This window comes from Lactuca virosa, chromosome 2, assembly GCF_052849685.1.
Source record: "Lactuca virosa cultivar CGN04683 chromosome 2, Lactuca_virosa_CGN04683_v6, whole genome shotgun sequence".
NCBI lineage: Eukaryota > Viridiplantae > Streptophyta > Magnoliopsida > Asterales > Asteraceae > Lactuca > Lactuca virosa.
This window is the reverse complement of record NC_136427.1, coordinates 171,643,193-171,787,371: the sequence shown is the minus strand read 5'-3', so window position 1 is coordinate 171,787,371 and position 144,179 is coordinate 171,643,193. Positions and strand designations below refer to the sequence as shown.

The following is a 144,179-nucleotide window of genomic DNA, read 5'->3' as shown; positions in this document are numbered from 1 at the left end:
GATAGTACATGGATTGCAAACCATTCGGATCAAGCTTTTAGACAACATTATGCGACTTAGTAAAGAAATATACGAGGTCTTTATACAGATTAGATAGGAACCGAGTCTTATGAGAGCTTCGAGTAACACTGAGGATGACATCGATCTAATATGCCACGAGGATGGATAATTATGACCATATGCACTCGCGAGACAAATTTGTTGGTTATGTTAGTTGGATAAATAATTCCATGAGCATCATCAACAAATTGATATCAATTCTTAATCACAAAATATTATCTTAATTATTTACATATTAGGTTTTGGCTCTTGTATTCATATGTATCCACTTGAGTCAACTACTCCAAAATTCTATTTGTCCTAGAAACCCGGCTCAATTTTCTCAAATAAAAAAACAAATAAAAGATGCTAAAAGAATATAATGAAGATTAACACTAAGGTAAAACAAGTGAAAACACATCGACTACTTTATTGACCTCTTTCCACGTAACCATGTTTTTCTTTCATCCCTTGGAAAATTGTATTGACGTTTAAGACAAGTCCAAACATAGAATTGAATTTAAAATATTTGTCATTTTCTCTGATTAAACACTTTCTGGTTGAGACTCTAGTATTTGGGGTTATCTAGATGATATCTAATTTGCCTCCACGTGGCAGTATATTAGAGTATCTTCCCTTTTTTCATATCGAAATTTGACCCATTAAACTTCTTTTATCTCCGAAACACCCCCTAATGTTTACCAATAAATGATAACTTCTACATTAAAAGTATACAACAAAATAATTTGGTTATTAATTTATAGAAATTTTAATTTATTTTTCATTATTTGGTAGGCTTAATTTATTTTTACATAAGCCTTGTTACGAATCAAGGCTCAAAAAAATTATACAAATAATAGAAACCAAATGCATGTGACCTTCATTCCAAGCAAATCTCGAGGCCTTCTTTGCTCAAATATGCACCTACAAAGAGTAAAAAAAACATATATAAATACTTTTGAATCTCAAGTGTCTTTTTGTCAAAAACAACATAAATCAGGGTTCAACTTTGTCCAATACAAAATTACAAGGGTAATAATGTAGAAAATACAAAAAGGTTGTGTAAGATTTACAATACTTTACTTCCCATGCATATGCTTGGTCTTATATGACCAAGTCCATGATGGAGGTTAAATTGACATCTTAGCCCTCTTGTTATATCAAACCCATACTCATATCCAAGGGCAAAACCGTCATTTAACCATGTGGATTGTTTACTACAAAAATAGCAACTTGGTCTTTCTAATTAGGAATAATTTGTCTTCTTAGAAAACTAAAAGAATGTTCAACGCTAAAAACAAACACTAAAAACAAACATACCATAGAAACCTCAGAAATCATGTACACACCTATACATACATCCTATATCTATATCCATATATATACACACCAACATAACGTAGGAAAACAAGGACATAGAACTATAGAAGTTAGAACAACACTCTTGAATTCACATTCAAAATTTCTGAAAACTCCAATGGAAATCCAATTCCAACAACAACCAAGAGTGTCGAAACCGAGGGGTAAAAACGGAAGTTCAAACAACAAATTTGTCGGAGTGAGGCAAAGGCCTTCGGGTAGATGGGTGGCTGAGATCAAAGACACAACACAAAAGATCCGAATGTGGTTAGGGACTTTTGAAACCGCAGAAGAAGCAGCTCGAGCATATGATGAAGCCGCTTGTCTTCTTCGTGGCTCCAACACACGCACAAATTTTATCACTCACGTCTCGCATAACTCCCCTATCGCGTCCCGGATCCGTAATTTACTCAACTCAAAGAAAATCGCAAAAAAACAAGATCAAGATTCTTTCGTTCCCTCAGTTTCACATACTGCGTCCACCACTCCCAGTATCAGTATCAGTATCAGCACCAGCACCAGCACCAGCACCAGCACCAACACTAACACCAGTACCAATACCAGTAACAGTACCAGTAGCGGTAACAGTAATAGTGAGAGTAACAGTATCAGTGACAGTAGTAGTCAGAGTAAGTGTAAGTTGTTTGATGATGCGTATAAGCCGGATTTGAGCAAGTGTTGTTCCGGAACGTTTGATAATGCGTGGGGTTATGGAGGAAGGATTGATAATATGGAGTTTAGTGAATTTGAGAGGATGAAAGTGGAAAGACAAATATCGGCTTCGTTGTATGCGATGAATGGGGTTCAAGAGTATATTGAGACTGTGAATGATCCGAATGAAGGAATATGGGATCTTCCTCCTTTATGTTCTTTGTTTTGTTGAAGTTTTTATTTTAGGATTTAATTGTGATTTTTGAAATAACAAGGGAGAGTTTTGAAAATGTGAAATGATGTATGTAGATGTTCTTGCTTCTTGCTAATATGTAAGATTTCAACATAGTTTCATTAGAAATCATTTGAAATATCAAAATATTGATTTCTTCATTTGAATTATATTTTTAAGAATTAAGACATACCTTTTATTCTTCTTCTTCTCCTTCTCCCTGATCCTCTTCAGCATCTTGACCAACTTCCTCATAATCTTTCTCAAGAGCAGCAAGATCTTCACGTGCTTCAGAAAACTCACCTTCTTCCATTCCTTCACCAACATACCAATGCACAAAAGCTCTTTTTGCAAACATGAGGTCAAACTTATGGTCAATCCTATTGAACACCTCAGAAACAGCTGTGTTGTTACTTATCATACACACTGCACGTCTAGTTTTAGCAAGATTCCCTCCAGGCACCACCGTAGGTGGCTGGTAGCTTATCCCACATTTGAAACCAGTCGGACACCTGACAAAAAAATTACCATTTTACCCTTCCATTACCAAACAATTTCCTTCAAGAGATAAAGATACATACCAATCAACAAACTGAACAGTTCGTTTAGTCTTCATGGATCCAACAGAAGTATTAACATCTTTTGGAAGAACATCTCCACGATACATTAAACAACAAGCCATGTATTTCCCATGTCTTGGATCACATTTAGCCATCATACTTGCAGGCTCAAACACAGCATTAGTGATCTCAGAAACAGAGCTTTGTTCATGGAAGGCTCTTGCAGTTGAGATGACAGGGGCATAAGAGGAAAGCATGAAATGGATACGAGGGTATGGGACAAGGTTGGTTTGGAATTCAGTGATGTCAACATTAATGGCTCCATCAAACCTTAAAGAAGTGGTTAAAGATGAGATGACTTGAGAGATTAAACGGTTTAAGTTTCTGTAACTTGGTCTTTCAATGTCTAAAGCCCTCTTGCATATGTCATATATGGCTTCATTGTCTAGAAGTACAACCACATCTGTGTGTTCTAGAAGGGAATGAGTTGATAACACACTGTTAAAAGGCTCAACAACTGCAGTTGACACCTGTAACAAAGTTACAAAAATTGAGAGAGTTGTAACTTAAAAAGCTTATAACTTATAACTTATATATTTTATATATTATATAACCTGTGGAGATGGAAAGATACTGAAACCAAGTTTAGGTTTTTTCCCATATTCTACTGATAAACGTTCTAGAAGCAAAGATCCAAGGCCTGAACCAGTGCCACCTCCAACAGCATTGAAAACCATGAATCCTTGTAAGCCAGTGCAGTTTTCAGCTAATTTTCTCACTCGATCAAGACATGTGTCAACGATTTCTTTTCCCACTGCACATATGAATTGAATGAAATTTAAATATGATTTTGTGATTTTGAAACATCAAACTGTTCATCATTGATTGTGTTACCTGTGTAATGTCCCCTGGCAAAGTTATTAGCTGCATCTTCTTTGCCAGATATGAGTTGTTCAGGATGGAAGAGTTGTCTGTAGCTTCCATTTCTGACTTCATCAATGACAGTGGGTTCTAGATCAACAAATACAGCTCTGGGGACATGTTTTCCAGAGCTGGTTTCACTGAAGAAGGTGCTGAATGAATCGTCTGAAGTGCCTCCTCCACTGCTCTCACTGTATAATTAAGAACTCATGATATGAATGAACCTCTTTTTAGAATAATATGCGTCTCAATTGATTTGAGAAGAAGAGAGAATCTATTAATAATCAAACACATCAAAGAGTACAGTAGTTTGAAGAAATAGGACAACAAGATGTTGAAGGAAACTTGTATTGTATGCATGATCACAAGCCATCATTAGGTTCTAAGATTAACTAAAAGTTATCATAGTATTATACTGTTTAGATGCATATCTTGTAAACTTCTGTTCCATGCAGTAAAGAAGCTGCTGAGATTAAGTGCAAAATTAGGTTTCTTTCAAATTATGATCAAATAAACGAAATTGTTGTATCACAAACACCAAAATCAATTCACTAGATTTGATTTTAGAATTCATAGATCGACCAAAAACCATTAGGAAAATTGAATGCCATATGTGCCATATATAACCATATAATGCGTTTCTGATTGCATCAAGCATTGTTTCTATTTGATGCAAGCCCTAAAATGGATCAAACTTACATTATTCCTATTTGACACAAACCATAAGAACAATCAAATTTGTATAGCTTAGAAAGGTAACGGATTCGAATTTGCTCTTCCATACCTTCATTCAAATCATGAATAAATATCCAAATCCACGATAAAACAACAAATTATAGATGGAAACAAAGAAGCACGAAGAACATGCACATACCCTTGCAGGAACCCATCGTTTTGAATTCCGTGTTCGAGACAATAAAGCTCCCAGCATGCATTGCCGACCTGAATCCCTGCTTGTCCAATGTGTATGCTAACGATTTCTCTCATATTTATGTGCTAAAATGTGATGATTTCTTCTGGAAATCGAATTGAAGAAGAAGAACAACAGATGGAAAATTGATCGAAATAGAAATGTGAAGAGAAAAGAAAAAGAAACTAATCGGGAAAGCGGTTGATACGAGATCCCAGTCGTTGGTTATTTATAGTTGGCGCCAACTTTCTTTGTTTTCCCTGTGCGTTGCACCTCCATTGTCTCTCATGCGTCCTCACCATTCACCAACCAATTTTTTCTAAAATAATTATTTAACAGATTATTTAAAAATTATATATAAAAGAGAAGTAAATAAAGACAGTAAAAGAAAAATATGATAGGCTAATGTTTTAATATATTAAATTATTAATTGTATCTCATATTTTCACCATGTAAAACATCTTTTCCGTACATGATTATTTATTTTATTAAATGGAATGAGTTACGTAGTGACGATAAAAGGATTTTACCATATGAAAAGCTATAATTACTGTAAAAAATGGAAGATGGAAGCATAATAAATATGATTCATAAAACTAGTGAAGATCCTAAGATCATGACAAGTGAAAAAAGAAGGGTTAGTTTGTATTACTTTAAAGATGAGGGTGTTTATCGTAACTTGACTTCCAATATTTTGCTAGAGCGATGATAATGAAGCTCATGGTTGAAATCAACAAACGCCAGATAAGAAGAGCAACCGGAGTCGGCATAAAAATGGGTGGTTTGAAAGCGGTGGCAGTCATCACCGGCGGCGAAAACTCCGTCAAAGGGTCTCTTCAGTTCTTCCAGGAAGCCAATGGTCTCTCATCTCTAGTACCACTGTTTGTGTCTGTGAGTTTTTGTATTGAAATTTGAGGGTTTGTTCTTCGAGCACCCAGTTTTCATTTTCGATTAACGAAAAACTATCAGGAAAAAGCTCTGTCAGTTGTTATATTTCTCTACTTCTGTGATTTTGCAGTTCAATTGCTACACTGTTTTCCATGGATTTCGCTCAATGATTTTGTGTGTTTGAAAAACAGGGGTAACTCATGTGAGTGGTAAGATAACAGGGCTCAAACCAGGTCTTCATGGATTCCATATTCATGCTCTTGGTGATACCACTAATGGCTGCATCTCCACAGGTACTCCTTATATCCACAGCACTCCGTTTTTTTTGGCATCGAGAGTTTAAATTTTCAGTTCTAAATTATGAATTTGACCTAGGTTTTTTGAAATCTGATCACTTGATTTTGTTTACTTTTGTGATCATACTCCAAATTATGGTTAGATAGGTGATTGTGATGTGCGATTTTCTTACCTTTTTCATGTGTGATTTTGATATAAAATTAGGACCTCATTTCAATCCATTAAAGAATGATCATGGAGCTCCTCAAGATGATGTACGCCATGCAGGCGATTTGGGTAACATTGTTGCTGGTGAAGACGGTTTGTGCTCTTTGACCCATAAAACCATCAAATTTAGGCTCTGTAACATTTTGGCTATGGGAGAAATTATAATGGGAACCCTAAACATGGAAGATCCATGATAAAAAATGAAGAAAACAATCTAATGATGTTTTCTACTTCCCAATTAACAATTCTTTATTCATTTTGCAGGAGTTGCTAATGTATCAATTGAGGATAAACATGTATGCATCTTATAACTCACATGTAGCTAGTTTTGCAATCTTTAATGGGGAAGATTGAAGATATCTTGATTAAGGAGATAATCAGATTGTTTATTTCTCACACAAACCAAATCCCAATATTATTATAACAGATTTGCATCAAAGTCACTTTTTTTTATTGCTTTATCCTTTGAAATGTTGTATAGATTCCACTAAGTGGGCAGCATTCCATTCTGGGGAGGGCAGTTGTTATTCATGCTGATCCTGATGATCTTGGAAGAGGTAAAAACTTTTAGTTCATGACATCATCTTAGAAATCATTTAAGCTATTGATCATCATTTCAAGGGCATTCTTGGAATTTTGACTGATAGTTATTCAGTAATAAGTTGTGGTTTTTTGTGTGATAGGTGGACATGAACTTAGCAAGACAACCGGTAATGCTGGTGCTAGAGTTGGTTGTGGTAATTATTTGCATCTTTCTCCCTTCAACAATACTAAAAATTCTAAGAATGGGTCCTTTATACTTTGTACAATATGCATAATCAATGTTATGAGAAAAGTAAAGTTTTTTGCATCCTTCTTTAACAGGTGTTATTGGGCTTCAATCTTCTGTGTAAACTAAGCTAAGAGGCAGGCTCCTTTATACTTTGTACAATATGCATATACTTGTTAATCATGTTATGAGATCCAGAAATTGAACTAAAGAAGCATGTTTGCTATTCTTTAATCCTTAATATGTGTTTGTTCTTATAATAGGAGTACTGGAGTAGGAAGAATCCTAAAACCATGGTGGATATAGATAGAGTAATCAATTTTTATGTACTCTTTCCATGGCTAATATATTCAAAATGAATCGGGGAGAGTTAATCCAATGGTGTGTTATACCTTTCTTTTTATGATTTTAGAAAACAATTTATTAATTTTTTGATGTTTTTTTTAATATATTATTTAATGTTTTAATTTAATATTTTCAAAAAAAGAATAGTTTTAAACATTCAAACACATTTATCAATAAAAAACATAGATTTTGATAAGAATACAAATAATTAATTGACCGTACATAATCAAAGCATTCAATACAACTGTATCAGGGATACAATCAAAATGAAAATGGTTTATGTATATATTCTGTTTCTTTTTCATACGGAGAAGCTCATTTATATGTAAAGTCATACTTGAAAAAAATTGCTTGATTTTTTTTTTCTTTTTTGCTTTTAGATTCAAGTTGCAGATTTTTTAAATTTGTTCAATAGGTTAAAAAACATCAAGATCTACTGATCATTGGTTCGTGCAATAGGTTAAAAACCTCAAGATTTGCAAAGGTGACGATGGTGTTGAACATGAGATTATTTTGAGGTTTTTAATCTATTGAACAAACCAATAAAAAAAGAGGCAGCACACTACACCGTCATCATCATATCCAACACATCGTCGCTGCCTTTTTTATTGTTGACTTTAATTATATATAAAAGAAGAGGCAGCGACAGTGTGGCGGGTGTGATGACGATAATGTAGTGTGCTAAAACGAGAGAGAGAGAGAGAGAGAGAGAGAGAGAGAGAGAGAGGTTGGGGGGTGGGGGGGGGGAGGGAGAATTGACTTACATGCCAAGCAAGCATGCTGTGTGTGTTATCTGGGATATAATTGAGAGTGGATAATCAATTTGAGAAAGTGGAGTAACGGGTATATGAATGTTACTGGATGATGACTACGTGGAATGGAATGTATAAGAGGAAAGTAGATCCAAGAGAAGTTATTGGATATGTGGCCAAAATACCATGCCCAACAAAACTCATACAATCAACAAAATAACATGGTGGGGTGGGGGTGGACACGTGGTTATGGACATATAGGTGTCGGGGTTGGTAGGAGTATGTATGTAGGGTGAGGGTGCACATGTAGTTATAGACATATATGTGTCGGGGTTGGTGGGAGTATGGGTGTAGGGTTAACGTGGGCATCGACGCCAAATATGCTTGTTAGTGTTGGCATAAATGTATACATGTGTGTGTACTTGTAGGAGTGGGCGTGAATGTATGGTGGGTATCATTATAGGGTTGGTTGTATGAGTGTGGATATAGGGTGGGGATGGGTGTATAGGTGTAGGAGGATGGGGGTTGTGTGGTGTACGTGTGGGGGTATGGGTATGAGAGTGGGGTAGGGTTTGGGGTGGGCATAGGCTTGTGTGTGTGTGGGATGTGGAAGAGATGATGATAATATGCTTTAATTTGATGAATAATGCCTACAATAAAGATGACGCGGGAGGTTATTTTTGTCTTTATAGAAAACATAAGAAATGATATATAAAATCTTGGCCTTTAACCAAAGAATGAACAATTTCTTCAGATACATAATTTAGTGGAATCTAAAGAAATTCAACTCCTTAGATTTTGTCAACCAAACGAAAATTTTACTGGAATTTATATTCACATTCCTCCAAATTGTTTCGAAATCGGTGAACATTACACACCTTAATGGATGTTGGGTTCAAGTTTTATAAGGCTATGGAGTGTACGTATAACATCATAACATAAAAAGTTTTGTAATTTCCGCATCACTTTCCTACCACTTACACTAGGAAATACGTACCACTCCACCACTCCAAAATGTTGATCATATTGTGCAAACCCCATAAGGGTAGTGTTTAGACTGTAAGTATTTTCATATGTAGATGTGTTTAGGTTTTGGTTGGATGGTAGTGTATTTGGGGTTTATTTTTTTTTAAATGAAAGTAAGAACATTGAGAATGCAAAGTGTTGCTTAAAATTGTTATATATAAAGCTTTGCGATTAAGTTTGCATTTATAGATATATTGGTTATAAAAAAAATTAAACCCAACGATCATTCCAACAATAACTTTGCCACATCACCCTTGTTAGACGTCGTTTGCAACATCCCAAAAATGCGGTCCAAAAAAATTTCATTTTTATTTTATATATAAAACCATAGCAACTCAAATCATCTCAGAAAACATAAGTGATAGTATCTCGAAACATCATATCAAAACACTATATCAAAATAACATGTCCAAATATCAGAGTAAATCATCCCAGACTAAATGTTGTGGTATGTGCAATGCAGTCATCCCGAGCTCTTCCCCTTACTAGCGGAAGTACCTGAAACCAAAACTGAAAATTGTAATAACGAAGCTTAGTGAGCCTCCCCAAACTACCACATACCATACATATAATCACACAATCACATAACATAACATTGGGCCTCGCCCGCTACATCGGGCCCCGCCCGGCATCGGACCGAAGTCTGGCATCGGCCCTGCCGGCATCGGACCGAAGTTCGGCATCATGCCCCGCCCGACATCGAGCAAAGCTCGGTATACATATCAACATATCAACAATACACATAATAAGCACGTAACATAAACATATAAACATTACTCGGGCCCCGCCCGGCAACAGACCAAAATCCGGAAACATATAAAATAGCATATAAACATTCCTCGGGCTTTCCACGGCATCGGACCGAAGTCCAGAACATATAAACAAGCACATGCAAGAATCACGAAGACATCAAGCATACAAACATTCCTCGGGCTTTCCTCGACATTGGACCGAAGTCCGGAAGCATATAAACACATAAACCTACATCGAGCACTGCCCGACATCGTACCATAGTCCGACACATGCTAACATACATAAACGGGCCGACATTGGTGCCTTAGACCCGTTCCTAGGAGGAAACCCACCTTAAATGTCGAGTAAAGTAGCTGAACGTCTCTGCTCCTGCAACCGGCTCTACTCACGCCCTATACAAAATAACCCCCCCTTAGATACCATTCCTTACATCAAGACCCCTTCACAGGTCAACCTTGGTCAAAGTCAAGGTCCAAGTCAAAGTCAACGCTCAGTCAAGTCAAAGTCAACACTCTGAGTTGACTCAACTCATCGAGTCATTCCCTTGACTCGCCGAGTTCCCTTGCTACTCGTAGTCGTGATAACGCGAGTCAATTCGTCGAGTCCCTCCTCAGACTCGTCGAGTTCTACCCTATTCGGTATTGGGACAAATCGACTCAACTCGTCGAGTTCCTCTATGGACTCGACGAGTTCCTCAGTCTGTTTGGGCCATCATAGCGGATTAAGCCCCTACTCTTCAGATCTAAGCTTCATGCTTCTCATATACACTGAAAATGCCCTTTTAAGGGTAAAGTTTCCAACTTTACCTGTTAATACCTTTGCTTAATGGGTTTAGCTCAAACCCTAAATCTTTAGGACCTAGATCTTGGTCCACAAGCCATCCATACTCCAAACTAAAGCATACAAACATAGATCTAGACCCTAAACACTACATGAACACGTAAAGCTTCCACCTTTCACTCCATGCATGGCCTTTTGGAGCTTAAAACGCCAAAATGACATCCTATAACTTGCATGGGGCTTCAATGGCCATAAAGTTTGCACCTTTATGCCATGAAAGCCCTCCATGATTCCAGATCTGATGATATACTCACTTGGGACGTCCATAACCCAAAGATCAAGCTTCTTGGACCAAAAAACCCCCCATAGATAATAATAAAGAGATCTAAGAAGTTACTAAGCAAGTTTGAGACTTTCTTACCAGAAAATGATGAGAATGAAAAGGAGTCTCTGGATCTACTAGCTTCCTCTTGAATCCTTTAGCTTATTCTTTCTTCCTCAAGCTTCAAACACACACAACTTCACTCAAAGATGACTCAAGCTCACAATTGCATTAGGGTTTCTGGATCTAGGGTTTGGGACTTGGAGGTTGTAAATGAGGCTGGCATAAAGGGATTAAGATACTTAAATAGGGTGCAAAACCCTGAAATTAGGGTTTCATTCTGGCATCCCTACTCGTCGAGTTGAGGCTTCCACCTATTCGAGTAGACTTCAAAACCTGCGTCAAAATCCAATCCCTACCCGACGAGTTTGGGGCCTCCAACTCGTCGAGTTCCTACATAAAAATGAATAAATTAATAATTTAGATGCGTACCAGGAACCAGGCGTTACAATTCTCCCCCACTTGTCTTAGACTTCATCCTCGAAGTTTGTTGCCTCGAATAACTCTGGGTAGTGCTCCGTCATCTCCTCCTCTGGCTCCCAAGTCCACTCCGAGCCCTTACGGTGCTGCCACTGCACCTTCACTAACTGAACACCTTGTTCCTCAAGGTTTTCGTCTTGCGATCCAGAATCGCCACAGACCTCTTAATGTAGTTCAGACTGTCGTCAACCTGGATATTCTCTAAAGGCACAATCGCTGAATCATCCACTAAGCACTTCCGCAGCTGGGAAACATGAAAAGTGCTATGGATCTGGCTGAGCTCCGCTGGAAGATCCAATCGATACGCCACCTTTCCCACCCGGGCTATAACCCTGAAAGGACCGATGTACCTGGGGCCCAACTTCCCCCGCTTCCTGAACCGGATGACACCTTTCCAAGGTGACACCTTCAGGAGAACCATGTCGCCCACCTGAAACTCCAAGTCTAAATGGCGCTTGTCGGCATAACTCTTCTGCCGACTCTGAGCAGTCTGGAGCCTGCTCCGGACCTGCTGGATCCTCTCAGTAGTCTTGAGTACCACCTCAGTACTCCCCATGACCCTCTGTCCGACCTCGCCCCAAACGATTGGGGTCCTATACTTCCTCCCGTAGAGCATCTCGAAGGGAGGTCGGTCTATGTTGGCGTGGTAACTGTTGTTATATGAAAATTTGGCTAACGGAAGATACGTATCCCAACTGCCACCGAAATCCAAAACGCATGCGCGCAACATGTCCTCGAGAGTCTGAATCGTTCTCTCGCTCTGCCCACCTGTCTGAGGGTGGAAAGCGGTGCTGAAGTGGAGACGAGTACCCATCTCGTCGTGAAACCGCTTCCAAAATCTGGAAGTAAAATGGACGTCTCGGTCTGACACAACCAAAACAGGCATTCCATGATGTGCCACCACCTCTTGAACATAGATCTCGGTCAGGTTTTCAGCTGATATACTCTCCTGGATCGGAATGAAATGAGCACTCTTGGTCAACCTATCCACGATGACCCATATCGAATCCACTCCACGTGCGGTCCTGGGAAGCTTCGTGATGAAATCCATAGTGATATCTTCCCATTTCCACACTGGAATCTCCAACGCCTGCATTTTGCCGTGAGGTCGCTGGTGCTCGGCCTTGACCTTCCTGCAGGTCAAGCACCGCTCTACCTACCATGCTATGTCCTGCTTCATGCAGGGCCACCAATAATCAGGACGAAGATCCCGATACATCTTCGTCGCCCCGGGATGGATGGAGAATCTCGACTTGTGAGCCTCATCCATCAGAACCTGGCGTACCCCGCCATAGTAAGGAATCCAGACCCTTCGATGCAGGTTCAACAACCTACGACTATCATAATCAAATGAGGCCACCTGGCCTATGATCCACTCACACTTCCGGCGCTCTTCCTTCATGCCCTCGACCTGTGCCTCCCGGATCTGCTCCAGCAACGGGGTAACCACTGTCATCCTTAGACATATGTCTCGTATCGGTGCCGCCACTACCTTGCGGTTAAGAGCATCGGCCACCACGTTGCCTTTCCTGGGTGATAAAGGATCTCACAATCATAATCCTTCACCGCATCTAACCACCGATGCTGCCTCATGTTCAGATTCGGCTGATCCATGAGGTACCTCAAACTCTTGTGGTCCGTGTAAATGGTACAATGAATCCCATAGAGGTAATGCCACCAAATCTTGAGGGCAAAAATCACAAACCCCAGCTCCAAATCGCGCGTCGGATAGTTAGCCTTGTGAGGCTTCAGCTGCCTCAAAGCGTAAGCTATCACATGACCCCGCTGCATCAGTACCGCACCCATACCCGTGATCGAAGCGTCATAGTAAACCACGGAATCGTCGATGCCCTCTGGCAAGGTCAGGATCGATGCCTCGCATAACCGCTGTCTGAGTCTCGAAGGCTGCCTACTGCTCAGGCCCCCAGCGGAATGTCACCGACTTCTTGGTCAGTCGTGTCAAGGGAATAGTAATCTTGGAGAAATCCTGGATGAATCTCCGATAGTAACCCGCCAGACCAAGAAAACTCTGAATCTCAGATGGAGACCTCGGAACCTCCCACTGCATCATGGCCTCTATATTGGCCGGATCGACCAGAATACCCTTCTGGTGGACAAGGTGCCCTAGAAACTGCACCTCACTCAACCAAAACTCACATTTGGAGAACTTTGCGAAAAGTATCTCTCTCCTCAGAGTCTCCAGCACCTCTCTCAGGTGCTCCTCGTGCTGCTCCTGGATCTTGGAGTAAACCAAGATGTCATCGATGAAGACTATCACAGACCGGTCCAGCATCGGTCTGCACACGCGGTTCATGAGGTCCATGAATGCGGCAGGAGCGTTGGTGAGCCCAAACAACATCACCACAAACTCATATTGACCATAGCGAGTCCTAAAAGCTGTCTTCTGCACATCGTCGTCTCTGACTCACATCTGGTGATAACCCGATCGCAGATCAATCTTGGAGAACCAAGATTCACCATGTAGCTGGTCAAACAAATCATCAATCCTCGGGAGGGGATAACGGTTCTTCACCGTTACCTTATTCAGCTCCCGGTAGTCTATGCACATCCGATGTGACCCGTCCTTCTTTTTCACAAACAGGATCGGGGCTCCCCATGACGAATTACTCGGCATAAATCCCTTGTCTAATAGCTCTTGCAGCTGCGTAGACAACTCCTACATCTCGGTAGGAGCCAACCGATATGGTGCCTTGGCTATCGGAGCCACACCAGGGACTAGGTCAATCCTGAACTCAACCTGCCTCTCCGGAGGTATCCCATGCAACTCCTCCGGAAATACGTTCGGGTACTCTCGCACGATCGGTACGTCATCCACTGTCGCCTTACCCTTATTCCGGGTATCCATGACATAAGTGACATAACCTGCGCAACCCTGTTGAAGGTAGTGCCTCGTTCTTGTTGCTGAACATAGGGTCGGTCCACCCTGCGGCTTCTCGCCCTGAATCACTAACCCTCCCCCACTAGGAGTCCGAACTCTCACTAGCTACTGCTCGCAGTCGATCACTGCTCCATTGGGACTCAACCAATCCATACCCACTATAACCTTATTCCCTCGAAGCGGAATAGGAACTAAGTTCATAAAAAACTGCTCATCAAACAACTGCAGTGTACATCCCCGATAAACCCTCGCGACCCGAACGGTCCTATCATATGCTATCTCTACATCAAGTGGGAAATCTAGCTCCCCTGGAGCCCCTACGAATCGCTTGTTGAGCGCGAGCGACACAAAAGATCGGGTAGCACCTGAATCAAACAATACCAAAGCAGATATACCGTTCACAAGGAACGATCCTGTCACCACGTCGGGAGCTGCACGTGCCTCTTCTGCTGTCAACTGAAAGACCCTGCTCTTCGCCACTGGCCCCTCTGTCTGGCCCTGTCGGCCGTCTGTAATCCTCAACGTAGTAGGAGCGGGTGCCGCCACCTTCCCTGCTGCTGCTAAACTCGGACACTAGGACCTCTTGTGGCTTAATTAGTCTCTTTACATAATCAGTCACCGTTCATTTAATTAGTCTCTTTTGATCACTAAATTAATTCTTGATCAATACAAATTAAATAATATGATTTCTCAATTAATATATTATTCTTATAATATATTTAATAAATCACAAATGGACCATGCTACTATCGGGTCAAGTACATACCAATTATAGTTATTGGCTTAGACACCTAATCCAACATTGACGAGAAGAAAGAGAACATGAAGAGGAAGAAAGGTGGTCCCATTTGACCTTTTGATTTATTCCAACTTTAGATGCTTGTACTTCCAGCTTAGCAACTTATACCCTATTTTAAAGTTTATATTATTTAAATATTTAAATAAACATTTATTTGATTAAAGAAATATTTTTTTACCTTTTAAACACATCACCACTCCATATCATCATATTATGCTTAGGTGTCCAAAAATAATATGACTTGACAATGTTTTAGCACATGCTACCAAATGCTACCACTCCCTTCAGCCTAATAAGATAGAGATTGTGTAGGTTCGCCGTTATACTCACTTCACTACATAGCCACAATGTGATTGGGTTGCACGGAGTGGTCTATGCGTGAAAACTAAAGATGTGCCACTGATATGGCCTTATTTAACTATGTATTGAAGGCCATTATCCTAATATATTTTAGGAAAAATGTTATATTTTAAGATATATGATACTTAATATGCTTTGAAATGTTAAATTACAGTTAAAATCGAAGCTGAGATGTAAAAGGAGGAGAAAAGAGCTGAACAGACGCAAAAAGATATTATTGGCAAATTGACCTCTCGTCAATGTTTTGGCCAAATCTCATGACTCGCAACTCCGATTGACGAGATTTAATATGTTTTGAAAACTAGATAAAATTTTGGACGACTTTAGTTTTTATGAAAAATTCCGATTCCCAGTTCCCATGTCATGGCAAAGCCATTTCCATGGCGTGGAAAATCAAAAATTTTGTGTATGCAAAGATTCCATCTCCCACGGCGTGGCAAGTCTTTTTCCACACCGTAGCGACCCTGAAACCTATAAATAGATCCGTAAATTAGCCCTAATGATATATCTTCAACCCTAATTCGTTCCCTATGAAAATAAACCTCAAAGAAGCCATTTTGAGGGTCTATAAGGCGGTCAGAGTGCCGTTAAGTTGATTTGGTGTGAAGATCTGAAGGATTAAAGATCTGATTCATGCCGAAAATCATTCAGTTTGTTGTTCCGACCACGATTAGCATTGCGTTATGATTTTCATATGTTTTACTTTATGATTTAGGGATTCAAAACCCTATTGCTTTGTGTTAGACTAGATGAATCATTGGGATTATGGATTAAATTGCTATTTAACTTATTTAATTTATTATGTTTGCTTGTTAAAATATCCTTATGTGTTAAAGTAGCTTGCTTTACTATTTATTGCTGAGTAATTCATAGATTAGACAATCAATCTATCTAAGTTTGCTTGAATCATATTAATTTTATATTCATAAAATTGGTATGACTGGTGTTTGATCAAAACCTAGGGTTAAGTAGTAAAGTTTGTAATTTTAATGTGTAAGAATACATATGATGACCATTCGTGTGTAGTAGTTTCATGATATTTGATGCTAATCATTCAAGTCTCTCATAATACGAACTGAACACTGATTTTTAGGATAATTAGTTCACTTGATCACTTGGAAGACCCACACTTTCATATTTGACAATTGTTACTCCAAAACATGCTACTTGCATATTCATAAAAACAATATTTTACATTGATAACTTGTTTACATAAGACTGGATACAAACCGACTATTATAAAGTGTTATATATTACATAACTTCCCAGGATACTATAATTTATACACACGTGAGTACAAAATACAATAGTTTCAAACTATTCAAAATCTTCCAACAGTATACGATTATACTGGTTACTTATCTCCTGCAATTTGTTAAACATTGAGAGGGGTAAGCGGTGACGCTTAGTGAGTTCAATAATAGATACAATATAGCGTTATGCCATATATATACTTCAATATGGCAGAAGCAAAGAGGAACAAGGAACAACAAAGACATATGTGAATCATGTGACAAACTTTCCATATCAATCAATGATTTGATTCAAAGATATACAATCAATGAGACATAACAATTTTCATACTTGATATACATCAATAAAGCTTCGGCCCAAATGGCACAGAAGACATATACTTTCAGATTAAACATTTTGGTAGATTTCAGGCTTTTAGCCCTATCTAACCTTCTGCCAATACCATAGAATAGAAGTCACTCTCTTACGAGACATGCTCTACATGGCCAGAGGTTGCATACCAGTACCATCGTGAATCTAAGTCCTTTCACTGATCACATGGTCAAAGGTATAGCTTTGCTATCATAAATAGCAGAAATAATAACAACGAAAAAGCACATAACACATATAACACATAACATACAATTGTTCCTATATATTGAACTCACCGTGAATTAATCGGGGGTTAAAATAGTAATTTGTGCAGCACTTCGTTATAATAATTAAGTTTCCTCGTTGAAACCGGGAGCTTTATTGAATACCGGGCCTTGCGAGGGTTGAGCTTCAAAACCGAAAAGATAAATTTTTCCGGGTCTTCGGGCACTTCAGAGTGTATTTTAGGTGTTTGGTATGATCCCGGGGCTTCGGGGAATTAAAAGTTGCTTGAAATCGGGTTTAGAGGTGAAAAGTATAAGAATTTATAACCAAAACCGGGAGATCTCCCACCTCCCTTTATATAGGGGAGGCTTCGGACCAAGGGGAGGACACACGACAACAACAACGAAGGACAGGTGGTGGTGCGAGACGAGGACACACGTCGGATGCGAGGGCTCGCCACCGAAGCCACACGCGTCATCAGCTGATTGGACCGAACCTCGGACTCGAGAAGAACGCGAAACGCGTCGGACACGGGGCGGGTGACTTACCGAGATTGGACCTTATCCATGCGAGGTTTCTCGGAAATTGTGCCCCGAACTTCTAAAAATTCATAACTGCTTCATCCGATGTCCGTTTTCGTCTGTCTTTTTACCGTTGTACTACTATTGACGAGACCTTCGATTCTCGTTTAGGTTGCGTCGGCTAAAAATCACTCGATCTTTATTTTGAGTTTTTAGCTGTCTACTGCTATTCCGAAACTTAGAAAAATCATAACTTCCTCATACGAAGTCAGATTTGGATGTTCTTTTTATGAAAATTCTCGTTTTAACAAATACTACGACTTTCGTTTAGATTACTAAAACTAAAAAGTAGTTTATCAAAAACTCACTTTTTACGTCATTCGACGCCGTGCCGGTTCTGTCGCGGATCTTCGATTGGTCATAACTTTTTCGTTATAACTCGGATTTCGATGAGGTTTTCGCCTAAATGTTTCTAAGGAAATTATCTACAACTTTCAATAACAAAATTCTACTTATTTCAAATTTTATATTTTCGTTAAATTTCAACATTTGCCTTTTGATTGGAATCTCATAAGACTTCCAATATTTTCCGAGTGATTCTAAACATAGTTTTACTTCATTTCTAGTAAAAACCATCTGTTAGAACTCAATACTCAAATTCATATAATATTTCATAATATTATTTATTACAAAACACGATAACTAAACATGTATGTTACATCACTACAATTAAAAGTCTTGAAAATGAAAGGATTAGTTGTCTAAATCCTGAAACTAGTCATATTAGGAATCGGTGAATAAAGAATATATGTCAATTGAATTTTTGTAATTATCTATGATTTTGAGATGCAATTTTGTCTAAAGCAAAGTAGCCGGAGTGATTCGTTTCCATTCAGTTTATCTAGTTAGTTTAGCTCTTGATTTAACTTAGATTTTAATAATAAAAACCCCTCTTTTATTGCTTTATTTTATTTGGTATAACCTATAATAAAAAATTCAGATATTAATTCACTACCGTTCTTATTGAGTTTGACACCCTTGCTTATCAAAATAATACTATAATCGATCAGGTTCACTGCCTGTAAGGTATAATTTAGATACGATAAACTAAGAAATATAAATAAAAAACTAGTGCATTAAAAAAAACACAGTCACCTCACGCAATACCATTCTACACCACCTAAAATATCAACACACTATATTGGAAATGGTGTTTATATATATATATATATATATATATATATATATATATATATATATAGAGAGAGAGAGAGAGAGAGAGAGAGAGAGAGAGAGAGAGAGAGAGAGAGAGAGAGAGGTTTTATCTCTCCTTTGTAATGTGGACTTACGCCACCTCGTCACTATCCATTCACCGGCCACATGAAATGATGTTCACTAGCTTCTAACCCACGTCATGTCATCTTATGGAGGGTCTTATGTAGGCACTACATATAGCCTTACTCAAGTTGGAGATGATGTTCCCTATGATGTGTCGTTGCCGCACTTCACGCGTAAGAGCCAATGACCTTAGAGCATTAGGTATGAGCCCGTTGAAGTGGTGTTATAACACCTTATAACATGAAATGGGGGTGGTGTTCATGGTGTTATAACACCGTCAAGAGGAGAGAGATAGCTTGTGCAGCCAATCAATATTCTAGTTGCATCCGGTCACCAAGACACAAGAAGCAACACAACGAAAAGGAGGGACGGTGTTCATCTCGTTATGATGCCGTTAAGGCCCCTCCACGTCAGCCGTAACGCCGTTTTTTGTACCTATACCGTATCGTCTTAGAAATCCACAGCAATTCAAATACGAGAACTTTGTCTATTTAACCTCAAAAGTCAAACCATGCCTTTTTCACAAGAAAACAGGTGAATTATTTATTTATTTTCTACGGAACAACAATACAAACTGCTAATGGAATACGCTCATGAGTATTTTTCTTTATTATTATTATTATTATTTTTGTATAAAACTTTATATTATAATATATCCCAAATTTGTCTCCCTTTATTGATTTTCTAGTTGTACAAATGTCATTAGCAAAACTGTTCAGGTCCTTTTCATGGTAAAGAAGATTCAAAATTTTGGAACTGTAAGTCAAGGGAGGACATAGGCTCACATGTTTTAGTTATGGATTTTTCTGGGATTACTTATTTAAAACATTTTTTTTGGTACCAAGCTGGAATTTTTTTTATTGTTTGATAAATATACTTATGTATAAAACTACAAAAATTAAAGTGGTACAATGGTAAATTGGTATGTGCGTTGAATTGCTAGTCATGAAAAAAGAAAAACTTGTCGTGAAAAAAAAAACCGAAACCACAATCCATATGGTTTTTACTTTTTAAGGTTGAAATAACAATAAAAAGACTTAATTGATTGAATTAATTGATTTCCATATATAATAAACACTTTCAAATAAGCTAGCAACTTATAAGAAAAATGCTTATTTAAGTCAATAAACAATTTTCATTTTATTCCAAAAACCTTCGGAATAACTTAATTAACAGTACCAAAACGTAACAAAAGCAAATAAGCAATCTCAAACACAACCGCTTAGCCTACTTTTATTGACATTCGTGGTTGGTTGGCTATGAACCCATGAGGCTAAAAACGTGCAGATCCAAGGACCACTTCTATGTATAGTATTTCGCCACCAGCCTAGCAAAATGCATGAGTCATATCATATTTTGTCTCTATTAATATACACTTGCGTAGACAATCTCCCAAGTCTTCCATGCTCTTTGGAGTCACAATTCATGTTATTATCAAATTCAATATTGATTCTTATATGTTATCCATGTTCCTAGATAGTACTTGTCAGTTATACAAAGTTAAGAATCTATAATCAACTAAAATTTGATTTTCGAGTCTATGCATCGTCTTCCTGTAAAAAAACATTATAATTTACTTTATTCATAGACTGTCAAACCATTTGAAAAAGACCTCTAATGGTGGGGTTTACCCTTATATAGTATACGTGGATGGTACCAACTCACCTAACTATTGGAGGGCCACACAACATGTGAAGTAGAATTCTACTTGGTTTGTGTTGGACAATCTTCTCAAGAACACAAAGTTGAAATAATCTTAGTTAAACCAACAAGAGAGATTATTTTAATGAGATATAGGATGTATTGGACAAAACTCGTTGGAAGTTAGAAGCTAAAAGTTGAACTTTTATTTGTATCTAACAAATATAGTTGTTAGACTTTAAAGCTATAAAATTACATAAAAACCAAAAGCTAAAAGCTCTGAAAACCTAGGATACACCAAGCTACTTGAAATGACTTTTGAATTATGAGTTTTCGTTAAAATTAAATGTTAAAAGTTCATATTGCCAAACAATATTTTTTTCGGGTTTTTTTTTAAAAACTTAATAGGGATATCTCCAGAAAAGTCCCAATATTTTGGGAAATTTTTTAATAAAGTCCTAAATTTTATTTTTTAAACAAAAAAATCCCGACTTTTTCAATTTTTGAATAGAAAGCCCAAAAAACCGACTAATTTATTCACTTTTGCCCTTTTGACCTATTTAGTAGGCCATGAGACCAAATTGTTAATTTTTCGAAAATAATGAGACTTTTCTGCAGATTTTGTCAAAATTTGTATAAAATGTCTAAACGTATTTTTTACGTATTTATATCTATTTGTACGTATTTATGTAATTTTTAAGTTTTTATTTATATATGTTTATGTATTTTAAATGTATAAACGTATTTTTTTACTTATTTATATGAATTTTTAACTATTTTATATATTTTTATGTATTTTTTATGTATTATGTATTTATATGTATTTTTACGTATTTATGTATTTTTAAGTTTTTTTATATAGATGTTTATGTATTTTAAATGTATAAACGTATTTTTTAAGTATTTATATGTATTTTTTTAAAGTATTTTACATTTTTTTTGTGTATTTTTACGTGTTTTTTTATGTATTATGTATTTATATGTATTTTTCCGTATTTATGTATTTTTTTTAGTTTTTTATATAGATGTTTATGTATTTTAAATGTTTAATCGTATTATTTTTTACGTATTTATGTATTTTTTACTTCAAGTCGTCTTCACAATTTCATCTAATTCGCACAACTTCTTCGAGTATGTCTAGTTGGGTTTCCTACATACCCATATATTTTAAGCTTTTCCCATTCGATGTTTAATTTCAAGATAAGCGATTGGGAAAAGCTTAAAATATGTGGGTGTGTAGGAAAACCATCTAGACATACTCGAAGAAGTTGTACGATTTGGATGAAATGGTGAAAACGGCTTGAAGTAAAAAATACATAAATACGTAAAAAAAATACAATTGTACATTTAAAATACATAAACATCTATATAAAAAACTTTAAAAATACATAAATACATAAAAATACGTAATACATCAAAAAATACATCAAAATACATAAAAGTATGAAAAATACTTAAAAATACATATAAATATGTAAAAATACGTTTATATATTTAAAATACATAAAAATATATAAACATCTATAAAAAAAACTTAAAAAAATACATAAATATGTAATACATATAAAAATAATACATAAAAATAAATAAAAAATATGTAAAATAATTAAACATACATATAAATATATTGAAAAATACGTTTATAAATTTAAAATACATAAAAAATATAAACATATACATTTAAAAACTTAAAAATACATAAAAATATATATAAATACGTAATACATCAAAAATAACACATACAAATACATAAAAAATATGTAAAATACTTCAAAATACATATAAATATGTAAAAAATACGTTTATACATTTAAAATACATAAAAATACGTAAACATATACATATAAAAACTTAAAAAATACAAAAGTACGTAAAATAGTTATAAATACGTAAACAATACGTTTTTACATTATATACAAGTTTTGACGAAATCTGCAGAAAAGTCTCATTATTTTAGAAAAATTAACGATTTGGTCCTATGACCTGGTGAACAGGTAAAAAAGGGCTAAAGTGAATAAATCAGCCGGTTTCTTGAGTTTTTCTATTCAAAAAAGTTAAGAAGTCAAGATTTTTCTGTTCAAAAAATAAAATTTAGGACTTTATTAAAAATCTTCCCAAAATATTGAGACTTTTCAGTATATTTTCCAACTTAATACTAAAGGCTTCCAAAAGATCTGTACAGAATAGTCCATAAACTGAAGCATTCCCGCTTTTTGAAGTTTATACTTTAATAGTAGTGATTTTGTGAACTGAACAATTTTTATTTGGTTTTAGATTATATGGATCAAACTGAATCATAAGTTTTTTTTAGAATTTAACTATACCAATCCGGTTAGTTTGGAATTGGTTAATTGGTATATGGTGTAAATAAATTCTTGTAAATATTTACAATTAATTCGAATACAAAATAAATAAATATGTTCTTTTCGTATAGTTACATAAAAAAGCTAACGTGTGGTTCTTATTTCTAACAAACAAATATTATTTAACACAGGACTGATATGGATATTTAGTTTGGTTTTGTTCAACATATGAAATGATTGTAAACCAAATCTTTCAGCTTGAATTGCTTTAAGTTCCTGTTAGCCAAAACCAGAATGCAAAATGATTTATTTTAAATTAGTTTATTGTTACATTTTATGATTGTTTCTGAAAATCCGTATAACAGTGTGTATTTGTTGCCTATCATTTCTTGCCAAATAATAAATCTTCAAATAGTAGCTAGATTTTCTTATACTTTTAACAACTCAATAAAAAATCCCGACAAAAGAATCTTCATGAGCACTCTTATTCTTTAATCCAATAAAAAGAATATATAATGATGTCTATACTTATCCATACTAACAATAGAATAATCAAAAGTTATATCAAACACCCTATTAAAATCTATGACAGGTACGGAATAATAAGCAACATTTTGAAAACATATAAGAAAATATCTGAAAGAACCTATAAGACAATATTGAAATCAATTTAGTTCACATCATGTGGGGCCTATAGGACCAACCCCTAATTTGACAAGTATTAGAATGAATTCCATGAATTTAAATCCCAATTTTTCTTGCACAATATTCATACAAGACACCATTAGAGGTGGCTTGTTCCAAGTGAATTTCCTCACTAAACTCCACAGGAAGCCACTTCAATAATCAACCATAATAATTCACTAGAACTCTTTAAAACCCAACTTTTTTCCTGCTCTTTTCTTCACTCAAACCAAAAAGATCTCAACTTTAAAGCAAACAAATGGATCTTGAAGATGAAGGGTGGGTGAACATCAACATACCATATGATGGGCTTCTTGAAGTTCATGATGATGTTTTTTCTAGAAAGTACGTGAGGAGTCCCAAGAATCCTTTTAGAATGGATTACTTCAATTCCTCACGAAAATCCCAAGAATTCGTCGACTCGTCTTCAGAAGAAGAAGAATCAAGATTACAAAAACAATTGATTCCTCTCCAAATTCAAATGAAAGATCATCAAGTTGTTGATCATCATGAAGAGGAGGTGAAAGAAATCACCAAACTTCCAATTCTGATCAACAACGAGCTCAAAGAAGCTCCAGAAGCGGATCTTGATCCGATCTTCCAAGTTTTCTTTAAAAAAGAAAACGAATTTGTCGAAATGAAACTAGATTCTCCAAGATCAGGTTCTCGGAGAATCATGTTACCTTATACTGAAACAGACGTGTTTCAGTATGAGGATGAAAGTGATGATCATATGTTCAATGGATCATCACCATCAAAAGTTGTGCTTGATGAGGTTGATAAGGTGACCAAGGAAGAAGGCAATATTTGGAAATGGGGTTTGAATGGGATTGGTGCTTTTTTCTCTCTTGGTATGGCTGCTGCCACCATTTGCATAATCCTTTTTGGAAATGGCCAAAGGCACAAACAACAAAAGTTCAGGATCCAAATCTACTCTGATGACAAGGTTTGATATTATTTCTTGCTTATATTCTTGAATTTCTATATAATAAAACCATTGATCATCATAAAGATAATTATACTTATAAATTGTGTATATATGAACGGATTTGCAGAGGATAAAGCAAGTGGTTCATCAAGCAAATGAGGCAATGTCAGCAGTGAGAGGAGTCCCTTTGACCACAGCCCATATCACATACGGGGGATATTATGAAGGTCTTTAGTGTAAAATTAGCATCTAATTATTAAGAAATCTTGATATTATTTACTTTATGAATTATTGTATTTGATTTTTATTGCAACCTAATAATCGTTGTTTACGAAAATGACAAGAATATTAACTATACTTTGCAAGAATGGCCAATGATGGGCAAATGGAAATGTAAATGCAAAATGTTATTCTTGCAAAGTGTTGTGTTCTTTTTGTATTTTCGAAAAATGATGATTTGTTTGCGGTAAAAGTCGAATAAAGGTTCAGAAAGTGTATATGTTTATAGAACGTTCAGTTATGTGAATAAAATGTATATATTTGGCATCTTTGGTATAAATGTTATGATTACTTGATAGTGTAACACATTATATGTTATTAGTCTTTAAACATTATTAAGTTTAAACCACTTAATAATCAATACATATTTTATTACTTTATAATTAAGCTTGTACTGTTAATTCATTGAATATGTATATGTGATCTCAACTGATAAAGTTTGGCATAATGGGCAGGTTAAGTGAGAATACAACACATTTATCCATTAAGAACTCATTTTTATGGGTGTTACCTTTTTCTCACATTTTTTTTTATTAATTATGTTTTTAAAAATTGTAATTAGTTATTTACAAATATATTTTATAATATATCTTAATTAAATAATCATTTTTTATTTAGTATGTGACTAACATATATTCAAAAGTATATTTATAGATTCAACTTTATAATTTTTTTTATAAGATCAAGTGAGATTTCTAACATTTATCTAGTAAAATCACATATTAAAAGTTATAAGTTTTTTTTTTTTTTTTTTTTTTTTTTTTTTGTTAAGATGAATATTATAAAAGGTAGCTAGGAGCTAGCAAAAATGAACGATACAAACTAGTTTATAAGCAGATTATGCGTTGACATATTCCAATTCATACTAGTCTTACTATTTCTATTACAAACCAATTAAAAGAAAATGAAACCACAGAGTGAAAAAACTAATTTTTCTGTAAGTTTTGTCACCAAGTAACAACACATTCTGGTAGGTTCATAACACCCATATCAAGCAAACCGAATCCAAAATCAAGCAACAAAAGTTGGCGACGACATGAGCGTCCACCCAATCGAACATACCCAAAATGTTATCAAAGTCTAGGTTTACTTTATCAATCCACACAACAACATGACTTCACAACTGAAAAGTCAAAGAACACTCGAAGAAAAGATGATCCCTACATTCAACAACATCTTGAAAACACTGTCATAAGACCGAATCCACCTCAATACCCCACATATCTAGATTACCTCTTGTTAGGCACGCGATTCAACCCAAATCGTTAAGCAAACACATTAATCGTAATCGACACAAATTTGTTGCACCGCATAGCATAAGTACTACTTGACAATGTTCCTAGGTCGAGATGTAGCCTAGTAGAGCTAAACGAGAAGATACCAGACCCCTCCAAATCCTATCTCTATCTATTATGCTCAGCCACAAGGTGTACCGAATCCAGAAAAACCATAAGTTTCTCCAACTGTTCTTCCTCGTTCCCACCACAGATTACCATATTCCATGCTATGTGTCACCCCTTCAAGGACCAATAATCACTAACACAAAAATTCTGATTAGCATCCAATGCAAACAGCCTCGAGAATTATGACTCGAACATATAGTTACCGCACCAAACATCCAAACAGGATCTAATGTCTATGCCATCTCCCACCTTTCTGCTAATAGATGATAAAGGCAACAACCCCCGACTGTTTGCTTTAGTATCATTTTTATAATATTAGGCCAAACACCACCTTTGTACTCATGAGTTCTAGACCCAACAAACCATCGTCATCACCATTACAACTTTTAATAAGTCTAGCCCATAAATGGTTAGACCTATTAAGAAACCTCCATCTCTACTTATAGAGCAAATCCTGATTTAAAGCACTAAGTCTTCCTACAAAGAGACCTCCATACTCATTTTTGTTAAGAATAAGGTTTCACTTAATCCGATGAAGCTTCCTATCTTGATCCTCTATACCTTAAAAAATCACGACCTACACGATTTAGGTTGCCTAGAAACTGTAACTGGTAATCTGAGAAGGGACATGTAAAAAATCCCTAAGCTTCCTAACACTAGTTTCACAAGAGTAAGGTGCTATTTGTTTTTTCTAAGGCAAAATGTATGCAGTCCGTAGACCACATCTACAGACCTCTACAGTACTCAGTAGAAGTGGTGGACCAAAGTCTGCAGTCTGAAAGAAGAATACTGTTTGTTTTTATAATCTGCAGGCTGCTATAATAAACTAAAATCTATTTAAACTGATTTTTTTTAAACTTAAAAGAGTTTTTCAATAGTTTTATGACTTTATTATAGATAATTAACAAATGCACATCAACTTTTATTTATTATTGTATAAAAAGTGAAAATAAAATGGTACGAATTAACACACACACACACACACACACACACATATATATATATATATATATATATATATATATATATATATATATATATATAATAATAATAATAATAATAATAAAAACCAACAAACTTTGGTCGAAAATCTATACCTAAACATTGTAATTAGAGATCTTAGAATTTAACACATAAAATGGATGGAAATAAACTTTGATTTTAAATAAAATTTTTTATTTTAAATTTTCAATTAAATCAATTAAAACCTAGCCTTAAATATTTTTTCAAGAAATGAATGATAATTCATTAAATAATGTTTTATAAAATTTGGTACAAAAAATATAAGACAATATTAGGTTTTCTTTCATATCTATATAAACAGCTCCAACGACCATTATTATCATTAAGTCTTTATTTATAAATTTGTCACAAAGTTCGTGATTGTGTCGTCGAACCATTTTTTAAGTATTGTAATTTTTTTTTCTAAATATCATAGATAAATTTGGAATAAATCTAAGTTTTTTTTAAAAAAAAAACAAAGATATATGTGTTTTTTAGGCTAGAAGATGTCTGAAAAGGGTTGAAGACTCTGGTCCACATCTACGCCAAGAAGAGGACGTGTAAGCTTTTTTAAGTCTGCAGTCTTCTAAAAAACAAACAGTCTACGGAGCCTAATGTATGTGCATAGTCTGCGTGGCGTAGATAGAAGATGCCAAGAAGATCCGCAAACAAAAAACAAACAACACCTAAGTCTTCCACCTATAAACATCATCTTATCCACTTCGACAACCCCTTCTTAAATATATATCAATCAACGAACCCAAACCCATCATATAATTCATTTTTACCCAATTGGAAGACCCAAGTAAACAAACGTGATAGAATCAACCCACACCTAGTATAAGATGCCAAATTATATATCGTTGCATCAGTCACCCCAACCATATAAATCTTTAACTTTTGTAAATTAATTTGTAGTCCAGAAACCAAATAAACCAACATGGGTAAACAAATGAACATCTAAACATTATCTCTACCCTCCCCCTCACACACACACACACACATAAATATCACGTTATTTGCATAAAAAATGAGACATCATCAATTGGGGGTCGCCAATTAGGATCCCTCAAAATATTGATTGTTGCCCAACATTCTCCATAAAAAAATGAAATCCCTCTGTGAAAATAATAAACAAGAACGGAGACAACATGTCTCCCTGTCTCAATCCTCGTTGCACATGGAAATCCTTAGTATGACTATTATTCAACACCACAAAACATCTAGCTGAAGCAAGACAACCTTGGATCGACTTCCTCCATAAAGACTCGGACCCCATAATCCCCAACATACAATCCAAGTAATGATGTGATAAGGAATTGCAAGCATTCTCAAAGTCGACTTTAAATGACATCATCTTCGATTTTCTTCTTTTCACCCAACTAATGACCTCGTTCACCTTTAACAAGCTATCAAGGATTTGAAGCCCCATAATAAAAGTTGACATGCATTTACTATATAACTACATTTAATTAATTAAAAAGGTAAAATTGTAAAAATGGTTAATAATATATTTGGAAATTTCGAATTATAAGCAAGATGGTTAGCACTTCTCTCACTTTTTTTTAGGCAAAATGGATATATATATATATATATATATATATATATATATATATATATATATATATATGGAATTAATAAAATTTACGTTTGAAATTTTCAAATGATTTCCATATTTTCATCTCTTCACAATACTCACATAATTAGTTCTTAAAGCATACCAAAATGTTGCAATACTCACTGAATTATTAAAGAATAAAGTGTTTTTAATCAATTATTAATCCAAATACAACATACTATTCTTAAAGAGTATTCTAATGTAGAATTGTTTAATGAATTCTTAACGAATACATTGTTATACAACTATTATTATTCGAACGCAACACACTATAAATAAATTAAAATTGCAATTCTTAAAAAATACCCTAATCAGTTGTTTACCTAGCCCAATATTCTTGAAGAATTCCTAAATAACTATTTACATAGATCTATATACAGATAGGATCATGCATCCTCTTGTACAAGTTGAGCTTGTATATATTCTAGTTGTTGTTGTTGTCGTGGTAGTGGTGCTTGTACTATACCTACAATTACAACAAATATCATTAGTAGCATACAACACTGAAATAAATAATCCATTTATAAAATCGTAATTCTTTATGAATATTTTACATGGTATTCATGTTAATTATCACAAAATATAAAATTTCTATTATATGATGTGAAAACGATACAAATACATTCTGTAAGTAATTATCATGTATGGATAAAAAACAAATCATTCTTGTTGAATACATAGACAAAAGAAACATACACATTTTTGTAGAAAATATGATTTCAAATTCCATTCTTTCATATTTTTAACAAATAAATAGTTAGCATCTGATTTATTCTTAAAGAATAAGTCATGTTCAAAAAATTAAGAACAACTAATGGAGATATGTGTAGATGAACAATCCTAACTAGAAACAAACAAATACACACCAATGAAATATGAAATTAAAGAACCTATTAAATTGATATAAGATTCTAAACAAAAACAATTTGTAACAGAAACCTTTGAAAAGTAGAAAGAATAAATAAAGGGAAATAAAACTTTTACATAACACACAATTGAAACAACAAAATTAATAGTAAAAAGAATAAGCAAAATGTAATTCTTGAATCTGTAATTGAAACCTTATATAAGTGGCGGTGGGTCTTTAAAGACAATAAGGAAAAAGTAAACAAAGAAGCAAGTATCCTCAAATCTTTAAAAGACAAAAGTTGATGATTTGTAAAGATATTATGAAGTTAATTATCTAAAACATTTTTCATCCCCTTATTGTTCGTAGAATACTGTAACTTAATTACTAGCATCTGAAGTTGGTGATTTGTAAAGATATGATGAGGTTTCTTAGCATGTAATATGACAGAAAAGACCTTAGTTTAATGAAATTATAAATACTACTTTCACACCCCTTGACAATAAAAGATTTTAACAAATATGATATGAGATTAAAAGTCAAAATGATGCAAAAACTATTATTGAAAACAACTAATGCACATGGATTAACTACTACCTCAATCTGCAAGTAATACACATAGATTACTATAACAACCTAACAAACAATTGGAGGTTACAATAACCCTCATTCTACTTTTGTTCAAGGAAAAGAGTTGGATTAGATCATTTTGATTTCTAAAAAGTATCTTAATACCAAAAATTCAATGATTTAGATTTGAATGCACTAACTAATTTTATACCATCTTTAATTCCTGGGAACAATGTGAGTAATGAATATATTGTTGGATTAGGTGTCTAAGCCATAACTATATTTGGTATGTACTTGACCCGGTTGTAGCATGGTCATTTTGGGTTGCCTTCACCAAAGCAACTTGACTGGATGAATAATAGAGAAAGAGGTTTGTTATGATTTATTAATATATTATTTGAATAATATATTAAAATAGAAATCATATTATTTAATTAACATTGGTCAAGAATTAATTTAGAATTAATTTTATGGTCAAAAGCGGTTAATTGAATTAAGGGGACTGATATTGTAATTATTGGATAATTGCAATATGGGCTGAGGAACCCTAATAATAGGGGTGGACGAAATTCTTGTGGAAGCCCACTGGATTTCGTCCATGGTAGGGATTTTGGAAGATTCCTGTGGGCTGCTTAGGGATTAAGCAACATGATTAGGTATTTGACTGAAACCTTAATTCTTTAGCTATATAAGGACACCCCTGGCTTCATATTTTCGGCTACCACAACCCTAGAAGGATTCCAAGAGCCGAAAATTACCTTCCAATCTCTTTCTTGCATTCTCCAATTGCTTTGGTGTTTGTGATCTATCAGAGACGTCACATTTGAGGTGCTAGGTTCTCAAAAGCTCAAGGTCTTCAAGCTTCAATTGAAGGGTAACATTCTTACTAGTTATTTATGTTGATTTCTATTTTGTTGTATGCTAGATTAGGGTTTGCAAGTCTTGGACAATTATTGCATGTAAAAATAGAAAAACTAGATCCAAGCATTAGGGTTTGCATGTGCATCATAGGATTGATGTAATGCTCAAAACCCAATAGTGGTATCAGAGACTAGGATGTTTATCTATTGTATTTGATGCCTTGCTTAATTGTTCATTGCATGAAAAGTCGAAAAATTATGCCTCTACATGATGAACTCGTCGAGTCACCTGATGAACTCGACGAGTCCAGTCGGTGACTCAGCGAGCCGGGTCGTCTGTTGGCTGATTTTTCAGGATTTTGACTGAAATTGAATTAGGATAATTACCAAAAATGTTTTTGACTGATAAAATTAAAATTTTTCAATATGGTATTGATTATCCTAATGCAATTGGAAGATAATTGTCATAAATAAGATAATTACTTGTTTTATATAATAAAGATTAACTATTTGTATTTTTAATTTGAATTATCTTGTCAAGAAAATAGATTAGGTCAAATTATGTGATAAAGATTAATAATATGATTATTTAATTATTTTTCAAATTGATTTATAACATGTTTTGAAAAGTTTCAAAACTTGCCCTCAAGTTTTGGAATTTAAATTTTTGATTAATAGTTTTAATTTTGAAATATTTAAATTCTAAACCCTAGAGTTTTAAAAGTCTAAAATTCAACCCTTATACTATTATAATATTATAAGACTAATAATTATATATATGTATAAGATAAAACTAGTCTTACCGTTAGTAGGCCTCATTCACGAAGCCGATCTATAAGGGGGGTATAAGGTTGCTGCCTATAAAATGGTAGTTTAATGGGCGTCCACTCTCACCCACCGCTTCCTTGATTTGTGGAGGGTCGTTAGCCGAACGGGTAGGATAGGGCAACTAATTACTCATTAATAAGTATAATGATTTTAATAAAGTAACTAAATGTTTTATAAAATTCCCAATCTTAGTTAGTTTAGGAAAAATGTGAAAATGTATGCTATTCCATGAAATTACACTTTGCACCTTGCCAAGTCGTTAGTGGAGCGTGTGTGGTTAACCGATACACTAATTTGGGACTAGAAAAGGTGGCAAAGGGCAGCTCGATGTTTATCATAGATTGATGGAGCGTGTGTGGCTAACCGACACATCAATTAGGTGGTAAACGACATCGAGAGTACCAAGTACATTTACATGGTTATTCACACCTTGTTTGTGATCCTCGGTATCCCAGTCACAAACTTGAAGGGCATAATCGAGATTTAAACATGCCATTGAAAAGTTCAATGAATCTCAAAAGATCTAGGAATTTCAACTCATTTAAAGCTAAATTTTCTTTTTCGTTTTTCATGGTGGAAATTGGTAAATAGTCATTTACCTACCTTTAAATTATTTGCAATTAGATTACGACATCCCTCTTCTGAATTGTAAATAATTGTGTTGGGTCCTAGCCCTAATTTCTCATTTAGGTGTTTAATTGGGGATTCTTATCTAATCTAAACTTTGTTCCTTTTCCTTTTCAGATGTCTACTCCAAACAACAACGCTTCTGGATCGACCCCTTCTGGCTCATTCTCACTCATGAAATTGTGTGGGAAGGTGATCTTCGATGGATCCAACTTCAACGATTGGATCCGCAACATTCGCATGGTCACACGCTACGAGGACAAAGAGTATGTTCTCGACAAGGAGCTGAAGGAGGTTAACATGAATATTGTTACTCCTGAGGAAATTGCTGCCTACGAAACTCATGAGCGAGATGCTACGAAGGTTCATTGCATCATGCTCGCAACAATGACTGCTGAACTCCAAAAGTCCTACGAGGACTTCTATCCCTACGAGATGCACCGGGATTTGATGGAAAGGTACCATCAAAGTGCGAGGCAGGAGAGGTACAAGATCATCGATGTGATGATCACTACCAAAATGAAGGATGGAGAGTCCATCACGGCCCACCTGCAAATGATGCAGAGATTCGTGGACCGCTTGCTGAAGTTAAATATTAACTTCGATGAGGATCTGGCCATAGATATCATTCTACACTCATTGCCTCCTTGTTACAACCAGTTTCGTATGACCTACCATATGAACAAGGAGGAGGTCACTCTGAGCAAGCTTCAAGGCCTGCTGAGAGCAATTTAAAAGACAAGTCTGTTGCATCAACTCCTACTGCTGTTGCCCCTGTCTTGGCCATTGGGCAAGGGAAAGGAAAGAAGATGAATGATCCTTCTAAGAGCCACAATGGTAAACCCCATGATTGATCCTCTTCTAGCGGGACCAAAGCTGGTACTGCTGCCCCCACTTCCAACCTAAAAGAAGCAGGGTGCTTCTATTGTCATGACAAAGGACATTGGAAACGAAGCTGCCCGAAGTATCTGTAGGACATCAAGGATGGGAAGATAAAGCCCTCCTTCGCAGGTATTTACACTATTCAATTTAACAACTCATCACATGCTATTTCTTGGGTCCTTGATATAGGATGTGGTTTTCACATTTGTTTTGATTTGCAGGGTCTAAGAAGAAGTAGGGATGTGGAGCATGGGAAGATGAACCTGATCATGGGGAATAGGAAAGTGTCGCCTGTCACCAAGATTGGAGTTTACTCTTTAGTGCTTAGTAGTGGGTTAGGTTTAGATTTGAATGATTGTTGCTACTCGTCAGAAATGGCGAGAAACATTATTTTTTTCATGGTTTGTACAGACAAGGTTTTAGATTTTCTTTTAATAATGAAATTGGTTCTATTAATGCTTTCTTGAATGGTACTTTCTATTTTGAAGCATTGCCTTGTAATGGAGTATATGAAATTGTGAATGTTGTAGACAACTTAGGAAACAATGTGTTGCATATCGATTCATCCAATGGTTTGGACAAAGCATGCTTGTGGCTTTGTTGTCTTGGACATGTCAACAAGAAATGCATAACCCAACTCCAAAAGGATGGAGTGTTGGAGTCATTCGACCTCAAGTCGGATGACACGTGCAAGTCTTGTTTACTTGGAAAGATGACCAAGTCACCCTTGACTGGTACTTGTGAAAAGGGTGAGGATTTATTGGATCTCATACATACTGATGTATGTGGGGCCTTTAGATCCACCACAAGGGATGTGAACCGCTTCTATGTGACTTTTACCGATGATTATAGCAGATATGGGTATATCTACTTAATCAAGCACAAGTCAGAAACTTTTGAAAAGTTCAAAGAGTTTAAACAAGAAGTGAAGAATCAGCTGGGCAGGAAAATTAAGATGCTCCGATCCGATCGAGGAGGTGAGTACCTTAGTATTGAATTCCAAGACTACCTCAAGGAATGCAGAATTGTTTCGCAATTGACGCCACCTAGGATACCGCAGTTGAATGGTGTGGCTGAGAGGCGCAATCAAACCTTGTTGGACATAGTTCGTTCCATGATGAGTCGTGCTTCGTTACCTATCTCTTTCTGGGGGTATGCCTTATAGACTGCCGCCCATATCCTTAATCTAGTCCTAACTAAGAAGGTTGCCAAAACACCTCACGAGATGTGGACAGGGAAAGTTCCCTCGTTGACACATATCAAGGTTTGGGGTTGCGAGGCTTTTGTAAGACGAGCGACTCACGATAAGCTCGAACCTCGTAGTGAATGGTGTATTTTCATCAGCTATCCGTAAAAGTCCTTTGGACATCTCTTCTATAAACCGAGTGATAATGTTGTCTTCGTTGCGAGGAGAGGGGTTTTCCGAGAGCGAGAAATCATATGCCAAGAGGACAGTGGGAGGCAAATTGACCTTGAAGAGCTTCAAGAGTCAAGTGATGAAGGAACCTCTAACACTGGCGCTCAACCCGATGAGGAAACTCCTGTTGAACCGATTGACAAGTCCCTACCTCTTAGACGTTCGTAGAGTTAGTGTTCCACCCGAATTATATGGCTTCCATATAACTGCTGAGGGTGATACGTTTATTAGTGATAGTACACTAATAAATTTGGATGAACCTAACAACTACAAGGAATCCATGGTAGGCCCGGAGTCTGTGAAGTGGAAAGAGGCTATGGACAATGAGATTCAGTCCATGTATGACAATCAAGTTTGGAACTTGGTTGACAATATGCCAGGTCGTAAGACGGTCGGGTGCAAATAGATCTTCAAGAAGAAGACCGACATGTATGGGAAAGTACACACGTATAAGGTCCGATTGGTTGCGAAGGGATTTACTCAAACTCCTGGAGTTGACTATGATGAGACCTTTTCACCAGTAGCGAAGATTAAATCTATAAGGGTTATACTAGCCATAGCTGCGTTTCATGATTATGAAATATGGCAGATGGATGTCAAAACCGCTTTCCTTAATGGGAAGTTAGCTGAGGATGTTTACATAAGTCAGCCAGAGGGTTTTGTCAATGCGAAGCATTCTAATAGAGTGTGTAAGCTTAAGAAATCAATCTATGGTTTGAAACAAGCATCTCGCAGATGGAATCTTTGTTTTGATGAGAAAGTCAAAGAGTTTGGTTTCTCAAGAAGCGAGGATGAGTCCTGTGTATATGTCAAAGCCAGTGGGAGTATAGTTAGCTTTCTCGTTTTGTATGTGTACGAAATACTACTCATAGGAAACGACATCCCAACCTTGTAGGAAGTTAAGTCCTAGCTTGGGAAGTGCTTCGCTATGAAGGACCTCAGAGAAGCTGCTTATATTCTAGGTGTGGAGAGAAAAAATTGAGTAACACACTTGAACAAACGTTAGTACAAGTATTATTGCGGAATGAAGTTTAACTCAGAGGATCATAAAGCTCAACAATAAGTTAGAATTAGATAGTTAGATAGTTAGGTGCAGAAATATAAGGAAATATAAATGACAACAAGTATTATATCAAGTAAACACTTAAGCTGATTCTTAACAAGGATTGCAATCAAACCAAGTTAGTAAGTGAGATCAGACTTAGTGATTAAGTCAAGACTGACTTGCTCCGAAGAGAGATTATGATCTTAATATATCAGTTTAAGATCTTTGAAGGTGAGAGAGTAAGAAGAGAATAAGTAAGATATGATATTCAAGATAGAGATAATTGATGTATTCAATCAGAAAGAGAGAACTCTATTTATAGAGTCTCGAAGATTACAAAGTCTAATCTGTCTAAGGTGGCCATGCAAGACACACTGGGTAAAGTAATGTAAAGACATAAGATAACAGATAAAAACTAAGACTAAGGATTGATGACGTCGACTGCGGATGCGGTTCTTGATTGCGGTTGAGATACTAACTGCAGATCTGTAGATGGCTTCGGATCTGTCAAGTTTAAGAGGGTCACTTTTATGCTTCAACAATTTCCCCCTAAGTGACCTCTTCAACTTTCCTTTCATTTGTCAAGCTTCAGGAATTTGATGAGAATCCACCAGAACTTACTGACTTCTTTGAGCCAAACAATTCTCCTGGAGATTTCAAACTTTACTTTAGCAGTTGTGTGTTTTGACCTGTTGACTGCAGTTTGAGTGATCTCTAGTTGCTTCCGGGTCATGCGATTCATGGCAATCATTGGAATGAAATATTTTGTTTCATCATTCTTGTGTTTGAAAATGAATCCAAGATCCGGGAAGTTAGTTGCTCCAAGGGATCTCTCTTGAAAACCTCCAGTCAGCACCGGAGCTGGTTCAAGAGGAGGAAGGTTGAACTTTTGTACGAGAGCAGGGTGAATATCCGCGTCAATATTAGCAAAGTCACAAACAGTTTGTTTTAGAAATGTACAAGCCCTTTCATACACAATCTTCATCTTTGGATGCTTCTCACACTTGTTCTGAAATACCTTAGCAATCAGAAAGATTTCCTCTGGGTTCATGCAAGGAAAGTCAGCTTGGGTTCGGACATATTCTGAATTTATTCTTGTGAGAGTGTACTGAATGAAGTCTGCTTTCATAAACTTTCTGGGCTTGTAGCTTTTGACTGCGGTGGGTTTGTCACTCTACCAAATGTTTTTAATTGCAGATCCATGCTTGGCATGGAATCTGTTAAGTCTTTCAAATTCCAGTGGCAACGTCTAATCATCGGGGAGGTTGCGGTCAAACGGTTCGAAGACGGTGAAGAATTTTGCGTTGGGAGAGATGGAAATGTCCCAATAACCGTCAGATGGGGGTTTCGCATAGGTGAGATAAGGCTTGTAGTCGTCATCAAGTAATCTTCTGGTAGGATTAATCTAGGAATTGATGAGGGATTTATCCATAGTAATGTCGAATCCGTGATCCTTCCATATCAACTCTGCAAACTTAGCTGCTTTCCAGTCAGCTTTCCTTTGCTTGGTTTTGGGAGAGTCGTAGGAGTTTTCGGATGACATTGTTAGAGCTAAATTTCTGAAATGAGGGGGAGTCTCCGGATGCGGGGAAGAAGGATGTTGAACATCTTGGACTTGTTGAACTGCTTGATGTTGCGGTGGAGACTGATGAGGGGAATCAAGTTGACTTTGTTGAGGAGAAGGCACATGCATCTTCTTTTTGGGAGATGGTTGCGGGGAAGGAACCTTTTTTTGAATGATGGGTTCTTGAAAGATCGATTGCGATATGATTGGTTGCTGATGACTGGGACCGATTCGGATGGGAGTTTGTAAATGTTGATGCGGATGCGAATGCTGATGTCAGATGAGGTCCGAATCACGATCTTCACTTCCCCCTATTGAGGAAGGAACACCTGGTTCCTCCTCAAGCCATTGTTTAAGACCTTCAATCTTGGCAAAGACGTCATTAAACTGGGCTTTGAGTGCATCACCAAGTTACTGATTGTTGGGAACTGCGGTGTTGAAGAGTAGTTTGTGGATCTCCTTGGTAAGTTTCAAAATCTCCTGGCCATGGAAGTTGGAAGATAAGGAACGTCTGAGGTTGTTAATGGTTGTTTGTAAGACAGAGATAGTGGACTCATAAGCATTGTGAGTTTCATCAACAAGCTTCTTGGAATGAGCATCTTGACCCGCAATGGCTGATTGAAGTTCAGTTTTGATTGCGGACACTTCAGTGATGAGTCGCTCCGCAGTGGCTATAAATTGTTGATGAGCAGCCTTTCTGGTTTTATCCAGGGCTCGGATACCCATTTCGACCTTGAGAAAGATTCTATCAGCAGCTAGTCTTTCCCTTGATTCCAAGCGATCGATTCTGTCGATAAGGGATTGCGGTCCAGGCACATCTTCAGGTTGCGGTTGGCTAGATTTCACAGCAGCTAAAATCTGATCGACCTTGTTTTGTAGGCTTAGAAATTCTTTTCTAAAACTGCCAGTTTCTTCTTCTTTTTCTTCTCCTTGGGTTTTGATGTAGAGTGCTGGGATCCGCTTGATTCTTCTTCTTCGTCGAAGATCATCATCATATCATCTGATGGCTCCGGTTGATTGACTTCATTCATGTCAAAGTCATCAAAGCCAAAAGTAGGTCCGGAACTGACTTCGATTGCGGTTCCATCATCTTGGGATTCTTGAACAACTTTTGTTGGAGGGGGCTTGGATGGACCTGCACCATCGTGAATGGAATGAGCATTGCGAATGGTCTCAGCCATTGCGGTCATCCAATCTTGAACCTTGAGAATGGTGGCGATGGTGTTGGCGTTATTGATTACGTCTGCCCAATACTTAGCCACGGTTTGTATTTCTTTCTCCTTTTGTTGAAGCTGTTTTGTTTGCTGATCCTTTCTTGCTTGAAATGCCCTGCGGAAAGCTTCATACTTTTTGACTTTGGATTCAGTAGATGGTTTATACTGAATCCAAGAGTTATCAGAATCATATCCGTCAATTCCTTGATGTCGCACCGAGGTGTCCCTCGGGTTCACGGATCCTTGCACATTGGTGCTCACCGTGCCTAAACCACCTGATTGTAAGGTAAGCAGAGTAGGATTTCCTGAGATTCCTAGGTCTCCTTGACCCGTAGTCAAGTTTGGCCTCGCCTCAGTTCTGGTAAGGACTGAAGAATTTTCCTGCGGTTGAGAAGGTGTATTTAGTGTATGGATGACAGAATCAAGTCGGGAAGCCGTGGAGACCTTAGGGCAAGAACCAATTAAATCCTCTTGGGATTTAGCTGGGGGGAGTCTCCATGATCAGATGAAACAGACACACTTACTGTGTCTGAGTGGCCGGGGAGGGTTGAAGCTAATAGGTCTGCGGGGACCCCAAGGACTATCGGAGTCTTTTGAGAGACTTCGATATCAGTCCGGGTGCGCATATGGCTAGGAGTTGGGTTTGTTTTTTGTTTCTTGAGGATAAGAATTGGGACAGAGTCATCATCAGACTCATCATCAATATTGACTGCGGGGGGTCTGAATTGGATCAGAATCTTCATCAGAAGATACAACATGCCTGAGTTTACGTTTTTTGGATGGTTCTTCGATCTTGGATGTTGCACCTTTCTTGGACTTGCCATGGGAGGTTTTTATTGAAGAACGCTTCTTGAATCTACTTGAGAGTGGAATGTTAGATTGTGTGGTAGTGGTTGGGGCTGCGGTACTTTCTGGTCCATGAGGGTCTGTCGAGGCTAATATAGACAGACTAGGCAGAGGTAGGGTAGAAAGGTATGTGTCAATACCTTCCGTAGCCTCTATGTGATCTGTGACTTCTTGAGTTTCAAGTCCAACAGTAGTCAAGATGTGTGTAGGTAAGCGTCTTAGAGGTCCAAAGATAGATTGATCTTTAGAGGGTGCATACCTTTTGAGCTCACGTGTGACAAAGAAGTTGATGTCGTTGCCCATGCTGATCTTTGCATCATGGTGGAGGTCTGAAATACATAAGGACCAAAATCTTGCAAAAGTGAGCTCTGTGGGGTTTGCTCTTAGATTCTCCTTAGGGATGCATTGAAGAAAATCATCCCATAAGATCTGGCCATAGTTGACATCGTGGCCAGTGAAAATGCTCCACATCAATTCGAGCAGCTTGAGGCCCATGTTATCCGTGTGTCCGGTTCTTCATGACAGACTGCGAATGATAAAGTGACAAACAAACTGCCAGACCGCAGACAATTGATTCTTCTTAAATTCACCTATCTCCTTGAGCTTTTTTTGGTACCCCATCTGGTAGAGTGAAGTGATGATGTCCGTCACACTTGGAGAGAAGAACTTTATAGAAGGATGCACCAAAAGGTTGATTGCATTCAGAAACTTATCTTTGGTCAAGATGACCAAAGAATCATCAGCTAAGTTCAGATGAACTTCTTGCAGGTTGTTGAGGGGGCAAAATGCCGAGAATGCACACTTGAAAAGGGTTGAAATTGGAACCACATCGGTGAATGAGTCAAAGGGTCCAAACAGACGGTGATTTGAGATGAACTTGATCATGAGACGAATGGATTCATTGTAGGCTGAGTGATCTTCAAAGATAGCCCTAAACTTGCTCGAAGCAATTGATGGCGATTGGTTTCTTGTAGCGGAATCAGAACCAGCGGGTTGAGCAGAACCAGAAGCTTTGGATTGCTTCTTTGAAATGCCAGACTTCACCATTTTTGAAAAAAGGTTGAAGAACTTGCAAAAAGGATTTGAGTGCAAGAGGGTGAAGAAGATGAATATCGTCGAAGTAAGTTCAGAAAGCATAAAGCTTACTTGGGGAGGGTAAAAAGGTTTAAATAGTGCCAGATCTCAAAAGCTTATTGTTTTTACCCTAAATGTGGCGGTTAAAGATAAAAACCCTTGGGTTTTAGTCATTATCAGCCACAAATAAAATAAAAGAAAAGAAGTTTAAATTTTTGATTTTTTTTATTAAAGAAGTTGCATTTAATGAAATGTCAGGCCCATTATCACACTTTTGAAGAGCATGTGGTGAGGGGCGTTAGTCCGTTGAATAAAGGTGGAATTTGAACGGATTAGATACCTTGGGGCAAGGAGAATTGACAGTTTAAGGAAAAAGATTTCTAAAAAGATTTCTTTTATGGGAAACTGATTTATTTGGTATCAAACCCAAAATAGGTCTGACAAAAAGATTATTTAAAAAGAAAAAGAATTGAAACATGATGTGCTACACAACGAATGTTTTTTTTGTGAGAATGTTTTTCTTATTTAATGAAGGATCATTAAATAGCACACAAAGTTCCGGGGAATTATGAAGTAGTTGAAGGTGCATTTAATGCAACTGTGGATTGAGCAGCCATTGCAGATTGGATCATCATTGCAGATAGATTCATCATTGCGGTGGATGGTAAAGAGACTGCGGTAGAAAGAACTGAGAGGAACACTTGAGCAAAATCAGAAATAACAAACAATAATGACCTTAGAAATATAGGTATGATATATGGTTGCGGTACACAAGGTATACTACGGTACACCAAGTATATTGAAACCATGTATGATAGATATATTCAACTAGGACCAAAACGGAGACCAGAAGTGGCCTGCGGTACCTATCAATTCAAAAAGAATTGCGGGTCCGAATTCATCATTCCTAACATTTGTAGAAAACTGTTGAGTTTAGTTGAGTCAAGTGCTTTAGTAAGCACATCAACAATCTCTTCATGAGTGTTAACAAAAATTAGTTCAATGTTACCTTTCAGAATGTGGTCTTTGATAAAATGATACCGTAGTTCAACATACTTCGTCTTAGAGTGACGAATAGGATTGTGGGAAATCGCTATAGCACTCTCTGAGTCACAGTAAATCGATATCCGTAGTCCATAAGTTGAGTTTTCATCCACAAGACTTGTGAACAAGAGCTGGATGCAGCCACATATTCAACTTCTGCGGTAGACAATCAGACACAATTTTGTTTCCTTGATGACCAGCTGACGAGTCTTCCACCAAGAAATTGACAGCCACCGGAAGTGCTTTTTCTATCAAATCTGCATCCGGTATGATCTGCATCAGTGAATGCTTAAAGACTGAAGTTGTTTCCTGCGGGATACCAGAGGCCTAGAGCTTTGCTTCCCTTCAAGTATCTGAGAATTTGCTTAACTGCGGTCATATGTGAAACTTTCGGATCGGACTGGTATCTTGCGCATAAGCCTGTTGCGAAGACAATGTCTGGTCTGCTTGCGGTGAGGTACATCAACGAGCCAATCATTTCTCTATAAGTTTTGTTGTCTACTGATTCTCCGGAAGGATCAGCAGAAATCTTATATCCGAAGGCCATAGGGACCTGGCAGAGGAGCAGTTGTCCATTGAGTATTTCTTCAGCAGTTCAGAGGTGTATTTATCCTGATGAATGAATATCCCTTGAGGGACCTGTTTCACTTGAAGTCCTAGAAAGAAATTAATCTCTCTATTCATGCTTATTTGGAACTTGTTGGTCATGAGCTTTGCAAATTCATCCACCATCCTATGATCTGTTGATCTGAAAATGATATCATCCACATAGATTTGTACAAGCGTAAGGTGATCACCGTTTACCTTTCTAAATAATGTGGGATCAATCACTCCTCTTTTGTATCCGGACGTGACAAGAAACTCTAAGAGAGTCTCGTACCACGCCCTTGGTGCTTGCTTTAGACCATAAACTACTTTCTCAAGCTTGTAACAGTGATCTGGGAATTCATGACATTCGAAGCCCGGAGGTTGTTGAAGATAAACCTCCTCTTTCAATTCACCATTCAGGAAGTCACTCTTTACATCAATTTGATGTACTTTGATGTTCTTGTGAGCAGCATACGCTAAGAAGATGCGTATGGCCTCCATCCTGGCTACGGGGGCGTATGTTTCATCATAATCAACACCTTCAAGTTGACTATACCCCTTAGCGACTAGTCTCGCTTTGTTTCTAACGACCGCACCGGATTCATCCAATTTATTCTTGTACACCCATCTTGTACCAACAACAATGTGACCTTTTGGCTTCGGAACGAGTTTCCACACTTTGTTTCTTTCAAACTACGTCAGTTCCTCTTGCATTGCGGATATCCAGTCGGGCTCCATTAAAGCTTCTTTGATGGTTCGGGGCTCGACTGAGGACATAAACGCTACATAGTGACAGTGATCAGTTAAATCTTTAGAGGATCGACTTTTAATACCTGTGGATGGATTTCCGATAATTTGACCCGGTGGGTGATCCTTCGTCCAAACATGAAGACGAGGTTGCAGATGATCAGCGCCTGCGGTGGAGGGAATGTCTTCAATATCAGAGGGCAGTTCCCCTGGACTTGTGAGCAGCCTGCAGACTTGTCTTGGACTGGGGGAGTGGGATCGACATTTTCTTGAGCAGTTGAGAAAGGTTCCCCCTAGATTGCGGATGGGAGTTCCCCTTGAACCTGAGATGGTTCTCCCTGGATTGTTGAGAGACTGATAATCCTTGGATCGGTTCTTGTGTCAATGTTCTCCATATTTTCATCGTCTGAGTATGAGGAAACAATTGATGAGAGAGTGACTCTGTGGCTAGGAACCGGAGCTGCTTCCTCAGGCATTGGAACCTCAATGGTTGTCATTTGATCAGGAGTTGAACCTTCCCTCTCAACCGGTGAGGTGGAAGTGTTGAGTGCACGTCATCGAATAGAGTTGGACCAGAGACTTCGGCATGCTGTTGTTGAGCTTCCGAAGACACAAAAACTTCGGATAATTGAGCAGTGACTACAGGGTCGAAAAGATCATCATAGTTTATTTCAACTATGTTTAGGGGACCCGAAGAGGCTGAGATATCACTTTCCAGGATTGCTTTTGTTTCATTTGACGGAGCAGTGTTTCAGACGTAATAGTCATCAAATTTGACGTCGAAGCTTTCGACTATTAGTCTCGTGCGTCTGATGAGAACCCTATAGGCTACTTTGTTTGTTGAGTAGCCAATAAAAATGCCTTCGTCTGACTTCGGTGCAAACTTGTTAAGATGATCCTTGTTGTTGATCACAAAACATCTACACCCAAAGATGTGAAAGAATCAGACATTTGGTTTGCGGTTGTTAAGGCCCTCATACGGTGTTTTGTTGAGACGCTTATAGACAATGCTTCGGTTTTGGTCAAAGCATGCTGTCGCCACTGCTTCGGCCTAAAAGTAGAGAGGAAGGTTTGCAAAGTTGAGCATAGATCTGGCTGCTTCCACCAGAGTACAGTTTCTTCGCTCTACTACTCCATTCTGTTGCGGTGTGAAAGGAGCTGAGAAATTGTGACTGATACCTTTTGAAACCAAGAAACTGTTCAGGAGATGATTAGTGAACTCGGTTCTATTATGAATTTGGATGCGGCGTACAGGTAATTTGATTTGAAGTTCAATCTCTTTGATGAAATTGATCAGAACCTGCGGTGTTTCAGACTTGAGTCTCAAGAAAAAGACCCATGTGAAACGAGTGAAGTCATCAACTATAACCGATATGTATTTTTTATGATGGAGACTGGCTACGGTAGATGGACCGCAGAGATCAATATGTAAGAGTTCTAAGGGTTCAGAGATTAAGGAATCAAGCACCATCGGATGGCTTCCTTTAGACTGTTTTCCACACTCACAGGCTGGGCAGAGATTATCGTTGTTGTACTTCAGAATGGGGAGGCCTCGGACGAGTTCTCCGGTGACGAGATTGTTGATATATCTGAAGTTCAAATGAGCTAGCTTGCGATGCCATAACCAGCTGACTTCGGATACTGCTTTGGACAAAAAACACATATGCGGTTTACCAATGATCAGAGAGACGTCCAATGGATACATGGTACCTTCGGACTTAGATTTGATCAAACAGGTGCTTCTATCGCTTGTCATAATATAGCAGTATTCATTATCAAATTCATCCCGATGGCCTGCTTTACATAGTTGGCCTACACTTATGAGATTGTGTTTGAGACCTTCTATGTAAGCAACCTTTTGGATAGAGAAGTTACCTGTAGTAAGCACACCGTAACCTCGGATTATTTCATTCGCATTGTTGTCGAATGTAACATTTCCACCATTGCATATAGGCCTGAAATCTTGAAGGTATTCTAACCTTCTGGTCATGTGCAAGGAGCAGACACTATCTATTAACCACTCCTCTTCTTGATCCTCCTTGTACATTGCCTGAAAATTACACGGTTAGTTTGGGCACCCAAACAAGTTTGGAGCCCGAGGCGACTAGTGGATTTTTCAAAGATGCATGAATCGAGGTTGCAGGGACAGGCTTTATGTCAATCTTGAGACCTAGGCCTGGGTGTTTGTGAACTTTTGGAGTGTTGTGAGATTGTGAAAAGTTATGAGATTTTTGAACAGTGCGAGGTTTTCGAAAAGTACGAGGTTTTTGACAAGTACAAGGTTTTTGGAAATTGTGTGTTTTTTGAGAAGAGCGAGGTGGGGCTCGAGATGACCCCTTTTGACGATCAAATCCAGATGATAGATTTTTATCATTTATCCGGACATTATGCTTAGTCATCGGTCCGGAGGGTGTGGGATTAGTCTTGTGACCAGTCCGAGACTGAGATTTGACATTGTTATCCTTGGGATTTGAAAAAGTATGGTTTGAAAAAATATGAGTACGTGCAAATCTCCTAGGTTGTGTCTTTCTGAAAAGTTGAGGTGACTTAAAATGTGTTGGAGTTGGCAAAATTCCCTTCCATTTTGGATCGTCTAAGGAATAGATCAGAAAACCATTGCTTTGAAAAGACTTTACTTGCTTTTGGGTTTTGTCAGAAGACCTTGAAAAGGTTTTAGGAACTGTACATTCCTTTTTGCTCGATTTCTTGACTGTCGTGTTTTTAGAAAAATAGTTTGAGAAAACAAGTTTTTCTGGACTCTTGGGTTTTGAAATTTTGACTTGTTTTTTGTTTTTCGAAAAGATTTCCCGCTTTTTACCACGAGATTGACATTCCTCTTTGAGGGCCATTTTTTCCTGAGTTTTTGGAGAACCGCAATCATTGAGGTTCAACTGCGGTTTCTTAGAATCCTTAGATTGATTTTGAAAACGAGGATTTGATTCATGTGAACTAGAAAGTTCAGGATTCTGGGAACAGTGACCATACTCGAAGTTTTCTATAGGCAACTCATGATAAATTGGCTGAATGGTCACTGTACTCTTAACTGCGGTCTGCGGTAAGGCAGATTGGACTACCGTAGAGTAAGTCTGAGTTGATTTCTTTGTGGGACATTTGATGAGGGGCAGTTGGTCAGACTGCGGTTCTGGACTGCAATGAGATATGATGCGGTCCGAAGGTAGAGACGGGAAGTTCACAAGAACTTCGGGTTTGTCCATAAGGATTTCTTCATCAACAACTGATGAAGTCTGAGAGTCGGGATAAATTGTGCCAAAGATAGGAATTTAATCACTTGAGTGACCCGAAAATTCAGGAAGAATTTCCTCAATAACAGAATTATTACTCAGATTATGAAGTCGACCAAAATGAGCTCTGATATCCTCGGGAAAGGTTTTTTCATTGACTGGGAAATGGAACTCTCGATCCGGAGGGAGATAGGGACGGTCTTTGTTAAATCGGGGTGATGAATCCTTTGCGTTGGAGTACCCACTGGACCAACCCCAATTGTATGTGTTATCTACGGTTCCATTATTCACAAGATTCTCAATAGCTTCGCTTTCATTAAACAACTTTTCTATTAGAAGATTTAAGCGTACATTTTCATTTTGAGCTAAATCTCTTTGATTCAAAGCTATTCCTAACTGTGTTTCACATAACATTCTAGCATCCTTTTCTAACACTATATATTTTTCTAACAAAGCTACTTTGAGTCTCTTGTCCTCCAGTCGTCCTCTCACATGAAACATCTCTTGGGACGCTATATTCTTCTCATTTAGGGCTTTGTTATAGTCTGAAAGGACGGCATCACAAGTGTCATTAAGGTTGTCTATGAATGGTTGACAATCATGCATGTTATAATTATTAGTTTGGATCATGAGTTTTACCTGCTAAACGATGCTCAGAGTTCCATCCTTTTCCATGTAGCAGTAGTTCTTTTCTATCTTGGTTGACTCATCTTCATCCGCAGTTGCCATCATGCAGATTTTGTCTTTACCCTTGATGTTGTTGATATCTTCATCCTCATCTCCTCATGAGCACACTTGATGGTCTCTCTTGACTTGGGCTACGTATGCCCTTACTTTCTCTTTTTCGTCCATTTATTGAGCCATTCTAAGGTAGAATGCTCTGTCTTTCACTATATTGGCTTTGCAATCTTTTGCACAATGGTTTTCTTGTTGCACTTGTGACAAATTACAACATCAACTTTGTCTTCTGCTGATCGATGTACCGGAGTCAGTTGGCTTGACAGGCTGCGGTGCTTCTTTGGATTGATTGTTTTGAGGTTGCGGTGATGGGTGAGGGTTTTTGGGATATCGAGAGTAATTATTCTGAGGATTGAAGTTGCAGTTGAAGGGAGGTTTAGTAAACTGTTGATTTTTGCGGAATAATGAGGGTGGTAGCCTGTTGAATTGTTGACTAACTAGAGCAATAGCGTTTTGGAATTCCTCTTCATCATCGTATTCTGAGTCAGCTTTGTATGACTGCGGAGGGTTGTCATACAAGGGAGAATAAGATTGAGTGTGAGGTGCTTGTGCTACGAGAGCGAGTGGTCCTCCGAAGTCAACACAGTCTTTGAGTATGTGTAAGGGTCGAATTGTTGTAATTAGTCGAAGTATGTTTTGTACTCTTCGAATATTTTGTAATGTATTTTACTAGGGCACTTTTATTCGAAGCTTTAGTGTCTATGCCTTAGTATATTTTTTGTACGCTTTCAGTTCCCTATAAATAGAGTTATTTACTAGAGTTAGATAAGAACTTTTACAGACTTGTCTCTTGTACTCTGTAAAGAATTCGAAAGCGTAATAGAGCATAACAGATCATATTTACATTCCGTGTTCAAATCTCGCACTCTTACTTGAATTCATACTCTGATTAATTCATTACTCGATTCTTTGATTCATCAATTGGTATCAGAGCAGGAATCATATCTCTGATCTGATTTTCACGCTGTTCAAAAATTTTTTGAATCAACTCTTTGATTCAAAAGTTTCCGCACTTTTTTTGAAAGTGAAAAATTGTCAAGATCTTAGTCTGTGATTCGATTATGCATTTGAATTGTTAAATCGAGTGTTATTCTCATCAATTCGATTTGATTCATCTAGTTTGTTTTCAAATTCTCAAATCTTTCAAACTTCTCAAAATCTTCTTCCGTACAACAATGGCGAGTTTCAATCTCAATTCGATGACCTCGTTTTCTCATCTGCTAGGTTCATCAACCAAAATTCCAATGCTAATTCCTGAATACTATGATCAGTGGGCTGATCGGATGCAGGATTATCTGAATGGTCTTGATGAAGAATTATGGACATGTATCACTGGAAATATCAATGTTCCAGTGAATGTTCAACCAATCAGATCTTCTTCCACAAATTATGGTGTTGATAATCAAGGTGATCGTCTGAAGAAATTGGAGAAAAGGTGTATGAGGGAATTACGAGGTGCTTTACCTCCAGTTGTGTACAATTACGTTAGGAGTTGTACAACTGCAAAGGAAATCTGGAACAATCTGAAAGATAAATTTCAAGGAAGTGAGAAGACAAAAATCAATTCAGTTAAATAGTGTTTGGTTGAGCTAAAAGATTTAAAACAAAAAGAAGGAGAAACAATTGAAGTTTACTATGATCGTCTGAATGAGCTAATCTATCGATGCAATCGCTATGGAATTACCAGGACTTCAATGGAATTCAATCTCATCTTTGTAATGGGGCTTCGAAAAAAAGGGAGAAGTGTGAGTATGATGGTGAAGAATCAACAAAGTTTCGATACATCAACTCTCAATGATTTGTACAATCAGTTGAAAACACACGAAGTTGAAGTAAATGAAATTGCTGAAGAATCGAAGTTGAATTTGGGAGGTCCATTAGCTCTTGTGTCAAAGATTTCGGAGAAAGAAGCTGAGAATGGTGATTCTGAGGAAGAAGAAGGATTCATCATGAATTCGGATGATGAAGCAATAACATTTTACTCGAATAATCGTGTCAAGAAATTTTTCAAAAAGCCGTTCAATTCAAAGACTAAACTTGCTGAGGTGAAAGGAATTTCTGTGAGTAAAAATGTTGTTGAGGAGAAAAAGAAAGTTGAGAAGCAAGATTCGAAGATAGCTGAAGGAAAGGGTGAGAAGAAGTTGAAAGGTGATGCTGGAATAGATTGTCATTATTGCAACGGTACGAATCATCTTGCAAATGACTGTATGCTTCGAAAGAAGGATGAGAGGAAGAATAAAGTCAAGGATGAGGCATACTATGCAGAGAAGCTTGAGGTGGTTCATGCTAAAGCCAAGAATTTATCATTGGTTGCAAAGGGTGAGCATGAGGATGAAGAAGGAACATATCAAATCTGGTCATCTGGATCAGATGATGAAGAAATGCGAAATCCGACACATGGGGCATTGTATGCGAAAATGGAGGAAAACTCAGAGGATGAGGAATTCGAAGTGAGGGGACGATGCTTCGTATCCAAAGCTGTTGACAAATCTCCAATGACTACAAAGGTACGTAAAATTCTCGAATCTTTTAATATTCCTACTCATTATTATGATTCTGAACTAATATCTTTTGATGAGACGGTTACTTATTTTGATTCAGTTGTTGTGTCTGCTAGTAATGAGGCCAACAAATTGTCCATGGAGTTGTTAGAGACCAAAAAGAGATTAGACTCGAAAATAAGCAAAATTGAATGTATGGAATTACAAATAACAAACATTATGTGTGATAGAGATTCTTTAACGAGTGAAGTTAAACTTTTACTAGCACAAAGAAACATTTACTGTAATTCTACGAAAAGACTATATGGCAAATTAACTGATTTACATCATTCAAGTGACATAAGTAAAGAGCAACATAGAAAATTATTACCTTTTCTAGCATTCGAAAGAGCTAAGGTAGATAATATTTCGTATGATTGTGAGCAGATAATAGCTGATTTTGACAAAGTTCCTGATGATAGATATAAATATGGAATTGTCAAAATTGATGAATGTCTTGATACGAAAGAATTAGTTAACATAGTGAATGATACTTTGACTAAATCTGAACAAATTCAAATTTTGAAAAAGACTGAGAATTCAACATCTGATTCTCAATCTAATTTTGCTGATATTGAAGATAATTCTGACAATATTAGTGAAATTAGTGAATTAGAAGATGTTGATTGTTCTCAGTTGTCTGTTGTTAATGTTGCTTTAACATCTAAAGGGAAAGAAAAAGTTAAGGATTTGATGGTTGAAAATGAAACTGATATACCCTCAACTTCAAAAGTTTGTGATATGAACTTCGTGGATCTCAAAGACAACCAAACTGATGATAGTGATGATGACGATGAAGAGAAAATTTCGAAGGAAAAGAAATTTACAAAAGAAGAAGAAACTCCTCGAATGATGGTTGATCAAGTGTATGGTGATACACAAAAGTTCGAAAAAGTTATGAATGAAAAAGGAGAACACTATCTTGAAACGAATACAGTGGTTTATCCAAATTTCAAATGTACAGATGATGTCATTTTCCAAATCAAGTTTTCGTAACTACTGGAAATGTTGAGAATATAAAACCAGAATTAAAGAATTTAGTTGAGGAGGATAATTCAAAAACAACTGAAGAAGGTTTTTTCTCAAATCAAAGCACAGTTGAAAACAACTTAACTAAGAATTCGTATGAATTCCAACGTCAAAAACCAAAAAGACAATGGGTTGAAAAATCAAAAATAGAAAAAGTGTTTTCGAATCAAGTTGAAAAGGAAAATGAAAAGGTTGTCAAACTCAATTCTAAGGAATTTAAAGATCAAATTGAAAAATTTTCGAAGGAACACAACATTTCAAAAAGACAAGCAAGAAAGAAAATATTTTGGCAAAATGTTGAGTTTCAAAAGATGTCTGAATCACAATCAACCAAAAAGTGTTTTCAAAGCTAAAAATTCATCTTTTTCAACAAAACCTCAACAATCATCTCATACAAATCATTCAAGCTCTGAAGTGAATAAACACACAAGGTTTTTGAAAGTTACAGCAACTAATAAATCAAGAGCATTTTCAAATAAATCTAAATCAAATCAACAATTCTTTCAACATCAACATTTTAAATCAACTGTTGATTCATCATACGCTCAATCATTTTTATCAAATCCAAAAGTTGATTTTGTTCCTCAAAAGCCAAATTTTCCTAATCATACGAAGAAAGAAACAATGAAAACTTCACGGGAAAAAGGAATGACTTCAAGGAAAAACATTGATCATTGGCTTGAAGGCAAAGGAAAGAAGTATCAATCAAATAAATATTCAAAGGAGCAAATTCACGATGCATATGAAAAATATGTGAATACTTCATCAAATGGCAGTTCATCTTCTAAGGATTCGAACATTTCAGTCAAAGCTTGGAAACCAGTAATAAAAGCAAAGAATGTTCATTCACAAACTCAGAATTCGAAGGGTAATGTCAATGAACATTCGAAACCATCAAAAACTTATGTTTCGGTTCCTTTAAATGAAGAAGTAAACTTAATTGATAGTCTCAAAACCAAAGTTTGTGATTGGGTTAAAAGTTCTTAATTACATTCGAAATTGAAATCTAATTTCCAAGGACCCAAAAAGCCTTGGGTACCTAAATTTTTCAATTGAATGTAGGTACTATGTGATGAGCAATATGATAACAAATGGTACATCGATAGTGGTTGCTCTCGTCACATGACTGGGAAGAAGGAGAATTTACGAGATTTTCGAAGTCTCAAAAATGCTGGAGTAGTGAAGTTTGGGAACAATAAAAAATGTCAAGTCAAAGGATATGGGAAGATCACGAATGGACAATTCACAGTGAATCGTGTTGCATATGTTGAAGGTCTTCAACATAACTTGATAAGTGTTTCTCAACTTGTTGTGGGCACTGGCAATCAAGTTCTTTTTAACGAAGAAGGAAGTGTAATTTCGAATGTCAACGCAAAAGAAGTATTACTGAAATCCAAAAGGAAAGGTGACATGTTCACTTTGGATATCAATCCGATAGTAGGGAAACCTGCTATATGTCTTCTTTCGAAAGCAACAGCAGACTTAAGTTGGTTATGGCATCGAAGACTTTCTCATCTCAATTTTCGAAACATCAATAAACTTGTGGTACAAGATCTGGTAAGAGGTTTACCTGTACTTAAATTTGACAATGATTCTTTATGTGCAGCTTGTGAAGTTGGCAAGCAACATAAACAAGGTCATCCAATTACAATAGATTCGAAAATTGTTGCACCTCTGGAGCTTTTACATATTGATTTGTGTGGACCTTCGACTGTTTCAACTCTCAACAAGAAACGGTAAATTTTAGTAATTGTTGATGATTTTTCCAGATTTACGTGGGTTTATTTTCTCAGGTTTAAATCCGAAGTTGCACAAATCATGATCGATTTTATCAAAAAGATGGAAATAACATTGAAGAAAATTGTTCGAAAAATTAAGAGTGATCATGGAACTGAATTTAAGAACAATATTCTTGATTCGTTTTTGGTGGACAAAGGAATTTCGCATAATTTTTCATCTCCATACACACCACAACAAAATGGTGTTGTTGAACGAAGAAATAGGTCTCTATGCGAAGCGGCAAGGACTATGTTGGCATATGCGAAACTTCCACAATACCTTGGGTTGAAGCTGTATCAACTGCATGTTTCACTCAAAACAGATCGTTCATTCCTCGTCGTTTTAACATTACACCATATGAAATTCTCAACAATCGAAAACCTAACGTCAATTTTTTCCATGTTTTCGGATGCAGATGCTTTATTATGAATCTCAAGGATCATCTTACGAAATTTCAAGCTAAAGCAGATGAAGGGATTTTCTTGGGATATTCGCATAATTCAGTCGCATATCGTGTGTTGAATAATAGAACACGAAAAGTTGAAGAAACTTTTAATCTTACATTTGATGATTACTACATTAAACAAACAACATCACAGTTTGAAAATCATCCTATTTTGCAAGACATACAAGATGAATCTGAATCCTCACAAACCTTAGATATTGATTATGATTTAATTTTTGGAATTTCAGATCATGCTGTTGATGCTGAAATAAATGCAAATGATAACCATCTCTCTGAACAAACAAAACTTATTGATGATTCAACATCCAATTCTTCAGAGAAAGGCGAAAGTATGTAAAATAATCCAGTAGAGGGGGAGCACTTGGATTCGAATACATTCAATAACGGAGAACATTCTTTCGAGGGGGAGAATGAAAGATTGAATTCTGATATTGAGGGGGAGCATAATGTTGATGGGGAGCATTTAGAGAATATTGAAAATAATACTGATTTAGATGATGCTTGTTCGATTGCAGGTTCAGAGAATGATGATATGTACGAAGATGCACCATTGGAATTTGATCCAGCATATCCACCAATGGAAAAATGGACAAGAGATCATCCGAAGGATCAAGTAATTGGGAATCCACAAGAGGGAGTCTTAACAAGAGCTCAAATTCGTGCAAAGAATGAGGTATTGAATACTCATCAAGAATTTTGCATGTTCAATGTTTTCATCTCTAAAATTGAACCAAAAACAGTTAAGATTGCAATGGAACACTCAGATTGGGTTGTTGTAATGCAATCTGAATTGTCTGAATTCGAACGAAACAAGGTTTGGAGATTAATTCCTAAACCTGAAAATGTTTCGATTGTCGGGTTAAAATGGATTTACAAAAATAAAACCGACAAAGATGGAAATATTGTTCGAAACAAAGCCAGACTTGTTGTCAAAGGATAGTCACAACAAGAAGGAATCGACTATGAAGAAACTTTTGCCCCTGTCGCAAGACTCGAGGCGGTTCGTATATTTCTGGCTTATGCAGATCACAAGGACTTTGATGTTTATCAAATGGACGTGAAGTGTGCATTTCTAAATGGAGAGCTTGAAGAAACAGTATACATGGAACAACCCCCAGGTTTTATTAACGAAGAATTTTCAAATCATGTTTATATTTTAGATAAGGCAGTTTATGGTTTGAAACAAGCACCACGAGCATGGTATGCAACTCTTACTTCATTCTTGAAACAATCTAAATTTAAACAAGGATCAGTTGATCCTACATTATTTCGAAAGAAAGTGGGGAATCATCTAATGCTTGTTCAAATTTATGTTGATGATATTATTTTTGGCTCAACTGACCCTGCTTTGTCTAGAGAATTCGAAGATTTGATGAAGAGTAAGTTCGAAATGAGCATGATGGGAAAAATCAATAATTTTCTTGGTTTGAATATTTGTCAAAACAGAGAAGGAATTTTTATCAATCAAGAAAAATATACGAAGAATCTGCTGGAAAAGTTTGGATTGACGAATAGCACGAAGTTACGAGTTCCAATGGCAACTGGCATAAAATTAACACCTTCGTTAGATAAACCTGCAGTTGACCTAACTCTTTACAGAAGCAGGATTGGTTCATTACTTTATCTTACTGCAAGTAGACCTGATATCATGTTTTCTGTGTGTAATTGTGCAAGGTATCAGTCAAATCCACGTGAACCACATCTCACTGCTGTGAAGAATATATTTCGTTATCTTAAAGGAACAATTTCGTTAGGATTGTGGTATCCTTCGAACACTGGGTTCTTTGTACAAGCATATTCAGATGCAGACTTGGGTGGTTGTAATCTTGATCGAAAAAGCATAAGTGGTGGATGTCAATTTCTCGATGGCAAATTGGTGAGCTGGCAGTCGAAAAAGCAAACATGCATATTAATCTCAACAGTCGAAGCAGAATATGTGGTTGCTGCTGCTTGCACTTCACAAATAATATGGATCCAAAGTCAATTGCGTGATTATGCAATAAATATGAAAAAGATTCCATTATATTGTGATTCTCAAAGTGCTATAAGAATTTGTCATAATCCTGTGCAGCATTCGAAGACTAAACATATAGCTCTTCGTTATCATTTTATCAAGGATCACCTGGAGGATGGGAATATTGAAGTACATTTTGTGAAAACAACTGATCAGCTAGCTGATATTTTCACGAAACCTTTAGATGAAAAATCCATTGTAAGAATTATAGAGGGACTTGGAATGATCGATGGAAATTCTGTTCCATGCGAAAAAGAAGAATGATGCACGATAAGGAATGAATCAGAGGCGCTTAATAAAAGACAAGGCAAAGTCATTCAACATTTAGCTGTTACTGTTCATAGTCAACGCTTCGACCTCTTCGAATTCGCACATTTGTTACTTATTTTAAGGGTTGATTCAGCTGTTACTGTTCATAGTCAACGCTTCGACCTCTTCGAATTCGTACATTTGTTACTTAAAAGAGGATGATAAAATTTCACATATTTACAACCAGTATTGTTTATTTTCGAAAAATCAAAAATCCAAACAGATTTTAGTTTGTTGTGTCTCAATTTTCGAAAATTCAAAAATTCAAAAAGATTTTAGTTTGTTTTGTCTTTATTTTCGAAAAATCAAAACTCCAAAAAGATTTTATTTAGTTTTGTAATTCAATTTTCCAAAATTCAAAAATCCAAAAAGATTTTAGTTTGTTTTGTCTTTATTTTCGAAAAATCAAAACAACAAAAATATTTTGATTCTTATTTCTTTTTAGTATGTTGTTGTAGATTATCATGCAGATTCAGAGGGAATTACGATTGCAGTACTAGGGTAAGGTACATTTTTCGTATGAATTTATAAATTTTTCATCATTCGAACTAGTTAGGTTGTCCCTAGAAGCATGCTGCTGCATGTTGACCAAAGCCTCCATGACTCAATGTGTGTGTACGAAAGCCTTAATGAAATTATTCATACGAAGATTTCTTCCCAATCAGGCTTATATTCACATTAGTCTCTGAGCTACCTTACTCTTCTCAAAATGAGTTAAGAGTTTACTGTTTGGTCCAAACATAACAGAAGTACTTTTCGTGTCTTAAATCAATTTTTTTCATCTATAAAGTTCTTACACGATCACACACGAAGACATATGTCCGAGAGGTCTCTAATCAAACCCATCGAGACTTAGATATATCAAAACTCTGTGTTTATGATCTGACATCATGAGACCGTGATGAAAGTGAAACCCAATTTTCATTATCTTTTTTAAGGAATTGACGGGGAACTAAGTTCCAGATTTTCACGAAACTTTTGTTTCTGTACCAAAATTCGAAACTTCAAATCATATTCATTTCGAATGCGTGGTCTTGATCAAACATTCGAAACCAACGATGTTTGTTACCCAACAAGATCCAGAACACAAATTTTTTTTTGAATATGATTTCCGTGTGAGTTTCATTCGAATGTCCTAGTTATTTCAAAAATTTTCAACGCCAACTTGTCACTGACTACACTGGTCAAACAAGTAATTTATGTTACAATTTCTCACCTTATGTTTAGGTTGACATGTAACGAAATTTTTTGAACTACCCACGAAGCATTATAAAAGAAGCCCTTCGATACTTATCAACAAGTATTCGATTGTAATTCACGGGAACCCACACAAGCTATTGATCATTTCTCTTAATGATTAATGAAGTAATCTTTGCTCGGGATTGAATTTGCTTTTGTGTCAATAATTTGACATCACACTATCCCATATTTTTCTTATATTTGTTTCACGTCTCTATTCTTTGGAACACAGCACTCACGAAATCCTTGAGGTTCTGAGTAATACCAACTCAGGCTGATGATTTCGAACTTCTGGCGTATGACTTCGCTTTTCATCCCAAAAGTGAAAGAGCCTTGCTTCAATTCGAAGGGTTCTGACGGTTACAATACTCTTGGTGATCACAAGACAGGCTGTTTTTAAATGACGTATGGTATTCTGTCCGGTTTTCAATGTGATGTCACAACTACTTTTTGACGCATGGCTACTTTTCAACAGTAATGGTCCGACTTTCAAGGTGCCACGTCGGATTTCATTAAATACACATCCCGCTTCAAATTCAAACTTCAGGGTTACATATAAAAGGGGATTCAAGGGCTCATTGTCCGTTTACGCGATCAAAAAGCAAATTTCCCAAAATTCTTTGTTCATCATCTTCTTCAAACCCTAACAATGGCGACTTCTACTCATGTTGATTCTCATACAACTGAAGATGCCTCTTCATTACCAATAATGAAGATTCAAGCAACAAACTACTACTTGGAGGGTGAAGTTTCTCAGTATCCGGAAGAATTAAAGATGCTCATAGTTGCTTTGAAGAACTCGGTTTTGGCTAAAGCGATGTTCAACTCTTTATCTGTTCCATTGTCCTGGCTTTCTCAAGCAGGATCGACTGCAACATACAACAAAGCATCTGATACGATTACATTTCATCTGGTGAATGATAAAAAGGTCAGGCTAACCAAGAAACTATTTTGTCAAATTCTTGATATTCCGAATTTGCCTCCATATGTTTCATTTACTTTTCCACAAATCGTTCACATGTTCAATGAGATGGGATATCAGCCACCATTGTCCAAGATTAGTGATTTTAAGAAATCTGGACTTCCAAGAATCTGAAATTTCTTATTTGGAATTTTTCTAAGATGTTTGACTGGGCGATCCGCTGGTCTTGATAAAGGAAGGATGGAAGTTTATGCCATGGTTGCTGGCATATATTATGCTATTCAAGTGGACTATTCTACTCAATTATGGAAGGAATTTCAAAAGGGTGTAGAACATACGAATGTCATTCATGGCATTTCGTGTGCAAGATACTGGAGCTTGATCTTGCAACATTTCTACAATAAGGAAGGTATTTTAGTACCAAATGATGAAGAAAGAGCAGTTTTTTTAACCATACCACTATCTGAAGGATGTCACAGACAGTGCTGAAATTTTTCCATCAGTGGCTCGTATTCCAGATGCTATGCTTAAAAAAGTTGATCCGTCGAACTCTGTCTTGGTGGCATATTTACAAACTATCGATACTACAATTGAAACTGGCATACTATTGGATAGAGAAGATACGAAATCCAAGAAGACGAAGAAGAATGAAACAGAGTCAAAATCTTTGAAATCTCCCAAGAAGAAGTCTGAAACTGTTGAAGTATATGTTGCTGAGACTCAAGTGGTTCAGTCCATTCTTGAGGAAACACAAGAAAATGTTATTATTCCTTCGAAGACTGGAATGTTTCGAAGAATTAAAATGAAGTCTTCCCATAAATGCAAGTCTCCCACACAACAAATGATTCGAAAGCCTCAAATCACTCATCAAGGCGTTTTAATTAGGGAAGTGCCAGCACCTGTTTCTCCTGTGTCAAAGAAACGAAGTGCTGAAGATATGGCAAAACGTTTGTCGAAGAAGAAGAAGAAGAAGACTCGCAAACTTGTGATTTCTACTGAGTCAACCGAAGATGAAGGTGAAAGAATTCCAGAAACTCCAGAGTTTACTCTTATCACAGAAAGTTCTACTCCTGAGAAGACAGTCGTCATACCACCCGAAGTTTCGATTGCCAACTCAGTTCCTGAGGAGGTTCGAACTTTAGGCATCCCTGCACACGTATCTGATACGGATGAAATTGTCAATATGGGTGAAGAAGGTTCGAAAAATGAAGCTAAAGGTCCATCTACTTCTGCTCCTTTTGTAAGTATTGTTTCCTTATCATTATCTTCTACTCCTCTTACTTCAACAACAGATTCCCCCACATTCGAACACATTCTTGATCAACCATTTACTTCTATTTTTTGTTCTCAATCTACTGAGCCACCCAAACCAAATTCACATGTTGAAGAAACTGTTTGTATGGAGACAGAGACTGATAATGAGGGGTTTGGCGGAATGTTTGAAGATTTGGAGTTTCATGACGAAGAAGAGCAGTTTCCAGATCACATGCTGATGACCATGAAGCAGTTTAAGATTTTAAATCAAAAGTTGAATTCTGTCATTCAATCTCAAGTAGATCTCGGGGTTGGTTCGTCTGTTTCAAGTATTGAAGTTGATTCGTTGCTGAAGGTGTTTGAATCCAGAATCATAAGTAAAGTATCAGGGATGATTAAAGATTCTGAATCTCGAGTCTTGGAGAAGATTGATCATAATGATCAAAACAATGAACTTCGGATCAATTCTCAAAATTCGAAATTTACTGGTGATCTGAGAGAGTTGAAGAATGTTGCAAAGGAAAGACACGTTCTTTTTATTCAAGATGTGAAGAAAGTACGAGAGGATGTCAACTTGCAAATTCACGAACTTCGTGAAGATATGAAAAGAGAAATAGCAACTGTTCAACATGACTATGCATCATTGCATCAAAAGGTTGATATCATTTGTGATGCAGTCACTCGATTTGTTAAGTTGTATGAAAATTTGAGTCCTCAAATTACTCAACTTTCAACATCCGAAAGTGCAAGCTTTGAGGAGGTGCTTAAGTTGCTCAAGGAGTTAAAGGAGATTTCTGATAGGCCAATGTCTTCTTCATTGATTACTCCTGAATTTTTATCTCAGAAGTTTATACAATTCGAAGCCATTCTCAACAAACAACTCGCTCCTCTATTTCGCATATCAAGCCTTCTTCCAACAACAAATGCCCCGCCTGTTTTCACAGGGGTGCAAGGGGGAGAAAGAAAAACTACTGAGTCGAAGGCTAGTGGTGAGGATGCGAAAGTTGTGGGAAAAGTTTTTTCTTCAAAAATCCCAACAACAAAACCAATAATTGTTTCTGCTGAAATGGTTACTTCAACAGTCGTAACAACAATACCAATTGCAAGACCAATTTCGAAAGGAATTGTGATTGGTAAATCTTCGGAGACTGGTGGGAGTGGTTCGAATCCAAAAGAAACAATTGATAATCCAGCCTTGAAAGATAAAGGGAAATCAATTCTTGTGGAAAAATCAAAAGAAGAAAAGAAGGCTGAAGCAGAAGCTGAAAATTGAAAAACTGAGGATTATCCAAAGCATTATGACTCAACGAGCTAGTGATCCGAAGGGAATGGATAAAGGTGATCCAGCCAAACATTATAATTACGAAACAATCAAGGCCAAGGTTGCGTTCAATCACATGTATACATTCGAAAAGAAACCAAAGCAGAGCTATTTGGTCACAAACACTGATGCAAGCCAACTGGATTTTCCCATAAACGAAATGATGTTTATCATGCCTCAGTTCAAAGCAGAAGGGAATTTTAAAAATAAAGATGAAGGTACACACATGAAAATTCATTTTCATGCTGTTCTTGGAAAAGCCCCTGAGGAAGTATGGTCATTGATTAAAATCAAGAAAGTGATCAGTATGAAGAAGGATGTGATTTTCGAAAACACAGTCCAGAATGTTAAGTATGTGGTTGCCAGGGCAAATGGAAAAATTTGCGAATTTACGATTGCTGATTTTCCTTTGATGAACTTGTATGATCTCATACAAGTTGCATTGCTCTTAAAAAATAAATCATTTTCATTCCTTCAAAACACTGAACCGGATGAATTCAAGCTTGGAGTTGCTCACATCAAGATTTTTATCGAAAATTATTATGAGTGCTTGGCACTGACAGATGTGGAGTTAGCTACTGCCAAGGGAATGGAAATAAAAGCACCTATGGCTCCTACGAAGACTCAGGTTGAATTGAAAAAGTATGCTGATGGTGAAATTTGCCTGAAGCCTTTTGGAATGGTCTTCACAGGAAAAGACAAAGCTGGAAAAGCTAAAAGGTTTTTATTCCATGCAAGTGAAGTGGAGAGGTATTCAACGTCACAGTATACGAACTTAATTGTTCGTATGAATCATTGCAAGAAGAACAATGAAGGTGACAAGAAAGAGCTGAAGAAGATTATCTCCTGGTACACGGAGATTCGTAGAGTATTACTATATTCCATCATGCTTCTTACAAATTAAAGACTTCGACTATGATTACAAAGGGGGAGATTGTAAGGGTCGAATTGTTGTAATTAGTCGAAGTATGTTTTGTACTCTTCGAATATTTTGTAATGTATTTTACTAGGGCACTTTTATTCGAAGCTTTAGTGTCTATGCCTTAGTATATTTTTTGTACGCTTTGAGTTCCCTATAAATAGGGTTATTTACTAGAGTTAGATAAGAACTTTTACAGACTTGTCTCTTGTACTCTGTAAAGAATTCGAAAGCGTAATAGAGCATAACAGATCATATTTACATTCCGTGTTCAAATCTCGCACTCTTACTTGAATTCATACTCTGATTAATTCATTACTCGATTCTTTGATTCATCAGTATGATTGATTCTTGTGCTTGTAGTTCACCATAAAGCTTATAAAGAGATAAAGAATGAATTTTTCTATCTCCTTGGACTATCATCTTAGCCGTAGTCCAATGTCTACCCAAACCATTGAGAAACTGAAGGTTTGTCTCATGGTTACTTCGGATGGTGCCAGCATTTGATAACTTTGTGACAATTAAATTGAACCTTTTGAAGGAGTTTTCCAGACTTTCACCAGCATGAGCTTTGAAGTTGTTGAACTCGTTGAGTGCGGTTGTAAGCTTCTTATCTTTAGCTTGTTCTGTACCTTCATACAAGTTTTTGAGAACATCCCAGATTTCTTTGGCTGACTTGCAATTTATGATGATGTCGAAGTTGTCAAAAGCAACTCCACAAGATATCTCATAAAAATCAACAACATCATTTTCCATCTTATCAAGATCATCTTTGGTGGGACGATTCATGGCTGGTTGACCTCCTCCCAGTCTGGCTTGAGCGCCGTCGGTTTGAACTGGAGTAAGAACAGGGAAATGAGGTCCTTCTTCTACAGATCTCCATACATCTCTTCCAAGTCTTCTCAGATACCTCTCCATTCTTTGAGACCAATGATGATATTCGTTTGCCACCAGTATTTGAGCTCTATTCGAACCTCCAACACTGTTGGAAACATTGAGAGATAATGCTTGTGCCATATTTCCTTGTTTTGAAAAGATTTGTTTTTTTGTTTTTTTTAAGAAATGAGCTCCAGTGGTATAGAAGGCCTTTTAAAATCAGAGTTCTTGTTTAAAAAGCAACCACTTTGGCTCTGATACCAACTGTTGAGAGAAAAACTTTAGTAACACACTTGAGCAAACGTTAGTACAAGTAATATTGCGGAATGAAGATTAACTTAGAGGATCATAAAGCTCAACAATAATAAGTTAGAATTAGATAGTTAGATAGTTAGGTGTGGAAATATAAGGAAATATAAATGACAACAAGTATTATATCAAGTAAACACTTAAGCTGATTCTTAACGAGGATTGCAATCAAACCAAGTTAGTAAGTGAGATCAGACTTAGTGATTAAGTCAAGACTGACTTGCTCCGAAGAGAGATTATGATCTTAATATATCAGTTTAAGATCTTTGAAGGTGAGAGAGTAAGAGGAGAATAAGTAATATATGATATTCAAGATAGAGATAATCGATGTATTCAATCAGAAAGAAAGAACTTTATTTATAGAGTCTCGAAGATTACAAAGTCTAATCTGTCTAAGGTGGCCATGCAAGGCACACTGGGTAAAGTAATGTAAAGACATAAGATAACAAATAAAAACTAAGACTAAGGATTGAAGACGTCGACTGCGGATGTGATTCTTGATTGCGGTTGAGATACTGACTGCGGATCTGGAGATGGCTTCAGATCTGTCAAGTTTAAGAGGGTCACTTTTATGCTTCAACACTAGGGATAAGGATAATGAGAAATAGGAGTAAGAGACTAATAGGACTTAGTCAAAGTACTTACTTGGATAAAGTGTTGAAACTTTTCAGCATGGAGAATTCAAAGAAAGGGGAGTTACCAATCCAAAGCAATACCAAATTGAGTAAGACTCAGAGCCCGAGTATTGATGTCGAGATAGCAGAGATGAGCAGAGTACCTTATGCTTCCGCAGTTGGCTCAATCATGTATGCTATGACATGTACTCGCCCTGATGTGGCCTTCTCTTTGAGCATGGTTAGCAGATATCAAGGGAATCATGGTAGAGCTCATTGGACCGCAGTAAAGAACATTCTCAAGTACCTGAGGAGGACTAAGGACTGGTTTCTTATCCTCGGTGGGAGTGATGACTTGAGAGTGCGAGGGTATAGTGACGCCGGTTTTCAGACCGACCGAGATAATTTCCGCTGTCAGTCGGGATGGGTCTTTACCCTGAATGGAGGAGCAGTGACTTGGAAAAGTTCCAAGCAGCAGACCATAGCTGATTCAACGTGCGAATCAGAGTACATAGCAGCGAGCGAAGCGTCAAAGGAGGCAATATGGCTAAAGAACTTCATCGGAGACCTTGGAGTTGTACCTGCCATAAAGGAGCCTATGGAGATTTTCTGCGATAACGAAGGTGCGGTTGCCTTAACCAAGGAACCAAGGGATCATGGCAGATCCAGGCATATCGATAGAAAACATCATTTTATTAGACATCGGGTAGAAGAGGGACTCCTCGTAGTGAAGAGGGTATGGTCAGAGGATAACCCAGCAGATCCCCTTACGAAAGGATTGAGTAGGGTTAAGCACTTGCAGCACGCTAGGAGCATTAGGCTGAAGGACGATATTAGTTTTAGTAATTAGATAGCTTTTAGAAACTTGTAATAGATAAATTGTAATTGACATTTTGATGATTAAATAAAGGAGTATTATTTATAAGTAATGTTACTGTCTTATGTTAATTATTTACTATTGTTTCACATTGCATGTTTTGACTTCCGAAATAATAAGATTGTTTAAACTGTCCACAGTCGATCATACGTTGGAAGTAAGTATGAAAGAAGACTGTCATGAATTGGCTTGTCGATTGTCTAAGCGTTTAGACATAGCAAAAGTTTGCTGCAACGTTCATAAGTGCTTATGAAATATGATTTGAGTATTGGATTAAACCAGTGCTCACATGAATCACTTCATGGAATTAATCACGAGCGATTGTGAGACGATAATATCATATAGTCTTTAAACCGAGATATATGAGTTGTTGTTTACGAGTCGGTTATGCATTGATAATGCGTAAACGCATCAGTAACTTGATGTTATAAAATGCATTATTGTGCACAATTTGATGAGTATATAGTACAAGCATATAAGTCGAAGTTTATCTATTCCTTTTATCCTACGAGGTTAAAAGAGATATCTTGGGCCCCTCTATGATTTTGTTTTGACTTATGTGCCGGGCCCGATCAGGACTAAATTGATGTGTTCAATTAAGTTCTATGTCAGACGAATCTGAGATCGAGAAACAAACTGCTGGACAATAAGTATGACTATGTTCCATGTAATTGTCCACACGATATCTTGAGAACGGAGGACTATACGATCCCTTATCTAAAGGATGTGTCAGAGTTCGACAGCGGCTTTTCAGAGCTATGATTGCTAATTGGATTTTGAAGTTGTACTTGCATTTATAGTTATTAGACTTATCCAAGTGGTAGACTGTTGGATTAGGTGTCTAAGCCATAACTATATTTGGTATGTACTTGACCCGGTTGTAGCATGGTCCTTTTGGGTTGCCTTCACCAAAGCAACTTGACTGGATGAATAATAGAGAAAGAGGTTTGTTATGGTTTATTAATATATTATTTGAATAATATATTAAAAGAGAAATCATATTATTTAATTAACATTGATCAAGAATTAATTTTGTGGTCAAAAGAGGTTAATTAAATTAAGGGGACTGTTATTGTAATTATTGGATAATTGCAATATGGGCTGAGGAACCCTAATAATAGGGGTGGACGAAATTCCTGTGGAAGCCCACTGGATTTCGTCCGTGGTAGGGATTCTGGAAGATTCATGTGGGCTGCTTAGGGCTTAAACAACCTGATTAAGTATTTGACTGAAACCCTAATTCTTCAACTATATAAGGACACCCTTGGCTTCATATTTTCGGCTACCACAACCCTAGAAGGATTCCAAGAGCCGAAAATTACCTTCCCCTCTCTCTCTTGCATTATCCAAATGCTTTAGTGTTTGTGATCTATCAGAGGCATCACATTTGAGGTGCTAGGTTCTCAAAAGCTCAAGGTCTTCAAGCTTTAATTGAAAGGTAACATTCTTACTAGTTATTTATGTTGATTTTGATTTTGTTGTATGCTAGATTAGGGTTTGCAAGTATTGGACAACTATTGCATGTACAAATAGAAAAACTAGATCCAAGCATTAGGGTTTGCAAGTGCACCATAGGATTGATGTAATGCTCAAAACCCAACATATATTGCATGTTAGGCCTAACATTTGGCAAAGAAATGTCGGATAGAGTAATACACAAATATTTCATATACAGTAATACATACATATAGTGTGTATTCGACTAACAGAGAGAGGCGAGACTTACTGCAGTTTCAGGGTTTATAAGGCTGACTTTAGAGAAGAAAATGGAAATATAATGAGAAAAAAAAGAGTGTAGACTTAGGGTTATACCATCATAATAGATTGGGTTCACATCCAAAAAGAACACCCTTTTTCTTCTTCTTGATGCAAATGTTATTATCGTTATAATCCTCTCTTTTTACTTCATTTTGATCATGTTTTCGTTGCAACACCAACAACCCACCAACTGTTTGACATTATGTCTGATAAGAAGAAGCAATAATGACAACACTCATTTTGGTTTGGATCTTCGTGTACCTCAAATAAAATAAAAATGTTATCAAAATGGTGAAACACAATCCTGTTCAGAAAAATCAGAACTCGGAAGCAAGAAATATGTGAACGCCAAGAAAAGTCATGGATTATATAAAATTGGTTTAAAACTCATAAATGCAAAAAAATATCGATGATGAGAGGGATTCAATAAGGGTGAGGTTAGTCCATTACATGATTAGTAATAATTGATGAAACTGAGACAATCTGTAACTTCCCATTTTTCACAACCAAAATTTTTCATTTTTATTAAGTTAAAAATTCTCAATTTATAAATCCATTATTAAGAAAACTGTTTATTCCAAATTACATTTATTACAAAATCAGAGTATCATACAAAATGCAAAATCCTCAATACTGATGATGAGTGTGTACAGTCCCGCCTTCGCCTTCCAATGGCCACCGATGATACCTGAAACAATAAACAACTGGGAAAGCACAAAGCTTAGTGAGTTTCCCCCAAAATACCCTATACAAATAATTGTAAAAGCTTGCATAACGGCCACTCTTCGGATCTTCGGCCTGACTAGACCGCCTCGCAGGCCTCCAGTCTATCCGATCCAGAATACCATGGTTTGTTGGCCTAGCGCCTCAACCCAACCGCTCCTCCCGAGCCTCCGTGCCTACGGCTTACAGCCGAACCGCACCAGGTATTTTGGCCTATAGCACAAAGCAGGACCGCCTCAACCCAAACCAACACAACATGTCGACATATGAACAATCCGGATCAAGTAGGCACACAATACAGGCAAACAACAATCATACAGCTCACTACCGCCTACTAGTCCTCTCATAGCATACAGTCCTGCTACCAGCTAACCTCCGTAGAATGTGTAACCATAAGTAACTAAAGGTGAGATAGCCACCCGAACAGAGGATCCTACTCTAGAGCCACAACCAAACAAGGAACATGCAGGAGAGCCTAGACCAATAGTTCTCAGGCTATCCTACATGACCACATACAGTCGCTAAGGGCACTCTATAGATGATAACCTACAAGCACAGATAACATACAGTTCTACAGATTATTATAGAAAAGCGACATACTCAATACCAGGAGCCAAATCTAATAGATCACTACACCATAGCAACATACTCGATACCAGAACACAGATTTAACAGATCACTACAACATACCAACATACTAAATATCAACAATCCAAGGAATACATGGCTGTATATACTCAGAGGTAAGTTAGTCACCCGGATAGGTGATCCTACTCTAGAACCACAACCAAACAAGGAATAGGTAATAGAGCTTAGATCAAGAGTCCTCAGTCTATCCTACATGACTATATACAGTCCCTAAGGCATCCCTCTACTAACAGATAGCCAAAACTAGTGGGTCGACATTGGTGGCTTCGACCCAAGGGTACAATGAGGCAAAACTCACCACGGTATGCGCGTAGGTGTCCACCGTAGCAACAAAGAACTCTACCTGCTTCAACTCACTTCGAATCACCTACACGAAGATACTAGAGTCAATACCCGATCACAGGGCATAGTCACTTGCAACAGTGACTGTTTCACATGAAATGCCGATTAGGGTTCCACATAAAATGACGATTAGGGTTAAGTAAGAACACTTAACCCATTAAGGACTTATTCACCTATAGGGTAGGACTAATTAAGGTTTGACTTAGTCATTCTCGGGTGAAATAATAGTCCAATCAATAGCCCAAATACGCGCCCGATCATTTTCCAAAATAGAGCTCCCCGATTCTAGGGTTTTCCACATGAAATCATAACTAGGGTTAGCGTTCCACACTTAAACCCTTAAGGACTTAATTCATTAAGTCCAATACTTTAAGTTAACCATAGGGCATTACCGAGTATAATTTAAAGTTCAATTAACAATTTTAACGCGGGTCCCGATAAAACTCCAAAACTAGGGTTTTTCTTGACATTAGGGTTTTCTAAACCCTAATTAGGGTTTCCAACCCCACACTCGTGCCACTCGGACTAAGGTTAGATGTTTAGGTAGTTTAATGTTTAATAATTCGGGCACCATCCACTGCCACCTTGGGCAGTGGTGGTCGGCGGCAGTTCGTGGCGGTAACCACCCACACACGGCGGCAGTGGCAGTTGCGAGTTAAAACCCGACAAACAATTCCCACTACAACAACCACATGAAAAAACACACACAAACCACATTACATGTACACATCCGCCTCACACGGTGGCTAGTGATGGCAGAAAAAGGCAGCAAGGGCGACAACCACCATGGTTGGCTGCCATGGTGGTTCTTTTCATTTTCCGGCCAACCAAGACGCACCCACACTCACTTCACGACTTGCAACAACAACACACACACAAACACACGCGAACACGAGTTCCAACACTAAAACACGCATCCAAACTCAACCACCCCCATGGCGGCGTGCGGCAGTCGGAGCAATGACGATAAAACACGACAGCCGCTCGGAACAGCGGCGACGACAATGACGTAGCGACATAAAAGAGGCGGAGAAGAGAATTTGTGACGCCCCAACTGCGAATGGTGACAATAGTAACCACGAACCTCACACTTCCGATCTCCCCGACTGACACGACGTCGGGTTCGTGACTCTCGTCTTCGCCGCCAGCAGATACAGCAACGATGGCTGCTTTGGTGGTTCACGTTTGCGACTAGGAGGTGGCGGCGGCTGGAGGTATGATGGTATAAGGGTGGTGGCTGAAGAATGTATTTAGGGCTAGGGTTTGAGTAAGAAAAACAGGGGGAAATGGAGGTTGTGATTTCAGATTTGTTCTCGTTTTACTTCGGTTTCACTCTTCCCAAGAACAATATTTTTCCCCAATACTCAGTCTTCCCTTTCGTTCGCTAAATGCCTCCATTTTTTAGACAAATCAAACCTTCTGATTGGATGCACTAATCGTGTGCTAACGTGACTACATGAGTAAAGAAACAGATGACGGTGAAAAGGGTGGAGAAGGATAGAAAGGTTTGGCTGTTGTTAGGCTACAAAAAAAACATAATTATAGGCCATCACAATTTACTTACCATAATTCTAGGACGATTATATATATATATATATATATATATATATATATATATATATATATATATATATATATATATATATTAATAGTAATTAATATAACTACTAAAGTTACTAAATTATCCCTATGAAATGATTGGTGGAGAGTTAGCCATACATTCACATAATAGTTAAAGATTATTTATGAACCTAACTCTTTCTCTCTCTCTCTCTCTCTCTCTCTATATATATATATATATATATATATATATATATATATATATATATATATATATATATATATATATATATATATATATATATATAAACCATGTAGTACGGTGCGGTTTGAACCGTGGTTTTGTAACTATAAACTGCAAACTGCATCACATAGTGCAGTTTACAAAAACTATAAACCACAAACTATATCGCGAACGTTGAAAACCGCACTATTCGTAGCGGTTTGTGCGGTTTGATGCACAACCCTAACTATTACGATAATGATGTAATTCGTTTTACAAATGATTAATAGTTTGTAAGAATTTGAACATACATGAGACAACTTTGACATGTTTTCTTTTAAGCTAATAGTTCACCGATTTGTGTTGTTAAACACAAAAGAACCTTACGCAACCTAATTGCAGGAGTGAAAGATAACTATAGTAGCAAATTTCTAGGACATCTTTGGTTTTACTCTCATGAGTCATGCTCTTCTTAAATCTTGGTTTCGCTAAATGGTGTTATTTAGATCCATAGTGTTAGGATAGGATACCTAATAGAACGTCAAGTAAATGTTTGAGAGTTGAAGTCAAGTCATGGAAAATAGGCTAAAAATACAAAGCCAACGAATTCCACTTTCCAGCTTCCAAGTTCAACTCTAGAAGCTTAAAGACTGAAACCCCAAGGCGAACATTTGTGATGTATTACTATTTGGGGCGAATGTGGCAATTTTAAGTTATTTATAAGAAAATGTGTTAACTTAAATTAAACTTTATAGATACTTTGTCAAATGAGTAAAAGAATTTAGCTAAAAAGAAATGGACTGAAATACCGAATGGTTAAAAAACCACAAAGTATACAAATGGTTAAAAACCTCCTATCAATTTATTTATAAAGAATTAGATTTTATTTATAGTTCTTGTAATATTATTTACCAAACTATTAGAAAAATACAATAAGGGTCAACTCATGTCATTTGACTCACCAAAAAGTTAATTCATTTTGAGTCTGTTACCAAACCAAACCGGTTCATTTTGCCAAGTTTGAAGCGACATGCCACACACGATCATCACAACTTATTTAGTCGACACCAATAAAACGAATAATAAAAATTCTTTAATACGAGAGACAACGCTCAATTAACATATAAATATAAGTTAAACATAATTCAATGATTTTAATTTTAATTTTTTCAACCCTCCCCTGAACTCTATCTCCTTTACGTTGTGCTTATGTTGAAGGTCATCACTAGCCCAATGGAGCTTAGCTTAATAGAGTTTTTCACTTTATCAAAAAGATGTTGTAATGTTCTATAATGATCTAGAAGAATCTAAAACATCGTGGAAGCCTGTGGAATATTCTAGAACATACAAGAAGACTCAAGAATATTATAGAATGAGATGGAAGACCCTAGAATGTTATGGAACATTCTAGAAGACCGTGGAAGACACAAGAAAAACCTAGACTAATCTCGGACATTATAGAACATTCTAGAAACATATACAAACTTGTAATAGATATATAATACGGTAGATAGTTCTAGAATAGTCATGAATGTATGTAGATCTAGAAACTTCGTATAGGGAGGTGGAAACACCTATAAATAGGTGTGGAGCTCATTTGCTCCAAACAATCCCAACATCCAAGAATCCAAAAAACACTCAAAGTAAGCAAAGTGTAGTAGTCTCTCAAAGTGTAAGTTCTTCTTAAGTTGTCTTAATAAAAGTATTATTGTTTCCCACATAAAGAGTCGTACTCAACAACTTATTCTAGCACATAAGGCAAATAATATGGTTTTGGTATCCATTTATGAGACTGAAACTGAAAATTATAACGAGTAGATTTTGAATTCAATAGATTTAGCCTCATATTCTTATCAAACGTTTACACGTAATGTATACGTTAATGTTTAGCTTCGAGCTTTAGTTTTAATAAACATAATTCTCATAAATATCAAGTTATTCAAATTCTTAAAACAAACTTAAATCTTCATCAAAAAAGTCGCACGAAGCTATAATGTAAGATATGTTCCATACCTCATAATATTTTTACAATATGCTACAAGTACTCTTCATCACCGTCCTCACCAAAATCAGAATCCAATCCATCATTTTTGGGTTCCATTAAAGTATTCATATCAAATAACGAATCATCATCATCTTCCATCTCCTCAATGTCAATCGTGTCATAATTCATCGGTTCCTCAAATTTCGTATCAGAACAGTTAAGAAGCCAAACAAGAGAACACTTAAGTCCCTTCTTAGAACCAATCTGATACCTTGGTCTTACACTCGACTCTAAACCATAAGTAAAAAAACCCGGAAAATTAACCAACTCATCCAACTCCCTTCCCATCTTGCTTTCAAAATAATCAAAATTTAATTTCATTATATCCATATTCAAAGCAACCAAGTGTGGACACCCAAGAACCATCTTTCTCACTTGCTCTAATGAAAACCCACATATTTTCAAAAACTCCACATGCTTGATAACCGGTGTGTTAATCTTACTCAAACTCACAACCTGTGGCATTTTCTCGATTATTTTCCCAAAATTTTGGTCACTGAAATCGATTATGGAATTATCGTCTCAAGAAATCTGTCAAAGCAGACCGTCTAACACCCAATTTACCTATATAATCAAGAACTGGGATCATGTTTTTCTTGAATCTACAACTGAGGACAAGAGGGTATTTGTTTATGTCTTCGATTGTTAACCCCAATGTGTGAAGAAAATCTACATGTTCTTTCATGACATCAACTGTTACAGGAAGCCCCAACCCATCGTGCTCATTTGGTTCTATACTGATACTTTTTAAGAAATCATAAAACATGGGATCGATTTGTGATCCTTTTGTTCTTCATTTCTAGTAAGCTAGCACGACTTTATATTGATGAGGATCCTCCTATATGAACCGAGTCTGATTTGGAAGTGGATGAGTCTACTAAGTTTAATGCATATGGTCTACTGGAAACAAAACATTGTAATTTCGTGATGAAATCAATTCTCTTCCTGTATTGATTTGGAGAAGTAGGTGTTAGGGGCTTGCAAAATGTAAGGGAGGATATCTCATGGTGCACAATTAATATACTTGATTTTGGAATATGATTATAGCTTATTATAACACCCTGTTCCGAATCGTTTCGTAATTCGGGGTCGTGACCCGAATATCGGTTATAATAAGGCTTAGGGATTTTGGGAAAGATAGAATTAGACCCCTGTGGATGTGAAAAATGTAGATTGGATGACCTGGGAGTTCGGTTTGTGTTATGGAGCCCAAGGGTATATCGGTAAAGTGTCAGTTCAGGACTTTTATGAAGTTTGAGTTTAAGTTCAGAATGTTTTAAGGTATAGGAGAGTTGATATAAGTATAGAGCTTCTCGTTATCTTTTCGGGGATATAAGGATCGTTGCAAATGGACTTAGAATGAAGAAGTTATGGCTTTCGGAAGTTTGGTGGTATTAGGGTTAAGCCTACGTTGGGCGTACATAGGAGTACGTTGGGAGTACTAGGCAGAAGGATCGTGGATTCCCTCTTGAGTATGTGGGATGAACCAAGAGTACGCAGGGTGTACTCAAGTCAGGTGCGAACCCAAATTTAGGGCCTTTGATCCTATTTAATGGCCTTAACTGAACTCCAAACCTTCCTACCTTCAGCCTCTATCCCATTAAACCCTAGCCCCCATTTGATTGGTTCTTGAGTTTTTGTGGTGATTTCATGTGTGTGCTTATTCAAGAAGAAGGAGCTTCTTCAAGGAGTGTTGGATTGCTTGAAGCTTGTGGATCCCGACTTTATGCATCTTGATCTATCTTCTGGAGGTATAAAGCTTAATCTTTATGGTTCTTTATTGTAAATATAGTTATGGGAATTGTCATAAGCATGTTTGGTCCCAAGATTGCGGTTCTTGTGAGTAGAAGGTACTCCAGGACCTTTGAGCCTCATATTTGGTCTTTGTTGAGGTTATTAACTCATAAAAATGTCATCTTGATGGGTTTGGTTGACTCATGTTTAAGTTGGTGTTCATATTATGAGTTTAGATGGATAAAAACAAGGATTAGGTCCCTCTAAGTCATGGAAAGAAGTAAAGTTGCAAACTTTACGTGCTTATACACCCCTTAAGGGTCAAATCTATGTTTGGACGTTTTACCTTAACCCAATAAGAGCTTATTATGGATTTTGGCCTCTGATGAGTACATTGGGCGTACATCGGAGTACACTCAGCGTAATTCTTGTATCATACATCGTCAGCTTGTACGTTGTGCTTCGGGGGTGAGTACACGAGGCGTACGCTTCTGGTACGCAGGGCCTAATCCCTAGGGTGTTCATTTTGGGCATTTTGGGGGTTGGTACAAGAGATGCTAGACCAGTTTTGGGAAGGGTAAAATTTTCTTTTACCCATTAGAAAGATGGATTATATATTGGGCCTTGGTTTTAGGGATATTGGTTTAATTATTAATTAAGGTTATATTTATTGTTAATTGGTGCGAGATTATCCGGTTCCGCAACCCGAACAGTTATTTAGTTATGAGCAGATTGAGGTAAGTCTCCTCACTGTACCCGTGGGTCGAAGGCACCAATGTCGGCTCACTAGGATATGTTATGCTAGTTGTCTTTGTGACTCTTGCATGGTATGTTGGGCTAGCTCCATTGTATGACGGTCTAGGCCCATTATATAACGAGCTAGGCCAATTTGTATGTTACGTAGGGTGCTAGCTGTCTCTGTGACTCTTGCATTTGTATGTTGTGCTGGGCCCATTGGTTTGGCAGGGCTAGGCCTATTATGGTAGGTTGGTCCTAATATACAGGCTAGGCCCAATGATATGTATGGTATGTGGTATTTTTGGGAACTCACTAAGATTTGTGCTTACGATTTTATGATTATGGTTTCAGGTACTTCCGGTTCGAAAGGGAAGAGCCCAGATTGATTGCAGCGCATCCACCCATGTTTCCGCAATATAATGATTTATGTATTGTATTCTGATGACTGTTTTATTATGATATACTTTTAAATGTTTGAATAAAAAGATAATTGGTGTTTTGGTGGAATTAAAAATGAAAATTTTACCTCATAATCTTTGGGGCGTTATAAGTTGGTATCAAAGTCTTGGTTTGAGGGATTCGACCACACTATCGGGTGTGATTGAACTCAAACTGAGGAGTTGGTTATATTTTAAAAAGAAATCGAATTTCTAAAAAGATTTTTTAAAGAAAAAGGGGTGTGATGCGTGCAATCGGCCGAGCTCAAGTATGTGATTCCCAGAATACCTATACATGTTGATATGTTGTATGCTATGAATGTTTGCATGCTAGGATAAGGCTAGGGATACCTTCAGGAATTGCATGATAGATTGGCCTGTAGCCTAGGAAGCATTGGATGCTATGATTAGGAATATGTATTGGGAAAAATAATTGCTAAGTGTATGCTTTAAAAATTGTATACGATTAGGATCATATAGCCCTAGAATGACTGATTTGGCATTATTTCCTGTTCCTTGTTTGGTTGTGGTCCTAGGGAAGAGTCTTTTATTCGACAGTCTATTTGATCCTTTATTATGTATAATTTGCATGCATAAGGAAACTGGCAGTGAAAGTGGAAGTTCCTAGCATGAGTTGTAGTATGTGAGCTTGGATCTTCTTTGTTTATTCTATGGCTTGGATTGTTACTGCATGAATGATGCTTGCTTGGTGCTTTTTGGAACCCTTAGTGATACGAGTTAACTATTAAGTGAATATGTCTAGTCACATGTTGCAAAGGTTAAATAATCTCAGAGTGATGGATTTGAATCTATTGCGCAACTCTTGTTTGAGTCTAACCGTTGTAGGGATGAATTTATTACTCGAAGGATTATCTAAGCTTTGTGACATGTGATTATATTCATGAGGTAGTTAACTGGTATTAGTGGGAGTTCTTCAGCAACTGATGGCAGGGTTAGGTCGGAAACCTAGGAAAGCCTAGGAAGTGCTTCAGTAGGTTTAGTTGCGCTGTTTAGCAAGTACTTGGAGTACCAGTTTGAGAAGGTGACCTGGAGGATTGGGGATGATTCTTGAGGAATGTATGGATAGGTGTGCAAGGTAGTAGTGGGTCCATACTACTGAAAGCACAGGATCCATACTTGACTCGAGGAGAGTCTTGGAGAATCTAGGAAACATGTGGGATGAGGATTCTTGGGTATGTTCTGATCATTTTTATGACTGTTTTTTTTTCAGAATGGTGATGAGCACACATGGAGGAGGTTCAGGTTTTGGTTCAGGCTTAGGTGCAGGTACTAAGTCGATTGATGAGCGGATGCGGGAGTTCATATCGTTGGAGATTACCCATGGTATTTTGGAGCAGACTCTGGTGATATTCAGTACGATCAAGGAGGGGATTATGGAGATATTGGATGAGCATCTGGGCACGTTTCGTACTGAGATTATGGCTATTGTTGGAGCTCACACTCTTTCCTTCCGTGAGTTACGTGCTTGTGGAGCTCCCAAGTTATTTGGGGAAAAGGACCCCATTGCTAGTAGGAGATGGTTAGCGGATATGGTGAACACTTTCTGGACGAGTTTCTGCCCCAAGGGGTCGAAGGTCATATTTGCTTCCTGTCTTATGAAGACAGAGCTCGAGATTGGTGGGAGGAGGTAGACTTCGCTTTGGGAGGCGAAGCCGTGGAGATAATGACATGGGATGAGTTTGGGACTCAGTTTAGGGACGAGTTTGCACCATTTATTAAGGTGCTTTAGTTGGTGAGGGAGTTTCAGGACCTTCACCAAACAACTGAGATTGTGGCAGAGATCACTGCCAAGTTCCGGGAGAGGGCTTTGTTGGTTCCGCAGTATGAAACGGACGAGGAGATGAAGAATGTAAGGTATCATGACATGCTGAGAGATGACATCAGGGAGTTTGTGAGTTTTTCAGGGTGTGAGACTCTGAATGATATGATTGCTAGAGCCGGAGGGCAAGAGATCGATTTGGAGTACCTTGGGAAGAGGAAGCCAGAGCAGACTTAGATCGCAGTGGGCCAAGCGAAGATGCCCAAGAATCAGGATTCATGTTTGGGAGGCCATCAGGGTCGGGGCCGTTGTGCAAAGTGTGGGAGGACCCATGAGGGAGGATGTCGGGAGACAGGTCGGGGATGTTTCAATTTTGGTCAGATGGGTCATCTTAGTAGAGATTTCCCCCATGGGTCAGTTCCGATGTGTTTTCATTACAATCAGGTGGGCCACAAGAAGGTTGGTTGTCCGATGTTGAGGGGTGGAGCAGTGAGTACACCTACTCCAGTTACTTTGAGGACAACTGACGGTCGTGAGGGTAGGGCATGAGCCCCTGTACCGATGAGTCGAGCATTACAGTTTCAGTCACGGGAGGCTAGAGTTTCATCAGATGCTGTCGAGGGTAAGTTATCTTCTGTATTTTTCATGCTTTATTATTAGTTTTCATATATAATTGCTTTGGAATATTGCGTTGGTACGTGTAATTATTATCTAAGGTTTAGTTCTCTGTTAGTGCCTGGTTTATATTATCAAGGATTGTTATATGCCATTTTTGCATGCCGAGATTTATGAGTGAGGCACATCTTGTTGAGCTGGATTTAGTCCATCCGGTGGTTGTCTGTGTTCGTTGATGGAATCAATTCAGGGGTATAGCTTGGAAGATTTGGAGTCGAATTAGCATGCTTAGTTCAACAGTGAAGTCAGAGTTCAGACGTGTTAGCATTGCTCAGTAGGAATGGCAGTGTTCATGGAAGGACTCTTGGGTCTGATCTCTACCGTGGCTAAGGGGAGGGAGAGGTAGCAAGCGAAAGATGGTGGAGGTCGTGTGGGCCTGATCAGACACCATAATTGACAAGGATTTTCATAATCACATTGGTTGAAGGTGGTTAGGATGCAGAGACCCTTCGATGAGTGGGTAGTTGGATTGGTGATTCGTCCGTTCCGGTCAAGGGTTATAGTTCTTCGTCGAGCAGAAAGGACTTGGAGATTTGGTGTTGTATCTGTTGGATATAGTGTCTAAGTCCATAACTATATTTGGTATGTACTTGACCCGACCCGGCATGGTCCATTTGGGTTGCACTTCACCCGAACAATTTATGGATAATCGTTTGAGAATAGTATAAGTTATGATTTATTAATATATTATAAGTCCTAATATATTAATATAAAATCATATTATTTAATTAGTATTGATCTATAATTAATCTAGAATTAATTTAGAGATCAAAAGTATGACTAATTAAATATGGGCTCTTGTATTTATATAGTGTGGGCTAATGTTTATTTGGAATGGGCTAGGCTTGCATGGAAAGTCCATGGATACTCCATGGAGCTTTAACCCATGGATCTCATGGAAATGAAAAGACATGGGTATTAGGGTTTACATGAATGTAACCCTAATCCACCACACTATATAAAGGAGGCTTTGGTTCTTGAAATCACATGAGTTGTGGTGAGTAAAGTAAGAGGGCCGATTTCAAGAAGGTGATTACTATTCTCTCAAAGTTCCAAGTTTGTGGTGATTTGTGATTTCCATTTGAGACATCCACACTATTGATGCTAGGCTCTAAAACTCCAAGCAATCAACTACAACTACAAGGTAAGTAATTCTACTAGCTTTATTTGATTCAAGTTCCCCATGCCATGCTAGATAGGATAAGAACCTTGGAAAAATAATTATTTGCATGTATCATAGTCAAACATAGATCCAAGATTTCTAGGGTTGCATGTACACCATAGGAGTGTTAGAATGCTCAAAACTCATCAGTGGTATCAGAGCCTGGTTTGTTTATTTGATACTTGATGCAAAAAAAAAAAAAAAAAAAAAAAAAAAAAAAAAAACTTGAAAATCGAAGTTTTGTTCAAAAGCTCGTATCAAAATTTCAAGTTTTGTATATGTACTTACGATTCTTGAAATTTTTGATATGAACATTCATAAACATATGAGTTTAGAAGATCATAGAAATTATGTGCTAATAATTGAATAGATTAATTCTTGATCTTTTTGTGTTTTAATGGAGTCCATAACTAGTTCTTAAGTTATGGATAACCAAAAGTCACATTTTTAAATATCCATTAAAAGAACACATAGGTTACAAAAAATGAAGAGTCTTCATTTTTAATAACCATTAACTCATAAGTTATGAGAAATGAAAAGTTTTGAAAGTTTACAAAACTTGCCCTCAAGTTTTGGAACATGTAAAGTCATATTAAAAACTTTAGTTCCAACCCCTAGAATTTTAAAAGTTAAAATTCAACCCTTATACTTTATAATATTATAAGTTTAATAATATTTATATATGTATAAGATCAAGTCGTCTTACCGCTAGTACGCCTCATTCACGAAGCCGGTCTATAAGGGGGGTATAAGGTTGTTGCCTATAAAATGGCAACTTAATAGATGTCCACTCTCACCCACCGCTTCCTTGATCGGTGGAGGGTCGTTAGCCGAACGGGTAGGACAAGGACTTATAAATTCTCATTAAAAGTATAATGATAATACTAAAGTAACTAAACTTTATTGAATTCCCAATCTTAGTTATTTCAGGAAAATGTGAATAAGGTGCTAATCCATGAAATTACACTTTACACTTTGTTTAAGTCGTTAGTGGAGCGTGTGTGGTTAACCGGTACACTAACTTGAACTTAACAAGGTAGGTAAAGGGTGACTTAATGTTTATCATAGTATCGATGGAGCGTGTGTGGTTAACCGGCACATCGATTGAGGGGTAATACATTAAGGGTACCAAGTAATTTGCATGGTTACTTCACACCTTGTTTTGTGATCCTCGGCATCCCAGTCACAAAACTTGAAGGGCACACTCGAGATTGAAACATGCCATTGAAGAAAGTTCAATGAATCTCAAAGAATCTAGGAGTTTCTAAACCAATTAAAACCTAATTAAATATTTCGTTTTTCATGGTGGAAATTGGTGAATCGTCATTCACCTACCTTCAAATATCTTATAGCTTAGATTACGGCATCCCTCTTCTAAGTTATAAAATATTGTGTTGGGTCCTAGCCTTAATATTACATTTGGGTGTTTTGTTAAGGACTATCTCTATATCTAATCTAATCTATTCCCTCTTCTTTTCAGACGTCTTCCAATAACAATGCTTCTGGCTCAAACCCTACTAGCTCCTTCTCTCTCATGAATCTTTGTGGGAGAGTCATCTTTGATGGGTCCAACTTTACAGATTGGATCAGAAACATCAGGATGGTCACTCGGTATGAGAACAAAGAATATGTTCTCGAAAAGGAGCTGAAGGTACCCGAGCCAACTGCTACTCCTGAAGAGCTTGCTGAATATGAGGTACATGAAAGAGATGCTACAAAAGTGGCATGCATCATGATGGCCACCATGACAGCCGAGCTCCAAAAGTCCTATGAGGACTATTATCCTTTTGAGATGCACCAGGACTTGATGGACCTCTACCATCAAAGTGCTCGTCAAGAGCGATATGAAATAATCTCCTCCATGATAACAACCCGAATAAAGGATGGTGAACCCATCACGGGCCACATGCAGAAAATGCAAAGGTATGTGGACCGTTTACTGAAGCCGAATGTGAACTTCCCTGAGGAGTTAGCAATAGACATCATTTTGCACTCCTTGCCATCGTGTTATCATCAATTCCGCATGACATATCACATGAACAAGGAAGAAGTCACCCTCAGCAAACTTCAAGGACTCTTGAAGACCGCCGAAAGTGGTCTAAAGGGTAAGTCGGTTGTTACTACTCCTACTCCTACTCCAACTGCGGCCAATGTCTTGGCAATCGGGCATGGCAAAGGGAAGAAGAGAAAGAACCCTTCTAAGGGTACCAAGGGTAAGACCCTTGAAGGCTCCTCTTCAAGCGAAACCAAGAAAGGTTTTGTCACTCCTTCTGCTAACCCTAATGAGGCTGAATGCTTCTATTGCCATGAAAAGTCGCACTGGAAGCGAAACTGCCCAAAGTACCAGCAAGATTTGAAGGATGGGAAAGTAAAACCCAACCATGTAGATATATACACTATATTGTCTTATAACTCACCTCATTCTAAGTCTTGGGTCCTTGATACAGGTTGTGGTATTCACATATGTTGTGATTTGCAGGGACTAAAAAGAAGTGAGAATGTGGAGCAGGGAAAGATAAACTTGATCATTGGAAACAGGAAAGCTTCAACTGTCACCAAGATAGGAGTTTATTCCTTAGTGCTAAATAGTGGGTTTACATTAGATTTGAATAAATGTTATTATTCGCCAGAAATGGCAAGAAATGTTATTTCCTTTCATGCATTGTATAAATAAGGTTTTACCTTTTATTTTGATAATAATAATGGTAGTATTGATGCTTTCTTTAATAATGTTCTTTATTTTAAAGCATTACCTTGTGATGGCGTGTATGAAACTGTATCTGTTGTAGATAATCTAGGAAATAATGTATTGTGTATTAACTCTTCCACTAGCTTAGATAAAGCATCCTTATGGCATTGTCGTCTTGCACATGTAAGCAAGAAACGCATAGGCCAACTCCAAAAGGATGGAGTCTTGGAGTCATTTGACCTAAAGTCAGATGATAGTTGTGAATCTTGTTTTCTTGGTAAAATGACAAAGTCACCTTTTACTGGCACTTGTGCTAGGGGTGAAGGTTTGTTGGACCTCATACACACGGATGTGTGTGGACCCTTCAGAACCGCCACAAGAGATGTTAATCGGTTCTATGTGACTTTTACTGATGATTTTAATAGATATGGATATGTCTACCTAATCAAGCATAAGTCAGAAACCTTTGAGAAATTCAAAGAGTTTAAGCAAGAAGTGGAGAATCAGCTGGGCAGGAACATTAAGATGCTTCGATCCGATCGTGGTGGTGAGTATCTTAGTACTGAGTTCCCTGACTATCTTAAGGAATGTGGGATTGTCTCACAATTGACACCTCCTAGGACATCACAGTTGAATGGTGTAGCTGAGAGGCACAATCGGACCTTGTTGGACATGGTTCGTTCCATGATGAGTCGAGCTTCACTACCACTCTCATTTTGGGGGTATGCCTTAGAGACTGCAGCCCATATCCTTAATCTAGTCCCTACAAAGAAGGTTGCCAAAACACCTCACGAGGTGTGGACTGGAAAAGTTCCCAATCTAGACCACATCAAGATTTGGGGTTGCGAGGCTTTCGTGAGACGCGAGACTCACGATAAGCTCGAACCCCGAAGCGAAAGGTGTATTTTCATCGGCTACCCACAGAAATCCTTTGGTTACATCTTCTACAGACCCAGTGATAATGTGGTCTTTGTAGCAAGAAGAGGATTCTTTCGAGAGATAGAATTCATGAGCCAAGGAGACAGTGGGAGGCAAATTGACCTTGAGGAAATTCAAGAGTCAAGTGGTGAAGGAACCTCAAACCCTAGCCCTCAACCTGAGGAGAAAACTCCTGTTGAGCCGACTGAAGAATCTATACCTCTGAGGCTTTCCACCAGAGTTAGGAATGCACCTGAGCATTATTATGGTTTTCATATTACTGCAGAAGGTGAGACACTTATCAGTGATAACACACTGGTAAATCTAGATGAGCCTAACAGCTACATGGAAGCCATGGCAGGCCCTGAGGCTGCTAAATGGAAAGAGGCTATGGATAGCGAGATACAGTCCATGTATGACAATCAAGTTTGGAACTTGGTTGACAATGTACCTGATCGTAAGATAGTTGGGTGCAAATGGATCTTCAAGAAGAAGACCGACATGGATGGTAATGTACACACTTATAAGGCACGACTGGTTGCAAAGGGTTATTCTCAAACTCCGGGAGTTGATTATGATGAGACCTTTTCACCAGTGGCCAAGATTAAGTCTATTAGGGTTCTGTTAGCCATTGCTGCATTTCATGATTATGAAATATGGCAAATGGATGTCAAAACCGCTTTCCTTAATGGAAAGTTGGCTGAAGATGTTTACATGGTTCAGCCAGAGGGTTTTGTCAGTACAGAGTACCCCAGTAGAGTGTGTAAGCTCGAGAAATCCATTTATGGATTAAAACAGGCACCTCGCAGATGGAATCTTTGCTTTGATGAGAAAATCAAAGAATTTGGCTTTTCAAGGAGTGAAGATGAATCTTGTGTCTATATCAAGGCTAGTGGGAGTATAGTCAGCTTTTTGGTACTGTATGTGGATGACATACTACTCATAGGAAATGACATCCCAACCCTGCAGGAAGTAAAGTCCTGGCTTGGGAAGTGTTTCGCTATGAAGGACCTTGGAGAAGCTGCCTATATCCTAGGGATAAGGATTTTGAGAAACAGGAGTAAAAGACTAATTGGACTTAGTCAAAGCACCTATGTGGACAAAGTGTTGAAAAGGTTCAACATGCATAACTCCAAGAAAGGAGAGTTACCCATCCAGAGTAACGCCATATTGAGTAAGACACAAAGCCCTAGTACTGAGGCTGAGATAGCAGAAATGAGTCGAATACCTTATGCTTCAGCTGTAGGATCGATCATGTATGCTATGACGTGTACTCGACCTGATGTAGCCTTTGCTTTGAGCATGGTTAGCAGGTATCAGGGGAACCCTGGCAAGGCACACTGGACTACGGTAAAGAATATCCTCAAGTACCTACGGAGGACTAAGAACTGGGTCCTTACCCTCGGTGGCAGTGAGGACTTGAGAGTTGTAGGGTACAGTGATGCTAGCTTTCAGACTGACAGGGATAATTTCCGCTCTCAGTCGGGCTGGGTCTTTACTCTAAACGGAGGGGCAATTACTTGGAAAAGTTCCAATCAGGAGACAGTGGATGATTCCACTTGTGAATCAGAGTATATAGCAGCAAGCGAGGCAGCAAAGGAGGCTATATGGCTAAAGAACTTCATCGGAAACCTTGGAGTTGTACCAGCTATAAAGGAGCCAATGGAGATTTTCTGTGACAGCAATAGTGCGGTTGCCTTAGCCAAGGAACCAAGAGATCATGGGAGATCCAGACACATTGACAGAAAATATCACTTCATCAGACATCGAATAGAAGAAGGAATCCTCATGGCAAAGAGGGTATCATCGGATGAGAACCCAGCAGATCCCCTCACGGAGGGACTGACTCGGGCTAAGCATCTCCAGCATGCTCGGAGCATAGGGCTGAAGGATGATATTAGTTTTAGTAGTTAGATAATCTTGAAATTTGTAAAATGTAATTGACATTTGATGATAAATAAAAGCTGTTATTTATGAGTAAAGTGTTGCTATCTCTTGTCAATCGTTTACTATTATTTCTTTTTGCATGTTTTGACTTCCAGAATAATTATGTTATGGTTTATATCATATTATTCAAACTATCCACAGTCGGTCATATGTTGGAAGTGGATATGAATTAAGACTGTCATGGGTTGGCTTGTAGAGGTCTAAGATGTTAGACAAAGAGGGCTACAGCACTCATGAGTGCTCATAAGTTCTGAGTATTGGATTCAACCCACGCTCACTTGTATCACTTCATGGAATTTATCTCGAGTGATCGTGAGACGGTAATATCATATAAGTCTTCAAACCTAGAGATATGATTTGTTGCCTATGAGTTGGTTATGCATTGATTGCACGAAAACGCATTGGTAACTCGATGTTATAAACCGTGCTTTTGTGTGTAATTCAACAAGTAGTAGAGCAAACATATGAGTCGAAGTTTATCTGTTCCTTCTAGGATTAGAAGCGATATCTGGGCCCCTCGATGATTTTGTTTTGACCTATGTACCGGGCCCGGTCAGAACTAAATTGATGTGTTCAGTTAAGTTCTATGTCAAACAAATCGGAAATCGGGAAACAAATGCTGGACAATAAGCAAGACCATGTTCGATGTATATGTCCGGCTGATATCTAGAACAGAGGATTATATGATCACTTATCTAAAATGGCGCTTCATAGTTCAACAGAGTTTAAAGAGCTACGATTGCTGATCGGTTCCTGAAGTCATACTTGCAACTATAGTTATTAGACTTATCCAAGTGGGAGACTGTTGGATATAGTGTCTAAGTCCATAACCATATTTGGTATGTACTTGACCCGACCCGGCATGGTCCATTTGGGTTGCACTTCACCCGAACAATTTATGGATAATCGTTTGAGAATAGTATAAGTTATGATTTATTAATATATTATAAGTCCTAATATATTAATATAAAATCATATTATTTAATTAGTATTGATCTATAATTAATCTAGAATTAATTTAGAGATCAAAAGTATGACTAATTAAATATGGGCTCTTGTATTTATATAGTGTGGGCTAATGCTTATTTGGAATGGGCTAGGCTTGCATGGAAAGTCCATGGATACTCCATGGAGCTTTAACCCATGGATCTCATGGAAATGAAAAGACATGGGTATTAGGGTTTACATGAATGTAACCCTAATCCACCACACTATATAAAGGAGGCTTTGGTTCTTGAAATCACATGAGTTGTGGTGAGTAAAGTAAGAGGGCCGATTTCAAGAAGGTGATTACTATTCTCTCAAAGTTCCAAGTTTGTGGTGATTTGTGATTTCCATTTGAGGCATCCACATTATTGGTGCTAGGCTCTAAAACTCCAAGCAATCAACTACAACTACAAGGTAAGTAATTCTACTAGCTTTATTTGATTCAAGTTCCCCATGCCATGCTAGATAGGATAAGAACCTTGGAAAAATAATTATTTGCATGTATCATAGTCAAACATAGATACAAGGTTTCTAGGGTTGCATGTACACCATAGGAGTGTTAGAATGCTCAAAACCCATCAGTATCATGGGAAGTGCTTGGGGTTATCAGACTTACTGTGATTTTGGGGAGTGTTCATCTGGCTTTCGAATGTTTGTGAGATCATTGAGATCGGCTAGTAATGGAACGCTGGTTATTGTAAACTCAGGTTGCCGGACAGTTTGAATTGAAGGATGTGAGATGGGTTGGAAATCCATCGAATTTTATAGATTGGGAGAACGCAGTCGAATCCAAGTGGGGGAGAATCGTTCGAACTTTCGGGGATTAGATCAGGTGCGAACCAGGAAAAGTACCCCATCCCAGTCGGGAGGAAAGACAACTCAGGTGGTAGTCTGGTTAGCGGATGTGTAAGTGGGAGTCCAGGAAATTTCCAACATCTGGTTGGCGCATTCACTGTGATGTAGGGCAGACACGTGTGATTGCATCCAGGTTGAGGGTTGTGTTAGAGCCTCTTTTCCTGTTCTTGTTTGATGAAGGCTTTAGGGTTAGAAGCATGACCCGAACACCTGATTGGGAAGATTCAGATGCGGGTTCAACTTCTGATGATTATGATTGGTATGGTAGATGAAGGGTAAGACCATGGGTGGATCCATGGCCATGTGGGAATGTTGTAAGACTACAGAGTAGCCGTAGCAGATACAAGGATGATGAGCTGTCAGGGAAGTGTTATAAGTCTGCGATGTAGTGGTAACATTCGCCAGATTGAGGTAGGCCATGGTATATGTGGTCGTTGGTCCGAAAGGGGATCAACACATACCTAGGGCGAGGCAGACATTATTTTCGAAGAATTTTTCCTTGCTATGGGAGGAGTACCATTGGGGGTCCGAGGTGAGGTTAGGCATGTGTAGTACCCGATTGGGTGAGACCTGTGGGCATGGCCCATTCGTTGGTACATACTGGGTGAGACGTGTGACAAGGCTTATATGGTTATGACAGTGCGGGTGGGACCCGGTGGAGATCGATTGGATCAAAGTATTGGATTACGGTTAGAGTGGGATGACTCTGTGGTCAGTGATTGGCACATGTGTCATGTGTAGGCTGATGGGTTTTATGTACTCTAACATTCCTATGGTGCACATACAACCGTAATGCTTTGGATCTAAGTTTTCTCTAATTATACATCCAATATTGTTTTTCCAAAGCATAAAGCCTAAACTAGCATGCAAGGCAACATTTGAATCATAAAAAACAGTTAGAGGATTACCTTGTGTAGTAGATTGCATGTATTTGACCTTTAGGAGCCTAGCACCTCAAGTGTGATGCCTCAAATGTCTTATAACAAACCAAGAACAAAAGAATGAACTTGAGAGAGAAGCTTGGGAGCTCAAAATTGGCTAGCAACTCTTAGTGTGCATGGGGTAGCCGATTTTAAGTGTTAGGGTCTTCTTATATAGCTTAGGATTACAACCATGCAAACCCTAATGACTCTTCATATTACATAAGCCTTTTGGGCTAAACCCTTCATGGATTTTCTGAAGGGTTTTGAGCATTCTAACACTCCTATGGTGTACATGCAACCCTAAATACCTTGGATCTATGTTTTCTCTATTATACATGAAAATATGAACTTTCCAAGGTATTACCCTAACTAGCATACAATCTTTGATACTTGGGTAATATGAACAAGTTATAAGACATACCTTTTGATGAAGCTTGAAGTCTTGATCTTTAAGAGCTTAGCCCCAATAGTGTGGAAGCCTCAAGTGGAATCACAAATCACCAAGAACACCTTGGAAAAACTTGAGAGAATAGTAAGCACACTAGAAATGACCCACTCTTGTATCCTCACACACTAGTGCCATTTCTTGTGCCAAAGACCTCTTTATATAGTATGGAGGATTAGGGTTTCATCCATGTAAACCCTAATACCCTTGCCCTTTCATTTCCATAGGATCCATGGGTTAAAAACTCCATGGACTATCCATGAAAGCTTAGCCCAACCTAAATGAACTTGGCCCATACTATATATATATATATATATATATATATATATATATATATATATATATATATATAAGAGTCCATATTTAATTAGTTCCTTCTGATCACTAAATTAGTTCTAAATTAATTCTTGATCAATACTAATTAAATAATATGATTCCATATTAATATATTAGAACTTATAATATATTAATATAAATCATAAACATACTATTCTCAAAAGACTATCCATATAAATTGTTCCGGTGAAGTGCAACCCAAATGGACCATGCCAAATCGGGTCAAGTACATACCAATAATAGTTATGGGTTTAGACACTAATCCAACAATCTCCCACTTGGATAAGTCTAAAACTATTATTGTGTATGACTTCAAAACCAGACTAGCAATCGTAGCTCTTAAAGTCATTGCCGAACTCTGACCTTAGTCAATGACTTGTCCATTAGATAAGTGATCATATATTCCTCCATTCTAGATATCATATGGACTGAGACATGGATTATAATCATTCTCACTGTCCATTTGTTGTTTTCCGATTTCCGATTTATGACGACCGACTAACTGAACAAATCAAATCAGTCCAGGCTTGGCCAAGCACTTCGGGGGTGTCATCACTAAATCATCGAGGGGCCCACAGATATCGCTTTTATCCCTTTAAGGGTAAAAGGAATGGATAAAGACTCATATGCTTGTTCTACTACTTGTTGAATCATACACAAAGGCACATTTTATAACATCGAGTTACCAATGCGTTTTCGTACAATCAATGCATAACCAACTTATAGGCAACAACTCATATCTCTAGGTTTGAAGAATATAAGATATTATCGTCTCATGATCACTTGTGATAAAATCCATGAAGTGAGTCAAATGAGCGTGGGTTTAATCCAATACTCGGAACTTATGAGCACTCATGAATGTTGCAGCAAACAATTTTTCCAATAGCACTCATGAATCTTGCTATGTCCATTACCTTGGACATCTACAAACGAGCTTTATGACAGTCTTGATTCATATCTACTTCCAACATATGACCGACTGTGGATGGTTTGAATAACTTAGTCATTCGGGAAGAACGACCTAGTTATTCTGGAAGTCAAAACATGCAAAGTGAAACACAAGAATAATCGAATCCAATATGGTCTCGAAACTTATGAATATAAATAGAACACCTTTTATTTATCACCATATTGATCACACATTATTCATTGCATACCGTTTCAAACTATCAAATTTATACTTGAATTAAAAACAATAGTTGTCCCATGCTCCAAGCATGTACAATATGTTTTCTAAAAACTAGTCATGCCATACACCAAGTATGCACACTATGTTTGTCTAAACATTAGTTATGCCATACACCAAGTATGCACACTAAGTTTGTCTATGATCTTTACTCTGTGAAATAGATCGATTGAACATAATTCCAATGATTCTCATTTCACAATCCCAAATCCTTACCGCAAATGCAAGAATTCCAAATTCCTTCCATTTACCTAAATATGTTAGATTCTAAACTTATATGCATTGATCCTCTTGTAATGATTATGCACAAAGTCACAAAGACTTGTCAACAGACATTACAGAGTATTCCAATGGAGATCATTCCATGGAAACAAAGTCTCAAATTCAAAGTACATTGCTTTAAACATCCTTCTTGCATTAAGTTTCCTAATCTTACACAAAATTAGTGAATAACTTCCAGCTATGGGAATATTTCCATATTCTCATTTTGACTATCACTTCTGAACAAGAGTTGCCTCTTTTTTCAGAATATGTCAAAATGGTCCTCTCCAAAAATTTACACCATACTTCCAACTGTCCCTGAGCAACCAATCTTTGGTAAACCTTAGATTTTCCTCGATAATTACTTAATCATTTTAGTCATATCCAATTCTAGACTTTTCCCCTCTTAACGCCCTGAGCATTTTGAAAATTTTGAAAGGATGAATATTATAGCACATGCAATCGATCATATATCCGAAGCATATGGGACACGATTCATGATGTCTCACATAAAGACATGATACTAGACCAGTCTTTCTGCTATAATATTTCTATTTCTATTTGCCAACTTCTCATAATTGAGATTATGAAAAGGGATGCCATAATCATAATCGAATTTTAGAACGCAAATAATGGACCCATATATATAGAATTTCCTTATGTTGAGCCATTCCAACATAAAATTCATATATATATATATATATATATATATATATATATATATATATATATATACATCCTTGACTAAAGATGATTAAAACCTCAATCTAAGCTTTTAGAATTGAAATGAAGTATTATTTCCTCTCCCTTAATTAGAGCAAACACAACTTTTCCCAATTAAACTTTTGTTTTTCTATAATTAACATTGCTAACTTGCAATACTTACCATAATTATCATGCTCCCACTAACATGATGATTATTAATATAACATTTATGCTCCCACTAGCTTTTACATGTACTCAGAAATCAGCTGGACTTCTAGAACTCAATACTTTATTAACTTTCTTAACAAAGTTCAGAATTCTGATACGAGATGCTTTGATAAGACTTTATCAAAATCATACACCTTCCCTTAGATAGCACACATGTGTGTCTAAACAATTTCAGAGCTATGAAAAGGGATGCCGTAATCATAGTCTCAATTGTTTAGACCTTTGCCACTTCTCACAAGTCCATGTTAGTGTGCCGGTTAACCACACACGCTCCACTAACGACTTTGAAAATGCAAATATCACAATTGCTATCTACTTAAAATCTACTTAATGAAAGTGTTTCCTCACCATCATTTTCATGAATCCGAGAGAAACCTTATGACACTTAGATTTTATGGTTTATGTGTTCCTTTCCATGTGAATTTGTCAAAACCATAATCACAAGACACGGTTAGTGACAAATTCATATGGACAGAACTGGTGCAGTCTTAACTTCTTGCCACCTGGCAGCACAAGGGTCTGCCATTGCTTCCAAGTTGTTATGCAATCAATTGAGAAATCTCAGAACTTATATGCAAAGTCAACTTTAACTGGAATGGGGACAAAAATAGGAATATGTCAACACAATAGGTTATCAACCTCACATCGTGTGCTAGTGATAAACTACAGGTTTTTATTCTTGTTTAGACTCTTTCAAGATCTTTTAGACTCCCACTGTCCTCTTGACATATAAGATTCTCTTGCCAAATATTCAAGAGATAGTGCGGATTCTTTATCAAGACAAACACTTGGCCTTAGTTGGTCTTTGTTTTTATCCAAAACATCACAACTTACCAATTTCAAATGTACAAGAGTAGGACACATTTTACTCTTACATTTGACAGGTGTTAATAAACCTTCTTAAAGATGTGTCACTCAAGTTACAATCTTGGAGTATGACTCTAAGACTTGTTTTGGAACTAAGTATTACTCATATTCTTGATTTAACCATTTCAACAATTCATGACTCCTATTCTTAGCCATAAGAATGCACTAAGATGTCCCTAGAGGATGAATTGTGATATGGTCTCACAATCATTAAGATGATCATAAAAAATGATACTAAAGTACTCTCCCATCTTTTCAAATTTGAGAAACTTTTATGTTTCTGCCAAATTTGATTCTTCTCATTCGTTCTGCCATACATCGAAACTTTTCCAATGCTTCAGAATTATACTTAAACTTGTAAGTATAACCATATTTACTAAACTTTAGTAAATCATGACGAATAGTCTTATCGATCTTTTGTGGTGGACTTGACCAGTGCACAAGAATGTGTACTCGATCCCTTAGTCCTTCACTTGACTCACATATACATGTGAACAATGAATTAGTCTTAATTTTCCAAAGATCAAAATTCTCATTCATCATACAATACAAGTTGCATGATTCCAAGTTTCTATCCAACTGAAACTTGGGTGATGAGAATCTTTCCTTATTTGGTAAATTTAGACACTACCACAAATGAAAGAATCAAATCCATTTTCCAATTGCTATTAATGGAATCATATAAACAACAATTTTTCACAAATGCCATTGTAAGGGTACTTAAAATAAATAAAATCAAAAAAATTTCGTTTATTTTAAAACTTGCGGAAAAACTTATCCTTACAATGCAAATGCATATGAAAAACTATGTTGTTATCTATTCCTAAGCAATATATCACAACTCTTAAGCAACATCTCAAAATTTTGATCACCGAACCATGCGATCGAAATCCATCTTCGCGATCAGAATCAACTTACTCTTCTTTAAGCTTCCTCTCTTTTCTTTGATTCTTAAAACTTCAACATGTGACCCAGTCACATCATGTAATAAGAATCTCCAAATAGGAACTTAATAGAGTTAGATAGTGGACTTACCAGAAGTAGAGTCAAACTTTTTGACTTGACCAACCTTATGACCTTTTAGGTAAATAGGGCAGCTTTGCAACCAATGTCGCTTCCTTTGGCAATATAAGCATATGGACTCTTTGGGAATGGTACACGAGACTGTCTCAGACTTAGCATTTCTCTTTACCATTTGGTCAACCGAGTTGACTATGGCCGATCCCTTTCCATTGGGAAGAGAAAGCTTTTTTGGATTTTCAATGTTACCATTGTCAATGTCCATGGAAGTTTGGGAAGTTGATCTTCTAATCAAATTTGCTTTTCCAGAGCTCCAAATCATTGCTGATTCAGCAACACCAAGCGAATAGATAAGATCATTAGGGTCATGTCATAGTCTGTTACATAGTAGTCCCAAAGGAACTCACTATGTGACTTAGAAAGTGATTGAACAACCAACTTTCTCAAGACTTTGACACCCAACTCTCCCAACTTGTCAATATGTGAGCACACATAGACCTTGCTTGCCAATAGGGCTTGAGTGACTTTGAACTATTCAAGAACTTGTGGGTTAGGGAGAATAATTTGAGGTGGTGGAGGAAGAGAAGTATGATTTCCATTATCCAACCACGAAACATCATCTTCATTAGGAAAGCTTGTTCCAACGAAGACAACATTGTCACTTGGTCTATAGAAGAGATATCCAAAGGATTTCTATGGGTAGCCGATGAAAATACATCGCTCACTACGAGGTTCGGGCTCGTCGTGAGTTTCTTTTCTCACAAAAGCCTTGCATCCCCAAACTTTGATGTGTGCCAACGAGGGAACCTTCCATGTCCACATCTCGTGAGGTGTTTTGGAAAACTTTTTAGTTGGGACTAGATTAAGGATATGGGCGGCAGTCTCTAAGGCATACCCCCAGAATGAGATAGGTAATGAAGCTCGACTCATCATGGAACGAACCATGTCTATCAAGGTTCGATTGCGCCTCTCAGCCACACCATTAAGTTGTGGTGTCCTAGGTGGCGTCAATTGTGAAACAATTCCACATTCCTTAAGATAGACGTGGAACTCGATACTAAGATACTCTCCTCCTTGATTGGATCGAAGCATCTTTATCTTCCTGCCCAGCTGATTCTCTACTTCTTGCTTAAACTCTTTGAACTTTTCAAAAGTTTCTGACTTATGCTTGATTAAGTAGACATACCCATATCTACTATAATCATCAGTAAAAGTCACATAGAAGCGGTTAGCATCCCTTGTGGCTGTTCTGAAGGGTCCACACACATCGGTGTGTATGAGATCCAACAGACCCTCACCCCTTGCACAAGTGCCAGTGAAGGGTAACTTTGTCATCTTTCCAAGTAAAAAAGATTCATAAGTGTCATCTGACTTTAAATCAAATGACTCCAACACTCCATCCTTTTGGAGTTGGGCTATGCGCTTCTTGTTAACATGTCCAAGACGACAATGCCATAAACATGCTTTATCCAAATCATTAGATGAATCGATATGCAACACATTATTTCCTAAGTTATCTACAAACATCACAGTTTCATATATGCCATTACAAGGTAATGCTTCAAAATAAAATACACCATTATAATAAGCATTAATACTACCAATTTCATTATTAAAAGAAAAGGTAAAACCTTGTTCATACAAACTATGAAAAGAAATAATATTTCTCGCCATATCAGACGAGTAGCAACAATTATTCAAATCTAATTTTAAACCATTACTAAGAAATAAAGAATAAACTCCAATCTTGGTGACATGCGACTTTCCCCTATTCCCCATGATTAAGTTCATCTTCCCGTGCTCCACATCCCTACTTCTTTTTAGACCCTGCAAATCTGAATAAATGTGTAAGCCACATCCTGTATCAAGGACCCAAGAATTAGCATGTGATGAGTTATTAGACATAATAGTATAAATACTTGCGAATGAGGGTTTGATTTTCCCATCCTTTATGTCCTGCAAGTACTTGGGGCAGCTTCGCTTCCAGTGCCCTTTATCATGACAATGGAAGCACTCTGCTTCCTTTGGATTAGAAGAGGGTACAACATAGCCAACTTTGGTCCCACTGGAAGAGGATCCATCTCATGACTTTCCTTTGAGGCTCTTTGAAGAATCCTTCCTCTTCTTTCCCTTCCCATGTCCAATTGCCAAGACAGGGGCAGTAGCAGTAGGAGTAGAAACAACAGATTTTCCTTTAAGACTACTTTCAGCAGTCCTTAAAAGACCTTGAAGCTTGCTTAGAGTCACCTCCTTCTTGTTCATATGATAAGTTAAACGAAACTGATCATAACAAGGAGGTAAAGAGTGTAGTATAATGTCAATTGCCAATTCTTCATCGAAATTGACATTCAACTTTAGCAAGCGGTCCACAAACCTTTGCATCTTTTACAAGTGGCCGTGATGGACTCTCCATCCTTCATTTTGGTTGTAATCATGGAGACGATGATTTCATACCTTTCCTTCCTATCACTTTGATGGTATCTTTCCATCAAATCTTGATACATTTCATAAGGATAGTAGTCCTCATAGGACTTTTGTAGCTCAGCAGTCATGGTAGCAATCATGATGCACGACACCTTTGTCGCGTCCCTCTCATGAGTGTTGTGTTCAGCAATCTGTTCAGGAGTAGCAGTGTTTACATCAATCTCCTTCAGCTCTTTGTCGAGAACATATTCTTTGTCCTCGTAGCGAATGGCCATTCAGATGTTTCTAATCCAATCATTAAAGTCCGAACCATTAAAAATGACCCTCCCACATAAGTTCATGAAGGAGAAAGAGCCTGAAGGGTTTGGGTTTGAAGCATTGTTGGAAGTAGACATCTGAAAAGAAAGACAAAGTTTAGATTAGATAATGGATCCTTAATATAACACCCAAAATGAGATATTAAGGCTAGGACCCAACACAATATTTTACAATTCGGAAGAGGGATGCCGTAATCCAATTGCAAAATATTTGAAGGTAGGTAAATGACGATTTACTAATTTCCACCATGAAAAACGAAATTGATTATTAAGTTTTAAACGAATTGAAATTCCTAGATTCTTTTGAGATTCATTGAACTTTTCAATGGCATGTTTAAATCTCGATTATGCCCTTCAAGTTTGTGACTGGGATGCCGAGGATCACAAACAAGGTGTGAATAACCATGCAAATTATTTTGGTACACTTAATGTTACAAATAACGTAATCAATGTGCCAGTTAACCACACACGCTCCATTGATCCATGATTAACATCAAGCTACCCTTTGCCACACAATGTCAGTCCCAAATTAGTGTGCCGATTAACCACACACGCTCCACAAATCACTTAACAAGGTGCAAAGTGCAATTTCATGGAATAGCACCATTTTCACATTTTTCCTAAAGTAACTAAGATTGGGAATTTATAAAATTTTAGTTACTTTAATAATTTTCATTATACTTATTAATGAGAATTAGTGTCCTATCCTACCCGTTCGGCTAACGACCCTCCACCAGTCAAGGAAGCGGTGGGTGAGAGTGGACACCCATTAAACCACCATTTTATAGGCAGTAACCTTATACCCCCCTTATAGAACGGCTTCGTGAATGAGGCCTACTAACGGTAAGACTGACTTGTCTTATACATACATATATATATATATATATATATATATATATATATATATATATATATATATATATATAAATATTAAACATTAATATTATAATAGTATAAGGGTTGAATTTTAAACTTTTAAAATTCTAGGGTTTGGAATGAAAGTATCATTAATGTAACTCTTCAAGTTGCAAAACTTGAGGGCAAGTTTTGTAACTTGTCAAAACTCTTGAAATTCATAACTTATGAACTTTTATGTTCCATGAATGAGACCTTTCCAATTCCAAACTTGTGTACAAGTTATGAAACCTTCCAAGACTCTTAGAATTCTATAACTTACATTAGTTAATGGTTTCATAAATAAGGACTTTTCACATTCCATAACTTGAGGACAAGTTATGGAACTTTTCAAGAACTCATATGGATCAAATTAACTAGTCCAATTATGATATGATGATCATTTACCAATTTAACTTAATTTGATTCATATTCAAGATAGTTTCAAATTTTACAAATAACTAGTATTTCACAAAAACAAGTAGTTATCTTATAACTTGACAAACTTCATGTTTTTGGATGGGGATAAACATTACCATATCATTAAAATCAAATTTTATTAACCAAAACAGTTTGTGGCGATGATCCTAATCCAAAAAAGGCCAAAAACTCAAAAAATCTGCCACCAGATGAGCCAACTCGTCGATCCAGGCTTTGGACTCGTCGAGTTCATGGAAAAACTCATCCAACTCGTCGAGTCCATATATGGACTCGTCGAGTTCATCAGACAGTAGCCAAAAAATTCATTTTTCCAACTTTGAAAATCACATATTTGCATCAATGTAATAGAAAACATCATAGGCTCTGATACCACTGATGGGTTTTATGTACTCTAACATTCCTATGGTGCACATACAACCCTAATGCTTTGGATCTAAGTTTTCTCTAATTATACATGCAACATTGTTTTTCCAAAGCATAAAGCCTAAACTAGCATGCAAGGCAACATTTGAATCATAAAAACAGTTAGAGGATTACCTTGTGTAGTAACTTGCTTGTCTTTGACATTTAGGAGCCTAGCACCTTAAGTGTGATGCCTAAAATGTCTTATAACAAACCAAGAACAAAAGAATGGACTTGAGAGAGAAGCTTGGGAGCTCAAAATCGGCTAGCAACTCTTCGTGTGCATGGGGTAGCCGATTTTAGGTGTTAGGGTCTTCTTATATAGCTTATGCTTATAACCATGCAAACCCTAATGACTATTCATATTACATAAGCCTTTTGGGCTAATCCCTTCATGGACTTTCATGTAAGTTTAGTCCAACTCTAGTCAATATGAGTCATGAGTCCAATTAGAAGAATTACTGATTTACCTAATCAGTCCCTTTAACTTTAATTAGTTTCTTTTGATCACTAAATTAATACCAAATTAATTCTTGATCAATACTAATTAAATAATGTGATTTCTCAATTAATATATTATACTTATAATATATTAATAAATCACAATAACCTCTTTCTCAAGTATCCATCCTATCAAATTGTTCCAGAGTGTTACAACCCAAATGGACCATGCTATCGTCGGGTCAAGTACATACCGATTATAGTTAAGGGTTTAGACACCTAATCCAACATAGGCTAGGGTAGCCTTTATCAGTTAGACTCTCAGTAGGAGCCTGGTGATTGGACTAGGTGTGAGATTATCAGTCTCAGTGATGTATTGGGATTTTATATCTCAGTGTAGTGGAAGGTCGCCGTGAAATTAGAAAATTTCAGATGAAATGCAAGTGTAAATCTTTGGATCTCAGGATATGAACAATGTACCGCGTTGACATTGGGAAGAGACTCGCGTGGGGAGTCGTCATATATATATATATATATATATATATATATATATATATATATATATATATATATATATATATAAGGACCTTTCATCAGCAAGTTATGGTTAAGGAATCTGCCTGCCGAGGGTATCAATTGGATGGTTCAGGATTAAAATGATGTTTCTCAGTTCAAATTGCAGTAAGATGGTCCTCGTTATGGGGCTTCAGAATGGTTCTACCTATGTGGAGGTCAGGCAAGGTATGAGGCTTCAGAATTATAGCAGTTATAAAGGATTAGTGATTTGTTCTTTATTAGGAGGTTTTGGTCAGAGCGTTTGGGTTCCAGGAGGGTGGTAAGGAGTGATTTCAAGGACGGAATCTAATTTAAGTGAGGGGGGAATTGTAACACCCTGTTCTGAATCATTTCCTAATTCAGGGCCGTGACCCGAAGATCGGTTATCATAAGGCTTAGGGCCTTTCGGAAAGATATAATTAGACCCCTTTGGGTGTGGAAAATATAGATTGGATGACCCGAGAGTTCGGTTTGTGTTCTGGAGTCCAAGGGTATATCAGTAAAGTGTCAGTTCGGGCCTTTTATGAATTTTGGGTTTAAGTTCGGAAATTTTAAGGTATGGGAGAGTTGATAGAAGTGTAGATCTTCTCTTTACCTTTCCGGGGATATAAGGACGTCGCAAACGGACTTAGAATGAAGAAGTTATGGCTTTTGGAAGTTTGGTGGTATTAGGGTTAAGCCTAGTACACTGGGCGTACTAGGAAGAAGGATCGCGGATGCCCTCTTGAGTACGCTGGGTGTACCAGGAGTATGCAGGACGTACTCAAGTCAGGTGTAAACCCTAATTTAGGGTCTTGCACCCTATTTAATGGCCTTAACTCAACTCCAAACCTTCCTACCTTCAACCTCCATCCCATTAAACCCTAAATACGAAACCTTAGCCCCTATTTTAGTGTTTCTTGAGTTCGTGGGGGTGATTTGATGTGTTTTGGTGCTTATTCAAGAAGAAGGAGCTTCTTCAAGGAGTGTTGGATTGCTTGAAGTCTGTGGTTCCTGACTTTATGCATCTTGATCTATTATCTGGAGGTATAAAGCTTCAAACTTTATGGTTCTTTAGTGTAGATCTAGTTATGGGAATTGTCATAAGCATGTTTGGTCCCAAGATTGTGGTTCTTGTGAGTAAAAGGTACTCCAGGACCTTTGGGACTTATATTTGGTCTTTGTTGAGGTTATTAAGTCATAAAAACGTCATCTTGATGGGTTTGGTTGAATCATGTTTTAGTTGGTATTCATATTATGAGTTTAGATGGATAAAAACAAGGATTGGGTCCCTTTAAGTCATGCAAACAAGTAAAGTTGCCAACTTTACGTGTTAATACATCCCTTAAGGGTTAGATCTGTGTTTGGACGTTTTGACTTAACCCAATAAGAGCTTATTATGGATTTTGGGCCTCTGATGAGTACATTAGGCGTACATAGGAGTACGCTTAGCGTAATGCTTGTATCATACATCGTTAGCTTGTACGTTGTGCTTCGGGGGGCGTGCGTTTCTGGTAAGCAGGGCGTACTACCTAGGGTGCTCATTTTGGGCCTTTTGGGGGTTGTGCCATTAGATGTTGGACCAGTGTTGGGAAGGATAAAATGGTCTTTTACCCTTTAGAAAGATGGATTATAGATTGGTCCTTGGTTTTCGGGATATTGGTTTAATTATTAATTAAGGTTATATTTATTATTAGTTGGTGTGAGATTATCCGGTTCAACGACCCAAGCAGTTATTTGATTATCAACAGATTGAGGTGAGTCTATTTATTGTACCTGTGGGTCGAAGGCAGAATTGCGGGCCCACTAGGATATTTTATGCTAGTTGTCTTTGTGATTCTTGCATGGTATGTTGGGCTAGGCCCATTTGTATGATGGGCTAGGCCCATTGTATGACGGGCTAGGCCCATTTGTATGTCAGGCTAGGCCCATAGATCATGAAAGGCTAGGCCCATTATATGTTGTGTAGGGTGCTAGCTATCCCTGTGACTCTTGCATTTGTATGTTGGGCTAGGCCCATTGGTTTGGCATGGCTAGGCCCATTATGGTGGGTTGGCCCCAATATACGGGCTAGGCCCAATAATATGTATGGTATGCGGTATTTTGGGGAACTCACTAAGCTTTATGCTTACGGTTTTATGATTATGGTTTCAGGTACTTCCAGTTCGAAAGGGAAGGACCCGGCTTGATCGCAGCGCATCCACCCATGTTTCCGCAATATGATGATTTCGGGATTGTACTATGATGACTGTTTTATGACGATATACTTTTAAATGTTTGAATAAAAAGATAACTAGTGTTTTGGTTGAATTAAAAATGAAATTTTTATCTCATAATTTTTGGGACATTACACTTATCATCTTAATGCTTATTGCACATCCAAAAGAATCTGCACCGGAAAAATTGCAATTAACGGTACAGGTCTATTCCGTTCACTCACTGTCTTATTCTCATTTTTCTTATAATGACCCTTGAACTCTATACACCTCTGGTAGTTTTTATCTCAGTGTTGTCGTTGTAACCTAAGGTGGGTACGAAAAACAATAAAAAGGTTTAGTGGTGTGTTCCTTATTCTCAATGGGATAGCACCGTAAAGAGTATCGATGACAACAGTCCTGAAAAATGCCTAAGTCCTTGAAGGCTTCACCATATAAATACTGCTCCATCGTCATATCCTTCTCTCAAAAGTACTGGAGTCACAGTCGATTTCCTTCTCCACATCTAAATGCCTGCTCTTTTTATATTTTTTTTCATTTCTCCAGGTGTAGCTCCTTTCCTTCCTTTGGTGTAATACTCATGGGTGTTCTTTATCATAGCCACGGTTACCCCTATTAGTTATTTGTTTAAATGAAATGTTACATTTTTAGCCCCTTAATTTTCCCTCTTTAATCCCTAACAGACTAATACCCCGTCATCTTTATTCCCTTATTCAAAATCAACCCCAACTTATATTTACTTTTCATTCTCTAGGAAGGTTTTGATTTTGGTTACATTATTTATAACTTGAACCCCATTCCCACAATTAGTTAATATTTTAAATTCTTCTTTTATTTAGTTATTCAATTATCGAATTAATTAGTAAATTAATTGACAAGTTTTCTTTTATTAACCTTTTATCGTATTTTAGTATTAAAACGTCTAACCCTAAATTATGGTTGTTATAATAGGTGGGTGGATACTTACACCTGATCTGTAACACCCAAAATCCTGAGGATCAATTTTTGGGAATAAATCCCATTTTGAGGTTTGAACAACGCATGTTGGAGGATCCAACACTGCGTGTCTAGTTAAGGACAAACATGATTTTCATTAAGGTCAACACGGCGTGTTGGTGTCTGAACACGGCGTGTTGGAAGCTGGGAAGGAAGACCTAATTTTTAGGGTGTTGCACCCTATATAATCTCTTTAAGCCCCAAGGGTTGGTCTCCTTACCATCCTCCATTGACACTAAAACCCTAAAATCGATCCCTAAGTCTCTTAGTGGTGTTCTTGAGCTAGTAAGAAGCATTTGGTGCTCATTTTTGGCCTTTGTGAAGGAAGAGGAGATATTGAAGGTGTCTTGCTTTGTGGATTGGCTTTGGATCCAGAATCATCTCCTTTTGGGAAAGCTTTCTAAGGTATCAAGTTTGAACCTTGACTTATAGATGTTTAGATCTCCTCATATTGTGCTTTGTTATACTTTTGGTCCCTTTTGGGTTGATGAGAGATTGAAGTCGTTTTAAGGGCTTATTATTCCATATCTGAGTTTGTTTTGGTCCCTTTGAGCATGAAGGTGCAAGCTTTATGAGATTTTTGGTGTCATGCATGCATTAAGTCAATTATTATGTCCATTTTAAGCTTAAGAGCTTCATCTAGACATGCATGAACGTAAAGTTGGCAACTTTATGTGGTTTTCTAGCTCAAGGGACTCAGATCTATGTTTTGGGGGTTATGTCTTCAAGGATTTAGTGCTTAATGGTTAATCCCTAGCACTATCAAGTCTTATGGTTGGGTTTTGGACCCTTTTTAGTAGTCCCTATGGGTAAAGACGGAAACTTTACCCTTCTAAGTCTCATTTTGGTCTAGATATGAGCTTTGGAGCTCTTGGAATCGGAGAAAGTAACATTATGTATTAAGTTGTTGGAATTCAGGAAAACACGACGTGTTTCCAGGTCACCACGGCGTGTTGGCTGGGGTTTTCTCCGATTTTATGGATGATGCTAGAACACGACGTGGCCAAGGGGCAAACACGACGTGTTTGGTCAACATGGAATGTTGACTTTGACTTTGACCATAAGTTTGATCAGGGTTGACCATGAGACCTTTTGGGCCATCTTTGGGCCTTGGTTGATTATTTGGCTTTTGGGCCTTTCAGATTGTGAGTTTGGGCCTTAGTCTTAGACCAAGCTAGGTTAGGGGCAAAATGGTATTTTTACTCTGAGTGTGGATTTATGGATATGGTTTGGGACCCAAATGTTGATTAGGTGTTGTTTTGATATTGGTAGTTCGGGGATCGGTCAGCCAGCAACCAGAGGTTTATCTGTGGGATTCAGCAGTGCGAGGTGAGTTTCCTCACTATGTTTAGCGGGTCAAAGACACAAATGTCGGCCCATGGTTTGCTATGTAGGGTGCTAGATGTCTGCGTGACTCTTGCATGTGTATGTGCTTGTATGCTTACTGGGCGGGACTCGATGGTTATTCTGTATGCTAGTGTCTGGTTATGCATATATGACTTGTATGTGGGCGGGGCCCGATGATTGTGCAGTATGCTACCATATTTGTGATTTTTCACATGTGTTTGGATGTTATATGATTGTATGGTTATATGTTTAGTGGGTGGGGCCCGTTATGTGAGTGTGGGCGGGGCCCGTTATGCGAGTGTGGGTGGGGCCCGTATCTCAGTTGGCGGTGCCCGTTATGCTAGTGTGGGCGAGGCCCGTATCTCAGTGGACGGGGCCCGTTATGTGCTTAGTTATGTATGGTATGTAGTATCTTGGGGAACTCACTAAGCATTGTGCTTACGGTTTTCAGTTTATGTTTCAGGCACTTCGGTTTTAAAATGGAAGAGCTCGGGATGATTGTAGAGCACACACCACATGTTTCTGCATTCTATGATTTACTCTGATGTGATGATGTATCGATACAATTTAATAATCTTAGTTTTTATGACTATAATATGGTTTGATGCTTTATTAATCTAAAAATGAAAATTTTATGTCATTTTTTTGGGATGTTACATGATCCAACATTGACTGGTATTGATAACTAAGCATTCATTATAAGGGTGTTGATACCTTCCCTGTCACAATGCTTTTTAAAGTCTTAAGGACATCAGATCCCATAAGAACTCTACAGTTAAGCGTACCCAGGTGAGAGAAATTCTAGGATGGATGACCCTTGGGAAGTTTTCGTTCTGGGAGCGCAACGCGAACAATATTATGGTACAAACCTAAAGCTGACAATATTATGATACGTGCAAAGGGGAATGTTACAAATGGTATCATAGTTAGGGCACAGTTTAATGTGTTCGACGAGAACGACGAACCCAGTAAAGGGAGTGAAGGTGGGTGGATACTTGCACCTGATCCCATATCGGCTGGGAAGTAGAACTAAGCATTCCTTATAAGGGTGTAGATACATTCCTTATCACAACGTATTTTAAAGTCGTGAGGGCAGCAGATCCCATAAGAACTCTGCAGTTAAGCGTTCCTGGGCGAGAGCAGTTCCAAGATGGCTGACCCCTTGGGAAGTTTTTATTCCGGGAGCCCAAAGCGGACAATATTGTGATACGTGCCAAATGGGGATTTACACATTTGAAGTTGGAGTTTCCGTGCTTGGCCATGTTAGTTCCAAAAGCCCTTAAACATGTCATGCAACTCTATGATGTATCCTTCCAAGTTGTACATTAAGTTACCCATAGTCATCTCTTAACTTTGTGGAATTTCATGTTGCTTCAATTTTTCAATCTATATTATGATGGGTTATGAGCATAACATCAATCCCATGGTGTTCATGCAACCCTAATTTCTTTGATCTAGGTTTTTCTAATTTAAACATACAACATTGAATACCAAAGCAATAAACCCTATGAACTAGCATATAATTCGAATTTGACATATGATTAGGGTTAGAAACGTTACCTTGATTGTTATGTAGCAATAACAATCACAATCCTTCTTGATCTTGACTTCTGAAAGCCTAATACATCAAATGTTGCACCTCTAATGGAGTCACAAACACCACTAGCAACAAGGAAGAACAAGAGAGAGAGGAGAGGCTCAAAATTGGCTATGAACTCCTTCTAGGGTTTCTAGTGGCCCATTTTTGACATGCCCAAGGGTTCCTTATATAGCTGAGCAATTAAGGTTTCAGTCAAAACCCTAATCCAGTTGCTTAGTCCTTAAGTAGCCCAAAGAATCCTTCCAGAAGGCCCCTTGAACGATTTCTATATGGACTCCCATATTGAAATCGTCCATTGCTTCCTTATGGATCCTAAGCCCAACTTTGTAACTATCTTATAATTACAGTATCGGTCCCCTTTATTTAATTAATCTCTTTTGACCACAAAATTAATTCTAAATTAATTATTGATCAATATTAATTAAACAATATGATTTCTCTTTAATATATTATTCACATAATATATTAATAAATCATAATTAATCCTCTTTCTCCATAATTCATCCTATCAGTTGCTAAGGTGAAGGCAACCCAAAAGGACCATGCTCATAATCGGGTCAAGTACATACCAAAATAGTTATGGGCTTAGACACCTAATCCAACAGTCTCCCACTTGGATAAGTCTAATAACTATTTTGCAAGTACGACTTCAGAACCTGATTAGCAATCTTAGCTTTCAAAAGCCGCTGTCAAACTCTGATCTTATCAGCAACGCGTCCTTTAGATAAGGGATCATATATTCCTCCATTCTAGATATCGTATGAACTGAGACATGGATTATAATCATTCTCTATGTTCATGTGTTGTTTCCCGATTTCCGATTTATGACGACTGACAACAGACTACAATTGAACACATCAACTTAGTCCCGGCTTGGCCAAGCGCTTAGGATGTCCTCACTAAATCATCGAGGGGCCTACATATATCGCTTTTATCCCTCTTAGGGTAAAAGGAACGGATAAACTTCGACTCAAATACTCGCTTGTACTTACTCATCAAATCACACACAACAATATGTTTTATAACACCAAGTTACTGGTGCGTTTACATACGTCAATGTGCAACCGACTTGCAAACTACAACTCACATGTCTCCATTTCAAGAATATAAGATATTATCGTCTCACCAATCACTCGTGATAAAATCCATGAAGCGATCCAAGTGAGTGTGGGTTTAATCCAATACTCAAATCTTATTTCAGGAGTACTCATGAACACTGCAGCAGACTTTTGCTATGTCCAAACGCTTTAGACAATCTACAGTCGGATTCATGACAGTCTAGCTTCAATACCTACTTCCAAAGTATTTATCGACTGTGGATGGTTTGAATAATCTTATTATTCGGGAAGTCAAAACATGCAAAGTGAAACACAAGAATAATACTAATCCTATACAGCCCCAAACTTTTTAGTATAAATAAAACACCTTTATTTAATCACCATATTGATTACTCATTATTCATTGTATAATGTTTCGGATAATCAACTTGTTACTTGAATTATAACAACAGTTGTCCCATGCTTCAAGCATACACACTATGTTTACCTATGGTCCTTACTTTGTTAAATAGATCTATTGAACACATTTCCAATGATACTCATTTCACAACTCCTAATCCTTGTCATAAGTGTAAGAATACCAAATTCTTGCCACTATTAGAATATGTTAGATTCTAACATTTTATGCAACGATCCTTTCGTAATGTCACAACACCAAAGCCACCAAGACTTTGCCAATGATATTACAAAGTGCTCTATTGAAGATTGTTACAAGGAAATTCCATAGATGTGAAGTCTCACATTCAAAGTACATTCCTTTGAACATCCTTCTTGCATAAAAGTTTCGAATCTAGACATACATTCTTGATATCCAACTCCCAATATGGAAGCATTCCAATATCTGCCATACGACAACTCATTATTAATAGAATCATGTCTAATCATAATAATGTCATTATGGTCCATTCGTTACTATACTTCCAACTGCCCACAAGTGACCAATCCTTGGCGAACCTTAGATTGTCCTTGACAGTTGTTTAATTATTTTAGTCATATCCGGTTCTGGTCCTTTTCCCTCTTAATGCCTAGTCATTTGGAAAATTTAGAAAGGTCGAATATTACAGCATATGCAATCGATCCTATACCAAAAGCGTATAGGATACGATTCATGAAAAACGTGATACTTTACCAGTTTCTTGCTATAATATTGCCATATATAGAATTCTTTTAAGTTGAACCTTTTCAACATAACATCCATATATGTCCTTTGACTAAATTTAGTTAAAATTTCTCGATCCAATCTTTTAGATTATGAAATGAATTATAATATTCTCTCCCTTAATTATAGCAAAACAACTTTTCAACCCCTGCAACTTTGCAAAGTGAAACTTTTTTTTTCTATAATTAATATTGCTAAATTGCAACACTTAAAATAATAATCATATCCATACCAGCATAACATTTATGCTCCCACTAGTTTTGATACGTATTCAGAAAACAGTTGGACTTCTAGAAATCAATACTTATTGACTTCCAAAGTTCATATTTCTAATACGATATGCTTCGATAAGCCTTTATCTAAGCTTCTCAACCTCATACACCTTTCCTTAGATAGCTCATATGTATGTCTAAACTAATTTAAAACTTATAGCAATAAGTCCTAAATGTTTAGACTAATTACCAAATCTCACAATTCGAACTATGAAGAGGGATGTCGTAGTCATAATCGAATTTGAGAATGCAAATATCACAATTGCTATCTTCTTAAAATCTCTCTTAGTGAAAGCGTTTCCTCACAATCATTTTCATGAAAATGGAAAGAAACCTTATGACACTTAGATTTAATGGTGTATGTGTTCCTATCCATGTGAATTTGTCATAACCATAATCATAAGACAATGTTTGTGACAAATCCAACTCATATGGATATAACTACTTCATCCTTAATTTCTTGCCATCAAGGGTCCCACCGTTGCTTCCAAGTCTTTGAGAAGCTCACCCCTACCTATCAATGTACTTTCCATTGATCAGGGTGCCTTGCCTCTATACAATCAATTGAGAACTCATAGAATTCACATGCATAGTTGACTTAAACTGGAATGGCACAGAAACAAGAACATGCCAACACGATAGGTTATAAACCTCAAGTCGTGTGCTAGTGATAGACAATATATTTACTCTTGATAAGTTCTTGAAATTTTTTTCAAGATATTTAAGACTCCTACACCTCTTGACATATAAGATTCTCATGTCAAGAATCATTTCTTGACAAACAAATATTCAAGATTTAGTGCGGATTCTTATCAAGACTTAACACTTTACACAATTGGTCTTAGTTGGTCTTTGTCTTATCCAAGACATCACAACTTACCAATTTCAAATGTGCAGAAATAAGAAAACTTTTCCTATTCCATATTTGATAAGTGTTATAAACCTACTTAAGACTATGTCACTCAAGTCACAATCTTGGAGTATGACTCTAAGACTCGATATTGGAACGAAGTATGATTCACCTTTTGATTTAACTATTTTAACAAATCAAGATTCCTCTACTTAGCCACACTCTTGGAGGATCAATTGCGATATGATTTCATAATCATTCAGAAGATCATAAAACATGATACAAAAGTACTCTCCCTTCTTCTCAGATTGGAGAAACCTTTTATCTTTCTGCCTTATTGATTCTTCTTATTCGTTCTGCCATACATTGAAACTTTTCAATGATTCAGAATTACACTTAATCTTGTAAGTATAACCATATTTACTAAACTTTTAGCAAATCATGATGAATAGTCTCATCGTTCGTTGTGGTGGACTTGACCAGTGCACAACATTGTGTACCAGACCCTCCAGTCCTTCACTTGACTCACATTCTTATGTGAACAAGGAATTGGTCTTAATTTCCCAAATACAAAGGTTTTCATTCATCACACAATACAAGTTGTATGATTCCAAGTTTCTGTCCTATTGAGACTTGGGCGATGAGAATCTTCCTTATTTGGTAAATTTTTACACTACCACAAATAACATAACTAAGAATCACATCCTTTTCAATATTGCTAACAATAGAAATATATAAACATCAATTTTCACAAATGCCATTGCAAGGAAATATAAATAAGACAAAAACAAAATTTCTTTTATTTATAAAAACGCGGAAACAACTTGTCATTACAATGCAATATCAAATAAAAACTATGTTACTAAATATTCCTAAGCAATCTATCCTAACTCTTCTAAGTAGCAACTCAAAAATTCGATCATCGAATCATGCGATCGAAATCCATTTCTTCGTGATCAGACTCGGCTCACTTCTTCCTTTAAGCTTCCTTTCTTTTCTTCGATCCTACAAAACATCAAAATGTAATCTTATCATATCATGTATTAAGAATCTACAAATAGGAACTTAATAAAGTTAGATAGTGGGTTTACCTGAAGCAAAGTCTTACATCTTGACTCTCCTATCTCTTAGATCTCTCAGGTAGTCAGGGCAGCTTCGCAACCAATGCCCCTTCTTTTGGCAATAGAAACATATGGACTCTTTGGGAACGACACAAGAAACAATCTCAGACTTTGCCTTTCTCTTATGTTCAAACTTTTTGACCATGACAGACCTCTTTCCCTTAGGATAAGAAATCCTCTCTGGACTATTGTTGCCATTTCCTATGTCCATGGAAGCTTTGGAGGTTGACTTACCAGTCAAATTTGCTTGACCAGTGCGCCGAATCATTGCTGATTCAGCAGCAATAAGCAAATAGGTAAGATCAATGAGGGTCACGTCGTGGTCCATCATATAGTAATCTCTAGTGAACTCACTATATGATTCGGGAAGTGATTGAAGAACCAAGTCAACAGCCAGCTTCCTTGAGACAACGACACCCAACATTCCCAATCTATCAATATGCAACTTCATATCCAAGACATGAGCACATACAGACTTTCCATCTTCGTGCTTGTTTGCCAATAGGGCTTAAGTGACTTTGAAATTTTCAAGTCTTCAAACACGTGGGTCAGGGAGAATTACTAGAGGAGGTGGAGGAAGTGAAGCATGATTTCCATTTCCACAATCCAATCGTGGAACATCATCTTCATGTGGAAAGCTTTTTCCAAAGGATTTGGGAAAACCATAGTTGTAAGAGTTTGACATCTACAAAACGGGAGAAATTTAAGTTAGTTTATTCAATCCTTAATACAACACCCAAATGAAATATTAAGGCTAGGACCCAACACAATATTCCACAACTCGGAAGAGAGATGTCGTAATCCAGTTGCAGAATATTTGAAGGTAGGTAAATGACGATTTACCAATTTCCACCATGAAAAACAAAAATTGAAAATTAGGTTTTAAATGAATTGAAACTCCTAGATCTTTTGAGATTCATTGAACTTTTCAATGGCAAGTTTAATCTCGATTATGCCCTTCATGTTTGTGACTGGGATAACGAGGATCACAAACAAGGTGTGGATAACCATGCAAATTAGCTTGGTACTCTCGAAGATGTCTATCACCTAATCAATGTGCCGGTTAACCACACACGCTCCATTGATCTATGATAATCTACGAACTACCCATTTCCATCCTTCATTGGTCCCATATTAGTGTATCGGTTAACCACACACGCTCCACTAACGACCAACAAGGCAATGTGCAATTTCATGGATTAGCACCAACTCCACATTGTTCCTAAAGTAACTAAGATTTGGGAATTTATAAAAGTGTGTAGTTACTTCATATTTCATTATACTTGTAATGGAAGGTTATGTCCTATCCTACCCGTTCGGCTAATGACCATCCACTAGTCAAAAGTGCGGTGGGTAAGAGTGGATACCCAATGGCGGTCATTTTACATGTCGCTTCCTTAAACACCCCTTATAGACCAGCTTCGTGAATGAGACCTACTAACGGTAAGACTGACATTTACTTATACATATATAATATTAAAATTTTAATTCTATATAGTATAAGGGTGTATTTTATACTTTTAAAATACTAGGTGGTTTAATCTATTAATAAATTAGACTTTCAATTTTATTTGTAACGACATGATTTTTCAAAACAAATTTTTCAATTTAAAATTCATAAAACATATGTCTCATCATTGATTCTCAAAAACAACCAACAAGTTTTCAGTACAATTATTCAAATCCAGGATCCATAATCATAGCTCCATATCAAGAGTGTGTGTACGATCACGCCGGTGCCTTCCTGCGATCCTCTGAGGTACCTAAAACACATAACACATAACACGGTAAACACAAATGCTTAGTGAGTTCCCCAAAATACCACATACAGCACAAAAGCCACTCAAGGCTATAACTCGGTAAGACCCTTTGGTCAATGTGTCTCAGCGGGACCCTCCAGTCCCGTAGCTCGTTGGACCCTTCGGTCCGGTCTAGCTCGTTGGACCCTCTGGTCCGATCTAAATCGTTGGACCCTTCGGTCCGGTCTAAATATCAAATAGCATACATAAATCACAATACACATAATCTCAAGTAAACACATAACATATAAGACCCTCCGGTCTGCGCATGGATACCACTCTAGGTAATGTATAGTGAGAAGACTCACCTCGGGTAACTCGAATGATCTCGAACTCGAAACACTGATCTAGCCTCCGCCTAATCACATACAGAAAATATCTCTTCTTAATAAAAACTCTCAAAGGCTAGGCTAATCCCTTCTTATACTCTCTCAGAAGGGTAAAAGACCATTCTACCCCTCCAATGGTCCAAAAGTCCATTTGTTGACTAAACCCTAAAAGTCAACATAAGTCAACCTTAAGGAGTACGCGGCGCGTACCAGACTCCTACGATGGGCGTACTCGACCGCTATGCTGATATCGGGCTGATTGAGCCCTACGCCCCGCGTATTGGGATTTACTCTCAGCGTACGTCCCAGTTTCACCGTTATCTCATTTATGGTCTTAATCAGTTAAGACCTTGGCTCAAAATACAGATTTGGGCCCCCTACAGCCTCCTAATCCATAAAGTCAAAGACTTTACGCCTTTGCATGGCTGTAACGGTCATCAACACCCAAAACACGCCACTTCCTTCACTAAAGATCCCATATCTCATGCATGGCTCACTCCTAACGTCCAATATTGGATTTTTATGGATCTATAACTCTTTATACACTGAATATGGACAGATCAAGGTCTTATGGAGCTCCTTTACTCATAAAGTCTCCACCTTTGGGACAAAAACCCTAGAAATGGCCCATAATGCACAAATCCAAAAAGGTTAAGAAAGTTTTGAGCTTTTTACCTCCAAGTGATGCTCTAACCTCTGTAAAGCTCAGATCCAAAGCTTGCACCCCAACTCTAGATTCTTCAAAGGCTCCTTCTTTTCTTCAAAGGCACACAAGAACACTATTAAGCTCAAACACACACACACACACACAAGCTCTAGAATGAGGGTTGGCACTCTTAGGGTTTCACTCTCTGGAAATGGTGGCTAAAAGTGAGGCCATAACGTTCCTTTTATAGGGCTCACCCCCACAATTAGGGCTTTAGTCTGAACCTGGTACGCGCAGTGTACACTATGGTACGCCCAGCGTACTGGGTAGCCTTCGCGTTAAGAACACGCTCATGAGTACGCGCAGCGTACCCTCCAGTACGCCCAACGTACTCAATTGCCAAAAGATTACTTCAAGGACTAAATTTGACAACTTAGGGAAAAAGAAAAGGATCAAAGGAGTATACCTGAAATCCGGGATGTTACATTATTAATCTTAAACCATATTATTATGGATTTATTAATTCTCTCTTTTAATTAAATTTTTAATTAATCTTAATGAAATCCATAAAGGGGGTAATTTTGAACTTTTGTGGTCGGTGAAAATGGTACACTTGGTACCATAAAGGTAGTGCCTCCAAATCTTCAGGGCGAAGACCACAACTTCTAATTCCAGATCATGGGTGGTATAATTCACCTCATGTGTCTTTAGTTGTCGGGACGCATAAGCTATAACATTTCCACGCTGCATGAGTACACAGCCTAAACCCTGATTCGACGCATCACAGTAACCTACAAAGTCTTCTGTTCCTTCCGGTAGTGATAGTACCGGCGCACTGCAGAGTGCTTGCTTCAGAGTTCGGAATGAAGCTTCTTGCTTATCTGTCCATTCGAAGGGTATGCCCTTTTGTGTATGCAAGGTAAGTGGCTTGGCTGTTTTGGAGAAGTTCTGAATGAACCGCCTGTAGTAGCCTGCGAGACCTAAGAATTGACGAATTTCGGTGGGTGTTGTTGGGATCTCCCATCCTTCGATGGCTTTGACTTTAGAATGATCCACATGTATCCCTTCTTGACTAACAACATGACCTAAAAAGTTCACACTACGGAGCCAAAACTCACACTACGGAGCCAAAACTCACACTTAGAGAGTTTTGCGTATAACCTTTCGGTTCGCAGGGTTTCCAGGATTTTTCGGAGGTGTCGACCATGCTCCTCTTCGCTTCGGGAGTAGACTAGGATATCGTCGATGAAAACGATGACAAAGTTATCGAGGAATGGTCGGCAGATTCGATTCATTAGGTCCATGAATGCGGCAGGGGCATTCGTTAGACCGAAGGGCATTACGACAAATTCATAATGTCCATAACGAGTTCGGAAGGAGGTTTTGGGGATATCCTCCTCCCGGACTTTGAGTTGGTGGTATCCAGATCGCAGATCTATCTTAGAGAAGTAACTTGCTCCTTGGAGTTGGTCAAATAGATCGTCGATTCTCGGAAGTGGATAGCGGTTTTTGATGGTGAGCTTATTAAGTTCCCTGTAGTCAATACACATCCTGAAGGTACCGTCTTTCTTCTTAACAAAGAGAACCGGAGCTCCCCAAGGTGAGAAACTGGGTCGGATGAATCCTTTGTCCAAAAGTTCGTTGAGTTGACTGGACAACTCTTGCATCTCCGCAGGAGCCAATCTGTAGGGCGATTTGGCGATGGGAGTAGCTCCTGGTACTAGATCAATTCGGAACTCGACTTGTCTTTCTGGGGGTATCCCCGGAAGATCCTCCGGAAAGACATCCGGGAAATCGCAAGCCACAGGGATGTTTCGAATATTGATCTCTTCTTTGGACTTATCCACTATATGAGCTAGAAACGTCAAGTCCTTCTTTCGTAGATACTTCTGTGCCTTAATGCACGAGATAAGACGAAGGTTCGTGCTGGGTTTGTCTCCGTATATAATTAGGGTTTCGTGATTTGGGAGGTGAAGGTGAACGGCCTTCTCGTGACACATAATTTCAGCATGGTGGGGGCTTAACCAGTCCATGCCGATAATCACATCAAAACTCCTAATGGAAACAGGCATTAAGTTTATTTGAAAGACGTGATGATTTAAGGTCAGGTCACATCCGATGTAGATTTCCCCAGTGGATTCTGTTTTCCCATTAACCATTTCCACCGTAAAGGTTTCATTAAGCTTCTGGGTTTGTTGTTTTAACAAGTGTTTGAATTTATTACTCACAAAACTTCGTTCTGCCCCAGTATCAAATAGGATGCATGCATAAGTGTGGTTTAGGAGAAACGTACCGGTAACAACAGCGGGATCCTGAACCGCTTCTCCCTGGCCCATAGTTAGCACTCTTCCTGTTCCTCCGTACCCAGGGTTGTTGATGTTGGGGCAGTTTCGATGGATATGCCCAGTCTTTCCACATCCATAGCAGGTGGGGCTTGATCCTGTATTATTGCCGCTACTGTTGGTGTTGTTGTTGTTGTTGCGGTTGTTGTTGTTTCCTTGTTGCTGGTTTTGGGGAGGATAGGTCCTGCAATACCTTGCCGTGTGACCCTTCCGATTGCAACTGGTACAATGCATCTCTCTGCATTCGCCATTATGATGAAGACTGCACTTGTTGCACTTTGGGAGATTCCCGGAATACTGCCTAGGGGCACTCGGATTAGCTGAGGCTGGAGCATGTGGTGTGGAGGGTACTTGGGTGGTTGCAGCATTGACTGTCACTGTTTGTTGTTTCTTTGACAACTCTGAGCCTTGTTGCCCTTTTCTCTTATTGTTATTTCCCTTCTTGTTGTCACTCTCCTTCTTGCCTTCAGTCTCTGCTGGCTTCTCGCCCTTCTTGTTGTTGTGGTCGTACAGTTTCTTGGCCAACCTCTTGGCACTGTCGAAGGTTTCAGGATTTGCAGCTATTACATTTCCTTGAATTGGGGAGGTTAATCCCCAGATGAATCGTTCGATTTTCTTTCCCTCTGAAGTGATCATGCCAAGGCACAACAGTGACAGTTCGCTAAACCTTGATATGTATGCATCTATATCAGAATTTCGGACGGTGAGATTCCACAGCTCTTGCTCCATTTTCTGAATTTCGCCTCGTGGGCAGTACTCGGCCATCAGCATTTCTTTCAGCTCCGCCCACGGCATAGCGTTGGCTACGGGGAGAGTCATGGCCTCTACATGTCCATTCCACCAGGTGAGAGCCTAGTCAACAAATGTGCATGTGGCGAACTTCACTTTCACCTCTTCGGGGCATTCACATATCTCAAATACTGATTCCACCTTTTCCATCCATCTCTTTAGGGTTATCATTCCACCCGTGCCATTAAAGGTTCGTGGCTTGGCGTTGGTGAAGTCCTTGTAGGAGCATGTCTTGGTAGGTCCTCGATTTATTCCGTTGTTCGAACTTCCAGCCCCTTGTCCATTGACTCCACCATTGTTCCCTTGGTGGATTTGCGCCATGGCCGCAGTAACCGCAGCAGATACAGCTGCTTGGAATGCAGCTGAGTTGACTTCGGGTGTGGTTGGTCCAGGGTTTCCACGGGTTGGTCGTTGGGGCATCTTTCTGTCATGGAACGGAAAGATGTTGAGTGCCTATGATTTTTGTGAGATTGTGGTCCTATAAACTAGGTGTATTGCATGAACTTAAGTAGTTTCACAAATTAGCATACAATCATGGATACATAACACATAGCAGATCACAACATCACAATAGAACACATAAAATTTTTCCATTAATATTATCCGCACTTTGTTACATGAAAATTTGCTCGAAAGAGCATACATAAGTGGTGCAAGTTCGGCAGCGTAACGACTCTATGAGTAGTGTAATCACTTAAACATAGAGTCGATGGTACATAGCATAAATCATATAAGCATAATACTAAGGATAGATATGACTAGTCCTAACACTCTAAGGAGCGCTCGCCGACGGTAGTAAGGTCATATACCGAAGTGTTGTGCCAACAACTGGGCCATCTCAGTCATTTCTCCAATGACTTCATCTCTTTCCTGTCCAGCTTGCACCGCTTGTGCTTCCATGGTGAATAGCTGTTGCCGCAGAGCAGCAATCTCAGCTTCCGGAGATCGATTCTCCCTCGCGGGATTCCCTGGTGGGGCGGGGTGGTCCTGCTGCATCTCGCTGGTAGGTGATGTGGCAGAATTTTTGCCTGAGTCTTGTTCTTCATCCATGTCGTCGTCGGTACTATCAAACTCGTAGTCTGTGTCCGTGTACTTGTCGGGCCCGATGTCGTGTGCTCCCCCTTGATCTCCCTCAGGTTCGTCCTCGATCATCCTGTGGGCCACTAAGACTTGATGAAGCTGAATGCCCTGGTGTTCTCCTTCCATGGTGACTGAGAGGAGGTATATGAGTAAACTATTATTACTCCTAATATGTTTTAGTTATTATGTAATTTGAGTTGATGTTATTTTCTTGGTAACAAGGGGTATGTTTTTAGGTTTACCGTCCATCGAGGTTTTTACCGGGGCATGTATTAGTTGTACTTCGGAGAAAATGTAGTTGATCAGGTTACACTCACCCCTTAATACAACCATGAACAGTCCCGACTTAACCGAGATGTCAGTATTATCTTATTTGATTTGGTATTATGTTCTTTTCCTATATCGCACAAGTAAAGATGTTTTTATCGTTGTGTTTTATTTTGTTTTGTTCAGAGTTGTTTTAGTCCCTCTTTGGTTTATAGTTGTATATCAATGTGTGGTTAGATATGCCAGTTCACTATAAACAGAGCTCTGATACCAACCTGTCACACCCCCGAAACCGGACAGCGGAAACGTCCGAGGGCTCGCGTGACTTAAATTGAATATCATCACAATGAATATACATGAATCACAACATAAACATCACCATGCATCAATACATTACAACTGATATTGTTCACATCCAGTACATTGTTTTAAATATTACACATCCAGTACATTGTTTTAAATATTACACATTCATAACATAAATTGTTTGAGAGTTTTCAAAACATAACATCCTAATATACTTGATATTACCCTTCAGCTTACCTGTTACCTGAGAATACAAGTTATTTTGAAAAACGGTCAACATATGAAATGTTGGTGAGTTCATAAGTAGGGTTGTGATAAAAATGATTTGTGTAGTTTGTAAAACCCAGAAAATCCGATATTCTCTGAAAAGACAATTGTTTACCAAAGTGTGAAGATCCATAAGTTGATGCATGAATGATTTCAAAACGTGTATAAAACGAAGTTTAGTATTATAGTTGTAGAAAAATACAAGCGAGTGGTGTTGATTTCCTCGAAAAACCCGATGTTTTCCGATAACATAAAATATAATTGTTTTTCATATTGCTATACCGCCACAGCGAATGATTTTGATTACTCTTCCTTGATTACTCGGATGGTATTGGATTTAATTAATTATGTGAGTCGTTATAACCATGCATAATAATGACTAGTTCGTCTGTCTTGGCAACCTAACGTACGCCAGGATTGATCTTAAGATTTTGTCACCCTAGACTGGCCGAGTCTAACTGTAGCGAACAGTTGAGGTGTGGGGGAGTCACCCCCGTTTAGATCTATACACAAACTCTCGCTCTCCTTCCAGGAGACTTTGATTACAACTACAGACTACAAACGACCCTTAGAGGTGTCGCCCGTTATTACTCACTTAATCCAAACAAAATTGATTAATGTTGATTAACGACATGGGTTTGTTTACTTTGATTTCAAATAAGCCTAACAGACACGGAGAAGAGGAATACAAGGTCCTGCTAATTACGCGTGTTATTTAAGGCTGTTGGTTAGGAAGGACACATTGGCCCATTTCATATTTGATTAAATTTGGACCTTACTAGCAATACTAATGGGCCACCAAGGCCCAATAGCATATATATGCCATTGAGGGTCCCTTAAACATGTAATTGGGTCACCGGAGGCCCAATAAACATTTATTATTAGTGTTAGGCCCAAAAGTCATGTCACTGGGCCACGAAGGTCCAATAAGCATGATTAGAATCTTTCAAGCCCAACTAATTGGATATTTACTTGTTTTAGGTATAGTATAATTGTTGGAAAGTTTGATTGAACGATTGTTATCTTCGTATCGGCACGAGGCCGGTCGATTGTTTATAATGATATTTGGAATTATACGTATATTCATCTTTCTATTTTCATGAGTTGTAGTTTGGTATTTTTGACTCAAATATCTTAAAAACAAAATAATTGCTTCAAAATGTTGGTTTGACCTTTTCAGCCCTTCTTTAATAAAAATAACAATTTTAGTCCCTTATTTTGAAAAAAGAACATTTTAGGCCCTTAAATCATTTTCTTGGCATTTTTGACCCATAGATTTGGCGATGGGAGTAGCTCCTGGTACTAGATCAATTCGGAACTCGACTTGTCTTTCTGGGGGTATCCCCGAAAGATCCTCCGGAAAGACACCGGGAAATCGCAAGCCACAGGGATGTTTCGAATATTGATCTCTTCTTTGGACTTATCCACTATATGAGCTAGAAACGTCAAGTCCTTCTTTCGTAGACACTTTTGTGCCTTAATGCACGAGATAAGACGAAGGTTCGTGCTGGGTTTGTCTCCGTATATAATTAGGGTTTCGTGATTTGGGAGGTGAAGGCGAACGGCCTTCTCGTGACACATAATTTCAGCATGGTGGGGGCTTAACCAGTCCATGCCGATAATCACATCAAAACTCCTAATGGAAACAGGCATTAAGTTTATTTGAAAGACGTGATGATTTAAGGTCAGGGCACATCCGATGTAGATTTCCCCAGTGGATTCTGTTTTCCCATTAGCCATTTCCACCGTAAAGGTTTCATTAAGCTTCTGGGTTTGTTGTTTTAACAAGTGTTTGAATTTATTACTCACAAAACTTCGTTCTGCCCCGGTATCAAATAGGATGCATGCATAAGTATGGTTTAGGAGAAACGTACCGGTAACAACAATGGGATCCTGAACCGCTTCTCCCTGGCCCATAGTTAGCACTCTTCCTGTTCCTCCGTTCCCAGGGTTGTTGATGTTGGGGCAGTTTCGATGGATATGCCCAGTCTTTCCACATCCATAGCAGGTGGGGCTTGATCCTGTATTATTGCCGCTACTGTTGGTGTTGTTGTTGTTGTTGCGGTTGTTGTTGTTTCCTTGTTGCTGGTTTTGGGGAGGATAGGTCCTGCAATACCTTGCCGTGTGACCCTTCCGATTGCAACTGGTACAATGCATCTCTCTGCATTCGCCATTATGATGAAGACTGCACTTGTTGCACTTTGGGAGATTCCCGGAATACTGCCTAGGGGCACTCGGATTAGCTGAGGCTGGAGCATGTGGTGTGGAGGGTACTTGGGTGGTTGCAGCATTGACTGTCACTGTTTGTTGTTTCTTTGACAACTCTGAGCCTTGTCGTCCTTTTCTCTTATTGTTATTTCCCTTCTTGTTGTCACTCTCCTTCTTGCCTTCAGTCTCCGCTGGCTTCTCGCCCTTCTTGTTGTTGTGGTCGTACAGTTTCTTGGCCAACCTCTTGGCACTGTCGAAGGTTTCAGGATTTGCAGCTATTACATTTCCTTGAATTGGGGAGGTTAATCCCCAGATGAATCGTTCGATTTTCTTTCCCTCTGAAGTGATCATGCCAAGGCACAACAGTGACAGTTCGCTAAACCTTGATATGTATGCATCTATATCAGAATTTTTCGGACGGTGAGATTCCACAGCTCTTGCTCCATTTTCTGAATTTCGCCTCGTGGGCAGTACTCGGCCATCAGCATTTCTTTCAGCTCCGCCCACGGCATAGCGTTGGCTACGGGGAGAGTCATGGCCTCTACATGTCCATTCCACCAGGTGAGAGCCTGGTCAACAAATGTGCATGTGGCAAACTTCACTTTCACCTCTTCGGGGCATTCACATATCTCAAATACTGATTCCACCTTTTCCATCCATCTCTTTAGGGTTATCATTCCACCCGTGCCATTAAAGGTTCGTGGCTTGGCATTGGTGAAGTCCTTGTAGGAGCATGTCTTGGTAGGTCCTCGATTTATTCCGTTGTCCGAACTTCCAGCCCCTTGTCCATTGACTCCACCATTGTTCCCTTGGTGGATTTGCGCCATGGCCGCAGTAACCGCAGCAGATACAGCTGCTTGGAATGCAGCTGAGTTGACTTCGGGTGTGGTTGGTCCAGGGTTTCCACGGGTTGGTCGTTGGGGCATCTTTCTGTCATGGAACGGAAAGATGTTGAGTGCCTATGATTTTTGTGAGATTGTGGTCCTATAAACTAGGTGTATTGCATGAACTTAAGTAGTTTCACAAATTAGCATACAATCATGGATACATAACACATAGCAGATCACAACATCACAATAGAACACATAAAATTTTTCCATTAATATTATCCGCACTTTGTTACATGAAAATTTGCTCGAAAGAGCATACATAAGTGGTGCAAGTTCGGCAGCGTAACGACTCTATGAGTAGTGTAATCACTTAAACATAGAGTCGATGGTACATAGCATAAATCATATAAGCATAATACTAAGGATAGATATGACTAGTCCTAACACTCTAAGGAGCGCTCGCCGACGGTAGTAAGGTCATATACCGAAGTGTTGTGCCAACAACTGGGCCATCTCAGTCATTTCTCCAATGACTTCATCTCTTTCCTGTCCAGCTTGCACCGCTTGTGCTTCCATGGTGAATAGCTGTTTCCGCAGAGCAGCAATCTCAGCTTCCGGAGATCGATTCTCCCTCGCGGGATTCCCTGGTGGGGCGGGGTGGTCCTGCTGCATCTCGCTGGTAGGTGATGTGGCAGAATTTTTGCCTGAGTCTTGTTCTTCATCCATGTCGTCGTCGGTACTATCAAACTCGTAGTCTGTGTCCGTGTACTTGTCGGGCCCGATGTCGTGTGCTCCCCCTTGATCTCCCTCAGGTTCGTCCTCGATCATCCTGTGGGCCACTAAGACTTGATGAAGCTGAATGCCCTGGTGTTCTCCTTCCATGGTGACTGAGAGGAGGTATATGAGTAAACTATTATTACTCCTAATATGTTTTAGTTATTATGTAATTTGAGTTGATGTTATTTTCTTGGTAACAAGGGGTATGTTTTTAGGTTTACCGTCCATCGAGGTTTTTACCGGGGCATGTATTAGTTGTACTTCGGAGAAAATGTAGTTGATCAGGTTACACTCACCCCTTAATACAACCATGAACAGTCCCGACTTAACCGAGATGTCAGTATTATCTTATTTGATTTGGTATTATGTTCTTTTCCTATATCGCACAAGTAAAGATGTTTTTATCGTTGTGTTTTATTTTGTTTTGTTCAGAGTTGTTTTAGTCCCTCTTTGGTTTATAGTTGTATATCAATGTGTGGTTAGATATGCCAGTTCACTATAAACAGAGCTCTGATACCAACCTGTCACACCCCCGAAACCGGACAGCGGAAACGTCCGAGGGCTCGCGTGACTTAAATTGAATATCATCACAATGAATATACATGAATCACAACATAAACATCACCATGCATCAATACATTACAACTGATATTGTTCACATCCAGTACATTGTTTTAAATATTACACATCCAGTACATTGTTTTAAATATTACACATTCATAACATAAATTGTTTGAGAGTTTTCAAAACATAACATCCTAATATACTTGATATTACCCTTCAGCTTACCTGTTACCTGAGAATACAAGTTATTTTGAAAAACGGTCAACATATGAAATGTTGGTGAGTTCATAAGTAGGGTTGTGATAAAAATGATTTGTGTAGTTTGTAAAACCCAGAAAATCCGATATTTTCTGAAAAGACAATTGTTTACCAAAGTGTGAAGATCCATAAGTTGATGCATGAATGATTTCAAAACGTTTATAAAACGAAGTTCAGTATTATAGTTGTAGAAAAATACAAGCGAGTGGTGTTGATTTCCTCGAAAAACCCGATGTTTTCCGATAACATAAAATATAATTGTTTTTCATATTGCTATACCGCCACAACGAATGATTTTGATTACTCTTCCTTGATTACTCGGATGGTATTGGATTTAATTAATTATGTGAGTCGTTATAACCATGCATAATAATGACTAGTTCATCTGTCTTGGCAACCTAACGTACGCCAGGATTGATCTTAAGATTTTGTCACCCTAGACTGGCCGAGTCTAACTGTAGCGAACAGCTGAGGTGTGGGGGAGTCACCCCCGTATAGATCTATACACAAACTCTCGTTCTCCTTCCAGGAGACTTTGATTACAACTACAGACTACAAACGACCCTTAGAGGTGTCGTCCGTTATTACTCACTTAATCCAAACAAAATTGATTAATGTTGATTAACGACATGGGTTTGTTTACTTTGATTTCAAATAAGCCTAACAGACACGAAGAAGAGGAATACAAGGTCCTGCTAATTACGCTTGTTATTTAAGGCTGTTGGTTACGAAGGACACATTGGCCCATTTCATATTTGATTAAATTTGGACCTTACTAGCAATACTAATGGGCCACCAAGGCCCAATAGCATATATATGCCATTGAGGGTCCCTTAAACATGTAATTGGGTCACCGGAGGCCCAATAAACATTTATTATTAGTGTTAGGCTCAAAAGTCATGTCACTGGGCCACGAAGGTCCAATAAGCATGATTAGGATCTTTCAAGCCCAACTAATTGGATATTTACTTGTTTTAGGTATAGTATAATTGTTGGAAAGTTTGATTGAACGATTGTTATCTTCGTATCGGCACGAGGCCGGTCGATTGTTTATAACGATATTTGGAATTATACGTATATTCATCTTTCTATTTTCATGAGTTGTAGTTTGGTATTTTTGACTCAAATATCTTAAAAACAAAATAATTGCTTCAAAATGTTGGTTTGACCTTTTCAGCCCTTCTTTAATAAAAATAACAATTTTAGTCCCTTATTTTGAAAAAATAACATTTTAGGCCCTTAAATCATTTTCTTGGCATTTTTGACCCATAGACTTGTTTAAGTGATGTTTTTAGTTCAAAAATTTCTCTTTGGCAGTTTCAGCCCTTCCAGTAAGGAATTTTTCAGTTAAAACCCAAACTTTTCGCAACTTTTACAATTTTGGCCCAAAATCCAAAAAGTTTACATTTTTTATCCTTGTTTGGAAAATAAATCATTCTAACCCTTGAATTGGTTTTGTTTACCCTTTTTACCTCCTGTTTTGTGAAGTTTATCATTCAATCCCTTAAAAATTTGGTTTTTCGCAATTTTGGGCTCAATGAGCCGAAAAGCCCAAAAATTGGCCCATTAAGCTACAATTTACATTTCTAGTCCTTTGAAGAGTATAATATTCATAAAAACTTTTATTTTAACTGTTTTGACCCTTTTGATCCTTAAGAAAAACCGTGAATGGCAATTTTAACCCAACTTTTGTTTATTTGACAATTTAAGCCCAAAAATGGGTTTTATGTTGCAATATGTTTATTTTAATCTTAGAGGGTATTTTTCTTGACTTGTTTAGTGTAATATATCTTAGTTCATGTTTGTTTTCCTTCTTGTGCCATAGATTTCGTGATTTCTTCACTTTTTGTTACATATTTACCACATAAACACATATAATCACACATACATGCATGAAATCATACATAGCATACACATACACATAGATCTACACATTTTACTTGTATTCTCCCCCATAAAACTTGTGAAAACCGAAAAGAGAGGGGTATGAACTCACCTTTTCTTGTGGATCTCGGTTTTGAAGAAATGGAAGAAGTTTGATGCTATTCTCGACCCTAGGAAGCTTTCTTGGGTTGCTTTCGAACTTATGGAGGTTTTCTAAGAGTATGATCACAAAAATGCTTAGAATGAATGATCTTAACACAAGGGTGAAGTTATACAACTTAGATGTGTAAGGACTTACCAAGGATGGAGTGAGTTTTTGGTGGAAATTTCCTTGATCCTCCTTAGATCTTCGAAAATTTGTGAAGAAGAAAGAACTTTTCTAGAGAGAGTTTTGTTTGCAAAAGATGGATGAAATGTGTGTGTGTGTGTGTTGGGTGTCTTCGGCCGAGGATAGAAAGGAGAGAGAGAAGAGAGTGAGTTGAGTGGACATGCATGGGAACATGAGAAGAGTGCATGGATAACCCATGTACAATTGTGAGGTGGCATCAATAAGTCAACTCTTTTCCCTCTTTTTTGTATTTGGGCCGAGAGAGGGAGAAGAAAGAAAAGAATTTGGCCCTTTTTGTGCTTAAATCCATATTATGAGCCTAATTTGATAATTTTCGGCCCAATTGGTCTTTGGAGATGGTTCACGGCCCAAAACAATCAAGGTATGAGTTTTATGGCCCTTTAGAGCTAATTAAGTTTGTTATGGTCCAATAAGAATGTTTTATTTCATTCTAGGTCCATTATGGCCCAAAATGTTAAAATAAATGAAAGTGGGTTCAATTAGAGCCCATATAAGAGTTCTAAGCCCAAAATAGTCAAATTGGAAGCTTATTGGTCCATTAGGCCCAATAAGAAAAATCCTAGTCCAAAATGGACTTGAACCGAGATTTTTAGGGTTTCCAACTTTTGTTGACTATTTGAAAGTTTGTATAGGGTATTTGATGGAATTTTGTTGTCATTGAATAACACCATACATGTTTTCTAGTTTTAGGTACAATGTCATTCTTTGTCAAGTGTCTACAACGTATCAGAATTCCTAGTTGTGACAGACATCATATAAAGTTCCATTCTAGTTTGTTTTTATTAATCCTTAGAAAAATAATTACCCAATTCAATAAACTTATTTTAATAAGGCTATGATCCATATTTCACTCCAGGGTGTGAAGATGGATACCGTAATCACACCAAGAACTTATTTAGGTATGCAAATTGTTTGCTAGTTTTAGTCTCTATGAAACTCCTAGACCCGTCAAGATTACTACACTTATGTCAATAGCATGTTAATCTCTTCCACACTCATCTAACATTCGTGACTAGGATGTCGAAGATCATGAATTCAAATGGTAAATTAACCATGCAAAGCCACGTGATGCTCGACTCAAGATATGCTTGAGAATCGCGAGTACCATATCACCTCGAATATAACCAGACACGTTGGCTAAGGCATTTCCCCATGTTAATGAATTATAACAAAGTCTGTGTTTTTCATAGGTAACGTGTGATTTACATTTTCATAAAAAGGGATTTTTGTTTTTGTTTGGTTAAAACATTTTAACTTGATCATTGAAAACAATCAAATTAAGATTTTATAAACTTTTATAAAACTTATTCATTGTTAACTTTTAAAAGTGTGTGTAATTCCAATTATATAAGAAAACATGCATAATAAACAACCACATAAGCCAACAATAGGTTAACACAAAACAATTGAAAACTTATTCATAATAAACATGATATAATCAATCTACATCATATAAATAGGTTAACACAAAACAATTGAAAATCTAGTGCAAAAGAAGTGAACAAGTGGCTCTAATACCACTGTTAGGTTATGAGGGATCTAAAATGCCACATAGGAGAAGAAATAAAACAGTAACCTCATAAGCCAACAATAAATCCATGTTCAACTAGATCTATTGCAACTAAATAAACAAGAAGAAACATAAGTAAACATACCAGTCATTTAAAAACTTCTTCTGATCTTGATGGAGAGAGTGCTAAGAGCCCAATAGAGCTCATATTTCGTAGTCACACCCAAGAAGCATATCCACAAACCTTGACAAGCTCCAAAAACCACATAACACTAAACCTTAAACAATTAGGGTTATGATCATTAATCACAGCGCGACCAAAGAACTTTTGTGTCGCGACGAAAGGTTTTTTCGGAATTTTAGGAATGGGTGAGAGGAGAATGAAATTTCTAGGATTTCCATCACTTAAATTTCGTTCCTAAGGCGCCTATAAACGAGAGTTTTTGAACTCTTAAAGATAGTTATTTGGTCACTAAGTAATTATCCTAAAGATCTAACTTTCTGATCTTTACACTTTAGACACCTTAAGTCTACCGGTTTCTTATTAATTAATTAAACATTTATTTGATTAACAGAGTAGAACCCAATAAGACTCTCGTGCCATTAGTTGCTTATTTTTGTTCTGCATGTAACCCAAAATAATCTTATTATTAATAGTAGTATTACAAATTGTTGTGACCGTGATCATTATCTTGCAACAGATACGACATCCATTGGCAATACTAAATTTTTTTCCAACACATTCCCATAGCCTTCTCATAATGATGTTGGAAAAGGGAAAATAATGATGTACATGCCTAGTAGACAATTGTGTACCACAAGAACGAAGTTGATTGAAATCATTAGGTCATTTCTAGAAGAAAAAGCTAGTAGAAAGAGGTTAAATATCTACACATACCACCATTAGTAATTTTTTAGTTGTTTGAATTGTATGCAATATTTCTTAAATAATTATAGACCCTCAATTATACTATTGTGTGGTCTATTTTGTGTAAAGGCAAATCCTTGAATAGTTTATATTGCCTCACAAGTAATAGACGATGTATCGATAGTACATAGTGACATTCATTAAATATGTCTTTTGTAACAATAGCATAGGAAAAAGGCAAATATTAATGTGAGGTTTAATACGAAATGTGAATACATATGTCCTTTTGAACAATAACGTACATAGGTAATGAGCTAGCCTTAGTTCTCCTATTAAAGTTCTCTACGAAGAGTTACCTTAGCGTTAAGGGGGTGTTTGGCTTAGCTTTTTAGAGGACAAAAGTCCTTTTTGGAAAAATTGCAAAAAGTCAAGTTTTCCTGACTTTTTCAAAAAGTTGATTTTCCTTCTATCCAAAATCCAAAAGTAGCTTTTAAAAGTCTTTTGTCAAACATCTTTTACTTTTGATCTTCTCCTAAAAGGACTTTTGGCCTCTCAAAAGCTAAGCCAAACACCCCCTAAATATCAGCGGTATTGATTTATAGTTTTTATATTAGAAAAAATAGTTGTTATACATGTTTATTTAAAAAAAATATATAAAGGTCTAAACATTTAGTAAATTTGAATTTATAAGAAAAATAAGGAAAAAATATATATTAAATTATTCAAATTGAAGTCTTATTTTTTTTTTTAATTTAAACTAATAGTTTAAATAAATAAACAAATAAAATAATTGATGTTCAATTTAATTATTTTTAAATTAAAAAGAAAAGTTGTCTTTATGAAATTGATATCCATTTAATATTATTACATTTAAATATCATATGAGATTAAATAAAATAGAAAATATCATAAAATAATATTTAAAAATATAAATTTAAAATAACCATAAAGTGACATGTATAAAAATAAATGAAAATGTAACTTATGAAAAAACAAATTATTATTAAAATAAAAGTTCTATCGTATATACAAAATAAATGTGTTTGTAATTTTATTGACCATTCAGCTTTGAATAAAACAAGCATAATAAAATTTTAAAAATATATATAAATAAAACTTTGTAACTAACACGATTAATAATGGCAGTTGGAAAAATATCTCATGAATGGAATGCATAGACAATACTCAATAATAAAGAGTAGCGTCACTTAAATGATTGATTGAAACAATCAACCCACCACAAGTAAAAGACATTTAAGGTGACAAGGACCATTTAAAAAAACTTAACCAATGACCCTAACTTTTTTTTACCTTATAGATTTGTAAGTTTTAATGAAAAGTTCATATATCAAAAATTAGACGAATAATCATTTATTTATAAAGACCTATATATCCAACAACACTAATAACCATGACAAGGAAAACTTAATACAAATTATATAAATAAATAAAGTAACTTGTATAATACAAGTTACTTTATGGGTAACAAATTTTTATTAATTGTTTTAAATGTCTATTAGATTTTTTAAAAAAATTTAAAATTTTTATTTTATTTATTTGTTTATTTTTTGCGTTCTATTGGCACAAGGTGAAATTTGTCGGGTTTAAAATATGACTTTCATAAATGTGACCTGGTAATTTGGTATGGTGACTTGGTAAGACATGTGGAGGATATGGTAGATAACCTATTGACACATGTTCAAATCCTGACACAACTCAGCCCTTGTGGCCATGGAGGTTCGCCTGCAGTGACTCCAGGGCATAAGGCAAAGCCTTATGTTTGCAGCGGGAGATTAGTCGGTCCGCGAAAGCTGGCGGAAGCCTTCGTTAGGGAAGTTCCATTTCCAAAAAAAAAAAAAAAAAACTTGGTAACTCAGATGCCATGGCGATCTAATTGGCAATATGGTCAACACAATAGGTTTATGGGCAGTTTGATCAACACAATACGTCTACATGGAAGTTTGGTCCACAATAACCCTTTTATGATCTTTTTCCGTACTGATCATCGTAATCTTTTCACCTCTTGATATCTCTTGATATCTGATCGGGAGGAGACACAAAAAAATCATATTAATTTGGAAAATGTTCATTATTCTGTTGGAATAGAGGGAGTCGATTGAAGATTATATGCGATGAACCGAAAGAACCCTAATTATGTTCCTAAACAACAACCGATTGATGTATGAATTCGTCTTATTTAATGGGAAACGTTATTGCAGTCTTATTTTAGTGGGAAACGTTATTGCAAATTAACAAATCATGGTACTCAACATATCGATTGGGAGCAATTTAATTGTTGTGATAATTATAAGTAATACCAAAAATCAAGATCATAATTAGAAAATGATGGTGGTTTAGGGTTTATACCTTCTTCGACCTTCTTCTTAACGTGATTCTCTCTTGTCTCTTCGACGAAACACATATGTGTTAATGAAGATCTAAAGAGAGACTTCTAAAACCCCGTAAATTATATTGCTTCGTTCTTGATTAAGAAACATTCCTCCACTTGGATTTTAGGGTATGTTTTGCTTGTGATATTATTTTCCGGTTTCAAGTTATGAAATTATGAAATTTTATTTTTGGCAATTTAATAAGGTTCCCTCTACACCCAGGTAAATCATATAAGATGTATCAATTATATAGATAAATGTTCATTTTGTGCCCTTAAAACATAAAGAGTATGTTATCGACCATTTAAACTAATTTATGAAAGTTCATTACACAACTGACACTAACCCTTAGTTTATCAAATAGGTCTAAGAGAAACATCATTCTATGTAACTATTATTTGCCAATTTTCTAAAATGAAATTAATCTACTTTGACTACAAGAAATTATAGTCGTTATTAAAGTTTTAACTTCATAATAATTTACATCAAAATAATTATAAAAATAAAAAATGCAATAATTATAATACTAAATTACAAATTATTCTAATGTATTTTATTTAAAATTATAATTTAAATCCAATTTTAAAATTATTTCAATAATCATCGCGATTTTGACTTTAATTAGGTATTAGTCGACAACCCAATTAAAATGACTTGTGTAACACCAGAAAATGAGGGTTATATGTTTTATCTTTATTTAATTATTATCATTTAATATAATGGTTTATTTGACAAGAAAATCAGGTATATGTGTTTAGCGAGAAGAATTATATATATATATATATATATATATATATATATATATATATATATATATATATATATAGCTTCCTAAAATGAAATTTAGGGTGTAGGGTAGTTTTGTAAGTTGTAATTTTCCTTTAAATCTCAATTTCATTTATTTTGAGTGAAGTGGTGAATTCTTTTTTAAGATTCCAATCGAGGAGTCATTGTTGAGGGTCAACTTTGGTCAAAGTCAAAGTCAACACCCTGGTCAAAGTCAAAGTCAACATTCCAAGTTGACTCGACTCGCCGAGTTGCTCTTCAACTCGTCGAGTTTCCATATCTCATAAAATCATGAAATCGCGATCTAACTCGTCGAGTTCTTTCATGAACTCGTCGAGTTCCTCCTTATCAACAAAATCAGGACTTTTCAAATCAACCCATCGAGTCCATCCTTGAACTGTTCGAGTTCTTCCTCTCAACAGAATCGGAATTTTCAAACCAACTCGTCGAGTCCATCCTTGAACTCGTCAGGTTCTTCAGTCTGTTAAGCCTTCTTAATGCATAAGCCATTATTCTTCAAATCTAAGCCCCATATTCCAACTTTACCCCTTAAAACCCACCCTAGAAGAAATGAGCTCTAGCCCTAACTCAAAATGGCTTAGATCCAACTCCAAAAGCCATCAAAACTTCAAGACAGACCATGAGGTCATAGATCTGGACTCTAGGGACAATTTGGTCACGTAAAGTTCCCATCTTTACTTGTATGCATGACCTACTTGGCTCAAAAGACTAAAAAGATGGTCTAAAAGTTTCATGGGGCTTCCATGGCCATAAAGCTGGCACCTTTATGCCATGAAGCCCCCTCAAGACCCTAGATCTGAAGGGTTTGTCCAATGGGATGTCCAAATCCCAACAACCAACATTCTTGGACCAAAACATGAAGAAAACATCCTAAAACTAGATCTAAGCATGCCATGGACAAGGTTGAAGCTTTATACCTCAGATGATTCAGAAATGAGGCCCAACTTCTGGATCTACAAGCTCTCTTCAAGTCCTTGCTCCTTCTTCAAACTCCTTGCTCTTCAAAACCACCAAAACAACACCAAAATGCTCAAGGTAAGCTCACAATCACCAAAAATGGCTTAGGGTTTCATGATTAGGGTTTTGGACAGTGGAGGCTGGAAATGAGGCCAACTTATGGGGGTTAAGGTGTTTAAATAGGGTGCAAAACCCTGAAAATTAGGGTTTCACTCTGCCAGCCTACTCGTCGAGTTGAGGCCTCTCAACTCGTCGAGTAGGTTTCTTCACCCGTGTCCCAATTCCTCCCTACTCGATGAGTCTGGGGCTCCCAACTCGTCGAGTTTCTCTACAAAAATGAATAATTTATAAATCTAAATACATACCAGGAACCAGGCGTTACAACTAAGGCGGGTAGCACCTGATCTCGCATCGGCTTGGAAGGAGAATGAAACATTTCCTTATAAGGAGTGTGGATACCTTCCTTGTCACTACGCGTTTTAAAGCCATGAGGGCAACAGATCCCATAAGAACTCTGCAGTTAAGCGTGCCCGGTCGAGAGCAATTCAGAGATGGGTGACCCCTGTGAAGTTTTCAAGTCAGGAGCCCAAAGCGGACAATATTGTGATACGTGCCAGAGGAGGATGTTACAAATTGTATCAGAGTTGGGGCAGGAGTCGATGTGTTCGACAGGGACGTCGAACCCTATATTGGGGGTGAAGGTGGGTAGCACCTGATCTCACATCGGCTTGGAAGGTGAACGAAACATTTCCTTATAAGAAGTGCGGATACCTTCCTTGTCACAACGCGTTTTATAGCCGTGAGGGCAGCAGATCCCATAAGAACTCTGCAGTTAAGCGTGCCCAGGCGAGAGCAATTTAGGGATGGGTGACCCCCTGGGAAGTTTTCGCACCGGGAGCCCAAAGCGGACAATATTGTGATACGTTCCAAAGGGGGATGTTACAGAGGTAATTATAGTTAAGAGATTTTACCCTTGAATTGTGTTTTGGGCCGAATGGTAGAAAGGGAAAAGTCATAGGTTGGGTTCTTGCATGAAATATTGATTTTTGTTCGAGAAGTTTTTAGTCCAAGGTATTTAAATAATATTGTAGAGCTCTTTAACACCTTTCCGTGGATATAAAGAACGTCGATAAAGGAGTTGGAACGAAGAATTTACGACCGTTTGAAATTAGGACAATTTTTGGGTTATCCGTGTACGCTGGGCGTACGGGGAGTATGTTGGGCTTACTAGGGCACCCCTAGTATGCTGGGCGCACCAGCAGTACGATGGGCGTACGCAATCAGTGTCAAAACCCTATTTTTGTGGGTTGAGCCCTATTTAAGCTCCTTAACTTCCCCAAACCCATTCCATTCTCAGCCTCCACCTCTCCAATACCCTCTCATGAAACCCCAACCCTAGTTTAAGCCTTATGAGCAAAAAGAATGTGTTTTTAAGTGCTTTGGAGTGTTCTTGGTGCACCTTGGAGAAGAAAGAACTCATTGAAGAAGCGTTGGTTGCATTAGAGCTTGTAGATCTAGACCTTGTTCACCTTGATCTTTCATCTGGAGGTATAAAGTTTGAATCTTGATGATGAAATTGTTAGATGTAGCTAGTTTTGGGTGTTATGAATTTTTGGTCACTTTAAGTGCATAAAGTTTAGATCTTGAAAGTTTGTGACCTTGTTATGGATAAAGTTGGAAACTTTATCCATCTAAACATCATATTGATTCAGATATGAAGGTTGCAGACTTGAATTTAATGGATTAAGTTGAAAAAAAGATGCACTTTTCGTCCTTTTGAGACTTAAAGACTAGATCTTGTTTGTTGGGACCATTCTAATGGATAAAGTTGGAAACTTTATCCATTATGGAGCTATTAGTAACCATAAAAATGTGATCTTGGTCTTTCTATCCCTTCTATACAAGAGTTGTGATGTCTTAATGGATTAATAAGTTAGGGTTTTAGCTTTTGGACCTTCCCTAGCCATGGAAAGTCATTAAGGTGGAAACTTTATGACTTTTCGACAATGTTTTGAGGTTAGATATGAGTTTGGGTGAAAAGTTCTTAAGGGATTAAGTGCTTAAGGAAGGAGTACGATCAGGCTGCGTACGTTGGGCGTACTCAATTGACTTAGACTTTGACTTTTGTTGACTTACATTGACCGTTGACTTTTTTACCAAGTTTGACCTTGGGTCAAAATTGAGGATTTTAGGCTATTGATTAAGATGTTATCTGGTTCTGGTGTTTGTGGATTCGCGGGGGCAAACAATGTTATTTAATAAATATGTTTTTGTTTTATGAAATATTTCATATTGCATCTTTTATATATATATATATATATATATATATATATATATATATATATATATATATATTTTTAAGCATATACAATATTTTTAAAGTAAATAGTATCTAACAATAAAATTAAATAAATTAAATATGTAATAATAAGTGTGGAGGGTCTTTTAAAAAAATAAAAAGAAAATATTATTTAGCAAATAAAAAAAATCTATATAATGTAAATGTTTTAAAATTATTCCAACTTTTTACCACTTTTTAATTAGAAGTTAATAAACTTTTAATTTTTTTAATACAACGTTTTAAGCTAGTATTTAACGAAAGTATTTTAAAAAGTTATAAATAAATATTAAATTGTCATACAAAATCTGTAAACCACTCTAAAAATGTTGTAAAAGAAAGTTTAGAAATAAATATATGAAAGTTATAAAAAAAATTGTATGAAAATGTAAAAAAACAAGTTAAAAAACTTGTAAGAAAAATTTAAAATATTTATAAAATATTTGGTTTAAAAGCACTTGTATTAAAATTATATGAAAGTATTAAAAAAAATTATAAGCAAAGTTTAAAATACTGTATTAGAAAAACCTATAGAAACAATATCATAAAAATGTTGTAAGAAATAATAATTTTTTTTAAAGAAATTTGTAAAAAAATTTTGTTCACATTTAGACAATTTTTCTTTTTGTACACATTTTTTGACCATTTAACTTGTTAAATGTAGGGATGAGCTTTATAACCGGACCGGTTCGGAACCGGAACCGGTTTTCCTATATTATAAGAACCGGGAACCGGACCGCCGGTTCTAGCGCCGTTTCCGGTACCGGTTTTTCGGTTATTTTTCAAAGTAGAACCGGTTGAAATACTATAGATTATATGCTATCTTCCGGAGCTTGTAAATGATTCAATATTTAACCACATTATGACTTTTTACATTCTAAATTGAAGTACAAACATTAAATTACATGATGAAAAAAGAATCAAGTAATTCTGACTTCATATGAGTAAGTTATGCGCATTTTAAAAGTGGGGACAGATTCCAAAAAAAATAAAAAATGTTGAAACAGAAAAAACGCAGCATTGATATGTTGTCTTCCGGGGTCTATAACTGATTCAATATCTAACCAAAATATGTGTTTTTATAGTCTAAAATGAACTACAAACACCAAATTACACGTTGGAAAAAAAATTAAGTAATTCTGACGTCATATGAATGCGTTATACACATTTAAAAAATGGGACAGATTCAAAAAAACAAAAAAATAATGCTGAAATAAAAAAAAAACACAGCATCGATATGCTTTCTTTCGGGCATGTGTCTTATTCAATATCTAACCAAAACATATGTTTGTACCATCAAAAATGAATTACAAACTTCAAATTACATGTTGGAAAAAAATCAAATAATTCTGACTTCATATGAGTGAGTTATGCGCATTTTAAAAAATGAAAAAAATGTCAAACCGGTTCTGGTTTTTGGAACCGGGACCGGTTTTCATAAAAATGGAGAACCGGTAACCGGACCTATTACCAATTCCGGTTCCGGTTCCGGTTCGGTTCCGGTTCCGGCGGTTCTAATGCTCATCCCTAGTTAAATGTGTTCATATATTTGTAACACCCATAAAATTGAGCCAATTTAAAACATTTTAATTCATTCAAAAACCATTAAGTTCATACATCTCATTTTCAAAATAGTTTGAACATCAGAGTATCCCCCAGAACCATATCACATAAATCATAAAACATGAGGAGCGGTAAGATCACGCTTCCGCCTTGCCACGATCTCCTGAAGTGCCTGAAACAATACACTGAAACTGTAAGCCCGAAAGCTTAGTGAGTTACCCCCAAAATACCAACCACACATAAACATACTCATAACATATCACAAATAGAACAGCCATGCACATCGGGTCTACTGTGTGACTGGTCCGCCCGCACCGGGCCTTCAGTCCACCTGGTCCACCCTCCGAGTCTAGCCATGTACATCGAGTCTACAGTGTGATTGGTCCGCCCGCACCGGGCCTTCAATCCACCTGGTCCACTCTCTGAGTCTACAGTATGACTAGCCCGCCCACACCGGGCCTTCAGTCGGCCTGGTCCACTCTCCGAGCCTCGGCACGTCTGGTCCGCCCTCTTAGGGCCTTCAGCCTATCCGGACCGCTCGCTGGGCCTTCGGAATATCCGGTCCGCCCTGGGTATGTTGGCCTACAGCACAAAGCAGGACCCGCCTCAACCCAACCCCCGTCAAACAACCATGTGCACATAAAACAACTAATCACATAACAACCCTTAACTAGACAAACAGTCTAACAGATCACATAGCATATCAACATCCTAACCAGGATTCCGACCTAACCGGTCACTAGCATATCATTACCCTATATACCGGGTACCGACCTTAACCAGGTCACTAACATAACACCATCCTAAATACCAGGATGCAGATCTAGCAAAGCAATAACATAATAAACAATACCCAGATTTCCATCCGATAAAGGGTCGGCCTTGGTGTCGTAGACCCTGTCGATATAGTGAGGATAACTCACCTGCAATTGCCGACTGAAAAGATAAGACCAAGCTGCTCCGACCACCGACACGATCTCCACCACAGAACACTACCAAAGAACCAATTCCATAAATACCAAAATTACCATAATACCCTTGGAAATCAAACTGGTCAACTCTTGGTCAAAGTCAAAATCCTCAGTCAAAGTCAACCTTCATAACTGACTCTACTCGCCGAGTCAAACTGTTGACCCGTCGAGTCCTTATACTCTGAAAACTCTCAGAACACGACTCAACTCGCCGAGTCACCCCAAGACTCGTCGAGTCCAACGATCTCCGAGTCCCATCCTGCTCATCTCACCGAGTCACCTCCCGACTCACTGCTTCGAGGTTTAACTAGAAAGATTGGGGTTCTGCACCCAGACTCGCCGAGTCCAGAACAGACTCGCCGAGTTGTTCTTCAACTCGCCGAGTCCATGCACATGTTCATACAACTCGTCGAGTTCACCCATGTGACTCGCCGAGTCTCTTCAGTTCTCAATCCATACAGAGGCTTTTCGAGCCATGCAGGGGTTCCAAACTGTAGATCCACCCTTCTAGGGCATAACCCCTACGTAAAGTTGCAAACTTTACGTGAAACCAAGGAGTTAAAGGTCCAAATCACTCTAGGGCTTGGGTTTAAGACAAAGGATCCCCTCAATAATCCCAAAGGATGGTGCTTTATGTTTCCATAGCTCAAAACTAACCTAGATCCGGAGTTGCAACCTCAGATCTAGCCTGTAATCCGAAATGGATCACAAACAAGCTAAGGAACCCCAAATCAACCACCATGGATGAATCTAAAAAAGGAAATAGCTTAGGATAAGGGCTTCTTACCTCTGAGATGTGCCCAACTAATGTAGATTCTGGATCTACACAAGCCCCTTGATGCTAGCCTCTATCTCCTCAAGCTTTTTACACCAAAATCTTCTTCCAAGCTCCACTCTCCTCAATCAATGGTGTTTCACACGAACTAGGGTTTGCTGGAACTCTCAGGGTAGCAAGGGGGTTGAGGGAAGGATATAATGTTCTTTATATAGGGTGCAAACCCTAAGATTAGGGTTTTCCTCTCTTCAGCACCAACTCGTCGAGTCCTAGCTGCCGACTCGGCGAGTTGGCCACTTAAACCTGCGACAAAATCCCGCTCCGACTCGGCGAGTAAGCGGACCTACTCGTCGAGTCCTTTCTTTTATTTACACTTTTGGCCCTTCATTGAACTTCTGAAATTTCGGGATGTTACAATATTACCATTGTCACCTGCTATAACAGGTGACAATGATAATATGCAAACACATTTAACAAGTCAAATGATTAAATGTGTACAAAAAAAATGAAGTTACCTAAACGTGAACAAAACGAAAAGGTAAGCAGATTCGTCGAAGCCACTGCTAATTTCGATAATTACCCTCGCAGGTTATTTTCCCCACAAATGATGACATTATTAACATTTGCATGGAAGGCTAGTAATATTAAGACATTTTAAATGAAATATGATCCATGTGTAGATTTATTTGAGTTTTTTTCTAGAAAAAAGAAAAGCATATTACCGAATGAGAGGAATTGAAATTTAAGGATGTTTGTGGTTATTTTATTAAGTTCTAAAAAATATGATTGTTTGTATATATCATAATAAACACACCAATATATGATCGGCTTAGTGAATAAGTCCACTCTAATCATATTATACATATAACTATTTTGTTAGTTTTTGACAAATTAAACAAATTTTTTTAAATATAGAAAATAATATAAATTTTAGGTTTTTTATTTGTTTATTAAAATAACATAAAAATATATTTTAAAAATAACAAAATAAAAGATGGAGTTTATAAATTGTTTCTAAAGAAATGAGTAAGAATTTGATTATTGAAAAAAAAAACAACATTACAAAAAAACATATGGAATTTGTAAAAATCGGTTTTTTTAAAAAAAAATGACAATAAATAAAGCTTTAATATTAATCATTGTTAATGTACCAACATTGTTAATGTATCAATGGTGCTAAAATCAAATTTGATGTACAAAATAATATTGTGTTGGAATGATTATTTTTTAAATATTGGATTTTGGATGTCCTTATAACAAGTAATACAGTTTGTTTACAAGAGTGTGAATCATTTTACAGAAATCAGAAATTTTAAATCTACAAGAAAAATATTTATTTAACTACAGTCACCGAAAATGCATTATGTTCAAGAATATTACAATAGCAACATCACAATTTAACACAAAATGAAAAGAATTAAACCACAAAAATAAAAAAAAATAATAATAATAAACACATTAAATAATGACATTAAAGCATTTTCCCCTTCAATCTCGACAATATATGAGATCGAAGAAGGAAACTCTACATACCATCATTTCAAACAAAATGAATCTCTACATCATATGAAATCGAAGCTCAAATCAATTCAAAACAGAAACCCAAATGAGAGAGCAATGATGGAGGCGACGGCGGTAGGGACGAAAGCGGTGGCGTCGGAGGTCGGAGCAGGGGCCGGAGCCATTTGTGCATTGACGTTTGTCACGGCCGATACGGCCATCAACATTACAACGACGGCGGCGAAGAGCTTCATCTTCATTGATTCCATTGCTTCGAAATTGAAGAGTGATTTAAAGGAATCGAAGAGAATGTTTGAAGTTATGGAGAAAGTGGGGAATTTGAGTGATTGATTTAGGGATGGTGGGGTGGGTTAATATAGGAAGAACACGGGCAGGGGTGCCCGTGAGGAGAACAGTGTTAACAAAGAATGCCCGGCTGCCCGTTTTGTGACAGGTTGTTCTTGCGATTACAGCTGTTGCCAACGGTTTGATGTTTTTTTCGTGGGCTCCATTTTGTTTTCTTCCATTTATCATTTCTTTCACCGCCTTTTTTTTTAAATTGATAAAAAAAAAGATTAGTAGTGGTATTTGTTTTTGATATTTTGTAGGATATATTGATTTTATATTTGTTGCAAATTATAACATCTTGATTTTTTTAGCACGATGGTGAGAGTGAGATTTTAATAAAAAGACAACTAGAAAGTTGTTGGTAAAAATAAAAGGAAGCGATTACATAGAGAATCAAGCAAAGGTAATTGCATCAAATATGTCAATTTTAAGCTTTTTTAGCTTTGAATTTAATCCAATGGTAAAGTTAAGTTAAATCTCATCTGTCAATTGAAAGAAAGAGTTATTTAGATTCCGGCTTTCTGTTGTGATGACCATGAAAAAAAGCTACTTGTTGGAACGAAGTTGGGGAGGAGAAAAGAAATCAAGCCCAAACCAAGAAGAAAAGTAGAAAACCAAAGCCTTTTTGTTTTGGAGGTGGCAAGAAACAGTATTAGATTAACGCTTTTTTCTAATATATTTGGATTTCTTAGATAGTTAAATTTCATATTCTTGATTATGTCATATTGGACTTTTTCAACTAAAATGCTCAATGATTATTACTTATTAACAGCCACCAAGAACAGCTAACAGCCAGCAAGTTACATAATAAAATGTACTTTTGTTTTGCATTTTTGTTAATCTGTGGTTGTTATTATTTATATTTGTTAAAAATGTTTCCTATAAAACATATGTTGGTAGTGAAAAAAAGAAAAAACATGAAAAAACTGAATTAATTGAAGCTCAAAAAAAATCTATGAATAAGTTTGTAAAAAGAAGTAACTTCTAATGTTTTAAATGAATAAGATGATGCTACACATATTATGTTTTAAATGAATAAGATAATATCACATATATGAAAATGTTTTAAATGAACAAAATAATATCATACATGCAAATATTTCAAACGAAAATGTTGATATTGATAATGAAAATATTAATAATGAACATGACAATGTCACACATAAAGCTGTTTGAAAATAAGAATGAAAATGTCTGAATGATAACGGACAATTTATTTCGCCTCTAAATATTTACAATCCTAGTTACTTGGATAGTCTTGACAACCAAACACAAGCCATCCACCAAACCCAAACCCACAACCAAACACATCATCTCCTATCAAATTCGCTGGATACACGAATTATATTAACCTACTAAAACTCCCAAAGTTTGTCGTAAATACCATACCAACAAACTTATTTCAATCTCACCTCACATCCAATGTAATTTCCTTCCTCGCCCTACATTCAACATAGCTACTGTGGACAAAACCCAAATTACAACAAAACCTTTTCGGTACTTTATCTTCGATGCCAAATGTCCAAACACAACAACCACCACAAACAACCATCAATAGAATTCATTACCGAAACGTAATACAGAAGTAGTAGGAGAGGAAAATAGTAAAAGGGAAAGGGAAAGGGAAAGGGAAAGAGAAAGTTGTTACCACAAAAAATGAAGAAATTCCACAGTGGTGGACTCGGAGGAAGAGTGCGCTTTAGCGGTAGCATGGTGTGGGACATCGAAAAATAAAACTCAAGGAAATTGTATGAAGAGAGGTGCTTTTTGGGAAGCAGCGCTCACCAAATTTCACGATATCTTGAAAAAAAAACCATACCGCAATACCGATAAGCTAAGTAGTAAATGGACTCAAATGAATAGGAGGTGCACAAAATTCAACGGGATCTACAACAAGCTTTGTTCATAAAAGCAGAGAGGTTGCAAGGACTTCGATTTGTTTAAATCCACAAAAGAGCAATACTGAGTCAAGATGAGTCATACGTTTAAGTTTGAGAGAGCATGGGAGATGCTGAGAAGAGATCCATAATGTACCCAAACTCCAACATCGGCGGATGTGCAATCTAAGAGGTCTCGAAATCCGAGTTCGGTCAACGTTTTCAACGCACGGACTCACATCGACCTCAACGCCGACACATATGAGATTACAGGTGACATCGAAGAGATCCCTTCCACGACGATCAGTAGGACACTATAAAGCGAAACGCGCTGCAAAACATGCGGAGGAAGTTGACAGAAAATCAAAGCATAAGCGAAGTTCCAGAATCACAATATAATTCAAAAGAAAAAATGATATGCGACATGAGCACTTAGATTTCCTTCGTTGTCAAGCAGTAGCAAAGAAGCAGTGACGTGAACGAGAAGAAACGCTGAATGACTTGGCAATTCATAGGATTAGCGTTGAAGGTTTGTAGCCCGAAGATGCAGATGTAGTATGAGCGATGAAAGCGAAAATTCGTGAAAGACTTATGGTCAAAGTTTAAATTTTAGGATCGTTTTATGTTTTAAATTTATCGTTTCTTTTTGTCTTGTATTTTTTTTTTCAATTTAAATTTTATGGTTTATTTAAATTGTATGTTTAATTTAAAAAAGTATGTTTTATAAAATTACATTTGTTTTTATAATTTTTTTTTTAAAAAAAGAAGACATGAAAACTAATTAGTATTATAACACTATCACAGTTTTCTGCAACATTAAGGTTAATGTAACATGTGAGGTGATATTTTTCGACCAACTAGAATGAGAAAGATTTGTTGAATAATATTGAACTTTATATTATGATTGACAACTCATGCATCTAAAAAAAGTTTGTAAATACGATTTTTTTTTTTTTTGTGCTATTTTATATATTAGGATTGACAACATGTTTTGTTTTGTTGTTTTTTAGTTAATAATTGTTAGATTGTTTTGGCCCCGAAGTCTATAAAATATCATTTTTCCTTTCCATAGGTGAGCAACCTGTAATTGTATTATTTTTTAATTAATAATTTTTTTCCGGAGGTGCTGCCATTCTTTACCAAAAAGGATTGTATGTATATCCTACTCCACAACTATGGTCCTATTTTTTGGAGCGGGACCCATGCTTAGTCTCCATAGAAACAAGGTCAAAAAGAAAATCATACTTTACAACTCAACATGTAACACAATATAATCAATCTAAAATTTATTTCAATAACATTATCTACATTTTGTAATCAGTAACAACAAATATGATCCACATTAAGCAAGAACTCAAGATTGCAATGCATGACAATGAGGGCGAGTTCAACAACCATGTGAGTGCGGCTGGATGATGTAACGAATACATTTATGGGTTGGGTTATCATCTATAAGCTCAATCATTTATGGATGATGTAACGAATACATTTATGATTGACAAACAAGATTCAAAATAGGAATACCATTAAAGCTCAATCATTTCTACTTTCTATAAATTTCACAAACAAAATTTTGTTAATGGTAGTAAATTATTCTCGGATATTATGGTGTAAAAATACATCTACGGAAGTCTACAAAATAAACAAATCATCAAAATGACTTTTCTAATACGTGAATATCCAATCCAAAAATAATAATCCAAAAAGCATAAAAAAAATGATTCTCTTAACTCATTGTTTTCCATCTTCATTAATCCGTTGCAGGTTCCCCCATAGATATTTTCCACTCGCCATGTCAATAAATCCTAATAAGGCATTTCGTGTCATCTGAAATCCCAAATGTATGTTTTATACACAATTTACAAATATATTCATCTTTGAAATCGTCGGTTTTACTTAAATTTGTCATACCCAAATGTTTTTAGTCAGTTTTGAAATACATATTTGTCAAATTGGTAGACCCCATAGAAAATGCAGGTAGAAGGCATAGAAGAAGAAAGACATACCTGCAACTATATGAATAAATTGACAAAATCATTACCTTAATCATGTTGAATTAATTCTTGTTTATTTGTTGAAAAATCATCATCAAAAACCATTTCTTTAGTTTCTTGGGAGTTCCTCACTGACTTCCATGTGATGTAACCAGCTAATATGGCTGAAAAAAACACCAAGAACACCCTCATCAGACATATTTTTAAGGGTGCTTCCTTTTTTGTTCGATCTTCATTGGGAAATGGTTTTAAAGGAGAATTGGAGTAAATTTCATAGAGGAGTTGACTTTATATGTGTTGACTTGACTATTTCTCTAACTTATGATGCACACGTCTAATCTTAAATCCTCCTAACAACAAAAGTCAAGCACATGTTGATTTAAATTATGAACCTTTATTGGTTTGGAACACACGGTGTGTGAAGTCATTATGGTCAAAGAATCGAAACAAATTTAAAAATGACATGTTCAATTTTTTTGGGCCAAGGCATTGAGGATTTGCAAACAAAGTTTTGAAATATTGGCTTCTATCTTCTATTGTTATTCTAATAAAATAATCATTTTTATCCATATGACATGTTCTTTATGCTTCTTCGGTTCAAGTTCAATTACTAAACTGCCCTTCTATACCTTCAAATTGGTCGGCCTTATAATCTGCATAAAAATATTCGTTATCAACCCCATAAATTTTGCAACAAATAGGTTGACTAACTATATATGTTCGTCCCCACATCACGGGTATATCCCCCAATTTCGTTTTTGCATTTTGAAAATCAAATCACGCAACCATATTTGTTCATCGGTTTAACCTATTCACGTTCAAATTTTCTCAGCTGAAGAAACATAATCGCAGTATATCTTCTTCATTTTTCAAAACCATGATCGAGAAAATCAGGAACAGAATCGCTAGAAATCACACACATATCTTCTTCCTTTCTCTTTCTCGTTTTTAAATTTTTGACTTCAGCCGTATTATACTATCTAACATTTTACAAAATGTTAGTTATTGTTCTTAAAATCTAATAAAAGAATCATTTTTATCCATGTGGCAAGTTCTCCATGCTTCTTTCGTTCAAGTTCAATTACTAAACTACCCTTCTATAGCTTCAAATTTGTCGGCCTTATAATCTGCATAACAATATTCGTTATCAATATGAATACAAGGCTGTTATGTTACTTGTGAGATTTTATAAGCTCTAAATCAGTAAATCTTATAAAATATTTAAAAAAACTGAAAAGTTATTTCCTTTTAATATTATATGTATTAACAACTATGCAATTCAATTAACTTTGAATCATATTCTCCACAAGTTAACAAATCACAACAAAATGCATTTGGTTCGTTAAATGGTTGCATGTGACATTGTTAAAATTATAAAAGTTAATTCGTTAAAGCAAAATACATACATCTTCACAAAATCATTGGCCTCAAGTCAATACTATGTGAAGGGTTGTTTATGTTAGTCCTTTCCAAAGTCGGAATTAAGGGAGGTTGATAAAAATACCTTTGGGTTATGCAATTATGCTTTGGAAAAACAAGTGTTTTTTTTTCTATGTATAAAGTGGGAAGTGTAAAAGATGGTGGGTTAAAAGTAATTCAAGAAAGAGTTTGAGGAGTGAAGTTGTCAAGTGAAGCAGTAATTTGAAGAAATAAGAGTTCTTGTACGTGAGAAGGAAACTACGCCTCAGTTCACATAACTCAATATGCAATTCTCACATTTTAGGTTTTCTCTTTGATTTCTCCCTTTCGTTGTTCTTGCATTAAGATCAATCATCTGGTTGTGTAAGAGTGTGTTAAAGGCGTAATCTGAGTTTCTTGGCGGTGTCCCCATGGCATTCCGAGCTCCACGTAGGAGGTGCCGCACCATTCCATTTGGCTTTAGAAGTAGCTCTTGGTTAATGGCGTAAGTTTCTTGTCAACTTACTGCTCTTGTAAGAGTTTGATTTCGATTGTTTGTTAAGTTCTTAATCAGTTGATTTTGTTAAACAAAAGTTATTGCTGTTGCCATTTGTTGAAAATATTTGGTTATACCGTCGTATGCAACAGTAAATTGGGAGGAATGAAGCATCGAATGAAGAAGAAGAGACAGAGACCTTCAGCGTCTGGATCTCAAAACCCCAACCCTTCACTTGGTCAAATTGATGATCACTCCAGGGTTTTGAATGGTGTTGAAGAAGGAACTTCTTCGGTTTCCATACAGGAACACGCTGCTGCTGCAGAAATCATTGAGACACCTTCGAGTTCGATTATTGTTCATCGTCATCGAGACGATGATTCTGCAGAAAGTTTTCGGAATTTGACAGAAACAGAGGCTGATTTAACTTTTTCAGTAAGATCTGTTCCCATCTTTTCTACTAGGACTGAATCCAAAAAAATTAAACGAGGCATGGTAGAAATACTTTCAGAACTGAACTTTTAAAGCAAATATTAAAGGAAATTTGTGGTTCTTGGCTGCTTAATTGTTTGTAAGTGAAGAAAAAACTATGATACAAAATTAGGTTAATACTCAATAGGTTGTTCATTTAAAGTTAAACTGATTTGATAAATTTAGTATTGTATTGAAACTTGAGAAAATATTAAATTTGGGATCTCAACCATTGACTTGACTTATTGGTTTATTTAATATTAAAGTAATACTAATTACCATTAACATTATAAGCACTGAGAAATATCTTAGTCATGGAAATTATTGATGATGCAGGAGGAAGATGAAGGGTCAGGAATGATAATAGATCTTCGTGGCCATTCTGTGGAAATCGCATTGCTGCTTCTAAAAATTCAGCTTTCTCTTTGTTCATTGATTGGATGTAAGCATCATCATCATCATCATCATGATGCAATGCATCCATACATAATACATATACAGATTTTATGAATGTGTCTAATAGATTTACGATGTGCAGATGTGGGGAAAGTGACAGTTATCATCACCTGATCTGGGAGGTCAAACTGTAAACAGGGGGTATGAAACTATGAATTATGAAATTATATTTCCCTTTAGTTCATTAAAGAAATGATATATTATTATTATTTTAATTATTTAATGTTGTATGGTTGTAGGTTATATTTGACATTTTAGAAATAGAAAACATGGAATAGAAAGACGATGACAAGACAACTCTGGTAATCAAACTCAATGGCTTCTTCCAAAGATATTATGACTTTTTTTTAATCTCCACATTCCTTTTGTGTGTGAATATGTGCTACTTGAAACCAGCTTTTTTGTGAATATTTTTGAAGCTATGGTTTTGGTTTCTTATTTTAGTTTTCATTTTGCACACACATGACACAATATATAGGTAATAATATAGGTGTTATGGGCTTAATGATCTTCAAAACTGGATATCTGTAATTTCGGATTGTGGATATTGGTATATGAATCTTTATCAGATGTCAGGAATCTTCACAAAATTAAAAAAAAGGAAATCTCAATCGTATTTAAAACAATGAGATCAATACATCTTTGACTTCTATGACTATATAATAATCTTGAATACTTGATCGATTAACTTAAATTATGCAAATCAAGTTCTATTAGTGCATACAAATATTAATTTAACAAGTATCTATTATCTAATTATAAAAGAATAAAAGAGGTTGTTTTCTTATTCTCATATTCGTTTGAAACGAACTTTTAAACTTCTTTTCTAATTCATACATTAAACTTATTATTATTCTAATTTTAATACAAAATTATTTTCAAATCTTATTTTTCTAAATAGTCAAAAAGTTTAAATACAAGACCTAAATTAAAATACAAAAAATTAACAAAAAATAGATCAAAAATTACTTTTTATAATAATGAGTTTTTTCAAAAGAGAGCTTTAAAATTATTTGCGGGGTTGGAAACGCCAAATAATTGGAAAAAAACAGAAAGATTTTATTGGGTGATTCAAGATTCCATTCCATGGTTTGTTTGGTTGCCAATTCCTCCAAATTCCATTTTTGATAGATTTCAACGTTGGGTCGGTGTAAAGAATTGCATTCCATTCTTTGTTTATAAATATTACCCAATCATCAAATAGAATGGAATTGGAATTCAAGATTCCTTTCCATACGGATCTAATTACATGGTTGATAAATTTCTCTGGTTAGTGGAAGGAACTCAATTTCATTCTTTCTTTTTTACTAAAAGACCAAAATACTTGTCGTGTATGTTGAAATAAAAGAATTTACTATAAGTGAAATTTTGAAAATTCAATCAAGTTTTCATCTCATCGTGTAGTTGTGTCTCCCATAGAGGTCACATTAAACTCCTCCCTCCATTTACTGTACATGGTACATTGCCATCATGAATTTAACAGTTCAAGATCTATAGAAAAATTTACATAGTTAAAAATGTTCATTCAAGTGTAAAAATATTCCAATAATCTTGAAATTAGAATCCATACATGTAATATTTAAATTTCCGGAGATCAACTGTTCTATAAATAATGTACCAGCTCAGGTTCATTGTTAAGTAAAACAAACTTACTTGACAATGTTCATGTAAACCTTCAACACTAACATATCTCCTTAATATATATATAATGAAACAGATTATCTGATTCCTATGAACATCCAAACAAAAATCAAAGCAAAAAGTAGAGATAAGATGAAGAAAGAAAGGAAAATATTAAAACTTTACCTTTTAGAAAAGAAAGGGTTTAACGGTGGTGAACACAGGTGAAACGATATCTGAAAATAGAGGAAAATCTAAACAAAAACAGAAGCCATGTTTTACAACCCAAATTGATGGTTGCGGTTGACTTTTTATGTAATTTACC

The 144,179-nt window shown here is 37.1% G+C and overlaps 7 protein-coding genes, 2 long non-coding RNA genes and 1 pseudogene across 22 annotated transcripts in view; 4 read left to right on the top strand and 6 right to left on the bottom strand.

Moving 5' to 3' along the window:
* Window positions 1–802: 802 nt before the first annotated feature.
* Window positions 803–4,941, bottom strand: LOC145159738 (tubulin alpha-5 chain-like). Its single transcript, XM_079078777.1, has 6 exons — window positions 4,637–4,941; window positions 3,736–3,953; window positions 3,456–3,655; window positions 2,863–3,371; window positions 2,475–2,793; window positions 803–963 (listed from the first exon to the last, which is right to left on the bottom strand). The coding sequence occupies exons 1-5, from the start codon at window positions 4,747–4,749 to the stop codon at window positions 2,478–2,480; spliced, it is 1,356 nt and encodes a 451-aa protein (XP_078934903.1). The 5' UTR covers window positions 4,750–4,941; the 3' UTR covers window positions 803–963; window positions 2,475–2,477.
* On the top strand, window positions 1,456–2,349 carry LOC145156617 (ethylene-responsive transcription factor ERN1). Its single transcript, XM_079075912.1, has one exon. The coding sequence runs from the start codon at window positions 1,517–1,519 to the stop codon at window positions 2,279–2,281; it is 765 nt and encodes a 254-aa protein (XP_078932038.1). The 5' UTR covers window positions 1,456–1,516; the 3' UTR covers window positions 2,282–2,349.
* A 429-nt stretch (window positions 4,942–5,370) lies between the features above and the next one.
* CSD3 (copper/zinc superoxide dismutase 3) lies at window positions 5,371–7,212 on the top strand. 2 transcript variants are annotated; one of them, XM_079078776.1, is made up of 8 exons: window positions 5,371–5,531; window positions 5,752–5,853; window positions 6,062–6,157; window positions 6,329–6,360; window positions 6,546–6,621; window positions 6,748–6,801; window positions 6,929–6,970; window positions 7,097–7,212. In XM_079078776.1, exons 1-7 carry the CDS (start codon window positions 5,378–5,380, stop codon window positions 6,955–6,957), a joined length of 543 nt encoding a protein of 180 aa, XP_078934902.1. In that variant the 5' UTR covers window positions 5,371–5,377; the 3' UTR covers window positions 6,958–6,970; window positions 7,097–7,212. The 2 variants fall into 2 exon arrangements, with proteins under 2 accessions (XP_078934902.1, XP_078934901.1); XM_079078775.1 differs by lacking the exon at window positions 7,097–7,212 and having other exon boundaries at window positions 6,929–7,093.
* Window positions 7,213–23,801: 16,589 nt separating this feature from the next.
* LOC145159736 (uncharacterized) lies at window positions 23,802–25,009 on the top strand. Its single transcript, XM_079078774.1, has 2 exons — window positions 23,802–24,672; window positions 24,782–25,009. The coding sequence occupies exons 1-2, from the start codon at window positions 23,986–23,988 to the stop codon at window positions 24,887–24,889; spliced, it is 795 nt and encodes a 264-aa protein (XP_078934900.1). The 5' UTR covers window positions 23,802–23,985; the 3' UTR covers window positions 24,890–25,009.
* Window positions 25,010–70,846: 45,837 nt separating this feature from the next.
* On the bottom strand, window positions 70,847–71,362 carry LOC145156616 (transcription termination factor MTERF4, chloroplastic-like). The gene has a single exon (XM_079075911.1). The coding sequence runs from the start codon at window positions 71,318–71,320 to the stop codon at window positions 70,847–70,849; it is 474 nt and encodes a 157-aa protein (XP_078932037.1). The 5' UTR covers window positions 71,321–71,362.
* A 7-nt stretch (window positions 71,363–71,369) lies between these two features.
* On the bottom strand, window positions 71,370–118,565 carry LOC145157968 (uncharacterized; annotated as a pseudogene).
* Window positions 118,566–135,125: 16,560 nt separating this feature from the next.
* LOC145159735 (arabinogalactan protein 13-like) lies at window positions 135,126–135,558 on the bottom strand. The gene has a single exon (XM_079078773.1). It carries the CDS (start codon window positions 135,461–135,463, stop codon window positions 135,284–135,286), a length of 180 nt encoding a protein of 59 aa, XP_078934899.1. The 5' UTR covers window positions 135,464–135,558; the 3' UTR covers window positions 135,126–135,283.
* A 3,387-nt stretch (window positions 135,559–138,945) lies between these two features.
* LOC145156615 (uncharacterized) lies at window positions 138,946–139,640 on the bottom strand. The gene is made up of 2 exons (XR_013736829.1): window positions 139,461–139,640; window positions 138,946–139,224 (listed from the first exon to the last, which is right to left on the bottom strand). It is a non-coding gene; the product is annotated as an uncharacterized LOC145156615 (long non-coding RNA).
* Window positions 139,641–141,069: 1,429 nt separating this feature from the next.
* LOC145156614 (uncharacterized) overlaps window positions 141,070–144,179 on the top strand; it is a 10,037-nt gene continuing 6,927 nt past the window's right edge. The window contains exons 1-5 of one of the 3 annotated variants that reach the window (XM_079075910.1): window positions 141,070–141,344; window positions 141,460–141,742; window positions 142,115–142,220; window positions 142,317–142,375; window positions 142,474–142,672. In XM_079075910.1, coding sequence (XP_078932036.1) covers window positions 141,473–141,742; window positions 142,115–142,220; window positions 142,317–142,348 — 408 coding nt within the window. In that variant the 5' untranslated portion in view covers window positions 141,070–141,344; window positions 141,460–141,472 and the 3' untranslated portion in view covers window positions 142,349–142,375; window positions 142,474–142,672. Of the gene's footprint in view, window positions 141,345–141,459; window positions 141,743–142,114; window positions 142,221–142,316; window positions 142,376–142,473; window positions 142,673–144,179 lie in introns of those variants that run through there. The other 2 variants (XR_013736828.1, XM_079075909.1) reach the window with 2 other exon arrangements.
* Window positions 143,668–144,179, bottom strand: part of LOC145159734 (uncharacterized) — a 2,631-nt gene continuing 2,119 nt past the window's right edge. For 8 of the 11 annotated variants that reach the window (XR_013737892.1, XR_013737884.1, XR_013737882.1 and 5 more), the window contains one exon: window positions 144,017–144,179. This exon is cut by the window's right edge and continues 240 nt beyond it. This is a non-coding gene — a long non-coding RNA (uncharacterized LOC145159734). Of the gene's footprint in view, window positions 143,683–144,016 lie in introns of those variants that run through there. The other 3 variants (XR_013737883.1, XR_013737889.1, XR_013737890.1) reach the window with 3 other exon arrangements.

Bases quoted from the DNA above. Each gene is read 5' to 3' on its own strand.
- LOC145156617 (XM_079075912.1), top strand. From the start codon at position 1,517: ATGGAAATCCAATTCCAACAACAACCAAGAGTGTCGAAACCGAGGGGT.
- LOC145159738 (XM_079078777.1), bottom strand. From the start codon at position 4,749: ATGAGAGAAATCGTTAGCATACACATTGGACAAGCAGGGATTCAGGTC. The intron at 3,372-3,455 runs GTTATATAATAT...ACTTTGTTACAG, and splicing joins GTATCTTTCCATCTCCACAG to GTGTCAACTGCAGTTGTTGA. The intron at 2,794-2,862 runs GTATGTATCTTT...TTTTTTTGTCAG, and splicing joins ACTGTTCAGTTTGTTGATTG to GTGTCCGACTGGTTTCAAAT.
- CSD3 (XM_079078776.1), top strand. From the start codon at position 5,378: ATGATAATGAAGCTCATGGTTGAAATCAACAAACGCCAGATAAGAAGA. The intron at 5,532-5,751 runs GTCTCTCATCTC...TTTGAAAAACAG, and splicing joins GTTCTTCCAGGAAGCCAATG to GGGTAACTCATGTGAGTGGT. The intron at 6,158-6,328 runs GTTTGTGCTCTT...TTCATTTTGCAG, and splicing joins CATTGTTGCTGGTGAAGACG to GAGTTGCTAATGTATCAATT.
- LOC145159736 (XM_079078774.1), top strand. From the start codon at position 23,986: ATGGATCTTGAAGATGAAGGGTGGGTGAACATCAACATACCATATGAT. The intron at 24,673-24,781 runs GTTTGATATTAT...ACGGATTTGCAG, and splicing joins AAATCTACTCTGATGACAAG to AGGATAAAGCAAGTGGTTCA.
- LOC145156616 (XM_079075911.1), bottom strand. From the start codon at position 71,320: ATGCCACAGGTTGTGAGTTTGAGTAAGATTAACACACCGGTTATCAAG.
- LOC145159735 (XM_079078773.1), bottom strand. From the start codon at position 135,463: ATGGAATCAATGAAGATGAAGCTCTTCGCCGCCGTCGTTGTAATGTTG.